This window comes from Pipistrellus kuhlii, unplaced genomic scaffold (assembly GCF_014108245.1).
Source record: "Pipistrellus kuhlii isolate mPipKuh1 unplaced genomic scaffold, mPipKuh1.p scaffold_m20_p_14, whole genome shotgun sequence".
In the NCBI taxonomy this organism is placed as follows: Eukaryota; Metazoa; Chordata; class Mammalia; order Chiroptera; family Vespertilionidae; genus Pipistrellus; species Pipistrellus kuhlii.
Genome location: NW_023425449.1, coordinates 30,642,653 through 30,781,355, shown reverse-complemented (window position 1 = coordinate 30,781,355; position 138,703 = coordinate 30,642,653). Strand labels below are relative to the sequence as shown.

At 42.4% G+C, this 138,703-nt stretch overlaps 3 protein-coding genes and 2 pseudogenes across 4 annotated transcripts; 2 read left to right on the top strand and 3 right to left on the bottom strand.

The window, feature by feature from the left end:
* Window positions 1-22,432: 22,432 nt before the first annotated feature.
* VXN (vexin) lies at window positions 22,433-45,112 on the bottom strand. Its single transcript, XM_036437085.2, has 6 exons — window positions 44,340-45,112; window positions 37,723-37,778; window positions 31,400-31,550; window positions 28,237-28,298; window positions 25,396-25,493; window positions 22,433-23,553 (listed from the first exon to the last, which is right to left on the bottom strand). Exons 1-6 carry the CDS (start codon window positions 44,404-44,406, stop codon window positions 23,370-23,372), a joined length of 618 nt encoding a protein of 205 aa, XP_036292978.1. The 5' UTR covers window positions 44,407-45,112; the 3' UTR covers window positions 22,433-23,369.
* Window positions 45,113-56,630: 11,518 nt separating this feature from the next.
* Window positions 56,631-89,972, bottom strand: ADHFE1 (alcohol dehydrogenase iron containing 1). Of its 2 annotated transcripts, XR_006741581.1 has the most exons (15): window positions 89,889-89,960; window positions 84,614-84,651; window positions 82,790-82,836; window positions 81,499-81,552; window positions 80,935-81,089; window positions 80,600-80,796; window positions 79,069-79,146; window positions 77,506-77,611; window positions 74,524-74,676; window positions 72,557-72,655; window positions 69,679-69,757; window positions 69,430-69,526; window positions 66,509-66,666; window positions 59,591-59,841; window positions 56,631-56,969 (listed from the first exon to the last, which is right to left on the bottom strand). XR_006741581.1 is itself a non-coding variant. In XM_036437066.2 (14 exons), exons 1-14 carry the CDS (start codon window positions 89,942-89,944, stop codon window positions 59,758-59,760), a joined length of 1,401 nt encoding a protein of 466 aa, XP_036292959.1. In that variant the 5' UTR covers window positions 89,945-89,972; the 3' UTR covers window positions 58,846-59,757. The 2 variants fall into 2 exon arrangements, 1 of the variants encoding a protein (XP_036292959.1); XM_036437066.2 differs by lacking the exon at window positions 56,631-56,969 and having other exon boundaries at window positions 58,846-59,841; window positions 89,889-89,972.
* Window positions 76,525-77,484, top strand: LOC118718331 (annotated as a pseudogene).
* A 1,317-nt stretch (window positions 89,973-91,289) lies between the features above and the next one.
* Window positions 91,290-92,971, bottom strand: RRS1 (ribosome biogenesis regulator 1 homolog). The gene has a single exon (XM_036437073.2). It carries the CDS (start codon window positions 92,833-92,835, stop codon window positions 91,738-91,740), a length of 1,098 nt encoding a protein of 365 aa, XP_036292966.1. The 5' UTR covers window positions 92,836-92,971; the 3' UTR covers window positions 91,290-91,737.
* Window positions 92,972-93,046: 75 nt separating this feature from the next.
* LOC118718577 lies at window positions 93,047-133,694 on the top strand (annotated as a pseudogene).
* Window positions 133,695-138,703: the final 5,009 nt, after the last annotated feature.

The window sequence follows — 138,703 nt, the reverse complement described above, 5'->3', positions numbered from 1 at the left end:
AATGGTGGCACCAAGTCTCCTCAGTTCTTCGCATCTGCCTCCAGAGTCCCCCTCAGACCCCTCAGTCTTCCAGCCACCCAGAGCCAGCCCAAGGTGCAGGCAAGCCTCAGATGTTAGCTGCCCAGCCGCCCAGGGCTGGCCGAGGCTTGTGCTGCCGGCAGTGGCAGCAGCAGAGGTGTGAGGGGGCATCACCTTCCCCTGATCGCCAGGTCGCCTCCTGCCCCTGAGGGCTCCCGGACTGTGAGAGGGGGCAGGCCAGGCTGAGGGATTCCCGCCTCTAGTGCATGAATTTTCTAGTATTAAGCATAAAGAAACATATAGAAAGCAGATCTGTCATATTTCTTGTATTCAGAGACCTTCCATAGTTGTCTGATAACTAAATAATTCTTCACTTCCTAATCTGGACTGGTGACAAGAACATTTATGGGCATGCTCCTGTTTCCATGCCTGTGTGTGCAATGTTCTCTCTGCATCACTGCGTTTGTCTCCCCTAGCGTATTAACATCTTACTCAACCTGCAGGGCCCAGATCTGTGAATCATTTTCTCATTATCTTAGTGCTTCCATAAAACTCCCACTAGACTTTGGTTTGAAAAGTAGGCGTTGCTATGTGTTTAGCAGGGTACTTAGAAAATCTCAGTAAGTATTAAATTGAAGAATTTTTAAAAATTAGTCATGACTTAAAGAATATTAACCATACTTTTTTATGCAACAGATTATAAATAGCTTTGGTTTACTAGTTATCTGCATGACAGTGGTTTTGCTTTATAGTCAGTAAACTATTTTGTGAAAATATTTTAGCTCATTTTATAATCATGCTATTTCCTGCTTGATTTATCCAGTTATAGAGTGATGGGCTTGCCAGCCAATCAGAATTTTAACTGTAATATAACACAGATGGTAGTATTTGAAGAGGCACTTTCACTCTGTGAGAAGTGAAAAATGGTAGTTTTTGAAGAGGCACTTCACTCTGTGAGAAGTGAAAAATTATTTTTAAGTAAGTACTGGAGGGTGAAATGAACCAAATGAAATTTCATCCGAACATTACACTTTCCCCCCTTTCTTGCTTTAAAACAATGGATATGGTCAAGAATATGTGAAATACATCACACACCAAGATAAAATGCACCGGGGGGAAATTATTTATGGCTGATGTGTTGGGAAGAGAGTTTTTTTTTTTTTTTTTAACTTTGTAGTATATTGGCATTAGTACATTAAAAGCTGTTGAATTTGAGCAAACTCAGTAGTGAAAGCAGGGTAGTCCACTGTCCTTATTTCTGAAGGTCTCGGCCTGGGGTGCTTATTCTAATTCCAAGTACAGAATGTGCTAGATTGGAATGGATTTTCCTGGCCAGCACGGGGAAAGAGGGAAGGGAGGGTAAATTGACTTTATTCTGATTTTACTACTTCCATTCTGCCAATCCAGAGCTCAAAAGATTGGGCCAGATTCTGACATAATTTCCTAAACCCCAATACGATTAGCAATTATTTATTCTTTCATCTAGCAATCAATACATAACTGAGTGCTTACAGTACCTGGTGCTAGGTCCTAGAGATACTGTGATAAACGGGACATGACCCCTTCCCTTAAGGAAGCAGATGTCCTAGAAGGGGAGATGAATAAGTATTCATATCTTTTCCTTTGGCTGCAAGTGAGATCAATAGCCAAGTTGAGTATTTTATTTGTGGGTACTCATTTGAGAATAAGGAAATGGTTGGTCACTACTTGGATAGTGTGGATTCCCCATCCCCTCTATACTATAGGAAATTGCTGGGTTAGCACAACCCAGAAGTTCACACACTAATATTGGACAACATAGCAGCTGAAGCCATGTACCAATCATGTACATTATTTAATTCTTTCAACTCTACTAGGTAAACCTTATTATAATCCACTATTATGGATGAAAACAGATTTAGGTTAAGAGTCTTGTCTAAAATCACACAGTACAATGTTGAGCTGGGATTCACTCAATTGAGATTTGGGTTGAGTCTTAAATTTAAAATTAGGCATAAGGCACAAAAGAGTATATAGGGTATGTTTCCATTTCTATGACAGTACAAAACAGGCTAAACCAACTTATGGTCTTAGAAGTTAGGATAGTGGTTGCCCTGAGTGGGAGGGTTGCTGAGAGGAAGGAGCCTTGGGCTTGGGGTGAAGGTGTTCATTCATTTATCTAGTAAATATGCATCCATGTGTGTGTATGTGGGAAGCATTCTCCTCAGGCACAGGGTTGGGCACACTCTCCTTATTAGAAATCACCACTTACTGAGGTATACTGATGTCCCCCTCCACATACACACACACACACACACACACACACACACACACATAAAGCAGAAGAAAAAAAAAAAAAAAAAAAAAAAAAAAAAAAAAAAAAAAAAAAAATCAGCATGGCTTTGGAAAGAGCTATAGTAGGGATTAGTACAAATTTTCATCCTTTTGGGCTGGGATATAAAGAGGCATATAAAGAGGTGGATCAGATACCTTAAGAGAGATAAAATAGTGAAATTTACCATAGAATCAACGGTGTTAAATCAAAGCAGATAGACTTTTTGCCACTTTTATAAATTTATATTAAACTGAGGTCAACACTATCTCTTACAGAATGCATAATGACTAGGCATTTACTTTTAATATTTCAGGAAATTTGCTTATAAGTTCAATTATCTCTTAGTATTTTAAACATATATCTTTTTTAATATAAAAGAATACTATAGTTTTAATAAGAGAAATCTTGGCAAGTAATAGCTATGCCTCATCACCCACTCTTTGAAATTAGTTTATTGGTTTCTTATTTCTTCTCTGCAGAGTTTGTAAATGGCCCATTTGCTGGCTCCTAAGCCCCAGATCTGCTTTTTTTAAAAAAAAATAAATAAAATTAAATATCTTTTTTATTGCTGATGGTATGCTTTTGAGATGGTGCCAAGCCTCCTTTTCAGATTCATCTCTCCTCCCCACCTGGTAGCTAGCTCTCTCCCTTTCCGCTCCTTTTCCATGACTACCTTAGGTGAGGTAACTGAGCTGAAGCTAGGGTAGTTGTAACTGCAGAAGCATTTCTTTCACAAAGGCAGGGCTAAAGCTGAAGTTAAAATGAAATGAGACACTTGGCATCTCTCGCCTGCAGGGGCATTAGCACCTTTCCCCAGGTTGAGTATTACTTTACAGGTACCTAATTAGTCTTTGATTGTGAGAGCCCGTAGAATATCAGGTAAAATGCAGCCACATGAAAATGGTCCTCGGAGGGGAATGAATGACTTAGGCCAACTTTCAGGAGTCACCTTCAGACTTTTTCATAACATGTTGGGGAAATCACTGCAGACAAAGGTATTTTTGTTGGTAGGAAGCAGTAACAGGAAACAGCTAATTGAAACCTTTGTGGGTTACTTACAAAATAAAAAGGATTGAGGCGGAGTCCCAGCAGTATGAAGGAAAGCATTTACGTGCTGCTGACCCTGGGTTTCCCTGTCCTGATTTGTAAAAGCCAAACCACTGATGAATACAGGCCACCAGAGGGGCCAGCCCTGAGCAGTGTGCGCCTCCAGTGGGGCGTGAAACGAACACATCTCCACGCTTTTGTCCCACAAGCAGACCAGCTTGGGCAGGAAATTCATCTGAGGCTGCTGTGAATTAGAAACTACGAAGTCATGAATGGCCCGTCTGCTCACAGGCCAAAGCCGTTGAATCACTTAGTCCCCTAACCTTTTTCTAATTGCATCAGCACATTAAAAAAAAAAAAAAAGAAAGAAAAAAAAAAAAAAAAAGAAAAGAAAAGAAAAAGGTTTTCTTAGGCATTGTTTTCAGAAGAAATAATCAAGGGAAGGCCCAGATAAAGAGTAGCTTTACTTCCTTCCTATTTTAGCTATGCATTGCTAAAGAAGGGTTTGTAAAAACGAACAAAACCTACTAGTCTAAAAACATTAAAAATGGCATAAGAGATTGTGCCCTCGGAGGTCCTGGATTTGTCTCTTGCTTCAAGAGTGTTTGGACAGAACAGACCCCAGAACATCCCTTCTTCCAGCCTCTGGCCACTCTCCATCGTCTTACCAAGTCACCGCCTTCAGAACCACTTCCGAGACCAGCCAACACACTGTTATTTTTTCTACCTTAACTCCTTATTGCCAAACAACCACCACCACCCAGGAGCTCCCAAATTTGTCAGCCTTATTCCACCGAGGTGGAGGTGGCCATCAACCGCCTGGACAGCCTGCATCTGCGGGCCTCCCACACCTACCTCTCTCTGCTTCTATTTCCACCGCAAAGAGGCGGCTCTCCAGGGCGTGGGCTGCTTCTTCTTTGAGTTGGCAGAGAAGAAGCTCCATGTCTCCGAGCATGTCTTAAAGATGCAAAACCAGCGCGGTGGCCACATTCTCTTCCAGGAAGCCTCCCCAAGATGAGTGGGCAAAACTCAGAACGCCATGGAAGTGGCCATGGACTTGGAGAGGACCCTGAATCAGACCCTTTTGGATCTACATGTCCTGCCTTCTCCTGCACAGACCCTCATCTCTGACTTCCTGCAGACCCACTTCCTGGATGAGGAGGTGAAACTCATCAGGAAGATGGGCTACACCTGACTCACCTCTGCCGGCTGGCCGGCCCCCAGGCTGGGCGGGGGGAAACATCTCTTTAAAAGGCTCACCCTCAAGCACGACTAGGAACCTTTGGAGTCCAGAGACCTTTGAGGGGCCCCTCTGCATTCCCCTGGTGTCTGTTTTTTGCCTGAGCCTCTCCCCAAAACTACTAGCCCTTCTTTTAAACACCCTGAAGCCCTCTCCCATGCATTGGACCAAAGGGAAACAATAAAACTTTTTGCAGGGGTGGGGGGGAGGGAGAAGAGGGAAAGACAAGAAAGGAAAACATAGGTTGTTTAAAAATGATGATAATCTAACTGAAAGGGAATTGGTCTCTACAAGGAGCTGGAGCAATGCAGGGCATTGGTGTTAGGGAATAATAACCAGCCTGTGTGGTGCCTAATGGGTTCCAACTTTGGTTTCCTCGTTATTTCATTTGGTGCTCATAGCAGCCTCCTCAGGTAGCCATTATGACTCCATTCTAAAGATGAGAAGTTATGCCACCTGCTCAACATCTACTGGCAGAGGTGTATTTAATATAAAGCAAATGAAGCTAAAACTTCAGGGCCCCCATTTGCAGGGCTCCTCTGAGTTCAAGAGTTAGGAGGCATGTGGAGGGGTATCCAGATAGAATTAGGAAGCATTTTTGGTAAATGGCTTAAAGACATCTCAGTAGCAAAGGTCAAAATCTACAAATCTCCAGAAATGTGTTATTTCCTTTTTTCATTCCACAAAAATATTCATTCTGCTCTCAATTCTATAAAGAAGGGCCACCCAAATTGTAAAAGCTTTGGGCCCCAAAAGACCTACACCTGCCTTTGCAGGTAGGTGATAAGTTGGAAGAGCTGCCTTTTGAACTTGGGTCTTCTGATTCCAAGACCTGTTCTACATTCAGACTATGTTGAAACACAGAAAAGTCTAAATAGGACATCAGGTGAAAAAAAAATACAAGTCAGGGGTGAGGAACTATGGTTGTAATAATATAAACCTTGTGCCTCTGACAAAAGAATGACAAGAAGCACTTTCAAGCTCACCATGGTGAAGTTAGAATTTTTCCTAAAGTTTCTGCAATGTTAAGTTACTTTAGTAGTGTAAGTCAAAACTAGAAATGCAGAAGAATTAGTTACTCTTGAAATTTTTATAAGGTGAACAAATTACAATATTAGTTGTTCAAATTTTGAGTTATCTGCAAAGCAAGGTCAAATTACCAGCAATTGAACTTATGAATTCAAATAAATTCCAGCAAATAGTGAATTTTTTTCTCAAAGCGCTGATTGCTGATTTATGTTGGAAGAACTGACATTGAGTTTTATTTCCAAACACCACTACGTTGCATTTGTTTTGCATTATATCCTCGCTGTTGTGCTGGAGTGAGTTTTCTCATTTATAAAGCGGAGAGAATATTGCTTATTCCTTCTCCACATCTGGTTTCTGGAGAAGGTGAAATTGGACAAGGGGTTAGAAGGCCAGCATCCTTATCCTTATAATCTAGGTCGGTTAATTTAAAGTCTTATTCTCCTCTTTCATAAGATGGTACTGGGCTTATCTCTGAATTATCTTTGCATTAGGATGAAATGAGATAATGAATGTGTATGTTCCTATCAACTCTAGAGTTGTCTACAAAGGTGAGGCATTCTTTTTAGCAAAGAATGTACAATATTATTACACAAAGTAAGCAAGTCATTTTAGCAAAGGCAATGATGATGATGATGATGATGATGATGATAGGAAACTATTACTGTCTCATCCACTACGGTAGTTGCCATGTAGTACAGTGCCTGCGATAGAGCAGGCGCTCAATAAGTATTTGTGGAATAAATGTATACATGCAAAGAGGGAATAATAACTGAATTTTACCTCCATGTTAAGCTCCAATACTGGAGGGTACTTTTGATCAATGGTGATGAAAAATTGCATTTTAGGCAGAAAAGGCAAAAATGAGTAAAGGTTGGAGAATGGAAAAATAAAGAACATTCAAAGGGAATGACAAGTGACCCATTTTGGTTCAAGTGCGGAGTGAATAGTAAGACATAATAGTACAGTGAAAATGCACATTAGGGCCAGATCCTGAAGAGTCTTTAAAATCCTGGTAAGAGGCTGACATTTAACTTGAAGGAATTTGAGAGCTTATTTGTCTCTGAGCATGAGTACATAATTATTTTTACAAACTAGAGCATACCTGTGAATAACTATTATTCCCAGAGAGCAATGGGGAAATTTTTTTGGCAACATGACAAGTCATGCCACCAAGGTCTGGTTCACTTAGTGATGGTTAGCCTGAAGCAGTAATGCAGTTAGTAATTAAAGCTTATTCCCGTTCCATCAATCAACAAATATGCATTCAGTACCTTCTGCGTGCAAGGCCCTGTGTGGGCCATGTATAACAATCCCAGATGTGCAGGACAAAAGCAAAGATTCATTTTGCTTAAAGCTTCCCTAGAGAGATGGACACATACACGCTAAAAGCTTGTAGGAAACACATGGCAGTTCCCGCCCTCCCCACCCACCATGTACCAAAGCAAGGGGTATAAACAAAGTGCTGTAAGAATTCTGGGAGGATTGGATGCTGGGCCAGAAAAAAAAATTATTTTTGCTACAAAGTCATTATTAGGACCATTAGTGTATTGGTTTACTCGAATTGCTATAACAAAATACCATAGACAGGGCAGCTTCAACAACAGAAATCTATTTCCTCACAGTTTTGAAGACTGGAAAAAATCTGAGATCAAGGTGCCTAAAAATTCAGTTTTTGGCCCTGCTTCTGGTTTCTAGAAGGCTGCCTTCTGGTTGCATCTTCATCTGGAAGGAGAGAGAGAGAGAGAGAGAGAGAGAGAGAGAGAGAGAGAGGGCGAGCTAGCGCGAGAGCGCGCACTGGTGTTTCTTCTTTTAAGAACATCACTCTTGCCGAGACTGGTTTGGCTCAGTGGAGAGAGTGTCAGCCTGCGGAATGAAAGAAAGTTCGATTCCAGTCAAGGGCATGTACCTTGGTTGCGGGCACATCCCCAGTAGGGGTGGTGCAAGAGACAGCTGATCGATGATTCTCTCTCTTCGATGTTTCTAACTCTATCCCTCTCTCTTCCTCTCTGTAAAAAAATCAATAAAATATATTAAAAAAAAAAAAAAAGAACATCACTCTTACTGAATTAGAATATACCCTTATGACCTCTTTTAACCTTAAATACTTCCTCGGAGACCCCCTCTCCAAATATAGTAATAAGGGAGCTTTGAGTTTCAACATATGGAGAAGACACATTCAGCTCACAATAATTAGCAACACGGATAAAATTCATAGATTAGACAATAACATTGTATTGATGTTAACTTTCATGATTTTGATCACTGTGCTGTGGCTAAGTGACTATCTTTGTTCTAGCAAATACTGAGGTATTTAGGGGTAAAGGAGCAGGATGCCTGCAGCTCTATGAAAGCTCAACGTTTGGGAACTGCTCCTGGGGCTCTTGGCTAAGAAGTTCCTTCTCTGTAGGTTTTGCTGAAGGTCTTAGAAAGATGTTTACTTTTCCCAGGCACTTTCTATTGTTAATGACCTCGAATGTGCCCTGTGGCCCGTGAACAAGAGAACACCGACCTTGGCGAGAAGTTAGAATTTAGCCCTTGTTGCCATGATGTTTTCTTGGCACAGTGATACCAGAAACTCCACTCATGTTAGTTGTCAGGGTAGTTGATCTTACAATATTAAATGTAGAAAAACATGGAAGTGGTAGATTCTAGTGCAGCCAGGATGTTGTCTTTTAGGTTCTGTGGTGAAAGAGAAGTTAATCAGCACATTTCAACCCGAAATCCCCATGTAGACGGATGATCTGTGGCAAAGAACGAAAGGGGCCCAGGGGAAAACAAGGTCCATTGCCTTCCCAGCAGCTGCATGGGTTTTCTTATAATCCAGAGAAAATGGCTTCAAATGACAAGGCATTTAGTAACAACCACAAAGCTCTGTCTGAGTAGCTGGCTGAGGAGGTGGGATGCAGAACTCTAGGCCATATAATTAAATCAATAGATGTCACCTATCCACTTTTTCCTAATTTATAAGGAGAGAGCTGTCTACTCATTTATCATGATATTTCCCTCTTTTCCTGAAAACATAAGGTGGATTGTGTCTTGAAAAAAATATTAAAGTACTCTGATGCTCAAGAATGTGATCATTATTTCATAATTTCCGTTTATTGCCTTAAGATTTGAGATGAAGTCATTTAGCAAAATTACACTTATGAGGTAGCAACGAAAGTTAATTTTATGGTTGGGGGGTCGCCACAACCTGAGGAATTTTATTACATACAAACATGTAATTATACATTTATATTTATATGATAACAAAATAGAATCACATGGCACCTATTATGTAATGTGCTTTTTGAACTTTTTGTGGATTTCCTTTGGTGCCAACATGCACAGGTCTCCAGCATCTTCTTTAATCCCTGCACAGTATTCGGTAGTGTAGATATTTCCACAACTGGACCTGCTCTGAATTGCTGGAGCCGTCTCCAAACGTTGCTATTCCACGGAGAGATGGTGCTGCGGACCCCAGCAGCTCTGCCACTGGATTTCTGAGTTGCAGCCCACGACTCGTGCTGAGGAGCTGGGAGCTGGGAGCTGCTGAGTCATAGGCCCCACGTTGTAATTGTCAGCCTCGATGGGTCCTTGGGCTCCAACATCCGCTTCCTCTGGCTGAGGGCCCGTCCACCGCCATCGCCTGCCAGCCCTGGGCTGACAGAATGTCCTCGGGCCAACCCCAGAGTGCTGGGGCCTGGTCCTGCTGCCCCCACCCCCCACTAACCTTGAATGGCGCTGGGCCGGGTGCCTGCCAGCAGGTGCCCTGTCCAGCCTGGCAGGGGGCGGCCACAGCCTGGGCCTCTGAAAGCACAGAACAGCCTGGAGAAGGGCCAGGCGGGGCGGGCCTCGGCTTTTGTGTGTGCCAGACACCAGATGGCACACAATTAGGGGCACACGAGGGGTCAGATGGCAGGCTCTCCGTGGGCCTGCTGCTGTGGCTGGTACTACAGACATTTTGGCGGGAAGAGAAAATTATGGGGGAAGGAAATAAAAAAAAAAAGAGAGAGAGAGAAGTTTTTCTCAGCAGCAGGCTCTTGGGACAAATGTCTTTTTGACTTTGTGTGTGCGTAGGGGCGGGGTTGCTGCTCTGAACCGGGCTCTTTCCTTCTGAGATAAAAGCCTTTTGCTCTGTCAGCTGGGGGCCAACAATGACGGGGAGTTTCCATATGGCCTTTCAGGGAGCCCAGCGGGCTGACGTTCGCACTCCACTGAGCACACCGGCCATTGTTAGACCTCTGAGCACAAAGGATGCCAGAGAGGAATAGATTTGTGCTGGGCCCAGGGTGTGTGCAGGTGCAAAGAGAAAGGATGTTGGGGAGGGAGGGAGGGACCCGGGACCCTCCTCAGAGAGAATTCCCCAATTTACATCTTTGCCCAGGGTTCCTTCTGGGTAGAGCAAGACCAGGTAGGGAGAGAGAAATAGAAGCATCAATGATGAGAGAGAGTCATTACTCAGCTGCCTCCTGCATGCCCCCTTACTGGGGATGGAGCCCCACCACCCAGGCATGTGCCCTGATAGGAAATCAAACCATGACCTCCTGGTTCATAGGTCGATGCTCAACCACTGAGCCATGCCAGCTAGCCCCTCTCTAGCTTTTATGTTTATAATAGAGGCCCAGTGCACAAATTTGTGTGCAGGTAGGGTCTGGCCAGCTCGCCCCAATCCAGGCCGACCGGGCCACATCAGCAAGGGGGAAGGGAGGTGGGAGGTTGGGAGCCAGACCCACCCCCTGGTTGAACTCCTGGTCGAACTCTTGTTCGAACTCCCAGTTGAGGGGACAGTTTGCATGTTAGCCTTTTATTATACAGGATATTTTCAAAGACTCTATTCTAGCTTGGCAAGCTGCAGTTGGACAAGTCATCCAGCCTTTCCACTGAAAGGGAATTGGCAAAATGGCTCTCCAGTTCCATCCAGTTCCCAAATCTGGGATGTTAATATGACAAATGAGAAACAGCTGGCTCCAGGGAACCAGGTTCTCAGAAAAGGGACTGGATGCTTCTTCTTATGCTTGATCTTAGCCACAAGGTGAGAAGTGATGGATGTTTCTTCTTAGAACAGCGCGTAGCGCTCTTCCCCAGAAACAAGTTCAGGTGAAAGGAGATTATTGTGAAAGGGGCTTTTCTAGCTGATCATCCTCTCCTTTCTGATGATGCCAGTCATCACCACCCCAGACTTTTTGGTAAGTCTGTGGCTTTAATATTTTCCATCATAATACACCCGTGCTCTGTGACCATCTTCCTGGGAACAGGGCTTGTGCTGCTTTGAGATGCTTTGTATCTATTGACTGTATGACGGTAGGAGGGTGGAGGAGTAGGGAGATGAAAAAACATGAAAGAAAAGAAAAATATCTATTTCTTCAACTGGGAATTGTCGGAAGCAATAGAAGGGTCTCAGAAATCGCTTACCTTTTCCCACTCCCTCCCTCACCTGCAAAGAATGCCTGGTGCATAACAGCTCCAAAGGCAGATGTAATCGTGTCACTGCTCACCCAGAGCTCTTTGGTGACTTCTGGCTGCCCACATTTGAGCATTTGGGATTATCTTTGGCCTAACTTCAAGCCTTCCTTTCCAGATTGCTGTCACATTCCTCAGATTCTTTTCTCCTCCTCCTCCTCCTTCTCCTTCTCCTCCTTCTCCTTCTCCTCCTCCTCCTCCTCCTCCTCCTCCTCCTCCTCCTCCTCCTCCTCCTCCTCCTCCTCCTCCTCCTCCTTCTTCTTCTTCTTCTTCTTCTTCTTCTTCTTCTTCTTCTTCTTCTTCTTCTTCTTCTTCTTCTATGTGTCCTGGACATGAAACAGCTCTGGCAACCAACACAGGCATCAAGCTAAGATCAACTAAGGGCCATATATCTGCTTTGCTATGACTGATATAAGAGCAATACCACCAATCAGGTGTCTCCTTGCAAATTGCCAGGAGGGTATTCAGGTTCTTCCAGGTCCTCAGAGAAAGCATTCATCTCTGTACCTCCATACTTTTGCTTGGCTAGGTGGTCTTTCTAAAATGCTCTAATCCCATATCTACTTCTTAAAAGCCTAATAATAATTTAAGGCCTAGCTAGTTCTGCCGCCTCCTCAGTGAAGCCTTCCTAGATTTCCTGAGTCAGGAATGATCTCTCCCTTATCTGAACATTCATAGTCTTTGGTTTGTATCTCTCTATTGGTACTACTTGCTGTCTATCCCCCCTTACAAGTATTTCAATGCATCTCTGACCACACTTTCATGTACCTGAGAGCATTTAGCTCATGTTATGCACTCAGCAGGTAGTCAATAAATGCTTACCAATTCACATATAAAATGAAAGCGGCACAAAAATGCATGCATTGGTGCCAACAGGGCAGCTGCAAGGCAAGGTGAAATGGAGATCTAAGAGCAAATGGCCTCAGACCACCTCAAAGCACAAAGGCTTAATTTTCTAGAACTGAATCTGCTGGTAGCCTGCCAGCTCTGTCTCCCTCCCAGAGAGCACCCATTTCCCCACTTCTCTTTTCTCTTTTGAGCCACACACACCTGCATCCTTCTCATATTGAATAAAGGAAGAAAGAATTGGAAATATAAGATGCATGAAGGAGAAGAAGTACTAATTTTGACAGATTATGTTGTGGTTAGGCTAATCTCACAATACAGGGAGTTTAGTTTTGATCACTTTCTATTTATTGTTCCCTTAAAAACAAACAACAACAACAACAAACCCACCACCTTATTTAAAACAAGCTTTCAGGCTGCATGGGCTTCACAAATTGGAATATCACAGACACCATCAGAGGATCTTCTTAAAATGCAGATCCTGGGTCTGGGTGAAACCTATAATTTTGCATTTCTCACAAGCTCCCAGATGAAACCTATGCTCCCAACACCTTGGGAAGCCAGGGCCAATACAGAAGTGTCAAAATGTGTGCAGTATCTAAGTTTTTCAAATCACCTTGAATTCCATTCAGCTGATTTCATTTTCTTAGAGCTACGTTACACATTAGAAGCCATCTCCTTGAAGACAGTGCCATTCTATCTCTTCCTTATATCTCTATATTTTCCCTTATAGACCTCATACTGCTAGCACATAATAGGTCTTCATAAATGTTAAGTGAGTACATGAGTAAATTCATGGGCCAAGCATGTTGCAGGGCATGGTTAGGCTACCTCAGAGAAAGCGGAGCTCAGGAAAAGATATCAAGGTGCTGTATGAAAACTTGCTTCCACCGAAACCGGTTTGGCTCAGTGGATAGAACGTCGGTCTGCGGAATGAAAGGTCCCAGGTTCGATAAATGGTCAAGGGGATGTACCTTGGTTGTGGGCACATCCCCAGTGGGGGTGTGTGCAAGAGGCAGCTGATCAATGTTTCTCTCTCACATAGGTTTCTAAGTATCCCTCTCTTTCCTCTCTGTAAAAAATCAATAAAATATATTAAAAACAAAAAGAAAGAAAACTTGGTTCCCTCGTGAGCTGACCTCATTGCCTAAGGAGAGGGGTCATTTCGAATTGACTGGAACAAATGCCCTTTTGGGTGCCTTAGGTTCCCAGTCACACTTTGGAATGTGCCAGCAGGAAGGATATGTCACTCAGTATGAGTGGCGTATGGCAGTCGCCATACACAGAGTTTTAGTATTATGAGCCCCTGGGAACTAGAATCCATGTCATTATTCGAATGCTAATTATGGATTATTGATATATTCAGACTCTTAGACTTTTCTCCCTTCCTTCTCCCTCATTTCTTTTCATCACTTTTCAACATTTTGGCACTCTCCATCGTATCACAGACAGAGCTGCTGGTGCGAGCTTTCTGTAACGGAGATCTCTGCAAAAGCACGCTTCTTCCTGTGAGCTTCATATACCTGCCCACTGCCAAGCAGAAGCTAAAACAGCTGCCTACGATGGCATTCCAGGCCCTTAGCCACTGCCCTGTTTATCTTTCATCCTTCCCCACAAGACAAATGGGCTCCCTGAGGCCTCCATTCTTTCTCCCTTTATTTTTTTGCTTTTGCTGTTTGCTTTGCCTAACATGCATTCTCTCCGCCTAGCAACTCCATACTCCTGGCCCCGACCAATTCCACCTTTCCCTGGGGTCCTCCTAATGCCCCAGAAGAACTAGTCAGTCCTCCTCAAGGGGCTCTACCTCTTTGCTCCTCCTGTTTCTGCATCTATCTCATTGCGTCATCGATGAACTCTACCTCTGTCCTGCCTGCCAGTTCTCCTTTGTGTCTTCAGTACCCAGTGGGCACTGAACTCGTCATTGAAGAAACGAAGTCAACGGGGAAATATTGATATGTTCACTTATCACTGTCCATTACAACCCCTCTTTCTTTCTTCTGGAAATCCAGAAGGAATTCACACTGATCCAGCTCCTAGAATGTGCCAATTTCATTACTTCCCTATCCTGTTTATTCTTCACAATTTCTCTATATGGTAGGTATTGTTATCCTCAGTTTATTCACTAAGACATTGAGGGTTGGGGAAGTTAAGTCATGTGCCCTAGAGCTTCCTGAAGATTTTGTCTGCAGGCTTGAGTCTCAGAATTTAGTCTTTTAGAAATTGCAGCCCTGGAGGCCTACGTCCCATTAAGGTTACACTGAAAGCATGTGCTTCCTTAACAAGGCTATTTGGTTGGGTAGGGAATCTGTCAGTGGCATTTGAGTCACTCATTCCTAAAACAAGACTTCAGATGTGAAATGGATTTCCCCCTTTTCCTATCCCTGGTACACTCGTATGACTCAAGTGGAGGGCAGAGCAAGTAGAGAGCTGACTGATTTGATAGGTATGACATTGAGGGTGAGGCAATATTTCTTAACCACAAGTAGCCAAATTATTTCCCCTTTCATAAGAGGTTATTGCTGGTCAAACTCAAGCAGCCACCATTTGAAACATTTTCAAGAGTGGTTTTTTTTTTTCTATTCAATTTAAAGACAATCGATTTCATGCTGACTTGTCTAGTTCTTCAGATCTATTGCATCTGTGGGGTAATCAACTAATCCAGGACTAATGCAGACAGAAACGCACTTAGTATCTGTGTGATCTTGGACAAGTTATTGTACCTCTCTGAGCCTCCACTTCCTCATTTAGCAAGGGAGGTTTCCTGAGAACACATATCTGTGAAAACAGGTGCTGAGCCTGTAATAACTGCTCACAAATGTTTTCCGAACCCGAGGAGGCCCCAGCTTGCCTAGTCTTCCCCACACTTCTATCTCAGTCCTGCTCAGGCACTGATTGAAGTGCTTAAGGAATCCTGGAAACAGGTTGCATATAAATTATAAGCAAATAGTCAATGTGTATCTAAATATTTAAGTAAGGGTACCCTTTGGGATTCTCTTTCCTCTTCAGAAAAATTGTGGGCCATAGTGAAGTGAAGCCGAAATAAATTTCAGGGGAAGAGATTAAACAAAGAACTTTATGCATAGAGGCATAGTCCCTGGACAAACAATAGGGGAAGGCCTGGGGAGGAGGTGGGAGTAGGGTGGAGGGGATCAACAGGGGGGAAAACAGTGGCATCTGTAATACTGTCAACAATAAACATTAAAAAAGGGGGGGAAATGAACAAAGCTCACCCATTCACTAAGGATTTGGAGTCAATTGGACCACTGGCCTCTGAATCCCTGCTTGTTTGTTTGTTTTTAACGCCCTGTCCTAACCTATGGTACTGTCTTCCTTTCTAGGGCTTCCATCTCTTTGCTCCTCCTCTGTTTCTGCCTGCTAGAAACAGGGAGGTTCAGATCTGCCTGGATCCATCCTGGATGGGTATCAAGAAAGGAGATGTTGCCCTAGCTGGTTTGACTGGTGGATGGAGCATTGGCCTGTGGACTGAAGGGTCCCAGGTTTGATTCCAGTCAAGGACACGTGCCTAGATTGCAGGCTCTGTCCCCAGTGTGGGTTGTGCAGGAGGCAGCCAATCAATGATTCTCTCTCATCATTGATGTTTCTCTCTTTCTCTCCCCCTCTCCCTTCCTTTCTGAAATCAATAGAAATAAAATAAAATAAAAAAAGAAAGAAGTTGCTTTTCTTAATCGAGTAAAATTTACTAACAAAAGGTCTATGCTGGAGAGCTGTCCTCCCTGCTTTGGTCACAGCTGTTCCTTCAGGAGACTCCAGGCCCATGTTTTGGCATTTGTCGTGTCCCATGTTGGTTTCTGCACCCTGTGAATGCCTCAACTGTGACACGGGTCATGCGGTTTATATTGGTGTCTGAGCCTAAACTGTTGCTCTTTTCCAGAGCAAGGCTTGTCTTTTCATTCCCAGTGTCCAGCACAATTTCCTGCCTGAAATCATTCTGCTTTCTGATCCTAAACTTCCTTAAGCTTCCCGTTTTCTCCTTTTCTCTCTGACTGCCTTCTCAAATTCTCACATCTAATTCCCAGCTCATTTCTGCCATCTCATGCTCCCTAACCTCCTCTTTCTCTTGCTTGCCACATAATTCCCACATCGGCACTGCTAACTGCTGTGTTTCCTTAGGATACGTTTTGCTTTTTGTTGTCTTACAGAGATTGCATTTCAAAACACAATATTAAATTGTCAAAGTGGACATGTTTTTTAATGGCTGTCACAAATACAGATTTTTTAGGGGGATGGGAGGTGAAGGGTGGGGGGATGGATTCTCATCCTGGAAGTCCCCAGCACTATAGGAATTACTTAGGTGGGAATTAGGCCTGTGCTATTATTAACTGCATTTCCAGGCAGAGTGAAGAGCCTGGAATGTCCCAAGGTTGGAAAAATGTTCTCACATCAAGAATACTCCATAGCCAAAACCGATTTGGCTCAGTGGATAGAGCATCAGCCTGTGGACTGGAAGGTCCCAGATTCAATTCCAGTCAAGGGCATGTACCTTGGTTGCGGGCACATCCCCAGTGGGGATGTGCAGGAGGCAGTGGATCGATGTTTCTATCTCTCTCCCTTTCTCTTTGTAGAAAATCAATAATAATAATAATAATAAAAATACTCCATAATGCCCTCGGCGGTCCCAGCTCTGTCTCCTGCTTCACACTGTTTAGATGGAACAGATTCAAACCATCCTCCTGGGTCTCATCCAGTCACCCCCTCAGGACCACCTCTGAGACCAGCCAACACACTGTTTTCCTTTTCTACCTCACCTCCTCATTGCCCAACAACCACGAGTCCCAAATTCATCAGAATCATCCCACTGAGGTGAGGCCAACCTGCATCTGCGGGCCTCCCACACCTACCTCTCTCTGGGCTATTTCCACCCGGGGATGTGGCTATGGAGGGCGTGGGTCCCCTCTTCTGAGAGTTGGCAGAGAAGAAGTGCAAGGACGCTGAGCATCTCTTCAAGTTGCCTCTCTCTAGGGCACGCTGAGGCCTCCCCAAGATGAGTGGGCAAAACTCAGGGCGCCTTGGAAACGGCCCTGGCCTTGGCGATGAACCCGAACCAGACCCTTTGGGAGCTGCAGGTCCTGGGTTCTACCCTCATCTCTGTGACTTCCTGGAGAGCCACTTCCGGGGTGAGCAGGTGAAACTCATCGAGAAGATGGGCCACACCTGACTCACTCTGTAGGCTGGCCGGCCCCCAGGCTGGGCTGGGGAATATCTCTTCAAAAGGCTCACCTTCAAGCACAACTAGGAGCCTTTGGAGCCCAGAGGCCTTTGAGGGGATCCTCTGCATGCCCTCATGTCTGGCTTTGGCCTGGGCCTCTCTCTGAAACTATTAGCATTTTTTTAAACCACCCTGAAGCCCTCTCCCATGCATAGGACCAAATGGAAACAATAAAGCTTTTTGAAAAAAAAAAAAAAAAAAAGGAGGCCTACTCCAGAACAACAATGATGTGTTTGCTTTGGCTGCCATTGCCCCTTTCTCAACTCTGCCTCCTGCGTTCATAACTCATGCCTCTGTTTCTTTAGAAAGACACCATATAACTGAGACATGTGTTGAATTCTAAATGGAGACGGCATGGAGATTATCTGTGAACCAAACACTGAGTTCATGTTTCAGTAAGCAGTTCAGTTGTTCTTTTCCTTAAGAAGAAGGAGAAGCAGCAGCAGCAGCAGCCCACCTGCTTTTTCCTGTGCCCTGCCCCCTCCCAGCACACATGACTTAGGAATTTTGTGTCAGGGAGCCCAGGGCACTGACCGGCACGCCTCCACACTGTTTGTGCTGTTGCCTTGGACACTGGGACACAATCCCTGTCTTTCCAAATCAGCTCACCTGCTGAGTAACGGGCTGGCCGAGGCCCAGCTGGCTCCTCCGAACTCCCTGGAGCATCAGACCACAATTCCTCCCTCTAAAAAGTCGCTTTGGTTTTGGTCAGGAACACGGAAGGAGTTTCTAACCCTTCTCTGGGTCCTAAGAATGAAAGACTAACCAACAAAGCAGTTAGGTCATTAGAAATGGAAAAGGAATCCGGGCCCTTTGCCCTGAGCCCAGAGGGGCAGGTAGGTGCAGTTGTGCTGGTGTAGAAGTTGTCTAGGGACGACACTCTAGGAGCGTTGGCACTTTCTCACACACCCTGCTTCCCACAGCATGAACTAGGGTCAGAAAAACTCCGGCCTTGTGGAGAGGGAACCCAGAGGACAAGAACCATTTCTGCTTTATATTGATTTCCCTATGGCAATCAATAAAGTGATGAGACCTCGATGCACTTTTGCTCTAGGAGTGGTGGGTGGGGTGAGGGGGTGTGAGTATGGAGGTGATGGAGAATTCAAAGTCCATGACCCTGCTCCCTGTGTAACTTTTCTGCTGGCACTGGTATGAGCAGCCCGGGTGGGGGCTGGGAGCTGGAGGCTCAGAGTACCTGCTATCCCCAGGCATGTCCTGGGGATCTCCAACCTAAGAATTTTCTTCAAGGTTCATGTTGTTTGTGCACACGTGTATGCATGTGTGCGTGTGTGCGTGCGTGCGTGCGTGTCTGTGTGTGTTTCTTTTAAATTAAACTACTTTTTGAAATAATCCCAAACTTACAGAGAAATTGAAAGCATAGTGCAAAGAACATCTTTTTATCCTGTCTGAACCATTTAAAAGTCAGTTGCCTATATATTTGTTTTCCCCCCAGTAACCTATATTTTATCGACCTTTTTTGACTTTAATAACTAAAGTAATAAAAGTTTATTAATGCTATTTTTATTTTATAGTGATAATTTTAAAAAATTTAAATTGTTGTTTTCTTGGCTATTTTATTTTATTTTATTCTAGTTTTATTGAGATGTAACTGACATTGCTGCATGAGCTAAAGCCCTTTAAGCACAGCGTGTGACACATGGTAAACACCCAATGCATGTTTGCTCCGCCTAATACAGCTGCATTTACTTTAACACATGGTAAACACCCAATGCATGTTGGCTCCGCCTACTACAGCTGCATTTACTTTAACGTAAAGAAGTCTCCCACGCCCTGGCTGGGTGTGGAGTTAGCCTGTGGCTTCAGGTAGCTCCTGGCACACAGATCTGGGCGCCTCGGGGTGTTTATCCAGTTTCAAAGGCTGGGAGTGGCTTTCTGCTTCTTTTCAGGCCGGAGGAGCAGGGAATGAACAGCCCGAACGCCAGGCCTCCCTTCTCCTCCGACTCTCTCCTCCTTCCCCGATCTGCACCTCTCACCACATCCTGGGGCAGAGCAAAGCAGCGATGAGGGGAAACGAAGCAGGACCAAGCTGAGCCATTTCCCAAGAGCTCCCAGCTCCCCGTGCTGCTGGGGCACCATGCTGGCGTCCAGAGCCCGGCCAGGACCCTGGAGAGCCATGACCTTGGCTTTGTTCCGGTTTCTTTACATCGTGGCAAGAAGGCAGGCCCCAAGGCTGAAAACCTCCCCATCCCAGACCCTGCCCCCCGGGATGGTGATTCCTCTAGAGTAGGGGTGTCGAACTCAATCAGAGAAGGGGCCAAAATCTAAAATCCAGCCTAAATCGAGGGCCGAATGGTTTACTCAACAGTCATAAACTGTCATTGTGATGGAAACGCAGCGGAGTGCAGTGATGACAGCGCGGTGCGGGCCTCATTGCAAGGCCTGGCGGGACGGATTTGGCCCGCGGGCCTTGTGTTTGACACATGTGCTCTAGAGAGCAGGCTAAAAGCTTCATCCCGGCTCCCAGCCTGCTCCTGAGCCTGCCACCTGCTCCTTCTGCAGGGCACGTGGCTCTGGGGTTGTTCAGGACAACCCGGGTCTCCTGGGTCCTTGGGGACCGCGGGGTTTGTGTGAGAGACTGTACGCCTGCTTTCCTGATGAGGTCACTGTTCCTTGGATTATGACCTTGCTTCCCTTGGCCTGAGCAAGCAGCAGGAATGCCTTGGAGTGGGGTTTGTTTGTGAAACAGTAACTCCCTGCCTAGTTACGCCCGAGCCGGCCCGCTTGCCTCCAAACCCCGACCTCTCTCCCCCAAGGTCTTCAGTCTTCAGTCCTGTGGGTGCAGGTGTCTGTTATCGGCCTCAGAGCTAGAGGCCAGCTTCCTTCCCAGGCCCCAGGGATGTGGCAGGGCCGGTGGCCCCCAGGGCCAGCCTACTTGGTTGGCTTCATCTGAGGGCTAATTTTGCTGGTAGGGAGTGCAGGCAAGAGGCCAGGGCCACATTTGGCAGCGACCAGGCAGCTCCTGGAGAGACTGAGCCGTTGGAATCCACGGTGAAGTCCAAGGATGGTCACCGCCCTCCACTTCCTGCCTGTGAGCCAGGGCCGTTGGCTGTGTGGACCTGGCCCGCAGTGCGGCTGGGCTGCCTCAGGCTTCAGGCTCTGACCCCCCCCCCCCCCCCCACACACACACCACGGGGAGCAGGTAGCCTGGGGCCCTGCCAGCCTGGCGCCACTGTCTGTCAGCCACCCGAGGGCACTGGCTGGGGATGCTGGCCCAGGGCTTTGGAACGATTCTATTTCCAGCCTCTGACTCCCTCTTCAGCCCCCGCTCCTGCTGAGCCACTTCTCCCCACGCCCAGCCCGGCTTCTTTCTGAATGGATGGGATTATCATAACACCATATGTTAGGAAAGCAATTCACAATTTATAAAGTCCTTTTATGCACCAGCTTCTCTTCTGATCTTACATCGGCCTGGGAGGTCCAAGGGCAGGTCCTTTAACCCATGACTCACAGAGGAGGGACAATGGAGGCTCTCTCTCTCTCTCTCTCTCTCTCTCTCTCTCTCTCTCTCACACACACACACACACACACACACACACACACACACACACACACACGGCAAGCCTATAAGTCGGTGTGGGGCTGAGACTTAGAAACTTGGCTTCCTGCCTTGAGTCTGGTGCTCACCCCACCAGCCTTCGTGTCCAGGTGCGCTTGTGTACGGCACCAGCGAGTGGGATCCCGCAGGACAGGACCCCCTGGGGTGGCTGTTTCCTGTCTTCTTCAAGGAGGACATTTACTTCCAGGGAGCGCTGCCAGGCTGGGCAGAATCCTGAGCTCTGCCCAGAGTCTGATGTGAGCAAACGCTGGCTGATTTGAAGCGAGACCTCTCTCCGAAGAGGGCCCGGGCCCAGATGCTCAGAGAGCAGAAAACACAGTGTGCTTTGCTGTGGCTGGAGTCCGAAACGTTGCTCAGCACTTGGCCAGAGTCCCGGCTGCCCCTCCCTCTTTGGGGCTGGGCAGGATCCAGGCCCCCTGCCCTTCCTGGAAAAGCACAGGCCCCTCTTCATCCAACCGGCAAAGGCCTGGCTGCTCGCCTCCTAGGGAAGGAGTTTGGCTTCATGCAACCTGTGCTCTGAGGGGCCAGCCCAGGGCTGGGGACTCCCGAGGTCTCCTGGAGTGAGGGGTGTGGAAAAGGAAGAGCTTCTCTCCTTGGCTTCTCTTCAGCCCCCGACAGGGCAAGGAGTCAGGTCAGCACAGGCCAGCTGCCCTGCCAGTGGTCTGTGTGTGGCACATCACATTCCTTCTGCTTCCACTCCCTGGGCTGCACACACCTTCCCCCAACCTATCTGACCCCTCCCAACAAAGGATATTAATAGATATGAATCTCATTTCAGGTTTAAAGTAGTCCCCCTCCTCCCCTCCATCCTTTTTTTTTTTTTTTTTTTTTTTTTTTCTAGGCACATGGCCTTGTCTGAAGAATGAGATCTCTCTCCCCAGGCCCTGTAGTGATGCATTTTCCAAAAACCTCTCAACAGAGGCTGACATTCTTATAAGAAAGTAAAAACGAAATGCAATTCGCATCCTGAGGAGATTCATCTTTTTTGACTGTGTTTTTCCTTGCTTGTCCCTCAGTCTCTGCCAATTTGAAGTCAAGGTGTCACGTGGTTCCTTTTAAAATTGGGCTCTGGCTGCTGCTGCTGCTTTTCCTACCCACTGCCCATCTGCCTGCTCTAACGGCAACCAAGTACCGGGCGGGGGAGAGGGGGCTGCCACAGAGAGCGCTCAAGTAAGAACTGAAATATTTGACTGAACGTGGTCCTCACAGAGGCGATTTTATTACCCTACATGTCCCGGAAACCCTGTTGCCTCTGGTGCTAGGAGACTCCAGGCTCCGGCATTCTCAGATGGCCCTCTGTAGCTAGCCCTGGCACTTTCTGCAAGTGGCTGTGACATGAGTCATAGTGAGCCGTCTCTGGGGAGGCTAGCCAGGAGGTGAGCACAGAGGGAAATCACTGCATCTTCCCTTGCCCAGGAGGCCAGGCTGGGGATGGCCACGGGGCCTCCTGGGGCTTGTGGTAGGGAGGAAGGGATCAGCATCAGCCAGAAGGAGGATGAACTCAGAGAGGACAGGCCAGGCCAGACCAGGCCCCATCAGAAATGGTCCTTGTGTTGCATGCTGGGGAGGGCCTGTAATATCAGAACCAGCTATGGCCGTAGGTAAAGGAACAATGAGATCCAGATGCATGATTCTGTCCATGTGGGAAAGTCTTCTCTCTCATGCAAGGAGGGAGCCTCAGGCACAAACAACGCACGTTTTATTTTTATTTGAATTGGCCAATAAAAATGTTCTGTACATGGTAAACACTTCACCATGAAATATTTAAAGTAAAAATAAATAAGTTACTTCCATCCTACAGGCATCTCCAGCTGCCACATACAAATAGAGGACATCAGCTGTAAAGTAAATACGTTAACATAAATAGTCTTAGGATACTCTCTGATTGATGGGGTCAGTTTAAATCACCTGCTGAAATCATTCTACCAAAGCAAGGTATTGTTAATTCCACCAGACTATGCCATTTCAGGAAACATCAGCACTCAACATTTGACTTTTAATTGTTTTTTTTTTCTATTGAAAAACTGCACATAAAAGAACAGAGAATTCATGCAATCATGCCAAATGTTCCTCAAAACCCACGTTGATGATACTCTGGATCGGGTGTTTGCCCTACGAAGTAAATATATAGTGATCTGTGATGGAAAAGCCTTCCTCGTCAAGAGGAAATAAATGTGACGCCAGGAAGAGTAAGAACCATCATGTTTACAGGTGCCGCAAACACCAAGCTCTTACGTTTACACAGAAATCACATGTATTAGAATGACTCACAAGGAAGACAGAAGAATCACCTGCTTCCTTCCTTGGAGGTCTTTAAAATGGGTTGGGACAATTTTATTTTGGTGTGGTTTTGCTTAAACATGGAGATATAAGCTTATGATCTTCCAAAGTCACTGTAAGACCAGGGGCTTAAGCTATTCTAAGAAGGAACGGCCCTTGTGTTTTTTTTTTACCTTCGAGGGAAGTTCCTTTTGTGCATCCTAGGCTGGGGGATTGGGTAGTGAGGGAGGGTGATGGGATGTGTTTGTACCAGGTACTTGCAGAGGTAAATGTGTTCATGAGGCTCCATTCCAATCCAGCGTTCTCCCTCCGTGCAGTGACCTTTGTTTTGCATGTGTGAAGGTCGCCTTTAGTCGGCCTCAAAGGCGCTGTTGGTCGCTCCCACGTACTCAGCCTTCTTCTTATGCCTCACCCACATTTTCCGGAGGATGCTGGGGATGCCGCAGGACACACTTCCTGTCAGCGGCAGGGAGGCTTCTGCTCCCTGGGGAAGGGTTGGGTACTCTTCAGTCATCTTCTTGAGATGCCTGGATCTAAAGAAAAGCCAGGGGGTGTCGGGAGGACAGTCACTTCCCTGAGCCAGACTTCCACGTGTTGCCCTGAAGAAGCATATGGTAGCCTGAGCTCTTATTCCTCCTCTGCTCACACAGCCTGTGACCTGGAGGGAGGGTCGCTGTTGGGCCCCATGCAGGAATGACACCCCCTGGGGGATCCTCCAATAGGATGAGGGGGGGAGGTGGCCTTCGCTATGCTGGTTTATGGGGCTCAAGTTCTGCTCTTGTCCCAAGTGCCACTTGCTCTCATCACCCCCCTGCCCCCCACATCTCCACATGAATAATTTTGCTGACTGGGTTTCCCAGAGCATTGGCTATTGGGTTGAATTCTGCCCATCCACCCCAACCCCCCACCTCCCCCCAGGTACTGTGTGATGTCAGGCAAGTGACTTAACCTCAACCAGCCTCAGTGTCCTCATGCACAAAGTGGGGATGATTTCATCTAACTCCTGGGGCTTTTGTGAGGAGGAAAATGAGAAAATAAACCATCTGAAGTGTGTAGGCCTCCATAATGTTTCCTCCTCACTTTCTTTCCTTATGAGAAAGAAATGGCCTTACTTATCAATAGCCAGGGCCCAGGAGCAAACTGCGATGAGAATGTCTGAGCTTGGAGAAAAGAATTCGTTTAGTACCTTTGCAGGGCGGCTCTGTGGGTTGGTAAGGTTGCCTCTGTTGCAATTGTAGTAATTTTTTACTGGTTGGCTCCAGCAGCCACCAAAAGCCATTGTTGTTGAGGACAATTGGCTTCTAGGACTTACGCAGTCCAAACAATTATCTCAGTTTCCAACACTCAGGTCCCAATAGGTTGAGTGGCTTGGCTTTTATAATTCTCCTCGGATGGCTTTCTTTCATCTAGAAGGGTTCGGAATTGGCCTGTTTCCCCATGGGCTCCCACAGCGTTCAAGGTGTGCTCCACTGGATTGATATCTTAGTCCACGGCCCCCCACACATCTGCCTCTAACACGGTCCCGAGTATGTGCCTTTCCAACTCCTAAACTGTGAGTCTCTTGAAAAAAAAATGATAGCAATGGTTTATGCTAAGCTCTTTATCCATCATCTCATTCAATTCTCACAATACTCTTCCAGAGGGGTACATCCCCAGATTTTGTTTGCCTTTTAAAAAAAAATTTTTTTTTTTTAAAATAAATGAGGACAGGGAGGTTTGAATAACTTGCCTGAAGTCACAGCAAGGCAGGGGTGTGCCAGGCAAGCGGAAGCACTTGACTGCCACCTGCAGCATGGAGGATGGTGGTAGGGACACAAATGGACAAGGTGAACTGAGTTTAAGGCTCCTGCCCACCACCTTCTTAGCGTACCATTGAATATCCTCTGGATCGGATATTTGCCCTACGAAGTAAATATTGTATATAGCGCTCTGCTGGCCCCTGGATTACAGGTACCAGTAACGTGGGGGTGATAAATTTGGTTAGAAACCTTTGACTTTATGTACTTTTTTTTACCTTTGAACAAGGGCCATGAACCCAACTCAGGAGGCATTTCTGACCTCAGCCTGCCTAGGGGAGGCTCTGAATATGGCCTGTGATTACATTTATCTAATTAACCCCTAGTCCTCCAAATGACAGTTCTCCAAGCCTAAAGACTGGCGTTAATGAAGTGGAAACCCTCAGACAGGCTTCGCCTTCATCCTGGAGAAACAGTTACCCAGGGTTATTGTCCTCATTAAGGGGACATGTGCAGCTGGCATGGGTCTCGTGTGAGCATCTCGAGAGTCTGTCAGTCAGGCCACCTGTTCCTCTTCTGCCGCAGGGCCCGGCAGGTGGGGCGCCCTGCGGGCAGCGGGCTGGGAGGCGCGGCACTTACCCTCTTGTCCGAACAGCTCTGTTGTCAGAGCCGCTGGGAGCGGCCGCCTCCAGGACAGCTGTGGGGGCCTTCACTGAGATCCGGGCCACTGGAGGCATCTGGGTTGTGAGGAAGGGGAAGAGAATGTGAGGGTGTAGCCATGGTCCCAACTCCGGCAAGACAGGAGCCACTGAAAGGGGAATGAATGGCTACAAGGAACCACCTTGAACCCAGGGCAGTAGTCTTTACACCCGGGTGGGCAACAGACTCCCCTGGAGGGCTTGTGAGCACCGTGCCGGGCCCACCCGGGTAGCGGTCCAGTGGGTGTGATGTGGGCTTGAGCATGTGCGTTTCTAACAAGTTCCTAGGTGCTATTAGTCCCAGGACCCCAATTTGAGAAGACACTTGAGCGAGAGCAATTCATTTTTTACCTGAGAACTCTATTCTCAGGCTCCCATTGTTGTCAACTCCTGCAGGTTCTTGCTTTGAAGTATGGCCCAGATTCCCGCCATCCTTTCCATCTCCTCTGCTGCAGCCTTCAGGGCCAATCACCTTGGGGCCTCCTTGTTTCCAACCATTCCCCAGACCCCTCCTGGATTTGCAGGGCCTCCCATGGCGGGGTAGACTGAGGCCAACGCTGCACCTGCTCTTCAGGGCTCTGCAGAGCCAGCTCCACCTCCTCTATGCAGCTCCACCTTCTGCCACCTCCCAGCTCCGCCTTCTGTCAACCCCATGGGTGTCAGCAGTTCCAGTCCCAGCAGGGCCACTCCTGCCTTCCCCAATGCTCACCCCCAACTCCTCATCTTCACTGGGCCTTTCCTTCCCTCTCTGGGCAGAGCCTCATCCCTGCCTGCCCTTCAAGCTCACTTCCTCCAGGAAGCCTGCCATCTGGCTGGTGGCCCATGTTGATTGCTCTCAGTCTTTACACCCCCACAGCACTGCATACCACCAGTTCTCAGTCCTTACACCCCCACAGCACTGCATACCATGGTTCATACGTTTGTCCAGTTTCCTAGTCTCCAGAAAGGTCACATAGCATGTGGCAGGGCCTGGGACGTCAGCCTTTGGTGGCCCTATGCATCTTCCCTAACGGAGGTGGTGAGTGCTCAAGAAACATTTGTGAAGTAAAAATTAATGGGTGGCCTAACCTGGACTAAGCCCAGAGTCTGCTCTGTCAATGGTCATACGCGCTGTGCTTTGTTCCTCCACCCCGTGACCCACTGAAGGCACAAGGTCACCGTATTCTGGGAACAGCCGAGAGATTCCAGGTTGAGGACACCCTGATTCACCTCCCCCTTCTCTCCTGAGCCGGCCAGAGGTTGTGGGCAGAGTTACTGTGCCACCTTGTGGCCTCCAGGGAGCTCTCCCTCCCCATGATGCCAACAGACCTGGGAACAGATACCCACTCACCTTCCTCCCCACTGTCCTTAGTCCCATTTCAGTGTGGAATCCGGTTTAGTCATGCGAGCTCTGAATTGCTCTCCAGTCTTTGATGAGCTACGGGACCCCAGCCCCACTGTCTCAGGCCCAGAGGAAAGGGCCAAGCATGCTGCCTCTGTCCTCTGCATTATTATTGCCCCCCCCCTCCCCCTTTGTAACTGGGTCCCCATCACCACCCTCTCCCATCCCAACCTGCTCTGGCCTCTCAGCTGCAGCTACTGTCCGAGCCCAGCCCCAGACCTGGGGGCCGGTGATCCAGGCTATGAGCCCGCTCTTCCTAGTAATGTCAGCTTTCCCCTGGGCTTGGCTGAGCCCAACTGTTCGAGCTGTCACAGCCTGACAGCTCCCCCCTGTAGCAATAGCCCAGACATCCTGTTTCCCTTGGTACTAGGTTGAGACAGGGGGCTCTTGACAAAAATGGCTTGTCCCATCCCTGCCCGTTGTGTGGTTTTCCTAGGACAGGGTGGCTTAGATGAGATACTCAGGTTAGATTTCCTCTCAGACCAGGAGCGAAGTTCTCACCTCTCCATACTATTTGTTCCATGAGGACAAGAGGCTGGGCCAGACAGTCTGTCAGATGTTTTGTCCTCAGATGGCACAGTCCACGAATCTTGGGGGCTGATACTCATTAAGCACAGGCTGCTCGAGCCAACCTCGCCTCCAGCCATGACCTCACCCCCTACTGTGCTACCCAGAGGGTGCCCATGTTCATGCCCACAGGGAGATGCAGGAGACGTATTTTTTTCAGGGTGACTCTGAGCTAGACCTGGATATGTGCCACCCGATGGTCCCCCTTCATGACAGGACAAGCTTTCCAGAATGTGGGACGGCAGGCAACAGAGGGCTCTCAGGTCCCCCAGGTATGTCTCAGAAGGGCCACATCGTCTGAGGTCATGCCCTCCTGGGGCACCTCACATGCTCTGACAGGGCGAGAAGGAAACAAAGCCCCGGGCATGAGGACCTAACTCGGGACAACCCAAATGGGAAACACTTGCCCCAGAGCTCCCACTGGGAGGGGTCATGCCTGTGTGGCAGTGCCTGAGCCTGCCACCCTTCTCCTGCAGGTATTGGTCCCTTCTGCACATTGCTTTTCATCCTGAGATGACTGCTGTTCGGAGTTTTCATGAAGCTTGAGCCCTCTCACATCACTTTCCCCTGTAGCTGTTGCCCTTGGGAATTAGTCAGGCATGTCCATCTGGCAGGGGCCAGCATAAACATGTTTCTCTCCCTCCCTCCCCACCCATGTTTGAAATGTACGCTAGGTAACACCTTCTGTTTTCCTAAGGGGTTGAATTTTTGGCAAGGAAGAACCCCCGGCATGCTTTTCTATACAACCCTCAGAACTGGCCCAAAGGATACGGGCCTCTCATCTTAGCACGGAGAGGGCACCACTGGCACAGCAACCCAGGCTGAGAGACTCACCAAAGCCTTTCCGTAGGGCCGACTCCCACGCAGATTGGATGATTTGGGCTCAGCAGGCCCCACTGCAAAGGTGAATGAAAGACATGTCACCCAGGGCACTCTGTCCTGTCCCCCGTGGGTCTGCATCAATGATCAAAGTCAGGAATTTCTTCCTTTTTCAAAAAAGTTATCTTTTATATGTACTATTTTAAAATTATAGTTTACATTCATTATTATTCCGTATTAGTTTCATATGTACAACACAGTGGTCACCAGAGGACACATCCTGGAAGGCCTTGGGCAGGGTATTGGGTGGTTGCAGGTGGCAAGGATGCAGTGTTCAACGTAGAGGAATGGCATCAGCAGATTTCTGCTTCGAAGGACCCTTCTGATAGCCTCTGGGAGGGAGGGGAACTGAAGGTCAGGGTTGGCTGTTACACACAAGGGATGGTGAAGGGACACCGAGTCCAGGCAGCCTGAGGTTCCAAAAGGGAGAGATGAGCCATATCTAAGAGCTGACACTGTCAGTGTGGGAAGTGGGGGGTAGAATGGGGTGGGGAAAGAAAGGAGTGTTAGGAAAAACACCCAGTGGCTTGCTGGAAGGATGCACAGTGGCCCCAGCTGAGAAAGGAAGAGAGGTTTGAACAAGGAGGATGAGTTCTGTTGATTCTGAGGTGCCTCAGGACACCGTGGGGGAGAGGTTCCATGGTTGACCAGATCTCCCAGGCTCAGGAGGTGGGGTGTCCCTCTCCAGACTCCTGAGGCTCACCTGCTCAAGGTCTCATGGTGAGAGCATTTGTCAGCTGGGCCTCTGCCTTCAGAGTCCCCACAATTTCCAAGATTCCTCAGGGAATCTTGCTCTCATGTGAGAAGGCTGTAACATCCAGGAGCCTCCACTGTAGCTCAGAAAAGAAACAAGTCCCGGATCTGAGATCCCTGGAGACTCACCTCCTCTGACAGATCTTAAGATGGTAGTTTATGACGAGTCTTTGCCCGAGGCCGGTGCCAAGCCCTCCTGTGGAGAGCATTGGGTCTGGCTTTGGTTCAGAAACCCTCCCTCTCTCTCACCCCCTCTAGAATCTATCAGATTCGGGAGCTGAAGGTTGAATCAACGCCAGCTCAATCTTGTGTTTTTTTTCCTTCTGAACCTGACTAGCACATTCCCTGCATGAGCTGAGTGTCACATGTTAGGCAGATTCTCTCCATTTCACAACTTAACTGTTCTCCTCTTTCTGAATAAAACACTGACTTGGGCTGTCCAAGCTTCCATAAGCTACTTAGAAAAGAAGGAAAGTGTCCCCTAATACAAGACAGCTGGGAAGACATTATTCTCCGGGGGAGGAGATCTGAGATTTAATCTCGGTTCCATTGCTAACGAGAAGTGTGACCCTGGGTAGGTCACACGGTTTCCATGGTTTCATTTTCCTCTTCTGTAAGTTGGCAGGGATGGGTGCAATAGATCAGTGCTTCTCTGCCTTCAGTGCACATTAGCATCGCCTGGGGGAGGGGATTGTTGTTAAAACACAGATTGCTGGGCCCCACCCCAGAATTTCTGATTCAATCTCTAGGGTGGGACCCAACGTTTGCATTTCTAGCAGGTTCCCCGATGATTCAGCTGTTCTGAAGATCCCACTTTGAGGACCATCCACTAAATCATCTCTAAACCCTTGCTAATCAATTTATTGTCCTCAGGCCAAAATCCTCAGCATCATTAGAAGCATAAAATCTGGGGCCTTACTCAGCCTTACAGAATTGGAATTTGCATAACAACAAGGTTCTCAGGTGATTCTTTTGCACATTAATTTGAGAAACATGGCTCTAAATTCACTTTATGATTTTGTAGTGCAGTTTTTCTCTTTCTACACACATACTGCACCCACCCACCACCCACCTATATATAGACACAGAGAAAAATTGATCTCCTCTTAATTTGCAAGGCAGATTGTGGTTTTCCGAATGCTTTCATTCTACAGACATATGTAGGTATGTAATTACTTCACTAGAGAATACAGATGCTTAATGCATTTCTATAGTGGAATCATAAAAAAAGAAAAAGAAAAAGATCAGGGTGTTAAATAAAAGAAGCCTTAGAGAAGATGGAATAGGTGAAGGGACATACTCAATTAAGTCTTATTTTAGTTCTTGTAACATATAAAATTATTGACACACGAAGGCTTTGAGAAAGACATCCCAGACATTCCATTATATCTCTTTGGAGTTAAAATACAAATAACTGCAGGCTGTGGGCATGACAGAAATAACCTAACCCAGCAAGTAAAGGCAAAATACCATCACAGACCTCAGTGAGCTAGAGGACGATGCCCATTGGACTGCTTGAGGGGGAAGCCATTTATAAACAGTGTGAAAGGTATGACTATACTGTTTCCAGCTTTCAAAACAAATTTGTTCCTGAAATATATTTTTTTATTGATTTTTTCAGAGAGGAAGGGAGAGAGATAGAGAGCCAGAAACAATGATCAGTTGTCTCCTGCCCCCCCCCCCCCCCCCACACACACACACACTGGGGATGTGCCTGCAACCAAGGTACATGCCCTGGACCAGAATCGAACCCGGGACCCTTCAGTCCTCAGGCCGACGCTCTATCCACTGAGCCAAACCAGCCTCGGCTATCCCTGAATTTATTTTTTTTATAGATTGTTGAAATAGCCTCAGTAATGTATAGATGGTGAGATCAAATGTAAGATGGTGAGATCTTGAGACAGTGGTTGACGAAGAGCCTGCATAAGGACACACTCACTGCCTATAGAATAAATAACGCAGGCTTCTTCTGCTATGGGAGTCATGACTACACTGGCTTTCTCTTCCCAGAACATAAAGACTTTCATCTGAATCCAGCAGGGCTTCCTGTGGAGCACGATGGCAGATGAAAGCATCTTTGCTCACAACACGCACCTGTACAGGCGGAAGGGAGTTGTGTGGGGCTGCTGTCGATGGGGTCTGAGAGCAGGTGCACGCAGAGCGGGAAAGCCTGTGTGGGGGGAAAGCATAGTCCGCACACCGCAGGTGCTCTGCTCACCCGGCGTGACCGAGGGCACTGGGAGTACTAAGTACCACGATGCAGTCAGACAGACCACAAGCTGGGACGCAGACACGGCGGCGGCAGCAGCTCTCAGTGAGCCATTGTTCCCCAGGGAGGTACCCGGCACAGGGTCAGTGCACATACCCGGTCTGGCAGGAGTCTTGGCCGGGTGGGGTCCCTGCTGCCATGAGCTGTGGAGCCGGCTGAACCTGGGGCCCTCGCAGTCTCGGTGGTCACTGCGGCGTGGCAGCAGCTCCAGGGGCCGGGAAGCGTACAGGTCCGACTCAATCACCACCTGCGGAGAGGAGAGATAGTCAGCTTGTTCCCCAAATTATATCTAAGGACCCAGGACTATAGCTTTGCAGATGGACCTTGTACCAACGTGCATGTTTGGGAGTCATTCTTACTCCATTGAGTGCTAGGAACAGTGAGAAAACATGGGAAAACTGCCCAGAAACAGCTTCTTATTGAACTTCAGAACGTCCAGGGGTGCAGGGAAACAAGAGCTTCGGAGGTCTCTCACGAGCAGTCCCATCACCGGGTTAGGATCCTGGGCCATCAGGCCAAAACTCAGGGCTGGTCACCTGCACCCTGGCCTGGCAACAGGACTGGTTGTTTGAAAGAAGGCAAGCCAGCTAAGTGGATGCCCAGTGAGGACAGAAGACCTAGGGAAAATGTGGTGTTTTTCCTTTTTCCGCATCCCACATGGAAAGGAAGAAAGACAGGTTCCTGAGGGGAGGAGCTGGGGATTAAGAAATTAGAGAAAGAGCCGAAACCGGTTTGGCTCAGTGGATAGAGCGTCAACCTGCGGACTGAAAGATCCCAGGTTCAATTCCGGTCCAGGGCATCCCCCAGCGGGGGATGTGCAAGAGGCAGCTGATCGAAGATTCTCTCTCATCGATGTTTCTAACTGTCTAGCCCTCTCTCTTCCTCTCTGTAACAACTCAATAAAATATATATTTTTTAAAAAATTAAAGAAAAAAAGAGACAAGAGGCAGAAATAGATTCAAAGCTGGGTGCCTGGTGGCTTCCTGCCCTCTGGTAGAGAGACAGTCACGCCCACCACAGACAACACTGCACATTGATTGATTTCCAAAAGGGATTATAAGGTCAAAAGGACTTTTGGGTGTGCCCAGATCCTATTCATCAAAATCTGGGTAAGCTCCTTATTTTTTGGTACAAGATTTAGTATATCAAGACCTGGGTGAGTCAAAGTCCTATTTGTTCCTCATTCCCAGCACATTGATAAAGATAAGAAATCAGTACTGATAACAGGATTCTGCCAGTGCCCTCGGGCTCAGCTGATAAGATTTTAAAAGAATGTCCATGTGCCTTCCCAGACAGCTCTCTACCGGAAAAGACTTGGGACCCAACTGTCCGCCAGATTTTTAAATGTTTTATTAAAAATATTTTTATTGATTTCAGAGAAGAAGGGAAAAGGGGTGGGTGGGGGGGGGGGAGAGAGAGAGAGAGAGAGAGAGAGAGAGAGAGAGAGAGAGAGAGAGAGAGAGGATTAAAGAATCACTGACCAGGAATTGAAACGTGACCTCCTGTTTCGTAGGCTGATGCGCTCAACCACTAAGCCACGCCGGCCAGGCCAGCCCCCAGTTCTGACACTTTGTGGTGATGTCGGAAGGGGATATCCCTGCTTGCCTTGCTGTCTTGCGGCAGAGTAAGGGCCTGTCACTAGTAGAAATTTTAATAGCACAGATTGCTTTTTTAGTTCATGTCACTTACAGGGGTGGGCAAAAGTAGGTGTGTTCTATGTGGGAAAACTACAAATTAATAAACAACAAGAATAAACTCTGCGTTTCACATACTCACAACTGTAAACCTACTTTTGCCCATTCCTGTATCTATCTACTGTGCCTGAGAACAGTTCATGTCTCCCAAGAGGAAAATAAGGGCAGCTGACACTCTTTGCCTCAGTTTACCACAGATAGTCCTTTGCTTAGAAGATTTATATATCCCAAATTTGATCTTCTCTAGGGTAGGCAGTGAACTCTGTTAGGGCCCATGCTAGGACCCAGACTTATCCATTCTGACAGCCTGGTTTATTTTCCGGTCTGTAGGACACAGTCTGGGCTTTCTGCTGCTGACACTGCTGGTGGTCTTAGAACACACTGAACTGAGAGAGGGCTCTTTACATCCTGAGTGCACAGTAAGATGGGGAACTGGCAGCAGGGGGTGGGATGTCATAACAGGGAGTTAGAAGGACAGGTGAGACTTAGGTGATGGAGCATCATCATGATTTGGGGCTGATGGAATCCATAGCAATGCTCTAGCCCAGCGTTTTTCAACCGCTGTTCCGCGGCACACTAGTGTGCCGCGAGATGTTGCCTGGTGTGCCGTAGGTGCAGACAAGACAAGAATTTTATAATTTTTCACTATTTTGTTTACTTAATATTTCATAATGAAGTAATTATAAAATACTTTCTTTGTGTTTATTTGATTCCTATTCAAGAGAATTACTTTATATATAGTCAATATAGGCACAGAGTTAAATTTTTTAACATTTTCTAATGGTGGTGTGCCTCGTGATTTTTTTCATGAAACAAGTGTGCCTTTGCCCAAAAAAGGTTGAAAAACACTGCTCTAGCCCAACGCCCTCATTTTACACATCGGGAAACTGCCGTCCAGAGAGGCATGTGCCTTCAAGGTCACGGGTCTGTAAGGGGCAGAGCCTGGACAAGAACTATAGTTTTATGATTCCTGAGTGCTCTTTGTCAGACTCACAGAAGCACTTCCATCCAGATAAGAATTTTCCAGTGCAATTGATTGCTCAGTGCATTTTGGAAAATCAGCAGATCACCAGACAAATTCTTCCTCCGCAAGGTTAAAATCTGGGGAGAACGTGACATTTGTAATCTCATTTCTCCATCTTTCCTGGATGGTGCCCAGATGCTTATTAGGAAGGGGCTGTGAATCACAGAGACAGGGCCTCCATTGCACGGGGACTCCTAACTGACCCACACCTTCGTGTAAATTCATCTTTTTGAGCTACTCTTATGTTGGTGGCATCAGGTTGATCAGGATGTCAATAAAATTGCCCAAGAATCCAAGGGGGGGGGGGGCGGGGAAGACCAGAGAGACAGCCTAGAGAAGGAACAATATGTGGCTGTGCCCTGGGTCCAGGAAAAAAAAAAAAAAAAAAAAAAAAAAAAAAAAAAAAAAAAAAAAAAAAAAAAAAAGGAACTCCAGAGAGAGGAGAAACTGTAACACCAAGGATGGTTTAGAAAGGAAAAATATATTTGTAAAGGAAGGAACCTGACATCCACATGGTAGCCGAAGGAGAGAGAATAGACACAAATAAGAACTTCAGACAAAGAAAGTCATAAACATCGGAACATTAGAGCAGTTGCAAGATATGAATCATTTTCTCGGGAACTCAAAGGGAGGAAGAGGGCCAATTGGGTGAGGAAATGAGATCAGAGCCAATTCTTTCTTCTTTGGGCCTCCCTTTCTCCATCTTTGGTGGATTAAGAGAGCTTTCCTGTCTTTTCTAATCTGAGTGTTCTGTACAGCTGGGGCTGAATTTTATAAGCAAAGGATGAGTCAGGCTGTGAGTGGAAATCAGGAATTCAGGAGAGAGCTCAAAGGTTAGAGGGCATGAGGAGGCTGTCTCACCTGGAGGAAGTTTATATTTGAAGACAGGACCCTCACTTCTGATTTTTTTTTTTAATCAAAAGCAATTTTTATATGTATTCATATACTCGAGTCATTTTTTTCCCCCTCTGAGAGGGGAAGTCAGAAACCATAAAGGTAGCAGTCTTTCTCAAAAAATTTCCACTCCCAGGAAACCCGAGAGCGCGGTCTACAGTGCCTGGCTGAAGTCAGTTGGCTATTCCAAGAGGCTGTGCCCATGTTTTGCTGGCTTTGTGTATCTCATGTCCACGTGGCTTCACCTTCACGAGTGAGAATTGTCTCCTTTGTTTAGGTTCTCGGTCCCCTGAGAACTTCCTTCTCTGGAGCCCTAGAAAGTACAGTGATTTATTTCCACTGAAAACGTTTTTGTAACCAGTGTTCTGTCCTTACAAAGCCAGTTGATATTGGTATAAGGGGTGATTCAGAACACTGTTTAAGGTTAGACATCCAAGAACTTGGTTGAGCACGAAATATTCCTAATTCCCAAGGGATCGTCCCTGAGTTATGAATGATTTGTGGTTCTCTCAAATCCAAGGTAACGCCAACCTCAAGGCCTTGATGGAAACATCCGGTGGGAAACTTTTCTTAAACTCTGAGCTACCTACAAACAGCTGCTTCCCTTTCTATCCTTGGGTTCACCCACTAAGTCTTAAAAGGCAGGAGCATTTTTCTACTAGTGTGTGGGCTTAAGTTTTCAGGGCCCACGACAACAAAGGGATTTTCCATCCATTGAAATCCCCTTTCTTTCTTACCATATAAAACATTTGAAAAAGTTATTTTAAGGAGATATGCAACTGGCAGAAAAATGAGAAAAAGACATGTGTAAGGAACCTGGAGGTAAAAAACAAAACAAAAATGAAAACCTATAAAAAGATGAATGATATTAAAGAAATGCAAATTAAAACAATAAGATATTTTCACCTCTTACACTGTCAAAGATTAAAACATTGATACCATACAGTATTGGCTCAGGTGTTCTGGTAAAGGTACTTTTAAAACACAGTTGCTTAGCATTTGGCAATGACTATATAATTTTTTTTCAGTGCTCATATACTTTGATCACTTTCTTTTTTAAAAAAAATTACATTTTTATTGATTTTGGAGAGGAAGGAAGAGAGAGAGAGAGAGACAGAAACATCAATGATGAGAGAGAATCACTGATTGGCTGCCTCCTGCACGTGCCCTACTGGATATTGAGCCGGCAACCTGAGCATGTGCCCTTCACCGGAATCACACCTGGGAAGCTTCAGTTCACAGGCCCATTTTCTATCCCTTGAGCCAAACCAGCTAGGGCCTTTTTTTTTTTTTTTTTAATTGAGACATAATTGATATATAAATTGTGTAAGTTTAAGGAGCACATGTGTTGATTTGATAACCCAGAATTTAATACCTATGAATATATCCTTAAAACATTTGCATAAGAAAATAAAAAATATATTCTAGATAGCTAGAAATGGATAGAACTAGAATTTAAGCCCAGGCAGTTTGACTCTTAAGTCTACAGACCTAACTACTGTGTTCTACAGTTCCTTAGGATTTATTAATACTACTATATTTTCTATCTTCATAATGTTTCAATTTTTTAAAATTGATTTTAGAAACAGAGGAAGGGCGAGAGAGAAACACTGATCAATTGACTCCCACTGGGGATCAAACCTGTAACCTGGGTACATGCCCTGACCAAGAATTGAACTTGCCACTTTTTGGTGTACCGGACAATATTCCAATCAACTGAGCCACACCTGCCAGGGCATAATGTTTCATATTTTATATTGGACACATACTGCTCTGGATATTTAAAAAATAATAAATGTACATTGAAACGACAACTAAATCCCATCTCATTCCAAAGACACTTCAATGGAGAATAAGTTTTTAAAAATTGAGATACTTAGAAAATCAAAATGCTGTTCTATGAAAAATTGTGATAGAAATAGAAATTCCAGTATAACTAAGAAGAAACAATTAGGAGTTAAAATAAATCTTTTAAATTAAAGTACAAAGAGGTATTGACAACTTTCATATAAGAAATCTGTAAATAAAATGAGAAATTTACAGCACCAGTACTCTCTAAAGACATGTAAACTACTGGTATAAGGTAATGCATATACTGTACTTAGTAAAGTAGCAAAAGGTAATATAGAACACTAAAGCCAGTGTTGGTGAGGCTGGAGGTAAATGACAAAGCATAGCTGCAAGCCTGGCAATTGTTCAGAATTCCTGGTCATATGTGGCAAAACTGTAAGCAGGAACCATTTTTAAAAAATCACTATTATTTCTCCCCACATAGCTCAGTGTCTCTTACACATAATAGGAATGCAAATATTTGATGGATAGATGAAAGAGTAGATGGATAGACAGATGAAACTATTCTTATCCTTTTACTTGTTAATTCTACTTTGAGGCCTATGCACCAAAGAATTAATCCAAAAAATAGTATTTTGCTGCTATTTATAAAAGCGGGGGAGAAAAATGGAACATTACAAATGCCAATAATAGGAGAATACTTAGGTTAGGGTGCTATACCCACATCATGGATTCCGTTTAAATAAGAAAAAAAATCCACAATAGATACAAAATGAGATTTGCTCTCTGTGTCTGGGAAAAATGGCAGAATTGAGGGTTCCAATTCAGAGCTGTGTCCTGTGTGGTTGACATTTGTCAATTATGTGAAGGTGGAAGAATGCAGCGATAACAAGATGGGCCTGCAGGAAACCTTCCTGTTTATATGGAGAACAGGAGAGAGAGAGAGAGAGGGAAGAAGCTAGACAACGCTTTTTAAATAAAAGTCAATGAAGAGATCAAAACTGAAGTTTCCTTACATTCTTGGTCAAGAGGTGTTGAGAGCTTTTGACTCTTCTTCTGGCTGGACTGGACACTGTGAAGAGAGATAAAGGAATGGTTTTAGAGAACACCCATGAGGCTGACATAGCTACAGCAGTGTTTCCCAAACTTTTGACATATGTGTACCCCTTCTATAATTTTCATAATGCTGAGTATCCCTTGTACTCATGAGAACATAGAATTAGGCACAGCTAAGCATGGTGCAGTGCATATCCCCACCAAACTCCGGTGTAACGTGTACCCCCACCAAACTCTTCCCGTACCCCTGGGGGTATGAGTACCACACTTTGGGAAACACTGAGCTACAGTAACAAAACTGAGAGGGCTTGCACCTGGAGTGAGGGAGGGGCTGAGGACGGGGACTGGGAAGAAGAGGCAGGTTCAATGGCAATTTTAGATGATATTTGGTAGAGTGAACCGACCTACACAGCAGCATTATTCATAATAGCCAAAAGGTGGACACAACCCAAATGTCCGTCACCAGATACGAGTAAATGAATAAAGTGTAGTCTATACATTCAGTAGAATATTATTCTTCCTCAAGAAAACAAAAACAAAAACAAATTGTAATACGTGCTGCAACATAGATGAAACTTGAAGACATTGAGCTGAGTGAAATAAGCCAGACACAAAAGGACAAAGGCTGTATGAGTCCACTATATGAGATACCTGGAGTAATCACATCTATAAAGACAGAAAGTGGAACAGAGGTGAGCAGGGGCTGGGAAATGAGAAATAGAGAGTTATTGTTTAAGGCAGAGATTTCCAACTGGTGTGCCACAAGAACTTTCGAAACATGCTATACATGATTATTTTAGTCAAGAGCAGTAACTTCTTTTCCCTTAGATTGTTAGTGAAAAAATGACAACAGTCATCTGGTGTGAATGCTCCCTCTCTCTCTTTTTATTTTTATTGATTTATTGGGGTGACACTGGTTAACAAAAAACACAGGTTCCAGGTGCATAATTCCACAACATATCATCTGTATACTGTATTGTGTACAATATCCCACTTATCCCCTTCCACTTCCCCTTACCCTCTGTCCTCCTGACAATTACCACATTGTTGTCTGTGTCCATGAGATTTTTCTTCCTTTTAAACATTTATTTTTAGAAGTTTATTCTTTTTTTTTTTTTCTCAATCCCTCCACCCTCCAAGAATGCCCTGTATTGAACCATAAATATATAGGTCATATAATAGAGTTGCATCTTCTCGGTCCCATTGAATAATAAGGTTGCATTTGATTGGTTAATTCTTGGTACCAGAAATCCTTATATACAAACTAGAGGCCCGATGCATGAAATTTGTGCAAGGGGCTCGGCCTTCACAGCCCCAGCTTCACCCAGAAGGTCGTCAGGATGGTTGTTCTACTGCTTGGTCTAATTAACATATTAGCTCTTTATTATATAGGATTTAGGCACCAGATTCTTTAAAAAAAAAAAAAAATATATATATATATATATATATATATATATATATATATATATATTATTGATTTTTTTTTACAGAGAGGAAGAGAGAGGGATAGAGAGTTAGAAACATCTATGAGAGAATCATCGATCAGCTGCCTCCTGCACACTCCCTACTGGGGATGTGCCCACAACCAAGGTACATTTGACTGGAATCGAACCTGGGACCCTTCAGTCCACAGGCTGACGCTCTATCCACTGAGCCAAACTGGTTTTGGTGGCACCAGATTCTTTAAAAAGTCACTTTGGAACAAAAAGGGTAGGTAATTCCTATTATGATTAATTATTATTTTTGTAAATCATTCAAAACTATAGCTATTTTTTGACATATTGGCAAAAATATATATATATTTTTGGAGTGCACAGAATTTTAGTAATTAGTTTATGTGTGCCATGAGAAGAAAAGGTTAAAAATCACTGGTTTAATGGGTACAGAGTTTGTTAGGAATGATGACAAAGTTCTGGAAATGGAGAGTGGTGATAGTTACACTCCAATCTTAATTTCGAATTGCTACAGAACTGTATACTTAAAAATTGTGAAATGGTAAGTTACCTAGTGTGTATATTTTACCACACACATAAAAAGCTTAAAAAAATCAATTAACCACAAAAAAAATTAGTTGAAAAAAGGTGTGCATTTTGTTGAAAATGGAGACACCCAGGCATCTCTCTTCCACGTTACCTCTAGGGTAATTTACTGGGAACCGAAATCCCACCCTGTCACGCCCTGCCTACCTCTGAAATGACCTCTTGCCTCCTGTCAGGTGAGTGACCAGAGGAGCACTGTGCAGCCCTGACACCCACCGCCCAGCGTACAGCCAGCAGCCAGGGCTCCCCACTCCTTTCACTTGGGTGCGGATCTGAACTTGACCGCTTGCTGTTACGAGACTTGAGCGAATTACTCATCCTCTCTAAGCCCTCACGTTCCTCATCTGTAAATTAGGGGTAATAACACCCACCTCCGAGGGCTGCGGTAAGGATTAAATAAACTGATTTGTACTCCTATTATATAAAGCCTTTGGCCTACCACCTGGCAAAGAGTAAGTTCCCAGGTATTAGTAGTGATTGTTATGATTTTCCTCTTTCTCTGTAAGATGAGGGTTGGTGGGAGGAATAGGTGATGACTTGTAGAGACCATAGCATTCCATTAAAGTGTCTCTTTCTGGGTTTTTCTCCATTTCCTCTTTCCCCTATTCCCCTCGCTAACTAACCCTTCCCCATCATTGTGTATCTCCAAGCAGGTTATTTTGAACGCCGTTGGTACTGTTTACCCCAGAATGAAGCCCAGTGTAGTGTGCCTCAGGAAATAGCTGCTGGTATAGCTTCTTGGTAAAACCACAGTTTTTATCTTTTGTATTTACTGTGAATTGTGGCTCTGACGCCTTTCCCTGAAAGGTCTTTCTTTCTCTAGACTAGGGGTGTCGAACTCAATCAGAGAAGGGGCCAAAACCTAAAATCCAGCCTAAATCGCGGGCCGAATGGTTTACTGAACAGTCATAAACTGTCATTGTGATGGAAACGCAGCGCAGTGCAGTGATGACAGCGCAGTGCGGGCCACATTGCAAGGCCTGGCGGGACGGATTTGGCCCGCGGGCCTTGTGTTTGACACATGTGCTCTAGAAAGTAAAAAGACGTACTGTCCTTAGTTACGGACTTGTTTTATGTCCAGTGCCTTTAAACTATTTAAAACACTCCATAATATTTGCTGTGGCCATAAAATACTTAAGTGCCTTTAAAATCCTTTAAGAAATGCCATAACATTTTTGTGAGGTATTAAGATGGCTCAGCTAAAAAAAAAAAAATTAAAATTAAAATAAATCACTATTAGGTTGAACCCAATACATGTGTGTTGGAAAGAGGGATATAATACAACATTAATAAATGCCACAATAGCTATGGCCAGTTTGGGTCGATGGATAGAGCATCAGCCTACAGACTAAAGGCTCCGGGGTTCAATTCTGGTCAAGGGCACATGTCTGGGTTTCGGGCTTGATCTCCAGTAGGAGGCAGCCAATCGGTGGTTCTCTCTCATCATTGATGTTTCTCTCTCCCTCTCTCTTCCTCTCTGAAATCAATAAGAATATATTTAAAAAAAATAAATGTGATAACTCCCCATGAAGTTTTATTAAGTGGATGGCTTATTTGCCAAATCTCATTCACATTCCCAGCAACTCTGTGAGGCGGGTGCTCTTCATTAAAAAAAAAAAAAAAAGTATTTATTGATTTGAGAGAGATTGAAATAAATGTTATTGTTTCACTTATTTATGCATACATTGGCTGATTCTTGTATGTGCCCTGTCCAGGGATGGAACCCACAACCTTGGCATATTGGGACAATGCTGTAACCAACTGAGCTACTCGACGAGGGCATAGATACTCTCCATTTTATAGACGGGGATGCTGCGGGTTGTGGTCACATAGTCGATGGTGGGACAAGGCCTATACTCTTTTTTTTTTTTTTTAAATATATTTTTATTGATTTTTCTTACAGAGAGGAAGAGAGAGAGATAGAGAGCTAGAAACGTCGATGAGAGAGAAACATTGACTAGCTGCCTCTTGCACACCCCCTACTGGGGATGTGCCTGCAACTAAGGTACATGCCCTTGACCGGAATCGAACCGGGGACTGGAATCGAATCCCGGGACCCTTCAGTCCACAGGCCGACGCTCTATCCACTGAGCCAAACCGGCTTCAGCCAAATACTCCTTTTCTAGACAAGGACTTCCTAAGCAGTGAAATGTGCATATATACCGACGAATACGTGGCTTAAAATCATGAGATGGCCGTGAATAAAAACGGCATGAAAGAAATATGGGATTAAATAATTTATCTTTGACCTAACATATTCATTGTTGTAAGTATGGAATAAAAATGGAAATCACGTTGTACGTGATGTATTTAATGGTGCTCACGTTATGCCAGGGGCTGTTCTAGATGCTTCATATAATTTCTCTATATCTCGTACTCGCCCTTCCCACATCATAACCCTGGGAGGTGAGTTCTAGTTCTCCCTTTTACAAAAGTGAAAGTTCAGGCCCAGCGAGGATAAGTAGCCTGCCCTAGGCCACACAGTGCAGAAGAGGTAGCAGTTTTTGGTCACTATGCTAAGCACATGAAGCCAAAGGCCCTATTAAAAAAAAAAAAAAAATATATATATATATATATATATATATATATATATATTATTATTATTATTATTATTTTTTTTTTTTTTACAGAGAGAAAGGGAGAGGGATAGAAAGTTAGAAACATCGATGAGAGAGAAATATCGATCAGCTCCCTCCTGCACATCCCCTACTGGGGATGTGCCCGCAACCAAGGTACATGCCCTTGACTGGAATCTAACCTGGAACCTTTCAGTCTGCAGGCTGATGCTCTATCCACTGAGCCAAACCAATTTTGGCTAAAGGCCCTGTTTTGAATAATTTTATTCATGGGAAGTATGATATTGCTCCTGAACTGCATAATAACTTTTAATTAAAAAGAACCATATGGCTTTGATTTTTTTCTCCCTTTAAACATTTTTTAAATGGAAAAAAAAAGAGAGACAGAAAACAGACATACTAACACTTTCTTCCAATTTGTTTCCTTCTCATATAAAAGTGATAAAAAGTGAGAGGGCAAGTTTAGGTCCCCTCTATCTTCCCTCCCTCCCTAGGGATACTAACATCACCGCGTTTATCCGTATCTTTCCAGCCTATGTTTTCACACCTTTTTCATATGTACCCATAAACAATATATGGCATTGTTTTATATTTCCAACCTTAATCCTTGTTATCATACATATATACATGTTCAGCCTGTTTGTCCCTCCTCCCCCAACATGCTATTTCAAGACTTATGTCCATACACGCAGATTGAGCTCATCGCTGTGGATGACTGTGGAGTATTCCATAGTGTGATGACACCACGTGTTACCCCTTCCCCTCTTCAAGGACACTTAGGTTCTTTTCAGATTTGCCGTGAGAGCATCAGTGCCACCGTGAGCACCTGCATCTGAGGGAGCAGAGGAGCCGCTGGGCCAGAGGGTCCTGGCCACCCTGCCTCTCCACGCACCTTTCAGAGGCTCCAGAGAGAGTGCCAACCCTTGCCTGCGGATTGACCCCAAGCTCCTTTTCTCTCTGGCTCCTTGGCAATAGATGTCTAAAGCTTCCTTTACGTTCCTCTGGCTGTCTGTGGCCAGGCCGAGCGTCTCCCCTACACCCCACCCCCTCCAGCAAGGGCCCTGGGAAGAAGAAGAAGAAAGGAATTGTTTGAACAGGGGTCACACCACCAGCCAACACCCAGCCCGTTTCATTCAAGGCTGACAATGAGGCCAGGGCTCTGACAATGAGGCCAGGGCTCAGCCGGAGCCCCCGGACTGTGCCAGCACGGCAGGGGCTGCGGGGACAGAGCAGGGGCCGCAGGGAAGAGGTCAGAGCTTTGGAGGGGGCAGGGGACCTGTTCCGTCTATAGACACCTGCCAACGTCTGAGCTCTCGCTGGAAGCCCCTCCTTTGACTTGACACCATTGGCCTCAGAGGGCAGAGGGTGGAGGGCTGACAAAGTCACACGTCTGAGTGGCGCTGGTTCCAGGCTAAGTGTGAGACCGTGGCCCTGGGGTCTGGAGGGAGGCCAGCCAGGGTGAGGGCATTATGTGACCACTTCCTTGGACTTTGTGTCCCCGAGGGGATTATTTCTATCTCCCTGCACAGCTAGAAATCGGGTTTGGGAGGCAGCTGGTTCTCATTTCAGGACCCACTTGCTCACCGGAGAAGAGGAAAGGATCTACCTAGCTGCTCAGGGAATTTTGCTTTCATCTCTGCCTCCTCCCACCATGGCTTGCTGTCGCTTTGGTTTGGCGAGGTGGGCTGCAGTATTTTAAAGTGAAACAGGAATATATCACTGCCCTTCTTCCCCCCGCCCCACCTTCCCCTCCCTGGATTGTTTCTCCACGATGGGTGTTTATCCAGGTGCCTCCTTTTCAGAAACAACAACAACAATACATATCATCAAAATCCGAGAAGCGGTCCAGAGACCTAGGATGGGGGGAGGATGGGGGAACCTCAGTAAAACAGCATGTGCCGGCCCCCTCCCTCCAGCACCAGGTGTCTCACGAAGGGAACAGTCAAGGACAAGTTCACTTACCCTTGGAAGGAATCACAGTGGTGAACACTTCTATGTTTTCGTCGCTGCAGCTATAAATCTGATGCATCCTGCCAGCCTTCTCTCCCCTCGCTCGCCTGGGAACCGGAGGGCCTCTCTGTCAACCCCTAGTCGCGAGGTCTCCTAACCCAGTCTGGCTGGGGGATCATTGTGTGCAGGTCCACAAAAGGCAGGCTGGTGCTGTGAGCTCATCTCGTCCCAGTCTTCACGGCAACATTTCCGAATCCCATCTGTCTTTTTTTTTTTTTTTTTTTTTTTTTTTTTAATGAATCCTATTATTGCAAACCTTTGATTGAGCGTGGAGGCTTCAGTCCCCGCCCCGCCAGGATGTAGTTAACATTTTTTACTTTGCCGTGTCTGCCGCAGTAGTGAATTTGAAAGTCTTTTGTGAAGTGATGAAGTGAAATCGCCTACTCTCGGTGAGTGCCAAGCTTGGCTGGAGAATTTCACCGAAAAGGAAACGTGATCTTCAGGAACAGCAATTCTCCTTTTTCTTTCACTTTTTTTTTTTCTTTTTTTTTCTTTTCGCTCAGGAAGAACTGGAGAGTCAATAACTTGTCGCGTATTAATTTGGCTTCCTTCAAAATTTCTATTTTAAGCAAAAGGACTGTTTCTCCACAGCATTTTCGCCTCCCACCCAAGTACACTAAGGCTGACATTTCCAGAGAGCCGTGTGCTTAGCATCTCCTTGTACAACTTCTCAGGTGCTCACAGGACGTGGGATAAGCAGTGTTCCCACACTCAAGGTGCTCAGCTACAGGAAGGCTATATTTTACCCTGTATCTTGCATATATTATACACAAAAATAAGGTTGAAACATGGATGTGTTATGTCCCAACGCACTGTCTTTCATGACACCAGTACAGATTTACTTCTTCATATTGGTAATGATATAATAATATTAACAAAGAGAGTTGGCATTTGTGAAATGCTTGCTAAGAGCTAGGAAGCCTGATAGATAATCTCATTTAATGTCTACAACTACCCAATAAGACTATTTTTGCCACCTTATAGGTGAGAAGAATAGGACATGAAGAAATTGAGTAATCTGCCCAAAATTAAAATACCTAGTTCAGCCAGGCCATTATGGCTCAATGGTTGAGCATTGACTTATGCACCAGGAGGTCGTGGTTTGATTCCTAGTTAGGGCATATGCCCAGGTTTCGGGCTTGATTCCCAAAACCACTGAGCACACCGGCCAGGCTAGCAGCAATTTTAAAAAAAGAAGTCTGGGGTTTGGTTAACCACACACTTCATAAGAGGCAATATTATTTAAAGGGCAGGGACTAAAACACACAAATATGGTTTCAAGGACCTGGTATTAAATAAAATCAAGACCCCTTTGGGGTACTCAGAAGCCAATCAGTTACCTGGATTAATCTCAAAGGATCCAGGCTGGATTAGGCTTTTTCTAAGAAAGCCAAAATTTAATCAAATAGAGCATATTGTACTATGTTTAATGTTTAAGCTTGAAACATATAACTAAATGTGTTAAAGTGAGGAAACACACCCAGAAAAAAAATTTCTAAGTCATTTTTTATCCGTTTGAAATATATTTTAAATAATAAAAATAACACCTACTTATTATAACAAATTCAAAAATTGTAGATGGGTACGTAGAAAAAGTGATACATACTTCCCCAATTCTTGTCTCACTTCCTAAAAGCAATCATTGCTTACAGATTTGTGGGTGTATTGTGCATTTCCAGATTTTTTCATATTATATGAATGTATACAATTAAAAAAAAATAGAAATAGAGTCACACTACATATACACACATACACACATCCATGCACACACTCATGTGTGAATATATAGAGTTCCCAATCTTTAAATAGATGAGCAGAAAACTACATTATACTAATTTATTCATTTCTTTCTTGATAAGCCTATAGCTTACTTCCATTTTTTTAAAAGTAGAAATAACTCTAGCTGGTTTGGCTCTAGTGTATAGAGTGTCAGCCTGTGGACTGACAGGTCCTGGGTTCAATTCCTGTGAAGGGCACATGCACAGGTTTCAGGCTTGATCACCAGTACGGGGCATGCAGGAGGCAGCTGATCAATGATACTCTTTCTTCACTGATGTTTCTATCTTTCTCACCCTCTCCCCTTCTCTCTGAATATCAAGAAAAATATGTTTAAAAAAATAAAAATAGAAATAATGGTGCAAAGTACACCATTATAACATCTTTATGTATGTCATGTAATATTTAATTCGCTACATTTATACAATAGTTGTGGGAGTGTGGATCATAGCTTATGCATGCTTAACATTTTGAGGGCCCTAGCTGGTTTGACTCAGTGAATACAGCATTGGCCTGAGGACTGAAGGGTCTTAGGTTTGATTCCAGTCAAGGGCACATGTGTGGGTTTCAGGCTCAATCCCCAGTTGGGGGTGTGCAGAAGGCAGCCAATCAGTGATTCTCTCCCATCATTGATGTTTCTCTCTCTCTATCTCCCTCTTCCTTCATCTCTGAAATCAACACAAATATTTAAAAATTTTTGAGAGATTTTTCCAAATTGCCTTCCAAAATTTTTTCCTCAGTGGACACTTTCACAATAGGATATGAGGGCCTTATTCCTCACACCCTTGGCAATACTCAGTATTACTAATCTTTAAAATTTTTGCCAACACGATCCTGTTTGACTTTTGTGCTCTGAGTCTAGAATCTTGATAATATTACACCATTAGGGTCCTTTTAGCACAAGTATTTCACAGTGTCTGGAGGGGTGAATGACTGAGTCCTCATTTTGGAATATAAAATCTATAATCCGTACACAATAATAGGTATACATCACACCTATGAGTACTGGTAACAACCTCTGTCCAGGACCAGACCAAGTAAGTAAGGGAAGTCTGTGCTGGCCTGGGGTCTTCTCTGAAATTTTGGAAAGTCACTGCTGAGAGTTCTACATTGTTGGCACATGGATGTTCACTTATAACCCTTTAAAATTCTTGCTTTGTGGCTGACTGCCTTCCACTTACCTGCCCTTCCTGTTTGGGGAAAATTCTGCCTCAATTCAGATCCCATGGTAACAGTATTTCCCCATTCACAATGATCAACAAGACAACATCCATATTGAGACTTCCTAGGATTGAGCCTTCCTAGTGCTGGGAGACCACACAATCCCACCAAAAGGTTGGTCAATGATGCACCATTCAGATTGGTTTATTACCAAAAGGGTGAATTATGGACAAAAAAGAAAAGAAATTCTATGTAAGGTAACAATAAATTCCTACTGGACAGGTCATGGTGGGAAGTCATGTCCCAGGTGCCTAACATTTTAGTACAAGGTTTGCTTTTGCCTCGAGCAAGCTCTGTCCATTGTTTCTGTGCATCTAGGTTAACCCACCTTTTGAAATCACCACCCTCAAGAAAGCACATAATCTTATTAACAATCCTGTAATTTCAAATGCATAGAAGAAGCTGCAAAACTTATTCTCTGGGACATTTGAGATCTTGCTTCCTGGCGTTATGTTGTCAGTTTGGCTCAAGTAAACTCATAAAAGTTCAAAATAACCAAAATAAAAACCTGCCTCTGTACTTAACTCCAGGGCAATCAATTAATGTCCATGGAAGCCTTTATTTCTTTACTGTGTGCTCTGCAAAATGCTTGGCTACCTGTTTGGCTAAAGGGAAGAGCTGAGAGTTGCTAATCCTGTTTCTCTCTTCAACCTGGGAGCTCTGCAGACCCACCCTCTAAAAGGTGCTGAAGAAGTCCTCTCTGAGAAGTTCCGTGTAGGCTTCAATGTGCATGGGACTCACTGGGGGTCTTGTTAAAGTGCAGATTCCGATTCCACAGGTCTGGGGTGGGCCTGAGAGACCGAGTTTCTAAGGAGCCCCTGTGACGCCCTCCTTGCTGGTCTCAGGACGAACAGGGTGTGAGAGCAGAGAGTTCAGGTAAGGAGAGCAGATGTTCCTGACCTGGGTGCATTAGAATTATGGGGCACTCAGCTGCCTCCACACCCACCCCAGACTATTTAAATACGATTCCCTAGGGCCCAAATCTATGTATAAAAAACACTGCTAGTGATTATAATATGCAGTGGTTTTTAAATTGTCCCCAGACTGCAGGTCAGCAGCACCTGGCAACTTGTTAGATAGGCAAATTCTCAGCTCCCTGCCCTTCAACCACAACCAGAAACTCTGGGGGTAGAGAGCCCAACAATCGGTTTGAACAAGCTCTCCAGGGCTTCTGAGATTTGGTAGAGATTGAGAACCACTTCTGAACAGAAGAGGATTCTTGACAAAGAGCTCCTCCAAGAATTGGATATGTGGTTCTTAAGCCTGGCTGCACATCCGCTCTGCTAAGCAGCTTGATAAACACCCCATGCCTGGGCCCTACACCCCGCTCCTTCTGATTCTGAAGACCTGGAGTGGTTCCTAGGAGTATGTACATGGCTTTAAAACCATGAGGGGGATGTGTATTTAGGGGCTAAGCAGAGGTTGCCTTCAATGTGAATGGTGGTCTGCAGGTTCCTGGCTTGCACCTTGCAGTATTCATTCATTCACAGCACATTTATAGAATTCATCATGTGCCAGACACTATGTGGATAATTTACTGTTGAATACCTATTATGTACCAAGCACTTTATAGATTCGCCCTACAACAACCTTGCAAGGTAGGCCTACTACCCGTTTTACAGAAAATAGTCCCTAACCCGGGCTAGTCATGACTCCAAAACCTGCACTCCCCACCATGCCACAGTGCTAGTCTTTGCTGACTTGGGGATATCAGACTGTGGAGATACACTTGTAATTTTAGCAGGTATAACATTCAACTTCCAGTTCGTGTGTGTGTGTGTGTGTGTGTGTGTGTGTGTGTGTGTGAAAGAGAGAGAGAGAGAGAGAGAGAGAGAGAGAGAGAGAGAGAGAGAGAGAGAGGTAGTTTCGATCTTTAACTTATGCAAAATAATGTTTTTTGTGGGTGAAGAAAATTCCTTATATAAGGGCAGGTGCTTGGAGTATTGGTAGTCAGATAGAATATACATTACCCAGTTAAGTTTTAATTTAAGAAGAATAGAGCTCCTAGTATATGTATATCTCAAATATTGCATGGGGCATACTTATATTAAAATTTATATTGTTCCCTGAAATTCAAATTTAATTGGGTATCATGTACTTTATGCTGAGTAAGGCCTTCGAATTGACCTCCTTCTTGACTCACTGGAGGATGGCTACCTTGGGAAGAGGCATGATCTCAGGCAAGGTGGTTCTCCTCAGTGGAGCGATGTTGGTTTCTGAAAAACCACAGTAGGTGTTGCCTGATCTCCCTCTGAAATGTGTTGCTTTCCTGTTTAGCGAGGATGGCTTATCTGCCTTGTTCAATGCTTGAACTGTTGTGTGAGCATAATTTTTTCTTATTCTTTAGGAAAAGATAGAATTAGGCAACAATGCTTGTACTATACAATGCAAGTTCCTATTTTCCGGCATTCAATTTGTGAAAACTTTTCATTCTGAATACTTTTAAACTATACAAAAGTGAAGAATTCTATATAATAAAAGGCTATGTATGCAAATTGTCCCCTCAACTGGGAGTTTGACTGGGAGTTCAACCAGAGGGTGGGCCGACCGGCCAACTGCCCATGGCCCCTCTCCTGGCCAGCTCAGCCCAATAGGCCTGATCACCCCAGTCATGGACCCCACCCATGCACTAATTTGTGCAATGGGCTTCTAGTATAGTATAATAAACCCCAGCTTCCCATAACTTATTTTTTAATCAATAAACAACCGATGGGCAACTCTTTTTTCATCTATATCTTGACTTACTCCCATTTTATTTTGAAACCAACTCTAGACATCATATATTTCATCTGCAAATATCTGAGCATCTGAAAAAGTCCCTTCCCTCCCCAGATAAAGTCATTGGTGTTTAATACAGTTTTTGTTTTTTTTTTGTTTTTTTAATAACTTAGAAAATGACTCTTGGCTTCTCTTGCTACCTCTGGTTTCTTGGGAAGATCCAAATTGCAAATCAGGTCCAATGCTCAACATTATGATAAATTTTTAGGTATTTAAACGGCTGGCAAATTAATGACATGAGCAATCAAAGTTCTTATTAGTTCTTGATTTATGAAGCCACATGTTTCGGCTTGTATGACGGATGTCCTTAACATCAGACATGGTGGGTTCATTCATGTGTCTCTGCCCAGCGTTCTTCAGTCATGACCGCACTCAACAGATGGGGAATTTCATGGCCACAATGGAATTGTTTATCCTCTCATTGTTCCTATGTCAGCAATCAAACTAAGTCCATTACCCACCAATAAAAAGATCAGCCTGCTGCCAGTACAATGGGAGCAGTTGAAGCGATGTTGAGGGGATTTCAAGTTTTAGATGGGGATAAAAAAGAAATAAGAAGCCACATAAAAATTAAGATCAGAGAGAAGAATTTCAGTCTCTCATTTTAAAGCTGGAGGTTTTAAGGGAGTTATAAGGGAAGGCCTAGAAATTCAATCTTTTCTTTAACATAAAATACACTCTAAAACCCCCTGATTATAAATATTGCATAGCTTTTATTGTGTGTTGATGGCTTTATTATTTCATTTCCAAAAGGAAAAGCGCTCAAACTGGGCTTTGAAGAAGGAAATGTCAGATTCACAATGGAAAAGCTGCTGAGATGTTAATACATTACTACTGGTAGAAAGATTTTCTTTTGTATGGATAAACAGTTGTCTGTTTTTTATAAAGTTGTCCCTCACTGGCTAAGCTAGGGGGTTCTCTCTGCATTGATCTGTAAGAGGAAGCTCCTAAGTTCTATAAACCCCCAGGCTGCCCTCCCAACTTTCTTACTGGTCCAGGATTTTAAAAAGTAGATCCTAGAACACTTTTTGCTTTTTGCCAGGTTGTTTTTATATCAGGATATAACAAGTAAGGGGTGTTAATTCTGACATTCATTATTAGTTATAACTAAGGATTCGGGGATGCAGTTGTGGCATTTATTCCTTCATAAAGTTTGAGAACTTGGCCAGTGAAAAATCAGATTGGCCGAAGCCGGTTTGGCTCAGTGGTAGAGCATCGGCTTGCGGACTGAAAAGTCCCAGGTTCGATTCCGGTCAAGGGCATGTATATTGGTTAAGGGCACATCCCCGGTAGGGGATGTGCAAGAGGCAGCTGGTCGATGTTTCTCGCTCACCGACGTTTCTAGCTCTCTATCTCTCTCTCTCTTCCTCTCCGTAAAAATTAATAAAATATATTTTAAAAAAAGAAAGAAAAAGAAAAATCAAATTGAAGAGAAAAAAATCAGAATGGTTGTTTCATTTTCTCCTTTCCTTTCTATTCTGCCAACTTCTGGATAACTTGCAGCAGCTTCTACATCAGCACTTGCTGTATATATATATATATTATTGATTTCAGAAAGGAAGGGAGATGGAGAGAGAGATAGAAACATCAGTGATGAGAGAGAATCATTGACCGGCTGCCTCCTGCATGTGTCCTGGAATCGAACTGTGACTTCCTGGTTCATAGGTCAATGCTCAACCATCGAGCCATACGGCATGGGCTCACCTTGCACTTTTATGGAGACTGTTTCTTTCCTTAAACATCATGAACCAACCTCTGCTAGCTTCATACTTTTCTTCTGCTACTTCCTCACCTTCCCAACCTTCATAGTACTGAAGAGAATTAGGGTCTTGCTCTGGATTAGGGTTTAGCTTAAGGGAATATTATGGCTGGTTCAATCTATCCAAAACTTTCTCCATATCAGCAATAAGGCTTTCTTATAATTTATGTGGTCACTGCAATAGCACTTTTAATTTTCTTCAAGAATTCTTCCTTTGCATTCACAACTTGGCTAACTGGCACAAGAGGCCTGCCTAGCTCTTGGCCTATCTCAGCTTCCAACATGCCTTCCTCACTAAGCTTAATCATTTCTAGTTTTTGATTGAAACTGAGAGACATGCAATTCTTGCTTTCACTTGAACACTCAGAGGCTGTTGTAGGCTTATTAATTGGCCTACTTTTAATATTGGGTCTCAGGGAATATGCAGGTCTGAGGAGAGGGAGAAAGATGAGGGGATTAGCCAGTCCATGGAGAAGTCAGACACACAACATTTATTAAGTTTTCCACCTTAGATGGCATGGTTCATGGCACCCCAAAATAATTACAATAACATCAAAGATCATTGATCACAGATCACAAAATATACAATAATGAAACATTTGAAGTATTGTGAGGATTACCAAAATGTGACAAAGAGATATGAAGTGAGCAAATGCTGTTGGGAAAATGGTGCCACTAGACTTGCTCAACCCAGGGGTGCCACAAACCCTCAGTGTGTCAAACTGAAGTACAATAAAGCAAAGTGCAATAAAATGAGGAATGGCTGTATTGTTATTGTCTTTAGTTTATTATTGCCAGCTGTAATAGTACCCTACTAAACAGACCTCTGTGTTTCATAAGAGTTGATTTTTTTTTCCTTAAAGAGAGGAAGGGAGAAAGAGGTATAGAAACTAATTGGTCATGCCCCACACAGTCTCCACTGAGGATCGGCCTGCAACCCAGGCATGTGCCCTGAGCCAGTGATCTCCTGGTGCATAGGTTGACACTCAACTGAGCCACACCAGCCAGGCAAGAGTTGATATTTTGAAGTGTCAATAGTTTGGTTAAAAATACTACTATATGTCATGTTCCTGTAATTATTCTCTAGCCCCCTCCAAAACAGCCCTGCCTGCAGAACCCCAATTCTCCTCCTCTCCCCAAATCAATGTTTAGGAAACTATTGATACTTTTTAAGATACTGAGTTTAGCCGAAGCTGGTTTGGCTCAGTGGTAGAGCGTTGGTCTGCGGACTGAAAGGTCCCAGGTTTGATTCCGGTCAAGGGCATGTACATTGGTTGCGGGCACATCCCCGGTAGGGGGTGTGCAAGAGGCAACTGGTCGATGTTTCTCTCTCATTGACGTTTCTAGCTCTCTATCTCTCTCCCTTCCTCTCTGTAAAAAATCAATAAAATATATTTAAAAAAAAAAGATACTGAGTTTATTATAATTGTTAAATGAGATGTAAAAAATGAAATAAACTATCCTGTTCTTACTCATGCTGTCACTTCAGCCTATTTTTACTATTTGGATATCTCTTCAATTATATACTACTAGCGGTCCGATGCACGAAATTTGTGCTAGAGTAGGCCTTCCTTTCCCTGGCTGCTGGCACCGGCTTTCCTCTGGCATCAGGGACACAGGCTTCCCTCATCCGGGAGGATGTCTGGTCTAATTAGCATATTATGTTTTTATTATTATAGATTTTACAAATATTCTTTTTTCATATGCAATGCTTACTATAAAGTTCAGATTGGTCCCCAGTAAATGTTGCCAAAGCCACCAAGGGACCACTGTGCCCAGCTGCAAAGCTTTGAGATTTTGGATTAGAGAGCAATTTAGAATCTTGGAAGGGATTTTGTTGGGGGTGGGGGAAGGTTGTTTGGTGTCACTCACCTCCCTCCCACGTGCAGCAAAGCTTTCACTCACAGGTGCAGATGATTCTAGAACATCCTTAGAGAAAAGGACATTTACATTTTCAAGTGGCTTCCTTGGGTCTTTTTTCTTGGCCAGCAAAATTGAGGATCATGAATGTAATGACACAGATCATGGACTTAGGGGCCCATAGAGGGTCCTAGAAAGAAAAAAAAAAAGTAAGTGACCAAGAAAAATAGACTTGGTGATCTATATATAGTTTCACTTGAGTCAGTAATATAACACTCAAGTAAGCTTCATACTTTTATTTGAAAATTTTAATTTGTTCATGTGAACTGTTAAATTATGTTGACATAATAGAAAAATCACAGCTGAAATGTGTAGGCCTACCTGGTCCTTTGTGAACTGTTTCATTACTTATTGTTGTTGATTTATTCATTTAAATTTTTTAAAAATATATTTTTATTGATTTCAGAGAGGAAGGGAAAGGGAAAGAGATAGACATCAATGATGAGAGAGAATCATTAATTGATTGTCTCCTACATGCCCCCTGCTGGGGATCGAGCCTGCAACCTGGGCATGTGCCCTTGACTGGACCCTCTATCCACTGAGCCAAACAAGGTACGGCTAAAGTTTTATTTGAAATTACAGTTTACAATCAATATTATTGTATATTAGTTTCAGGTGTTCAGCATAATGGTTAGACAATTCTATATTTTATAAAGTGTTCTTCCTGATATTTCAACGGTTCACTTGGCACCATACAGTTATTTTTATTTTATTTTATTTTATTTTATTTAAAAATATATATATTTTATTGATTTTTTACAGAGTGGAAGGGAGAGAGATAGAGAGCTAGAAATGTCGATGAGAGAGAAACATCGACCAGCTGCCTCCTGCACACCCCCTACTGGGGATATGGCCGCAACCAATGTACATGCCCTTGACCGGAATCGAACCTGGGACCCTCCAATCCGCAGACCGACGCTCTACCACTGAGCCAAACTGGCTTCGGCCATACACAGTTATTACAATATTATTGATTATATTGCCTATTCTGTACACTACTATTGGTTTTGTTTTGTTGTTTTTGTTTTTTAACTACTATTGGTTTTAAAGAGAAGATTGAAGGATAGGGAAGCAGCATGTAAAACAATAGGTATATATAATTTAACAATATAAATCAAGAGCCATAAAAATGTCCATACTCTAATGTAAAATTTCATTTGGGGATGAATTAACCTCAAATTAATTTAGAGTCTGAAAAAAATCTGTATACACAATATTCATTGCTATGGTATTGGGAGGGAGGGCAAAATTTGGAAGCAATAAGAATAAATTATTATGGTATAGTGGTGTAATGGCCTAATGGAAAGAATAAATTATTAAATTCCTGTTCAATAAACTATTGTGCACCGTTTAAATGAATGGTTATGAAGATTATATGGTAACACAGAAAATACTGAAAATGTTAGTCCTTAAGAGCTGGATTACATCACCCAAATGGAAAAGATAGAAAGGAAATATATCAAATGGTAACAGCTGTGTTTGGGTAATGGCATAATGGTATTTTTTTTTCTTCTCATTTCTGCTCCTGATTATTTTAATTAGTCTCCAACTTTATAAATTGGAAAATCAAGTAAAAGCACCATAATGCAAAAGCAGAATGAATAAGATGAGGCTATTTTAACGTTAGCGGTCCTCCTCATAGCTTCCTGAGGGTTTTCACATGGGACAAAAATCACCGACAGGATTGCAATCTGTGGGGCGTGTGCATTTGTTCTGAGAGCTGGTGGGTTGGGTGGAAAGACAGTGGGATAATAGCATGAGAAAACAGACCCTCCTACCCCCAGCTGCCAGTGATTCAACCCAGGGCTTCAAGAACCAATTTCTGTCCAACGGGTGGCTTTTCCCGGTGCCGGCCATTGTGATGGTGATGGCTGGGCTGTGGCCTGGCCTCCTCAGCAGGTCTCAGGGGATTCTGCATTTAATGGAGGAGCCCCAGCCCAGGCAGCTGTCTCCGACGTGGGTTGCTGGTCATCAGAGACACAGCGGCCTGTGAGGTGTTGACCCAGAGGTGAACAGTCCCCTCTCTCATACTCACTCCCCAGAGGCAACAGTCCCTCATTAGGGTACAGTTTCTAATCCAAACAACCATTAATCTTTCTCGGGGTTAAAAGGCCAGAAAAGCAATTATTTCTCGCTCCCTCTCTATTTTGATACTGTACCTGTCTAGATTTAACTTAGTTCACTGACCACTGAAAACACCCCACAGCTGTGTCCACAGCTACGCAAACAATGCCAAGCCCAACACAGCGCTCCCTGTGCACAGAGAAGGGACAGGAGTGCAAAACCAGTCAGCTATTTATTGTGGCACTTGACAAAAACTGTAGAAACATGACTCATTTGAGATAGGTTTGTATTTTGTATCATGAAATAAATTTGGATGTGCATGTATTTTAAGTGACAATGCCACCTTAGAGGGTAGTTGTTTTTAAAAAAAACAATATATATATAATTGATTTTTTTATAAAGAGGAAGGGAGAGGGATAAAGAGTTAGAAACATTGATGAGAGAGAGAAACATGGATCAGCTGCCTCCTGCACACTCCCTACTGGGGATATGCCTGCAACCAAGGTACATGCCCTTGACTGGAATCGAACCTGGGACCCTTGAGTCCTCAGGCCGACCCTCTATCCACTAAGCCAAACCAGGGCAAGGATAGTTTTATAAAAGTAATATTTCCCAAACTTTTGAATACTGTTCTTTAATGTTTCTTGCCCTTGCAAGTAAATTAATCTATATAAGTGGAGCTGTGAGACCTGAGGACTTTTTGATTTTTTAATAAAAAAAAAAAAAAAAAAAAAAAAAGGGAAGGATTTCATTTAGAAAAATTCACTCAATTATCTCAGAAACATCAAAGTATTCGGTTTATGGAAATGGGCTTAATCTCCTACATCACACTCTGTTAATAGCCGGTAAGTCAAGAAACATATCTTTTTCATATACTTAAATTGTGAAGACCAAAACTGATTGGTATTAAGATTAAAAAAAATATATGAAAGATTCCTAGGTCTGTTTCTTCATGCCTGACCTTTAAATCCTTCCTTTAGAGTCATCTCCAATATGGATAAAAAACACTCCTCCTGGTGAGTCACATTGAGACATCTGGCTGCCAGTAGTAAAGGCATGGAACACTTAAGAGATATAGAGAATGCATTTTTTATTTATTTATTTTAAAAATATATTTTATTGATTTTTTACAGAGAGGAAGGGAGAGAGAGAGAGAGAGCTAGAAACGTCAATGAGAGAGAAACATCAACCAGCTGCCTCTTGCACACCCCCTACCGGGGATGTGCCCCCAACCAAGGTACATGCCCTTGACCGGAATCGAACCTGGGACCTTTTAGTTTGCAGACCGACGCTCTACCACTGAGCCAAACTGGATTCGGCAGAGAATGAATTTTTTACATCTCAAATTATTTTATAATGAACATTATTTAAATGTTATTTTCAAAATCTCAAGGAAATAGAGATCTTCATGAAGATAAAATGGCTCTGGGAAGGTTGAATGGAACAATGATGCCCTGATGCAATTAAATAAGTAGACATTACTTAGGTGATTATTACTTTAATTCCATTTAAAACGTGAATAATTCCACATGTATACTGAGATCTAGACCCCAAAGCTTGAGCAGACAGACTTCAGTATGGGAATCATTTTGGGGGAAAATGAGCTACAGAAGTTTCTGCAGGTTGGGAATAATAGGGAAGCAGACCACAGGCTCCTTAGCTTCCATCTGCAAGGCTATCATTTGCAAACTACAAAGCTGATTGCTCTTGAATTAACTTATTCTGAGCACCAGGAACGTTTTTCCAAAGAGGTCATTACCACATAAAATTTTAGTGTTTTCTAATTTGAAAAGTTATGTGCACTGCTATGTTCATGGCAAGATTATTTACAATAGCTAAGATATGAAAACTCTTTTAAGTGTCCATTGACGGATGAATGGATAAAGAAGATTTGGTACGTATTTATAATGGAATACTACCGAGCCATAAAAAAGATGAAACATTGCCACTTGCAACAACATAAATGCAAAGTGAAATATATGTCAGCTGGATAAGAACAAAAAAACCATATGATTTCACTCATATGGTACTATAAAACAACAAACAAACAAACAAACAAACCAAAATAAAAAAAAACAAATTCATGGATACAGACTACAGATTGGTTGTTACTAGAGGGAAAAATGGAGGAGGGGAGGAGGGCAGAATTAAAGCGGATCAATTACCTGGTGACAGATGGAAACTAGACTTTGGGTAGCAAGCAAGCTATAGCGCACACAGATATTTAATTGTAACGCTGTGTACCGGAAACTTATATAATGTTATTGACCAATGCTACCTCAATTAAAAAAAAGTTAGTGTTTTTCTCAAAAGAACATTTTCTTTGACAGACATCAGTTTCTAGAATTGACAGGTCTGCTCCAACTACAGACAAGAGGAGAAACAATGCAGAGATGGAAGACGCTGACAAAGCCTTGCCACGCTAGCTGTCAGCAGCTGTGCATCGCTGCTGGTTGCCTAGGACCAAACCAGAGAGGGTCTGACCTGCATTGCCACCATGTGTCCACCATCCAGATATCATGGCTGACATGTACACATAAGGATCTGTTTGACATTGAAATGGGGACTCAGAACTGTTGGACATTGAAATTAGGACTCAAACATTTTTTGTTATTAGATGTTTATTTCTAGTCTGCAGAGGCAAGATTTTTTTAAAGGAAAGAAATGGGAGGAAATAGATACAGAGGCAAAGAAGCATTGAACACACTGCCAAACTATAGCAGGAAGGCTAAGGAGGGTTCGCGGGAGGAGGTAAGAGATCAACTGAAGGACTTGCATGCATGCATACAAGCATACCCAATGAATACAAGACACTGGGTGGGGGCCAGATGAGGGCATGTACTGGAAGGTAGGGGAGGCATGGGGGAGGTCAATGGGGGGAAAAAGGAGACATATGTACTATTTGTAATACTTAAAAAAATAAAGTAAAATGATGCATGCAAAAAAAAGAGATCAGTCTCTAATATTTTATCCATTTGTATTTGTTTTTTAAATATTAGTTACTAATATTTTTATAAAATAAGATGAATCTGACCTAAAACAGGAACATGGTATTTTTCTTTTCTCCCCCCTCCTTTAAATTTACTTCTATGCTCATTGTAACAAATCCAAACAATATAGACGTTTATAAAATAAAAAAGTCTAAAATAGAAAGTATTTTTTCTTAAGTTTCTATACCTCAAGTTCCATTTCTCCAGTGATAACTTTTAATATTTTGATGTGCATCATTCTTTTCTATGTATATATAAACATATCTTTACATGTATTGTAATTATAAACATAAAACCGAACCATACCAATATATAGTTGTTCAGCAGCTTACTTCTTTCCAACTTAGCAGTATATCATGAACATATTTCCAATCATTTTAATTCATTCTTATTAGTAGCACAATAGCATCCTATTATTTAATATACTGTAATTTATTTATCAATATATTATTAATGCATATTTAGGTTCCTCCAAACTTTTTGTTAGAAAAAAATGCTGCCAGAAACATTTTTGTCATATTTCTTTATAATTTATGCTATTACTTTTACAGTATAAATATCTAGACATGGGTTACAGCATATAGGATGTATACATTGATATTTTTGGTAGTGAGTTTTTACCTATTTGATATACAAAGCAGGGACAGTATTCAGAATATAGGGAAGGGTCCAATACTTCTGGGCATTTGTCTAACCTGTATTATGGAAGTAGCTTGACTTTTGAGCATCATGGAATCTTCTTCTGCAGGATAAATTTATATCACATTCAAACTGGTAACAGATAAGTTATGTGTGGAGCTCTGGCTAGATCCACTTCTGATTTCAGAGTTCTTACAGCCAATTCTTTCAGTGAAAATGAAAATTAATACAGTTTCATTGAAGCTTCAAATAGGGCAGACAGATCCTCTTCTGACTGAGGGCGTGGTGCAAGTTTGGTGACCCTTTCCTGAAACAGTAAACAAAAGGAGTCACTCACAGCTTTGAAAAGGCAGTTTGTGAAAGCTACTAGGTTATGCAAATTAACTTGGGCACAAGAAACAATGACTTAATAATAGTTCTATCTTTAAAGGTCATATTTCTTGTTTGCTTCATACTAATTGACTCCCAACTCAAAAGTTTATCAAGTGACGCATCTTTCCCACAAAGCTTTCGCATTTTACTTTTCAATTGCAGTTTACATTCAACATTATTTTGTCTTAGTTTTAGGTGTACAGCATAGGGGTTAGACAACCATATACTTTTCAAAGAGATCCTCCAACATTTCAAGTACCCACCTGGCACCACACAAAGTTATTACACTACTATTGGCGAGCTTTCAAATGCCTATATCTTGCCTAATTGTCCTTGCCTTATGCCTTGCTAATAGCCTTCTGTTCAAATGTACAGAACTAAACCAGCCTCAGGACAAACACCTCCTATAATGACCAAACCGCGTTGGTCAGCAATCTTGGCCAGTTCTCCGGGTGTGGAGAACACTGTCCCAGGCTCAGCAAAGAAAACAGAACCAGGTCATCCCTGACTTCAAAGACTGTATATTTTGCAACTTGAACTTCTGGGATAGTCAAAAGAACTTCATTAGGACATAATTTTCAGGCTATGGGCAACAAGGGGCTCCCTTTTAAAATATTAACTAAGGTTTTATCTCTATGGTTGGAAACGAATTTGGTGACTTGCTTAATTTTTTCCATTGATTATTGAGTCAAGTCAGCAGAGCTAGCCAGCACATGCTTTTGCTATTTATATTCTCATTGGTGGCTCCTTGATTTCTCTGGGACAGAAGATTAATAGAATTATAACGACTACTCTGTGTCCAAATTTCTGGGTCTAAATAAAATTTTAAAAATGTAGCAGTTTGGGTCTCTCGGTCTGTTTGCTTGTGCTGAGCACTTGTTTGGGAGCGCACCTGGTGGAAGAGGGAAGCTCCATGAGGGCAGGGCTATGATTTCTTGGATGACACCAAAAGCATAGGCAATAACAACAAAAAAGCAGATAAATTGGACTACATCAAAATTAAAAACTTTTATGCATCAGAAGACACTATCAAGAGAATGAAAAGATAACTAATAGAATGGGGAAAATATTTGTAAGTCAGATATCTGATAAGGGATTAATATCCAGAATATACAAATAATTGCTACAACTTAACAACAAAAACTCCCAGACAACCCAATTAAAAAACAGGCAAAGGATCCCTGGCCAGTATGGCTCAGTTGGTTGGAGTGGTCCCATGCACTCAAGGGTTGTGGATTTGATCCCCAGACAGGGCACATATGGGGCAACTGATAGATATTTCTCTCCCTCTCCTTGTCTCTCTCTCTCTCTCCCCCCCCCCCTCTCTCTCCAATCAATGTAAGCATATCCTTGGGTGAAGATTTTTTTAAAAAGGAAGCCTGGCCAGCATGGCTCAGTGTTTGAGCGTCAACCTATGAATCAGGAGGTCATGTTAGATTTTTGGTAGGGTCACAAGCCCAGGTTTCGGGCTTGATCCCCAGTGTGGGGCATGCAGGAGGCAGCTGATCAATGACACTCTCTCCTCATTGATGTTTCCATCTCTCTCTCCCTTCCTCTCTAAAATCAATACAAATATATTAAAAAAAAAAAAGGAAAAAAATAGCAGAGGACTTGACTAGACATTTCTCAAAGGAAGATTATATAAATAGGCAATAAGTACATGGAAAAAGCTCAGCATTGTCATTAGGGAAATACAAGTCAGAACCACAATGAATTTCTACTCACACTCATTAGAATGGCTTTTTAAAAAATAAAAATAACAATTGTTTAAAAGTGTTAGATTGGAGAATCTGGAACTTTTGAGCATTGTAAAATGGTGTGTACGTAAAATGGTATAACCACCATGGAAAATAGCCTGGCAGTTCCTCAAAAAATTAAACATAGAATTACCCAAATAAATCTAAATCAGGGACCAAAACAGATACTTGTAAACCAATGTTCCTAGCAGCACTATTCACAAGAGCAGAAGTGGAATCAACCCAAATAAATGTCTAGCTGCAGATGAATGAATAAGCAAAATACGGTATATCCACACAATGGAATATTAGTCAGCTACAAAAAGGAATGAAGTTCTAAAACACCGAAGACATATGCTAAGTGAAATAGGCAAAACAACAGTTCAAATATTGTATAATTCCACTTTCACGAAGTACCTAGAACAGGCAAATTCATAAAGATAGAAAGTAGAATAGAGGTTACCAGGGGTTGGGGGAAAGGGACAGAAGGGGCAATGGTAATATTATTTATCATTACACAATAGAGCAGAACTTTTATTTGGGATGATTAAATAGTTCTGGAAATGGACAGTGGTGATGGTTGCACAAGATTGTAAATGCACTTAATGGCACTAAATTGTATATTTAAAAATGGTTAAAATAGTTGATTTTGTTAGGTATATTTTACCATAATTTAAAAATTAATTAAAAAAAAGAAAGGATGGATGGACAGATGGGAGAAGAATGGGAGTCAACACTGATGAGTATGGATAAAGCCAAGATAAAATTGTACATCCCAGCAGATCTTTTAGAGACCCCAACACTTTTTGAAAATCTGTAGCAAGGTCCAGAGACGTGGTCATGGTGACCTATGTATGCCTTTGTGACAGGGCAAGAAGTGAAGAACGCTGTCCCATCACTGGGTTGATAATGGAGTTGTAAGTCTTATTGGATGAGCTAAAAGGCCCTTCAAATGATCTTGTTCACCTTTGGTGAAGTAGTTCAGGACTCAGAAGTGTTTCAGGCCACGCTGAGCTGATTTCAGATTTCTAAACCCCAACGACTGGTTAAATGGCCGCAAGGACATAACGTCTGTGATACATCCCCCCACATATCATCGATGCCGTATAAAAGCTTAACTCGCTGGGACTGGTTTGGATCAATGGATAGAGCATCAGCTTGGGGACGGAAGAGTCCTGGGTTCGATTCCGGTCAAGGAATTTAGTTGCGGGCATATCCCCAGTAGGGGATCGATGACTTTCTCTCATCGATGTTTCTAACTCTCTATTTCCCTTCCTCTCTGTACAAAATCAATAAAATATATTAAAAAAAAAAAGTTAAACTCTCAGAATCAAGATGTGCTCTGCAATGTGCTACTGTTTATAGACATGTAAGACTGAAGGACAACTGATTAACATGGGCACTGAAATCAATCCAGACTACTACTTTTTAGCACATTCATAAAATAACAACATTTCAGCTGGCCTGCCTTGCCAGGGAGTGGAAGTGCTCATTTTGGTAGACAGCTCTCCTCAGTAATGAAATGTTTTGATTTGAAATGTAAATGTTTCTTTCTAGAAGTTTCAGAAACCCAACTTGGGAGATTAATTTATTCGTGCCCGCTCCTCTTGCAGCCCGACTACGGCGGTTGGAAGCCTCTGCACACAGGGCTGCTCTTTGCCGCTGCCAGTAGGAGCCGCGGTGTTTGGTCAAGAATACTGGCCTGGTTGTTCCTTCCAGAGGGAAAAAAACCGACCCCTCGTTGCTGAACATAAAAGGAGCTTTATCAAATGTCGACTCCATAAAATAACCTTTTTTTTTTTTTTTTCAGGAACCACTATATCCCCTTCACTACTTTAAATCCTGTGATACTAATAAGTGAGGATTACTGTGCCTCCTGTGTAAAATCTGAAGCTGCCACAGTATTCCTACGAAGTGTTCACTGTTGCCAAACAAACAGAAAAACCCATGGTAGTTCTTTATTTGCAAGATAAGTTTATTTCTAAGATTCCTTCTAAAGTCCTGTGAATATATATATATATATCTATAACTATTTATATATAATACCTATCTATCTCTATATCTCTCTCTACATTATATATATATATATATATATATATATATATATATATATATCTCCAAATGTGATAGCTAATTTATTATTTTTAAAAATATTTTTATTGATTTCAGAGAGAAAGGGATAGGGGAGAGAGATAGAAACATTAATGATGAGAATCATTGGTCGGCTGCCTCCTGCATGCCCCACACTGGGGATAAGCCTGCAACAGGGGCATGTGCTTTGACCTGGTTCATAGGTCAACATTCAACCACTGAGCCACACCAGCCAGGCTGATAGTTAATTTAAATGAACAATGTTTCTAATACGATCAAAAGGGAAAAAGGCAGCATACCTGTTGGGGCTGCTTCATGAATACAGCCTGAGGGAATCCTACTTTATGGACATGACTTGTATGCCAAAGATTCCATTTACCCTGCATCTTTTGTGGAACAAAAAACGTAGTTTTGTCTAATTAAAGTTTTGCTATCTGTATTTCCCAGTATGATATGTATGCTGAGGCATTCAGAAGAATACCGAATTAATTTGCTATTTTAGTGGACGGACTCAAATGTTAATCTGAAACAGCTTCTGAAAGCGAAGTCTGAGCAAGGTAGAAGTAAAACAGTGAACACTTGCCAATGTGTCCTGATGCCTGGAAGATGCATTGCCACCAGCAGTTAAATGGCCAATAATATACAGTTCCACCTGAAAATTATCAATACCATCCACAGAGGTTGACTAACACATATTTCTAAATACTTTCTTGGGCTATGTAAGCAGAACTTTTCAGAGGACCCCTTGCAGAATGGATACTCTCACTGGAATTATACTGTACGATCAGACCCACATCAAAATCCTAATGATCATTTGCTCTCTGATCCCTGAACAATTGCTCATTGTTATTGGTTGATGACCATGTCAATCTAAGGAAATTTCTCAAAAAGTTACCACCATTCAGCCATTAAGCTCAGCTGGTATAAGAGGAAAGGGTTGTAGGTATGTATTCATTCAATATGTTTACTAGTCCATGCTAGATGCAATAGAAGATGGATGACCAAAACAGACAGGTTCCAAGGCTTTATGGAACTTACGGTCTAATAGTTTTGGGTAAAATAATTGGAATGGTCATATTTTTTTGGCCATTTAGTCCCTTGGATTGTGGGTTAGAACCAAGAGTTTGTGAGTTAGCCTGGGAGCTTTGCTACTTTATGAGACTCCTCTTTTCTCATTCTCTTATATTTTTATATAAAATAGAGTCCAATGATTCTCAGTCTATATCAGAAAAACTGGTGTCCCATGGGCCATGTTTGCTTTGTACATTGGTAAGTGAGGGGATTCAATACAAACATCCAGGTTGTGAATTTTTCTTGAAAACTCGAAGTTCTACCAACACTGGGATCTGAATTTCTACTTGGATGTAATAAATCGTAGCTAAAAAGAGGCTTACCCAATGAAATAAGCCATGAGTTTTCCAGTTCACCAAAGCCCCCACCACTTGCCGTTTCCTTAAATTACTTTGTTCATTGCTGCTACCTCCCTGGCTCCCGTGGAAATGAATGAACCCATACAAATATTACCTTAGATGAGCTGGGGGCTTCAACATTCTAAACTTTTGCTAAGTAGGGAAGAAGCTAGTGTGAGGCCCTTGCTTAACTGGAGTGGGGTTGAGTAGGATGCTATGTGGGGATATTCCAGTTAACTCTGTTCCCATTTCAGGGATACAGACTCATGACCATCTTTGGGCAGACATGCCTTATCTTCATATCCTCACAGTGTTCAAGTGCTCCTGGCTTTCCCATTTTGGGAAGGACTAAGGGAGCACTCAGCATGGGGAGCACTCCAGCTCTCTGTTTTATGGTATTATCTTGTTAGGATCTGATGCTATAGCACAGGGGTACCTGGGTATCTGATCCAAATGGGAGAGAGGTCCAATGAGGGTTGAACTCTCCTCATGCAAAACTAGAGAAGGAAAACTCTACATTTATTACAACTTTTCTACCAAATAAAGAATAGTTCAGTTTAAGTTCTTTATCACCATTTAAATAAATAAGACCCAAAGTGATGCTGATAATGCATATTATATATTTTATGTTTATGTATAAAATATACAATCCCCCAAATATGTAAAACAGCGATTGATTTTGTAGTAGTCTTAAAGGCCATGCTTATTCTACACAAAATTGCAGGAATCTGGAATTCTTTATAATGCAAAAACGCTATTGGTGGCTCTTTAGCAACAGCTTCGTATCTAGTTTTACAGGGGACTCTTACGAGAGCAGGAATGGAGAAAAGGGAAATTTTGCCACACCTCAATGTAAATGCGGCTTGTTTATGCCTTACATTTTTAATAAAGGCTCCTTTCAGTTTCATCATGAAAGTTTCACACATGCCCCAGGTTTATGGAAGACCATGAAGGCGAGGGAGCCTTGGCCCCTTCCTCTGGGGAAAGGGAGCGCGGGGCCATCTGGTGGAGGAGAACTGGGGGCTGCCTGAGGACCCCTGAGTCTTCCTCTCTCCCCACATGCCCCAGGTGGGACGCTGCCTCTTCTCTCTCTCTCTCTCTCTCTCTCTCTCTCTCTCTCTCTCTCTCTCTCTCTCTCTCTCCCTTTTAAATATATTTCTTTATTGATTTCAGAGAGGAAGGGAGAGGGAGAGAGAGATAGAAACATCAATGAGAGAGAATCACTGATCGGCTGCCTTCTGCACGCCCTCCACTGGGGATGTGCCCGCAACCAAGGTACATGCCCTTGACCGGAATCGAACCTGGGACGCAGATCAACGCTCTATCCACTGAGCCAAACCAGCTAGGGCTGCTCTGCATCTCTTACCTGGGGCAGGGTTCCTTTCACCAAGGCGGGGATGTCGGCCTTCGAGTAGCCAATGGCAGCGAGGCCGTCCTCCACCTCCAGGTCCAGCAGGAGTTTCCGGAGGGCATCCGCCAGAACGGGCCCAGCATCTGCCCTCCTGGCGGTGCGGGTGTCGGCCCCTGGAAGACACAAAGCGCTGACTGTGGGCGGAGGGGAGGAAGCTGGCCCTGGGTGTAGCTCAGTCCCACGGGTGGCTGATGTATAACCTTCTGCTGGCTCCCCAGGCGGAGGACAAGGGCCCCAATGTGCCTCCCACGCGGAGGCCGGCCCAGCGGGCAAGCCTGCAGGAGACAGATGGGCCAGGCTAGTGCGGAGGAGCCCACTGGGGCGGCTAACCCGGCTCTCACCTTCTCAATGGGCTCCTCAACCCTTGGGGTGTGGGGGGTCGAGGGAGACAAGGAACAGAGCCAAATAAAAGAGGCCCAAGAAGGAGGCCGAGAAAGAAGGCTGGTGTTGGAATGAAGAAGAAGGAGAAGGAGAAGGAGAAGGAGAAGGAGAAGGAGAAGGAGAAGGAGAAGGAGAAGGAGAAGGAGAAGTGAAGGAGAAGGAGAAGGAGAAGGAGAAGGAGAAGGAGAAGTGAAGGAGAAGGAGAAGGAGAAGGGGAAGGGGAAGGGGAAGGAGAAGGAGAAGAAGGAGCATTTGTGGCAGAAAACACAGCTTATGCCACTTCCAAGGCCTGGAATTTGCTGACATCTAGAGGTAGTACGTGTTCAATGTCTTTTTTCTCACAGCAACCTTTACAGAAGAGACAAACCCTTTGCAAAAACTTTTTGTGAGATAAGGATCTAGGTAAGTACGAACACGCCAAACACTGCCTGCCAAAAAGGAAGAAGATGACAAAAATGGATCATGTGTGGCCAGGAAGGAAACTATTTCTTTTTAATAGCTATAAAAAGTTTTTATTTTGGACTCTGTTACCAATAAGCAAAGCAGTTTCCTCTACAGAACTAGTCAGACAAAACCAAGTACAGGAAGACTCTCAGAAAAACGGTTTTTAATAGGTAGGTGCTGATATTGGTGGAGGTGGGAGAAGGCTGACAAGCGTTGGAGGTGGAAAAGGGCAGAACTGGACGTAATGAATAATTAACACACCACATTAGAGAGACATCAGTCTGGAAGAGCCAGGGGGCTCTGCCTGTAGGAAGGGTGGTGGTGACCGCTCCCAGATGAAGGAACCTTGGCACCCCCGACTCCATCTATGCCAGCTGAACACACTCACGGCCTGGAAGGGAAGCCCTTTACAAATGGAAGGTAGCATTAGTTATTATCCAGAATGCCTCAAGCCGCCGTCCACGTCCACTTTCTCCGTAGTGTTCAAAAGGGGTCTATCATGTACGTTTCACCTCCATCCTAAAGCACAGGATTAAATCAATTTTAACCTCTCTCTCTAGGACAGTGAGAACTGGTTGAGTAATCCTGGAGAAGGATAAATAGAACCAGATATGGGACTGATTGGTGGAGCAGCTGGGGTAGGAAGGTAAGCCTTGCCTGACAAGACCAGTCTATACTACACAGCAGCGGCTAAAATATGGAGTAGGTGGAGAGGCAACACACGATACAAGGTTTATGAGATTTTTATTTTCTTGGGATTGGTGCCATAAAAAATATACCACCAAAACCTCTGGGTTTTTCTACGAAGTGTTTTAGAAAAAAAAGAGAGAGGGTAGGAAAGTGAATACGTTGGTATACAACTAAGAAAACCTAAGATTCCTTAGGGAATCAAAAAAGGAATGGCCACATACAGAATAATATTAATCAAAGTTTCTGATGCAACGAGAAAGAACTGGTGGGTTCTTCTGGCCAGGGTTTTTGTCTTACAGAGGAATTGCTTTCTCAGTCATTTTGGTGGTTGTCTGGAATGTCAGCTGTATGTTCTCTTAAGATTTTCCCCACTTATCATGCATGTAGCCTACTATTGGGGATCCTGTCTGTTTACACGGTCTGTGTATTTCCAAAGGCATCTGAGTCCCAATAAATGGCTGAACAACATCCCTAGTCCCAGAGGGAACAGGAACACGAGATCCTTGGCAAAGGTGCTATCACATTTGCGGCAGCACACGCAGGAAAAGCAAGCCCTGGGCTTCTTTCCTAAACATGCCGGGAGCACACATGTCAGAGTGAGAGAGGAGTGAGCGTGAAGAGGCCCCGCGGAAGGATGTCTGTGGTCGTTCCCACCTTCTTGGACATAATCTCTCCAACGGCCGGGGCTAGGGGAGTATAATGAATTTTTCTTTCAGACTTTCCCTTCCTGCCCTAAACACGAGTAGGGGAATAAGATGTTTGGACAGTTAATCAAACACTCAAGTACTTAAAAAAGACGTTTTTGTCTTAGAAAAATACTAAAATTTTACTAATCTAAGCTATCCTGAATATAATTCTATCTCTTGCCAAGATGCAAAAGGCACTGCTGGAAATGTATTATAGGCTTTACTTATTCTAAAGAGCAGCAAAAATATTCGCCTTTGGGGATCTTTTTCTACAGTTTCTAGTTGTTTAGTCTCTCTATAATTGGGAATTAGATTCATTTTATTACCTATTAAACTCGCCAGAATCATTTACCACATTTGTTATATGTAAAGACTTTCACTTTCCTTGGGGATGAAAACAGGAACTATGGGGATTACTCCAAACTCAACATAAGCAATATTTGGTTCCAGTTCACTGTTACCAGATTGTTAGAACATGAAATTATAAAATTTTAGCACTGAATTGTGCAGGTCAGTGACAAGTTATTTCTAAACTACCTCAAAGCAACATTATTTATTTATTTATTTATTTATTTATTTATTTATTTATTTATAGAATTATCCTTTATCTTTAGAATCAAACCGAGGAAGTGCTCCACCTATGTGAGTCACAGGATTACGAGTAATGATTCGTACCCAATATTTCTGCCGTCTCCAGGTGTCGCTCAGGAGACATCTGGGCTGTGAAGGTGAACACCGCTGGCGAGGTGAGCACCACAGAAAGGCCGTGAGGCTGCGGAGGAACAAAACGCGGTGACGGGTGGGCCAACTGCAAGTTCTAGACATTAAGTTACCCCGAACTCCGAGCAATCAAGCATTGACAAACACATTTATAACAACTGCAAGAAATAGGAGACTTAATTAAAAAATGTATTATGATTTTACCACCAATGGGTGATCCACGTTATAATCCTTTGCTTTATATGTCTTCACTAAGCCTGAAATCGGGTAAGACATTCCATGGCTAGAAAAGAAAGAAAGCCCTTATGTTGGCATAAAGTTATTGGAAATTCAAGATAACAGAAAGATACTCACTATTCTGGGAGAGCTCTTCACAGTCTCTAGACAATACCTTTTTCTCACAAAGTGATCCACTTTGTTTCCCTTGCTATAAAAAATACTGTTATGTATTCAATATTTGGTGTTATTTGTAGTAAAACCTTTGAAATACTCAAAATCAAATACTCATAAAATTGTATACCATTAAAACGTGTTAGTACAGAAGACTCTCCCCAAATACATTGGTTAACCTTATAATCTGGAAGAAATTGAGAATTCACTTTGAAGTTTCTTTAATACATTTCAGGGCATGTATTTTTTTTTTTTATCCTGCTCTGCAATATGTTGGCAGTGTGTTCCTGCACAAGCTGACCATGTCAGTGGGAGATTTATAAAGTAAGATGTGATACATCAGACATGTAAGCTTGACCGGCTAGTGATCTGTCCCACCAATGATCAGTATATCCTTCAGAATGGTACATACTAATGGAGTTGAATCACAAATGATTATTCTAGTCTGAAAGACTTTCAAGAAATAGCGCCATGATTTTTATTTATGGGAATATTTGAAGGGGGGGGGAATGGAAAAACTTTATATCCTCTTGAGTTCTTACTGAACAAATAGGATAATATTATAGTTTAATACACATGTGTCAAACACAAGGCCCGCGGGCCAAATCCGTCCTTGCAATGTGGCCCGCACCACGCTGTCATCACTGCACTCCGCTGCGTTTCCATCACAATGACAGTTTATGACTGTTCAGTAAACCATTCGGCCCTCGATTTAGGCTGGATTTTAGATTTTGGCCCCTTCTCTGATTGAGTTCGACACCCCTAGTTTAATAGATGATTCAAGAGATATACATTGTTAGAAGTTAGTATGGTTACAATTAATGTATTAAAAAGAAAATATTTTATAACAGTAAAATGGCCTATAAGTCTATTAAATATTAGATAGCTTTGTGCTTATTCACCAAAAAAAAATTACATTTCATAGAAAGATGAAATATTTGGTGAAGTGTATGATTATCTATCAAATAAAAAGGGGGTGGGCCCTAGTCTATCATCTTTCATGAGACAGATCAAAAGCTATGAGTCCTCTGAGTTGTTGGGTATTTTGGAATATGTTTTACATTTCTCAGGCTCCAAAGTATTCAGAAAATTATTTCCTAGTGTGCCTTCATGATGTGAAAGGGTTAATGTAGCTTTAAAAGGTACCGTTCTAATTATAGCCAATATTTTAGTTAACTTATTTTATTTTAATAGTTGTATATGTTCTTTGTAAAAAATTAAAAGAATCCATAATTCTATTTCCTCAAGATAACCATTATAGAATATTTCCTTCTAGTCTTTTATGCACAACTTTAATATATATATGATTGATCATACTCTGCATTCAGTTTTAAACAATGCTTTTGTTACTTAATATTCTTTGTAAACATTTTCCTGTATCACTTTGTATTCTTCTAAAACATTATTTTTAATAGCCTTATTTTATTCTTTGAGTACTGCACTTTGGTTAACCATTCCTAATCTATTGGAAATTTAGGTTGCTTCCACATTTTTCAATTATAATAACAATTAGGTGGTTATCCTTATAAGGAAATTCATTGATCATATGGTATGTTTTAAGGCTACATTTTAGAAGTAAAATTAGTGGGACAAAAGGTAAACACATTTTTCAAACTTTGGGGAGATTTTGCTCAGTTGCTCTCTCAGCAGCAGAGTTTGGAGGAGACCATTTATTTTATTGTACTCTGCCTAGCAAATTCTTAATTCTCCATGTTCACTGGTGTTCAATTTGAAGGCAATATACCAGTAAAGTTCTGATCAAACAGATTAATTCTGGGCTATTGGGAACGACTCTAATCTCTCTTTTTGTGAGAGATTAGAAGAAAAAATACTGCATTTGAGGTTTTAAAAATCCCCCACAACACATGGAGAGAATGTGGAGCAATCAGAACCCTCATTCACCGCTGGTGGGAATGTAAAATGGCGCAGCTGCTATGAAAAACAGGAAGTTCCTCAAAATTTAAAATACAATCACCAGCAACTCCACTCCCAGGTATATATAATCAATAGAAATGACAAGTGTTCATAGCAGCATTTGTCACAATAGCCAAAAAGTGGAAACAACCCAAATGTCCATCACCTGATGATGGATAAATAAAATGTGAAAAAGCAACACAATGAGATGTTATTTGGCAATAACATGGAATGAAGTACTGATGCAAGCCACAGAAGCATTATGATGAACGAACCACAGAAGCATTATGCTATGTTAAAGAAGTCAGATACAAAAGACCAGATATTATATGATCCTATCTGTATGAAATGCCCAGAATAGGCAAATCTATAGAGAGAAAGTAGATTAGTAGTTGCTTAAGACTGGGGGTATAGGAGGATTATATAGCAGGTGAAGGCTAAGAGGTATAGCATTTCTTTTTTGGGGTGATAAAAATGTCCTAAAACTGATTGTGGTAATGGTACCTGTGAATATACTAAAAACCAAAACAAAACCCTGACTTGTTCATTTTAAAAGGTGAATTATATAGTGTGGATTATATTTCAATAAAATTGTTACAAAAAAAAAATCTGTGGCCCAATAAATTACATTAGAATGAAGAAAATACTCCAGGACCCCAAGTTAAATACCTTCTTTCCATAACCTATTTAAATATCACCACCTGTCTTACGTTATAAACGGTTTTAAAATTTAAGAGTAGTCGGTTAGGTGAAGAAATAAAATCTCTGATTCGCTCACCACAGATGAACACCAGCATTTCCAAAACCGATGCCAGCAAAGGCACTTGCCAAGTGCATACTGGACCTTGCTTCGAGATCATCGGGGTTTCTGACAGCCCTGTGGACGATATAAATTCCCAACAATAACATATCAGCATTGGCATTTCCTATCGAATAAAGAGCCGCCTGAGGGAAAGAGTTGGGAGAAAAAAAAAAAAAAAAGAAGTGGTATTTGGTAGGAAGAAAAATTAGGCAAGTTATTCAAATGACACCTTGTCTTCTAAAGGAAAGCCGAGGGCAAGCACATTTTCTCATCAATGGTTTCAGCAGAGGCATAATAAATACGCTGTCAGGCTGCTCGTGGGATGAAAGTGCCCGGGGAAGCAGCGCACTGACCCCTGGATTGGGAGAGCTGCTCCAGCCAAGTGCCCTGAGACTCATTCTTCTTCTTCATTTGTCAGTGACCTTGACCGCCGCTGTGAATGGACTGAGAGTAAACACGCACTCGGAGTGCACGGGGCCCAGACTGGTTCACGGCACCGGAGACCTTGTCGCCTGGGGCTGCCTGCAGCCCGCCCAGCCATCTTTCTTCCCGTGACACCGCCCCGATTGGGCCCCACAGGGGACCTCTTTTGTCATCTGTAGAAACGGCACATGTTATTTTAATATTTGTTATTGTGGAAGCGGGATGTTATTGCAGGACAAGCTTTTGCTGGCTCTATTTGTCCCCGGTGCCATTTGGAAAAGCCAGTTCTCAAAGGCCCCTTTCAGATGCAGCTCGCTGCTTGTCCTGGGGAGGAAGCCTGAGACTGCCAAGCGAACCACTTCCCACTTGCTTTTTTTTTTTTTTTTTTTTTTTTTTGCGATTTCTCCTGGAGCTAAGGGTTCCTGTTATGAAATGAGAGTGCCACGGCGTTTCCCCCGCTTTCATTTGAAATGGTTAGGAGTTTGAGTCCCCTTTCCAAAACCCAGTGTTCGCGCTGTGTTCCCCGAATAACAAGGTAAAATAGTAAATGATGGAGATTTAGCCTTTCCTCTGTCCGTTTTACCCCCTCACCTCCCACTGCTGCTCCTGCCTTCAGTTCCTGCCCAGACACACCTCGGACAGTTGTCAGTCAGATGCTTCTGTGCTTCCCGAAGGTCCCTGGGCCTGAAATAGTTCTGTGTCCCCTCCCGGCTCAGTCCCCGCTCCAGAGCAGCTTCCAGCTCAGGGCCAGAGGAGGCGCCGCCGTGCTCACATCTAGGCCTAACCTGCTGTGTGAGGGACTAACTTCCCCTCACTCATAACCTCCCCTTAGACTCATAACGCCTAACCTCCCTTATGAGACTGACTTTGCAGCTGTCTTCATGTCTCAGAGATCAGCTTTCATCTCTAAGTATGTATTTATTCTCCCAGGAGCCTGTTATGGCTATGTCATTCATAAATCTTTCATAACCTTTAGAAAGCATTTTGTGTCTCCTGGGACAGACAACTCCACACATTTAATTCTTATATTTGGCTCCTCCCAGTGTGCTCACAGGGCTGATTCCATGTGCCTTTGTCCAGGGCCCAGATGGGCACAGCCAGCATCTGCCTCTGTGGTTCTCTTGTCTGGCACTGGTAGCCAAATCTCAAAGGACATCTCTCCTCATTCTAGCTTTGCTTTTGAGGCGTCAATGAACAAACCTTGTATCTGTTTCCTTCGTCAATTAGGGACTCCTATTTTACCCTTTTCAGAATGAAGGACCCAGCTTGCAGCTGTCTTTACCCTTTTCAGACTGAAGAACTCAGTTTTTAGCTGCACCTCCCACCCCTCAATCCCTCTCATCTTTCCAGAAGCTTTCTGAGGCTTCTCTACACCCACTGGCTGACCTTTTGGTGATCAGACTTAGGACATGTCAGGATCTGGCATGGTACATTTTACATGAGGGTGGAATGTGGTTTTGTTTTTGTTTGTTTGTTTGTTTTTGTTGTTGTTCTATTTCTATTCCCTCTGGGTGGCATACCTCTTCAGATACTTGGCGACGATCCGCAGTGCGTGGACTGCCCAGATGTCACTGATTGGGTTGCTGCCCTGGTAGGCTGGCCGAGAGATGGGATTTGGAGGGCAGGGACTCCGCATGTGGTAGGGAAGGGCAGTGTAGGATTCCAGGGCATGACTAACAAGAAATAGTTAAAACACACAGGTTGAAATGTGGTCTTCCTTCCCCCGCTCCATTAAGATTACAAACTGTCTTGGAAACGTACTCACTCCACCGTGGATATGCTATGTGGTACTGACAACCACAATGCGTCCCACTAGTTGGCCCCATGAAGTCCTAACCAGGGGAATTGCCTCTAAGGTTGAATTCACGGGTGTGTCCATCTTCAGAACTGGCCAAGGGGGCCCCCGGGGCAGATTCCTCAGGGCAGGTGTTCTCTTCCTTGGAAGATACGTAGAAGGGCAACTACCATCATTCTTTCTTCTGAACACCCTCCCCTCCCTTGGATTGACAGCGAAGTCTTTGGGCCTCTGAGCTATTCACTTAAAGGTCACTGCATTGGCCCATTATAAATTTGTTATGAAGCTTCCAGTTAGGGAGGGTAATCTTATTTCCAAGTTGTTAGGGGATGATGCTTCAAAGTACTGACAACTTTGACCAGGAAGGAGTTGAACACAACTTTCTCCAGTTTTGTTTTGTTTTTTAGTAGGCAGCATAATGTAGTGAAAAAAGCAGGCCATGGATTTGGAAACCTGGATTTGAATCCTTCCTCTACTGCCTCCTGCTTGTGTGAACTTCATTCAACAGCTATTAATTGAGTACCTATGGAGTGACAGTTGGTTTGCAAGGGGCACGGACAGATAAGTGAGTAAGACGGTTCTGCCCTTACCAAGCTCACATGCACTGAGGGAGACAGACATGTGAAGAGAGGGGTGTGTCAGAAGCAATGTACAGGCCCCCCGGTGGGGGAGAGCAAAGGGCAAAGTGGTCAGTTGTACTTAAGGAGAGGGAAGGTGAGGGTCAGAAAAGATTCCAACAGGGAGAGAATGCTCCAGTGGAATTGAAAGATGAGTTATCCAAACAGATAAAGAGCAGAGCATTAGGGCATTCCAGGGCCAAAGGAATTTGGACATTGGATAGAAAGGGTTGAAAGACTTGTAAGGTAGAGGTGTGTGTGTGTGTGTGTGTGTGTGTGTGTGTGTGTGTGTATTGATTCTGCAAGCTTGGTGAGGCCAGCATGGAAGACAGAAGGAAGGACTATGGGATGGAAACAGGCTGATTGATGAGAGATTACTGCAATCAACTGTCCAGGTAAGACCTGGGAGCAATGAGGCCCGAGAGGAGGGAACAGATGTAAGAGAGATTCTGCTGGCTGGTGTGGGCATTAGAGAAAGGAGATGTCCACACTGAGTCCTGCTGCTCACTATATTAAGGAACGACTCAGGAGAAGAAGCCGTGGGGCATGTTGTTGTTGGTGGTGATGGGGGGGAGGCGCTTATTGGAAATTAAAAGAATTACCAAGATTTTATCAAATTTCCATTTAAAAACTGTACCACCGAGGAAGAAAATGATACTGCCATGCTGCAGATTTTGAAATAGGTTCTGATTTGAGATTTAGAACATGAAGAAAATGTGTGTGTGAAAATGGATGAAATAGGGTAATTTGGGACATGCTGAATGTGACGTGCCCATGGGACCTCCATGAAGCCACTGGAATGAATGGCCTGGAGCTCCGAAGCGAGGTCGATGGCAGAAGCCACTGATTAGGAAGCCATCGCACACGGAGCTGAAGCCCAGGGAGCCTGCAATAGACTGTGGGTAAGTGGCTAAAGGGAGTTCTCACCTGGCACAGAGCTGCGGTGAAGTGATATGTGTATAAAGTGCTGACAGGGTGTGCAGGGTCCAGCTCAGAGGATGTCAGCTCCCCTCCCTGCCTTCTTCCGCGCTGTGGCATCCCTGGGCACCCCCTGGTTAGTGTAGCCACAAGGCATACCAGTGAGGACATGGCTCCTTTTGCCATGTCCGTGGCCACAGCTGTGGCAGGGATGGTCCATCCTGAACAGCAGGTTTTTGGCTCACCCAGGGCCTCACTTATTCACTAACCTACTCACTAACAGTGTCCTTGTTTTCATCTAGAAAAAGGAATAACGACAGTCCATGCCTATTGGGGTTGCTATGGCGTGCTAATCAATGAATGCTTAGTAAGTACTTCCAGTAAGAAAATACTGTACTCTTTCTATTTAATAGCTGGTGTTGAGCATGGGAATCTCTCTGAACCACTGGCACAAGCGCCACAAGACTGGAGGCAAGAGAAAGCCCTATCACAAGAAGTGAAAAAATGAGCTGGGACATCCTGTGTCAAAACTACGATTGGCCCCTGCCATACACACCCAGTCAGTGTGTGGAGAGGCAACGAGAAGTCGGGAGCCTTGAGGCTGGACGTGAGCAACTTCCCCTGGGGCTCAGAGTATTATACACACAAAACAAGGATCACTGATGTTGTCTAGAACGCATTCAACAGTGAACTGGTCTGCACCAAGACCCTTGTAAAGAACTGTATCCTGCTCATTGTTAATACGGTACCCACAGGGGTATGAGTCCCACGAGGCACTGCCTCCAGGCTGGAAAAAGGGGATCAAGCAGACTCTCGAGGAGGAAGAGATTTTAAACAAAAAGCGATCCAAGAAAATTCAGAAGAAGTATGATGAAAGGGAAAAGAATGCCACCATCAGCAGTCTTCTAGAGGAGCAGTTCCGACAGGGCAGGCTTCTTGCACGCATCACTCCACAACCAGCCTTGGCTGAGGAGACGGTTATGACTTAGAGGGCAAGGAGTTAGAGTTCCGGCTGAGGAAAATCAAGGCCCAGAAAAGCAAATAAATCTCCCTCCTATCTTAGCTCATGTAATAAAGGTGCTTACTGTTCTTTAAAAAAGAAATAAAGAAAGAAAGAAAACAAAATACTGTCCATAGACCCAGGTATCGAAAATGCCCCTCCAGGTACCTACCAAAGCACATCGAAGCCACTGTTGGCAACCACCCGGTCAGGCATGTGCAGGGTGTGCAGAGGGTCAATCAGTCCCAGCGTGGGTTTGATGGCTCGGGAACCAATGCCTAGGACAGGGATTTCCAAGGGAGGCTATAGGCATGGACTTCATTTAAAAACATTAGATAACGTGAGGATAACAAATTATCCCAAAGTATAAAAATTATGAGGTAAGAGTCATTCTCATGGAGAGAGGCTGCAAGGAGCAGTGGAGAGAGATCTAGAGTCAGAAACCTGGGTTTTTCAGTGGAGAGGACGCTCCTTTCAGTTCACAGGGGCCAAGTATGTGTGTCTCTTCCCAAGGGCAGGTTGGGTGGCATCACTAACTACGGTGGGAATATTTGTACCACAGAAATCGGCAAGTGCTACAAACCAGGGCTTATTTAATTATGAAATGCCAGAGAGCTGGTTTACTAGCTCACAGCTGGTGTGGGTCTTTGCTCTGCAATTTACCATGTATCTCTGGGCAAGTCACTTAGTCTCCCTGAGTTCTTCATGAGATTAGACTATCCAATCGCAGGGCCTCACTGAGCTGATGTAAGGTTCACATTAGATAACATAATGGAAAAGTCTTTTTAAAATTGTAAGGTGGAATTTCAGTGTTGGTAGCTATTATTTCCTGATGTCAAAGGATAATGTAACTTAATTTAAAAGAGAAGTTACTACAAATATGTTGTTGAGTGTCAAGTTTTTCTGCTACCAAGGCCTGAAAGAAGGATATTGAGCCAGAGGTCAAGTAGAGGGACTTTTTTACCACCTCAGCTGAGAGTCAGAGAAGAAGATAGGCTAAAAGGGCAAAGGAAATGAAAAGCAGAACAGTGATTATTTGGGAATGGGACTGGAGGGTTGATCTAGGTTGATGTTTTATATCTTGATTGAAGTAGTAATTACATGGGTGCCTATATTTGTCAAAATCCATCAAATCAGGCTCTTAAAATGTATGCATTTTATTATATAAAAATTATGTTTCGCCATAGCTGGTTTGGCTCAGTGGATAGAGCATCAGACTGTGGACTAAAGGGTCCAGGGTTCAATTCCGGTCAAGGGCCCATGCCCAGGTTGCAGGCTCGATCTCCAGTAGGGGGCATGCAGAAACCAGGCAATCAATGATTCTCTCTCATCACTAATGTTTCTATCTCTCTCTCCCTCTACCTTCCTCTCTGAGATCAACAAAAAATATATATATTTAAAATTATATCTCAATGAAATTAATTTAAAATGCAAAAATGATGTTCAAGAAAGGGAATAACTATTTATCATTGACATATAGTCACTAACTTGTGCAGAGAAATAGCCAATCAAGATTCATGGCATTTCAACATATTTTCTAGGTAATTCTCAAAAAGAAGTTCATTAGATTGTTTCATATTTTCATATGTACTTAGGAGAAGAAAGAAAATGTGGACATGTATATACCGTTCCCTTAACTATATAGCTCCTTGATGGCTAAAGATTAGGATTAAATGAAAGGTACTAGGTTTGAACGGTAAAATAGCTTTTAACAAGTTAAGGGCAAAGTTCTTACCAATTTTTATTTTCAAAGGCTCGTAGTCAAAAATGGCAACTCCAGTAGTTTCACTTCCAGTTCCTGAAGTAGTTGGGACTTGAACAAAATAACAAGAATTATTAATAAAAAAAGCATCTAAATAAAGGTGAGTGGCAATACTTAATTCAGCCTTAGGACATAAGGAGCTAAGTTAGAAGGAAGCTTTGCTGCTCCCATGGCTTGCCTGGTGTGTGTATCTCTACTAACATGTATGTATACTTCACATGTATGTGTGTGCCTGCATTAGTTAACATGCATGTACAACAAAACGATGCCAGTGTCAGCATGAACATGCATGTGTAACAAGTAAAATGTCCATTCTGCATTAATATGCATGCATGTATAACATGTGTGTGCGTTCTGAAGTGGATATGTGATATCTGCATCTGTGTTTACATGTATGGATGCTGTCCACCTTTGTATTAACACGCATGCAGGTTTAACGTTTCTGTATGAACAGTGAGGACCCCTGGGAACCTCAGGTTCCTCTGGTGCCAGAGCTTAAGCAGCTGCAGTTGGATATCTCGAGGAAGAAGACTTGTATTTGCCTCTCTGAAAGACGTCTTTATTCCCTCTTGGCAGCTAGCACACTAAAGCTCTGCCTTTGCTGGGCTTGCGGTTTTGTCATTCTGTCAAGTTTCTAAACTTCACTAATCACCCTTCTGTGTGATGCTGACACAGTTTCACCAGAGGGTTCCATTCCCCAGACATCAATTACGCTGCTCCCTGCTGATTGCTCATTCCCATCAAAACGGCTCATCTGCCATCAACTCACTCCTAATCCATCACAAGACCTGTTTCATGGTGAGGGCAGGAGAGGGGAGCAGAGCGAGGACAAGACTTTAAACTGATATTTCCAGGGACTGGTCAGTACATCTTAGCTATAAAACTTTAAACAGTGATCTGCTAACAGCTATAAAATGAGAGGGAAGAAAAGACAGAAAGATGCCACGGCTGGTGTGACACAGACAAGCTCTGTGTGTCTGTGCCCTGTGAGCAGATGTTTCCCAGAGCGAGGCAGCAGTGCTGGCCACCTGTCCCAGGGCAGATTCAGAGCCTCAGGCCAGCTGAAGAGCCATTATGTGGAGGAAAGGATTGAGTCAACACACAGAAAAATAATAGTGAATATTCCCCTTAAATTCCACAGCGGCTGGCAAAATGGGACAAAACAGAGAGGGATTTAAAAGACAAAGCTGTCTATAGAGGGATCTAATAATACATAAATGATGACCTTCCCTCCATTTCCCATAGTGACTTCCTAACTTCACTCTGCAAACTTTCCTGCCAACTGACCCAATTGTCTATATTGGTGCAATAATGAAGATCAGAATTTTAAACATAAATGAATTGCTATCTGTTTTGATCCCTAAACAAGGTAGGACACTGAAATGAAGAAATCGGAAAGTTTTAGAAACACATACCATAAAATTCCTGGCTTGAGTATTTCCTAAGGCCTTTTGCCAATTGCAAACCAAAACGAATGCATGCACAAACAAAAGACAGCCTTTACCTGCGATCAGAGGCTTAAGAGGCACAGACACAGGCTTTCCCTTCCCAATGGGAGCACTGACATAATCTAGGAAATCGGAGTGAGGGCTAGATGCGTACAGATTAGCGGCTTTACAGGTGTCTATGGTGGAGCCACCACCCACAGCAACGTAGGCATCAAAAGCTCCCTTTTTGGCAAACTCAATAGCTTCCATGAAACTGTGAGGAAGAAAAACGGAAACCATTGTCATAATTTTCAAACATAAACTGACATGCCACTAAGTAACTCTTGAGGCAAATTTTAAACCACAGTGGTATGTGTTGGCTTCCACTTAAAAAACAACAATGAAGAGGTACCTTCTATCGGTTGGTTCCACCCTCACATTATTATAAACCTTAAAGTTTATGCCATTCTTCACGAGAGAATCCATAACTATTTGTACGGGAGGGAGCTGGGAGAGGTTCTTGTCTGTCATCAAACAAACATTTTTAGCACCCATGTTTTGTAGGTCCTACAATAACAAAAATAATGTGTAAGTTGGGTTTAATTTCACTAGAAGTATAACAGACACTTCTGGTCAACTTAATATTAAACATTTTTATTTTAAATACATTTTTATTGATTTCAGAGAGGAAGGGAGAGGGAGAGAGATAGAACCATCAACGATGAGAGAGAATTATTGACTGGCTGCTTCCTGCACAGCCCCTATTGGGGATGGGGCCCGAAACCTGGGCATGTGCTCTGGCCGGGAATTGAACCCATGACCTCTTGGTTCACAGGTTGACATTCAACCTCTGAGCCACACTGGTCAGGAAATATTAAACACTTTAAAAAACAAAGGCCTGATTTCTTGTACATTTTCACTTGTTTTGGAAGATATGTAACCTTTACAGTAGACTCTAGAAATCTTAAATACTTGCCATTCCCACTTCCTTTGTAACTCCTGCTCCATATCTAATATTTGAAACAGCCATCTGGAAAAAAAAAAAGAAAAGATTTGGGGATGGGTGAGTTGGAGATTGGCCATTTCATTTCTAAAAGCCTGAAATGGCTGCTCATTGCCTATAAAATAAAGTATAAATTCTTTATATATACTTCCAGGTCACCCCATCTGGTCTCAGACTCATCATATTTCTTTAAGCACTGGAATTATATTTTCCCAAACATATCATGAACTCTCAATTGTTGCCTGCCTTTCCTTGTCTCTACAAATAAGCTACCTCTCAAATTTCTTCTTATTTTCCAATTTAAATGCAGATTCCTCATGTATTTCTCACCCCATACATTCATCCATCCAACCATTCATCTATCCAACTTTTTTTGCATGCATGTATCCATCCATCCACCCACCTACCCAGTCTTCCACCCACTCAAGGCTACTAAGTGCCTGCTGTACTCCAGGCATCGTTCTAGGCTCTGGTTATACAATTAGGAACAAGAAAAAGTAGCCCCATAATGTTTACAGCTAAGAGAAGAACTTTTATACTGATAGGATGGATGGGCCACTATTGGCCCAAAGACATGTTTTGTTTGATCCACATTATGTTTAGATTTCTTCTGTTTTAAATTGTCTCACAACTCTTAACAATCAGGGTAAACATGTCCAGTGTGACTGTCTGATCTCTCGTGAATAACTCCGCAGATGGCAGCAATGGGGTTGAGTGGAGGCTGCACCCTTCAGAGGTACCTGTGTTCCCAGAGAATTCAGCACTGTCCTCACCCAGCCTGCTTTTGGACTGTTAACCATCAGGCCACTAGAGACATTTAATTTATGAGTCCCGAACCAGGAGGAGACAGGGACTTAGACACGCAATTCTGTAATTACGGTGTGATAAAAATTCATCAGAATTCATTGTTCCTTTATTCTTGTGTCAAAAGATACATGGACCCCTTTGGGGACTATACTTACGAAGCTAAAGAAGATTTAACGTACAACATAGGGAAAGCAATAAGTTGCGTAGAACTGGGAATTTGTTCTATTTCAATGGCTGTAACAGAAGACAGTATCTAGACATTATTCATGTTATTAGAAGATTTATAGTCTGTTATTCTAACAGGGTCCTTTTCTAAGTAGGGCCAGATCAAATAGTGAGATTGGGGGACATTAATTAATAGCAGATTTCAAATGAGATAATGATGCATTAGCAAAATACTCTAGTTGTATTTTTTTTTTGGTAATCCATAAAAGAAAGAATAGACAGATTACTTTACCTCAAAGGCATAATCTGTTGTTTTTCCAGAAGGTGGAAGCCCAGGAGCTAGAAATGTAAAACTCAATATCAGAGTAGACCTCAAAAACAAGGCAAAATATTATTTGATGGTAAATTGATATTCTAGCAGCAAGCGCAAGCATCTTCCCTGAAGCCTTACCTAAAATACACTTTTTTGGTTTCATTGTTGCATGTAAAATTAAAATGAAAACCTGCATTTTAAGAGACTATAATGCTAACTTGATGCTGATTGTGTGAAAATAAAGTTACTTAAAATATTTTATCCATTGAGATTAAAATATAGTACTTTTGAAAACATGAGTAAAGTTCTTCTGGAAAAAAAATCTTCTGGACTCTAGAACTGGGTTATTGTTAGAGAACAACTCTGAGTAAATTCATTAATCAGAGTCTTGCTTACATTTCTTATAGCAACTGTGACAATTTGTTTCAATTAATATTTTTCCATGGAGGTTACTTATCACAGTAAGATATTTCTATTTCTCAAGCTTGTAAGTATAAAAGTTTTAGTTTTTTTCGTGAAATTTAATAAAAATTTTTACAAACTGATACTTCTTTGCAACAGTTGTAGTTAGAGAAAAATTTTTTTTTCTGTCATATTGAAACAACAAGAGGACACCACTAAATGAACTTTATCCTTGTTTTTATCTGCTTATTTTTAATCAGGACTGGTTAGTCATAAGATTGAAAAAAAGAAAAGAGACCACAATTAGACAACAATCTAACTCCAGTTTCCTGAATGAAAATCCAAAGTTCTTTGACCTCTATAGGTTTAAAAAAAAACAATCGATTACTTCTGTGATAAAAGATTGGGAAAACACATAAATTGGATCCTATTAAACCATGAAGTGAACTTCCCCTAAACTATTAATTTTATTCACCCAAACAGGAAATTCCTGAATCTTTGTTGAAACCCAGTAAGAATGGGATAAAACCGGCTGACGATGAAATTCTGCACATGTTCACGAGGGCCTGAGAGGCTGGGTGTGCTTTGGCTTGGTAGATGGCCGTTAGTGAATGGGAGGTCCCCTGGCTTGTCCTGAAGAGTGAGTGGTTCCATGGGCAGGCAAAGCACTTCATTTCTGTATCTGTTCTACTCCCAATGGGCTTCTCTGGGGATTGTGCTGAGGGTCCTGTTTGGTGAGGCCCCCTCCTTTTCATCCCTTGCATAACTGTTGAGATTTGACCTTTTCTTCAAAGAGGCGAAATCCGTGTTTGTGTCAATAATTCATGTGACACGCTGAGGACACGCAGAAGCAACAACGAGCTTCCTGCTGCTCCATGGACAATGGAGCTGGTGAGGATGAAGACGTTTGTGGGAGGTGAAAACTCTGGTCACTATTTTTAATTATTAAGAAATAGAATTCTACTTAGAAAATTAACATATGCAAGATTTTCCCTTCTGGGAAGCATCTTGGTCATTAGTCCCTTTCTTTTTTTGAGATGTATTAGAACCTTCCAAAGATTTCATCTTAATGAATTCCGTTTGATGCATTCAGACAATCTTAAGATCCTATCTGTGGCATCCTTTTTAGCTTTGGCAAATAATTCTATTTAAAACAGAAATACATTAAAAATAGCATTATATATATATATGCCAAACACATAATCTGTAGCACACATTCAGCTAACATCATATAATTAGAACTACATATTGCCATTTTCAAGTGAAAAGGCAGTCATTCTCATCAACTTCCTTCTAATATCCTTTGATTTTCTTGCTTTACCCTTTGCCCAAATGTATTGGAGTGCCAACTGTGGAAATGGAGAGTGTGGTTAGTTTAAAAACACAAAAATATATTATTACCTTGGGAGTAAGTATGAGAATGAGTTGGACACTGACATCTAGGAAAAAGAAAAGAAGAAAAATGTAAAGTAACCCAAAAGGCAAGAAGTCTCAAAGTAATTTATTCTGCAGCCTTAGTGTTAAAATGTTAGCAAAGTATTAGCTATTGGCAAACATTGTACATAGAAAAAAATAGACATCACTGTGGATGAAAAGTAGACTCAGAGTCCTTCATCTGAGGAGGAAGAAGGAGAAAGAAAAGGGTTGAACTGAGTGGTAGTCAAGATCTCAAAAACTGAGAATTGCAGTCAAAAACTACATGGGAGGCGAGTGTGAGCGCTACCATGAGTCAAGGCTGCCATCTGGTGGGCACCACTGAGCACACCAAGTACTATGGGTTTTCCTAGAGCAAGCAGGTCAAACTCAAAGGCTAACATGGGCCAAACAAACAAGGTCTAAAACCCCCAAAGCTTCAATTTTCATTGAAAAGTATAGTATAAAAACAAAAGAACAGGAGCAAAGATAAAATTAATGTTTTCTTCCTGACACTTGGCATCTCTTCTCTGCTACTATCTTTCCTCCTTTGGGGAAAATCTTGTTCGCAGTGATTGCTTTCAAAACTGACCCAAGGTGAGTGTCAGTAATTCTGGATCTGACAGGAGACTTATTTCCTTTCATCACTGTAAATAACTGCTCACACCGTGATATTGGCTGGGCCACAAAAATATTTGTTGTGGGCCACAAGTGGCCCAGGGGCCGGGAGTTTGACGTGCTTGTCTTAGAGCATCCCAGCTATAAGTCTGAGCCAGCAGCAGACTCCCGCAGGAGAAATGAAAGCAGGCAAGGCCAAGGTGAGCTTTATGCCCTCCCAGAAAAGAGAGGCAAAGGGGAAAAAATCAAACTCAAAGCTTTCTAATGCCCAGGATGATGGGAGCACATGCTTCCTCCCCACCCCTTCCCTTTTTATTTTATATTTTTCATGTTCTGAGGCTACCTCAATTGGTGCTTTGAATCCCATCTCCTCCTGCTTTCTGGGGGCCTCCATCAGCCCTGTATTTCCTAGTCCTTCCCCTCCCTTGGTCCTTGTCATATCATGGTTAAGAGTTTCATGCTTAGAACTCAACCTCCTTTCCCCTTGGCTTGCTCATTCTCTGGTTCTCTGCTCCTGACCTATATCTGCTGGCACCATTTCCTCGCCTTGCACCCCGCAATCTGCTGCTGTCTTCCAAAGTCCCAGCTTTCCTGTTGCATCCTCACTTCTCTGACCTCATCCTAGCACCTTGCTCTCCTAGCACTGAACACTGCGGGCCACCCCTCCCCTAGGTGGCTGAAGCCCTCTTCTTGGCTTCCAGACTCTCTGTTCACCTCTGACTATTCTGTCTCTGGCTTCTTTCCCACTCTGCCCATTGGTCAAAGGCTGGCTTCTATGCAGGGCTCACCCCTCACCTTTTATAACCAACTGTGCATCAAGGCTCCATGCGTTTCTCTAGCTACATCCATCCACTGCTTTGGGGACCTCTGCCACTCTCTGGTTCTAGTGTCCTCTCTCATCGGGGTTACTACGACATTCCTAACAGGCTTCTCTTCACTCGCTCTTCCTTTATTTACTACACTGTGGTCAGGGGCATATTTCCAAGGTTGCTGCTCCCTTCGACAGCTCCTCATGGCTCTTAGGATAAAGTTCAGATGTGGCCCTACCTCACTGGTCCTGCTAACCTCTCCAGCCTGGTCCCTCATCACCCTCCATCTCTGGGGTTGAGTTCTCAAAAAATGAACTTGGCTCTTTTCATTTAATCAGCGGCTCACACTCTCTCTTGCCTCCAGAACTTTGGTCTGTTATTTCCCCTGCCTGAAACTTACTTCCCCCACTCTTCTGGGTAACTAGTGTTCTTTCTCAGGTCAATTCAGATGCCAATTGCCCTGGGCAGAGGCCTCCTGGTGGATGCCCTCTCTCTGTAATCCCTGGTACTGCACCTCCCTTCCCATGAAAACTGTTACCACCCTGTTGTTGGTACCCTTTCCCTGGTTGCATTTGCCTTGAGGATGTAAATTTTGTGATAACAAGGCAGGAACTACCCCTTTTCATAACTTTATTTGCAGTGGCGAGCATAGTGCCCTTTTCTTCTATGCTTACAGTTTTCTAAGGCCTTGCTTTCCTACTCCAGGATGAATTCTCAACTTGCTCCTGAAAAATATATTCAAGTCCTGCTGGGGGGTCTTCATCTGGACATACCTGAGACAGGTCCAACCCAAATTGCCCAAGTCTTAGGTCATCATCTTCCTCCTAAAGAAAACCCTCTTTAGGACCTGTCAAGGTAAATGGCCCTCATGCTTACCCGATGCCCCAGCCGGAAACCTCAATTTCTTCCTTGTTTCACTAAAAGTAAACAAAAGCTTGCTGATTCTAACCAACTCCTCAGTATTTCTCATATCTACCCCTTGTACCAGCTGCCTCCCCTGGGTGTCTGAAGCCATCCCCTTTTAGCTGGAGCACTATGATTACCTCTAGTGTTTCTTCCCCACTCTGTACCGCCACCAGAAGCTCTCATAGAATTCCAATTAGGCCACACTCCTTTGCACACAAGCACTCTGTTCTACATGACACTGGTTCTACATGACATAAAAAGTTCTATGCTGACACAGGTTTAGAATAGAGAATTTAAATACAGCTAACCCCCTGCGCTTTGCAGGACTTCTCAGATGGCCTCAGCTGTGGGTGCAGCCATCTTTGTGCTGGTCCATATTAGTATATTCCCTCTTTCTTTTTCTTCTTCTTTAAAAAAAAAATCTCTCTCTCTCTCTCTCTCTCTCTCTCTCTCTCTCTCTCTATATATATATATATATATATATATATATATTATTGTTTTTTTTTTACAGAGAAGAAGGGAGAGAGATAGAGTTAGAAACATACACCCCCCACTTGGAATGTGCCCACAACCAAGGTACATGCCCTTGCCCGGAATCGAACCTGGGACCTTTCAGTCATAAGGCTGATGCTCTATCCACTGAGCCAAACTGGTTTCGGCAGAGCCCCTTCATGTGCAGACATACATCCTGACTCTACAGGAGAGCTATGTAGCCGTGAGCAGTTTCCCAATCTACTTGGTCATGTACTTTTTTCATGGAGCATTTCAAGGTGCAGCTTTACAGTGAGAATTATTGCTTCCATAACTTTCCATTATCCAAATGACACAATTCCAACTCCTTAGCAGAGGATGCAAACAAGGACTGTGAAGCCAGAATATTTGAGTTCATATGATGGCTGTGCCATTCACTTAGCTGTGTGACACTGTGCAAACTCCTTTTCTCCATGTCTTTATTGCTCTACCTGTAATCTGAGGATACTAGAAGCACAGCGTGCAAAATCATGCAGCCCCGCCTATCCATGCCAGTCTATGGTCATTACGGCGTTAGGTCCACAGGCCTTTTATAATATAAACGAGTGACCTGATTCATGAAATTCGTGCACATTAAAAGGGGATTCATTAGGGGAAATAATTTAATATTGCTATTTGCCCTTTCTCTATAATAGAAGTATCAGAGATGAAAGAAAATCAGTAAAATGTATATGAAAACCTTCCTCCTGTCAGAGTCTGGGGCTCACCATGGGACCCAAAATCAAGTCCCCACTCACCCACATGCACCTCAAAATCATATGAGACCCAGACAAGGCCACCCTTCCCCTCACCACCACTCCCATTGGGCTAGATCCAGATCTGGCCAGTCCCAACCTTGTCAAGCCCTGCCAGGCAGGGGGCATAGCCTCAGGTCCCCTGGCCCAGAGCCAGGATGGGGGTGGCATGGCCTGAGGTCCCCCAGCCCCCACTGTGGTAGGGGGTGTGCCTTGAGGTCCTCCATCAAGCCCTGCCAGGTGGGGGACACAGCCTGAGATCCCCTGTCAAGCTCTGCTGGGTGGGGAGCAAGGCCTGAGGCCCCCTGGTCTGGTGCTACCGCGGGGGAAACAGCCTGAGGACCCCTAGCCCAGCACTAGCATGGGAAGTGTACCTTGAAGTACCCATCAAGCCCTGCTTGACCTCAGGTCCACTGGCCTGGCACTGAGGGGGATGCAGCCTGATGCCAGGATGTGGGGGCATGGCCTGAGGTTCCCAGTCAATCCCTGCTGGGTGGGGGATGCAGCCTGAGGTCCCCTGTCAAGCCCCACGGGGGCAGGGGAGGGCGAGGGGGTAGCCTCAGGTCCCTGCTGATTGCTCCTTAAGGCTCCTTATGGGAACTTGGCCTCAGCTGTGGGTGCAGCCATCTTTGTGCTGGTCCATATTAGCATATTCCCTCTTTATTAGACAGGATAATACATCATTGCATAGGGTTGTTGTAGGATTAGAGTTACTATTAATAATATGTATAAAATGTGCAGAACAGTGCCTGGCACATGGTAAGTGCCCAATCAATTCAATTTTCTACTCATGGTCTTTTACCATCCTCACTTCTCCCTCGTGCCCACCTGCCTTAGCTGGTCTCAACGTCCAGTGCTCCAACTGCAGTCTCCCCATCTTCTCCATCCTCACTTCCTCCTATGAAGGGGGGGTCTAGATTTTCTACATTTCTTGTCCCTGATGCTGCTCTCCTTTTACCTGAAATTCCTCTTTAGTCCCCATCCCTCTTTATTCATCCCCACCTCTTTGCTTTAAAATTTCCTTGTTTTCCCTGGCCCACTCTTGCACTTGCACATTCAACAAGTATTTTACCAGGTGGCTGCTATGCACCTGACATTCCCTTAATGGAGAGAGTCAGGCATGTCGTGGCTCTTAACGTACTGGCATCAAGTCCATCTCTCTCTTCTATACCATATCGGCTGCATTCCACACAGGCCCCTTTTACAATCCCCGTCCCTTCATCCAATATCCTATTAGACTTTAACCTGCTCCAGAATCTTCCATCTCTGCATCCCCAGCTCCTACAACAATGTTTGGCACATCACCTGCACCGGGTATAAATGTATTGATTGGATCCAAGCATTTGTCTCGGTCACTGTGCCAAGCCCTCCACCCCTCCACTGCCTGGCACGACGCGGGACCAGGCGCTGTTGTCATTGGTCTTAGTTTCCTTATGGGCACAAAGACCACGGTGAAGCCTGCCTCCCGGCGGGCGCGGGGTGCGGAGGCGAGGCACCATCGGACCCCGCAGTCCCACCCGACGCACCGCGGGCGCTCGCTGCGGGGGCCCCTTCCCCAAAGTAACCCGAGGATCAATGCGCAGGACGTGGCGGATCGCACCCAGGGGGCTGTGTGGGCGCGGCGGCACCCTCGGGTCCCTGCCCGCCCAACGGCCCCGCACTCACGCCGCGAGCCGCAGCCGCTCCAGGAGGTGCGCTACCCGCGCGCGGGCCGCGGCCATGGCTGCGCGATCTGTCCCCGTGGCCCCGCCCCCCCGCGGGCCAATCACCGCCGCGCCCTCCTCCCGCCCGCCCTCAGCGGGTCAGACCCCGTGGTTGGCACCGAGGGTGGCTCAGGGCCGCTTTCCCACGAGTCAAACCCTCGAGCGCTCCAACTGCGGTCTCCCCATCCACCTTGGAAATTGCCATAGAGGGAACTGCTCCGTAGGGGCTCGGATACCTGAGTCTCTACTTCAAACCCTCTTTCATATGTGGGGAAAGGGAAAAACAAGGCTATGCTTCTCCCAGTAATTTCTTTAAAATGCTACACTTGAGTTCTTATTTTCAGAAAAAAATTAACACACTCCTTTTAGCCCTAGCAGGTGTTGCCCAGTGGATAGAGCACTGGCCTGCAGCTAGAAGGGTCCCGGGTTCCATCAGGTAAAGGGCACATAGCTCGGTGGCAGGCTCCTCCTAGCCCAGGCCCTGGTGGAGGCGTGCAGGAGGCAACTAATTGATTCGTCTTTCCCTCTCTCTAAGGAAAATAAACAAACATCCTCGGGTGAGGATTAAAGAGTAAATGCTCCCTGAATGGCTTTAGGGATTCCATTACCTGGTATACCCTGGGAGGGCTTAGCAGCCCCAAGTGTACCATGTCCAAGTGGGAAAGTTGATCAATGATCAACTTGGAAAAGTTCAACTTTTAACTTAATCAGAAAGTTTCCTAAGTAATGACTTAACAAGTAAGTGCCTTAAGTAAACCTGTATAAAATCTATTTTCTTTCATAGCATTTTCTAAAGTAACCTTATAAAAATGAGACAACACTGAAAAAAAATCCCAATTTTAATTTCCTATCAATTGTCAGGCCAAACAGTAGAGTGTAATGGCTCTTAACTCTGTAATAGCAGCAAAAAAAGACCCTCTGGATTTGAGATCTATTAGGAATACTTTTCAGGAGATATTTATTAGGGAGAATAAACAAGAATGGCAATAAAATTTCAACACCTAAACAAACCAGCTCCAGGCCAATTTGACAAAAAGAATTTTGTAGGCTGTCTTCCCAAAACAGCTCCTATTTGAAGCTTTAAAAAAATTGGGGACATAAATGTTGAGAAAGATTTAAGTATTTTCTGGATTATTGACAATTACCACCGTTATTCAGTTATACCCAAACTTACCATTTACAGCAAGCAAATCAATATGCTGCGTTGAAAAGCAGGAAATCTTTTTTCAGAAAAACCAATTATACTATACCTTTAATATTGAATCTGATACTAATTTTTTTTTTTTTTTTAAACAGTGGTGCTGCTAAAATCACAAGTTTGCTGCTTTTTTAGAAAGTAAAGGAAAAGAATATGTGCCAGATATCCAGGTCACTGGCTTTACTTAACAACAGCCAAACAGTGAAAAGCAACATTAGATACAGACACTCTTTTATTAAATAACTTCACAACAATTACTTTTAAGGTCAGTTCTGAAATCTTTCTGTGTGCTCCCAGCTACTTTGATACACAAGCTTGTTGCAAAAATAAAGCTGGTCATAAAATTTGGCTCTGAAATATGAACTGTCCATCATACCACATCCAACGTTAATAATAATAATAAAAAAAATACATCTTTTAAATCTCCAGCCAAAGACATGGTTACTGGAAAAACATTAATTTGTAAAGTCCAACATAGTATCTTGAGGGGAGGGCAATCCTATCCCTTCAACCTCAATGGAGGCGGTGGCCACCTTCTGCATCCCCTACAGGACTTGGGCCTTAACAGTTAGAGCAGTCCTTGGTTTACAGGTAGCGGGTCAGAGGGTCAACTTTACTTCCTCCTCCTCCCTCCTTGGTGTTGCCCTCCTTTCCTCTTGCCACCCATGCCGGGCGGCCCGGAATTCATCTTGCCTCCAAAGCCTCCTTTCCTCTTACCCCCCTGGTTGGGCGGACCCCCTTTCCTTCTGCCCCCAGGACCCTGCCGGCCCCCCTTTCTCTTGCCCTTTTGGCTCGTTTTTCTCCTCTTGGCCGCCTCCTCCTGGTCTTCCTCCCTCATCTGCTTATTGGTGGCCCTCGTCACGTCCAGCTGAGGCTTTTTGCTGTTCATGACTCGCAGCATCTCCAACTGGCTCTTCTTCTCCGCTGCGAAGTCCCCGAAGAGAGGCTGGAACTTCCTCTTCTTGCCGGAGCCCCGGGGGGCCTTCTCCTTGGGCAGGCGCTCCTGAAAGCGCCCCACGGACGCGGTGGAGACCTTGGCCACTTGCAGGGCGCGGCCCAGCTCCTGCTTGCTCTGGTGTCCCGTGGGGTGCATGCCGGCCGAGCTGGGGAGCCGCATCTTGTGCGCGCGGGCCAAGTTGCGCAGCCGGTTCAGCTCGTTCTTGGCCACCCGTTCCTTCTTGGCCTGAATGCGCTTGGCGAACTGGTCCTCCAAGGGGTCGGCACTGCCGGGCACCTCGATCAGCCACTCCTTGGTGTCGTCGCGGGCGCGCTGGTAGCCCCAGCGGCGTCGCCACTGGCCGCTGACCTCGTCCCACACCAGGTTGGTCTTCTTTTTGGGACGGATGCCCTTGAGGCGCGCGAACTGCTGCCAGCGCGTCAGCGGCCGCGGCCGGGGCACCGGCTTCTCGCGCGGCAGGCGAGTGGTGGGCTCCGGCAACCGCGCCACCAGCGCCTCCTCGACGCGCTCCGTGGGCAACTGCCACAGCTGGTTGATGAGCAGCTGCGTGTTGTCCCGCGCCAAGGCCCGCAGTTCGGCCTCCGGGTTGGGCTCCCCGTGCCGCAGGCCCGAGGGAGGATTCCGGTCGGAGGCCAGCAGGTTACCGAGGTCGAACTCCAGCTCCAGCTCCTTGTGCACCGTGATGCGCTGCAACTTGTCGGCTTCGTCACGCTCCGCCTTGGCCAGCAGCTCCTCCACGCTCTGGCCCTCCATGGTCCCCGGCTCCGCTCACCAGCTCCGGTAAAACAAGTCAAATAACTCCTTTCCGCCAGCGCCGGCTCAAGCCGGTGCAACACATCCACGTGCAGAGAGCCCAGACACGCTCACCCCGGAAGAGAAAGCTTCTACTTCCGGAGCAACCGGAAGTGGCCCATAATCCGGGCAACTGGAGGCGAGGCCGGCAGAGGGCGGTGTTGGCGAGCAGATGGGATTCGACGCGGCCCTTTTGGCTCGTGCCCGGATGGGGCGGAGCTGGCGCGAGAACCCGGACTACAAATTCCAGGGTCCAGCGGGGACTGCGGCTCCCGCGGAGGCGGCGGCCGTGGCGGCGGCGCAGGTGGGCGGAGCTATGGGCCCGCGGAGTGTGGGGGTTCCCGAGCGGTTCTGTCACGATGTCGGTGAAAATGTGTTCTCAAGATGCTTGGCCTGAGTCAGCCCTTTTTGAGGCTGGACAGATTCTGTGTCACCAGAACCCTGGCCCCTTGGTGGGGTAAGGGCGGAGAAGGACACTCCCCACAGGCACACGGAGCTCAGTGCGGACTGGGTGCGCCTGGGGCGCCCGCGGGGCTGACGGACCCCGGAGCGTGGGAACCCACCCACCCGCTGGCCGAGCCCGCAGCTCCGAGTCTGGGCTGCGTGCGCGCCCGGCTGGTGCGGAAGAGCGCCTGGTTCCAGTCCTGACTGTGCCACTGTGTGACTTTTCAGCTTTAACTTCTCTGGGCCTATTTAAAATATATTTTTTATTGATTTCAGAGGTGAAGGGGGGTGGGGGGGGAGGGGAAGAAACATCAATGATGAGAGAGCACCGTTGATCGGCTGCCTCCCCCACACCCCACACTGGGGATGGAACCCACAACCCCGGAAGGTGACCTCCTGGTTCATGGGTCCATACTCAACCATTGAACCACACCAGTCTATTTTAAAATCTGTAATCTTAAAAAAAAAACACAAAAAAAACAACACAACAACAACAACAAAAAAACCTCAACGTTGTAATCTTCTAGGACTAGTATTATATAAAGATAAATTGAGTTAATATGCTTCCAAGGGAGGTAAAGCTAGGTCCTGGAACTTGTAAGTGCCCAATAAATGTTAGCTGCATACCAGTTATTATTTAATTTTCATCAAGACTCTGAGAGCTAAGCTGAAGAGGCAGTTTTACACGGTGATTAAACACTAGGATCTAGAATCAGAACTAGGGTTACTGTAACCACCTTGGACAGGTTGTTTAACTTAAGTCCTACTCATAAGTTGATGAATATGAAACAGTTTCTTGTACATGGTAAGCACTCGGTAAGTCTTAGCTGTTGTTATTCACCATATTCCTCTGATGACAAAGGAAGGCTCAAGGAGGTAAAATGACTTGTCTAAAGTTGTACAGGAAGCATGTCAAACTCAAAGGCTAACATGGGCCAAATAAGGTTTACGTTTATGCGGGCCGCAAAAAACCAAAAGCTTCAATTTTCATAGAAACGTAGGTTTATTTCGATAGAGACATGCTGAATACAAAGGGCTGAAATAAATGAGTAATCGTTAAAAGAACATTTTAATAAAAAAATATTTTTTCTTGAACATTCACTTAGCAGACACTGAATAACTGCACAAATTATTAAGTATAATGCAAATAAAACCCATTTTTTCTTGTTCACTGAAAGGGAAATATTGCCTGTTGCACACACCAAACAAGTTCAAGACTAATGACATGGCAATTGGCTGCTAAAATATTTGCTGCTAAAATATTTGCTGCTATATTAGTGGAGAGAAATGGGGAGCCTGCTTGCAAGGCACATAAGGGAAATGAATGCAACATGATAGTAATCAGTCATTATCAAACATTGTAGTTTGTTATTAATAACTAGAGGCTCTGTGCATGAAATTCATGCATGGGTAGGATGCCTAGGCCTGGCCAGCAATCAGGGTCAATCAGGTTCCCCACCTTCTGGCCTCCCTGCCTCCTCCTTCCCTTGCTCCCTCAGAGCCCTAATGACACTGGTCACCGCCATGTTCCACACCACACCCTGGTGGTCAGTGCACGTCATAGCCAGTGATCAAACTCCTGAATTCCTGGTCTCTCAGTTGAACTCCTGAGGGGACAATTTGCATATTAGCCTTTTATTTTATAGGATTGTGTAAAACAGGATATGGTAAAAATTAAGTTACAAAATTTTTATTAAAACTTTTTTTTACATACCATTATATTGGTTGGGCTGAAAAAATATTCGTGTGGGCTGCATGTGGCCCACTGGCCACGAGTTTCATATGCTTGTTGTACAACTAGGAAATGTGGGAGCAAGAGGTAGTTTACTCACAGCTTTAAGATTATTTACATATTCTCTGTAATGTCTTCAGGCTCTTGACACTCTAAAAGTGTGGTCTCTGGACCAGCATCGTAGCCCCAGCTGGGAGTTTGTTAGAAATGCAGAATTTCTGGCCTCATCCCAGATGTAATAATTCAGACACTTCATTTTAACAAAATCTCTAGGTGATGAGTGTGTATAGTTGAGTTTGGGAGTCCCTGCTGATTGGGGGATTGAGGTTTTGTTTTCCTATAAAGGGAGTTTGAGAGTAGTGAAGAAGAGGTACACTGGAGAATTAACCCATAGAAATGGACATCATTGCCATGAGGAAGTAAATTCTTTGGAGTTTCTGCTAGAGAGGGCTTTAAATACAGCCTCATCTGTCATGTATGCTCCCCGAGTTTGGTCTCTTCTTGAGCTCACTATCTTTCCTCAGCTGTCATTTGTTCATTCACTCATAAACATTCAATGAACACAGGCACACACACACACACACACACACACACACACACACACATATAATTTCAGAGAGGGAAAGAGAGAAACATCAATGATGAGAGAGAATCATTGATTGGCTGCCTCCTGCACAACCCCTATTGGGGATTAATTGAACACATTTTATGTTTCAGGAATTTTGCTAGAACCTTCTTTTTTCCTCTTTTCTAAAAGCATTTTAGGATTTTCCAGGTTTTTTTCTGAGCTTTTACCTTAACACTCAGCACCATGTCTTTAATACCAACCATCCCCTGGGCCAAGACTTTGAACCTTAAAACTTTTGAGATTTGCCCTAGAAGAGAGTTAAGAACATTGACAGTTGCTCTGGACTTTGCTTAGCTTCTGATTCATTCACACATATATCAAACATTTGAATGATTACCATGTTCAAAGATTATTGAGAACAGCAGGGAAGAAAGAAAAGTAAAGACAAATTTACCATGTGGCATAATTGGGCATTTAATAGGAAGTCCACCTATGTGGAATTTATCTCTCCTATCAATCTGAGCTAGGAAAAAAAACCAGATGTGCTGAATGGTATGAATTCTCATTGGATGAAATGCTACTTGGTGTGAATCATACAGGTCAGTTCGTCATTGAACTTTAATTGTTTTATGCTCAATGGTTTTTCAATCCAAGGGGATTTTAATTTTCTTGATGATTAGAAATTGATTTTTACTTACACTTTATTGAGCAGAGTACTGGATGTGTAACAGATACTCAATACATGATTGTTTAAAAGAATAAGCCTAACAGACTTTTCTAAATTATGAAAGGATTAATGTTGGCTGGGTTAGGTTCAAGGTGAACAAAACTGGTAGGATGGGGAATTAGGGCTTTAAAAAAAAGTCTTCATTGAGGCAAGAAGGTAAGTGGTGATCTCCAGCTTATATTTGTATCATCTTTATATTAGGCAACACTGCAGTGCCAAGAAGAATAGAGCTTGCCAGGGATGTGCAAATGTTTGTGAAATTATTTTAATAATACAGCAAGTGGTTGCACATATTGTTTTTTCCCTTTGTTGGTTTCCCCCTTCCCCCCTCCCCCCTCTCTTTGTTGGTTTCCCTTCCTCCTTTGTTCCCACATTTCAGAGCTCTCAAGTTTGGTATTAGGCCTTCCTTCTTTTCTCTTTATACATGTCATCCACTCTCTTGGTGTCAGCTAACATTTTTGTGCAGATGGTTTTTAGAAGCATATCTTTATTTCTTTCTTTTTCAGAGCTTTAGGCTCAAATCTCCAATCACCTGCTGGGCTCTTCCACCATACTCCAAACTCAGTATGTGTAAGGTTGCATACACATCATCTTCCCTTGAATTTCTTCTTCATTTTCTACCCATCCACTCCAATTTGTTTATAGAAGCTGTTTATTCCCAAGGGTCTGTGCAAGGCATTGGGCATACAATAGTAAAAATAGATTCAGTTGAGGTTATTGTCATTTTAGTCTAGTAACTTAGGCTTTAAACTGGGATGTCATCTTTGACTTTTCTTTTTCTATCTCCAAGTCCATTCAGGCAAAGTCCTGTTAAATTTGTCTCAAATTGTGCTCTTTCCATTTCTTCTACCATTACTTTACCTCTAGACAGGGTCTTTTCCATTTGCTTCTCTAGATCCTCCCTCCACTCTGCTCTCAGCCCTGACATTCAGCTGGGTGTAGCAGTGACAAAAGATCAGAGGGTGGGAAGAGAGTAAGGTGAATCCCTGTATGCCTCCAGCCCTCTGCACATTGCTATTGGTTGGCTGGTTCTTCTAAAAGGCCATAGCTCCACTCAGGAAACTCTCTCCTTGCAACCACTCTCTCCCAGCTCCTCTAACTTCTCCCCTGCTTCCTGTAGGCCTGGGAGTGGTTGCAACTCTTGCCATTGTAGCACTCTTATTTTTGACTTTTCTTAAAACATTTTTGTAATATTTCCATTGTTGATCTTTTTTAAATTACCCAGGTTGACTACTACATTTTTCCTTCCAGGACCCTGACTAATACCCAGAGATCTATCCCAGAAGCATCCTAACAGTTTCCTGCCTCTGCTCTCTCTACAGGCCAGTTTTGAGGATTTATCTTCCAGAGACCTGGCCAAATCACTTTACTCAAAAACTCCATTCTCTACCCAGCAAAATATGATTTTTCTTGGTATTGGATATTTATGATCTAGTCCCAAACAACTCTTTACTCACATTGTATGATAGTGCTGCTTATGCTTATTTTCTAAATATTTCTTTCCCATTCCCATTTTTTATGTTAGCTTTCTACAAATTTAAGAACAGTTATCAAAAACGGCAAAAATTACATGCAGGAAAGAAGAAGCAGCAATTGCATTTTCGTAGCAACTGTTGAGACGTTTTCATTAACAAAAGTAAACCTGTAAGGAGGTTAAACCCTCCCTTCAATCAGGAACAGGAAAATAAAAGACATGAAAGAAAGCAACACCTTTCACCTTCCCTCAAAACGTAATTACTTTGGCCAGTAAAACATTTTTGTAAGCAATTTCTTCATTCTTTTGATATTGCATTAACTTAGTGAAAGGGTTAACTGGAGAACACAAGGCTTGAGCCTTACAAAATCTAACAAATGTCAAAGGGAAAGCTCGTTCTGTTAGCCTAAGCCTTGCATAAACAAGCTCCCCTTGAGTGGTTATTTTACAGAAATTTCTGGAGACCCCTGCCCCCCCCTGTGCCTCCCTAGCCAGCAAAAGGACAAAGAGCAAGGCCTTCAAACCAGACCTGGTAACTTGGGTCAAGCTGAAGCCCCATCTGCAGCTCTCCCCGAGCACATAAAAAGTCTGCTCCCTCCCCAATTCACCTCTGGCTCTTTCACCTGCACCCAGGTGACTGGAATAAATATAATTTTGATTACACTGAGCCTTGAGTTCGTTCTGTGTGACCCTGGCCCAACCCTGAACCTTTCTCTTAGATTTACATACTAAATGTTTTTCAGTTGCCTTTTTTTGCTAATGGAAATTTTTAGGGATAATTCAACCATTCTTTCAACTTAGTTATTATTTTTGTGTAGGAAATTCAATGTGCCAGAACTTAGATAAAGTAGTAAAAAAGGACCCTTAAAATGCTTGTTTTATTCACATAATTGGGCAAGTACCTGAAGGAAAAATTTAATTTAGAAATTTCTTAATCAGAGACGAAAGTCTGTGTATTCATTTGTTTTAGTTTTAGTCAGAAATCTGTACAAAATATAATTTTTAAAAGGAATAAAAAAGGTGTAGCATTCAAATCTTGTGTAGATAGTGTAGAAGCAGATAACACACACACACACACACACACACACACACACACACACACATGTACATTTGCCTAGAAAGTACTTTGGATTTTAGAATAGTAAAAATGATGGTAGTGTTTTCTAATTGACTTAGTTTGTTTTGCTCTCTGTAAAATACACAATGATTTCTGTTTGTGTGTTTTTTAAATTGGCAAATGCAGTTTGCCAAATCTTACCACTACCTATAGATATGTAAGCACCACTGGCTGATGGTTTTCTTTCATAAGACTTCATCACCAAGAACAAGGAAATCGGTGTTAGGCTTCAGATTGGTGTTAGGCTTCAGATTTATATCTACAAGGAGTTCAATGAGAGAACAAAAGATTGATATAAAAAGGAAAACTGAAGTTTCAGAATTTTCGGGATATTTGTACTCACAGAACCCAACTATCTTTTTCTATTATATTTTAATTTTTGATGAAACCGGTTTGGCTCAGTGGATAGAGAGTCAGCCTGCAGACTGAAAGGTCCCAGGTTCGATTCTGGTCAAGGGCACATACCTTGGTTGTGGGTACATCCCCAGTAGGGGGTGTGCAAGAGGCAGCTGATTGATTCTCTCTCATTGATTTTTCTAACTCTCTATCCCTCTCTCTTCCTCTCTGTAAAAAATAAATAAAATATATTAAAAATTGTTTTTGAAAGTAAGATTATAATGAGTAAGATTTCCTTTTGTGTATTCTTAATCATAAAATATGAATGGCTTTTACAAATAACTTTAGAGTGATTTATCCTTGATTACGCAACTGAGTCATAAATGCCTTTCCTCTTAGGAAAGCAACTTTGTGTCATGCAACCTTCAGTTTTTCTTTGTAACCATAGACCATCTGTGAATATACATTAATCACATTTTCTTTTAAGTTTCCCACATAAGCAATATTAATAATATACAGCAAGTTACTGCTATAACAATAAACATTAATTCCTAGCTTTTCTTAATCAAGCATTGTTTCTGAACACTATTGATCCATTATTTTTTAGAATACATCTATGAAAAAATATTAGTAAAAATACTGAAACTAACTACACTAGAGGCCTAGTGTACAAATTTGTGCACAGGTGGGGTCCCTCAACTTGGTTGGTGATCAGGGCTGATCATGGCCAGCTGGCTGGGGGAAGGACAGCAGGAGATTGGCTGGCTGTGGGAGGTTGGCTGTGGGAGCATACTGACCACCAGGGGGCAGCTCCTGCATTGAGCATCTGCTCCCTGTTGGTTGGTGCATGTTGTAGCTACTGGTTGTTCAGTAGACTGGTTGTAATGGTCACTTAGGTTTTTATATATACAAATGTAAGGTAAGTTCTATAGCCAACACTTTCCTTTTTCTAGGTATTTTTAGTTGCCAAAGGAAAGAGCCTCTTATTGGCAAGGAGGTGTATCGTTGTATCCTTATTACTATCCAAGGATGCACTGCAGTCTCTATCTAGTTCCACGAGCCACTTGGTAATGCACGAGATTCAGTTGCTTGTGGAGTGTACACTTTCTCATAAGGCCTAAATAGAACTTGTTATTTACAATCCTATATAATCCTATATAATAAAAGGGTAATATGCAAATAGTTGACCAATCAAAGCATAATATGCTAATGTATGCTAAGGCTGTTCAACCACTTGCTATTACCCTGTTTTCCCGAAAATAAGACAGTGTCTTATATTAATTTTTTCTCCCAAAGTTGTGCTAGGTCTTATTTTCAGGGGATGTCTTATCTTTCCATGCGCTAGGTCTTATTTTCGGAGGATGTCTTATTTTCGGGAAACACTGTATGTGCCCTGACCACCATGGGGCAGACACTGTTAACTGGTTGACTAGTCACTATTATGTGCACTGACCACCAGGGGGCAGATGCTCCAACTGGTAGGTTAGCTTGCTGCTGGGGTCTGGCCCATTGGGACTGAGTGAGATGGGCTGGACATGCCTTGGAGCCTTCTGCGGTCTCTCCCCTGTCTGATAGTGCTCCGGTGGGGTCCCTCAGCCTGGCCTGCATCCTCTCGAAATCCAGGACCCCTCTGGGGATGCCAGAGAGCCTGTTTCAGCCCGATCCCACAGGCCACTCCCCTTGGGAGGGTGCCAGATGTAGGGCTCATGTCTGGAGAGCACTGCTATAGCAGTGTGAGTCTCTCCCAATCGGGACTGATTGGATGTGAGCCTGTGGCAGGCACAGTGAGGCTGGGATGAGTGGCAGTGGCAGATAGAAGCTGCAGGCAGCGTTGGACTGGGTTTTGGCCCAATCCCTGCAGGCCTCCCATAGCGGGGGTACCCGTGCATGAATTCGTGCACTGGGCCTCTAGTGTATAAATAATGTTCCTGGTACTTTCCAGTGTTTATTTCATTTGCCTCCTCATCCAAGATAATGTTAATTTTTAGTTGGGGAAGCTGACCTATTGTGGTGGGTCCCAGGTTCCCTTCTCCGGAAAGCCTGTGGATTCAAAAGGAGATACAGTTTAGGTCTCAGGCTTCAGTTTATTGTTATATTGGAAGTAAAAGGTTTTGACTAGATGGTCTTTTTGATTCATCTCTGTGAGTAAGTACAATATTATAATATTGATTCTTTTGTTAAAAATTTTATGCTCTTCAGGTGTTCTAATATTATATATACTAATAATAGAAGGATATGCAAATTGTCCAGGATGTCATCATAGTAACAGTAATAACCCAAACAGTAGGCTGGGATGACAAGGCTGACGGGGGGTTAGTGAGGGATAACCAAACAACTGAACAGCAGGCTTCATGGGGTGACTAGGTTGGCAGGGGGTTAGTAAGGGACAACCAAACAAATAAACAGCAGGTTGCATGGGGCGACCAGGCTGGCAGGGGGGAGGGAGTTGGGAGTGACCAGGCCAGCAGGGGAGGCAATTAGGGGCAATCAGGCTGGCAGGACAAGTAGTTAGGGGCAATCAGACAGGCAGGCAGAGGTGGTTAGGGGTGATCAGGCTGATGGGGCGGGCAGTTAGGGGTGATCAGGCAGGCATGCAGGTGAGCAGTTAGGAGCCAGTGGTCCTGGATTATGAGAGGGATGTCCAACTGCCAGTTTAGGCCCAATTCCCGGGATTGGGCCTAAACCTGCAATCAGACATTCCCAAGGGGTCCAGGATTGGAGAGAGTGCAGGGGACCTCCTCCCCAGGCATGAATTTTATACACATGGGCCTCTCATTTTCTTATAAAGTGCTTTACTGTTTCTTTATTCTCTTTTTAAAATTTATTGATTTTAGAGACGGGGAGAGGAAGAGAAAGAGAGAAACATTGTTGTGCTACTTATTTATACATTCATTGGTTGATTCTTGTATATGTCCTAACTGGGGATCGAATCCCCTACCTTGGTTTATTAGGTGATAGAGGTGAGCTATCTGACCAGGGCTCCTGGTCATTGATTAAAGTTTATTTATTTTAACATTTTTGATTAAAGTTTTTGATTAATATATTTTATTTTACAACCTCCCCCACCCCTGAATCATTTATTTCATTCCCGGGCTGGTTGTATGACTTCACACAGTGGAACAGCTCCCTGTATGCACAAGGAGACTGTGACTACACAAGTGCTAATCAGTTTTTAATGACGTGGAGGCTAATTATTGTGTTTATAGGTTAATCATGATCTTTTCTTTTTTTCTTTAGTTAATCATTAAACTACTTTGAGAATTGGAAGGTAGGGTAAAGAATGAGCAAGGTATAGTTCATTTTTCTATTTGTAGTGATTCTGGAAAAATGTCTTCTAGGGAAAAAGATAGAAGAGAGATTTATAAAATATTTATTAAAATATTTATATTTTATAAGGTCAGGTCTGAGAATGAAAGATTTTGGATTGGCTTTATCTGTGTCTTTCCGGGCTCAAGATGTGGAACTGCTGATAATCTTTGATTATTATAGTTATAGAAAAGTTTTAAATAAAGCTTCAAAGTTAACTTCCTCAAATAATAAAATTGGGGCAGTTTTGTTTTTCTTAGCTTGGTGTTGTTTCAGATAAACTACTGTGAGAATTTCAAAATATGAAAGGTAAAGTAGAATAACATATAACATTTCTGGAATGTTTGGTAATTATCATTCTGATATAATGATTCTTGGTGATTTCTGGCCTGATTACCTGGAGACAAATTCCCCAAGGGATCATCACCCCATCTGAATAATGGGCTAACATTATTTCTCAATTTTAGAGCTCTGTGAGTTGGAGATAAATTATTCTAACACACTTTTGCAAAGAATCCTAGAGGGGTAGTCAGGATACAGGTTCTGGCTCCATCTCTGCCACTCTGTAGTTGTCTGTGGCTTTGGTAAGTCACTTCATTTTTTTATGAATCAGTTTCCTTATCTTGAAGTGAGCTTCTCTCTATGACTCTTCTAGCTTCATGTAGCATTGTGTGCTTTTGTTAAGGTGGCCTTAGCTGAAAAGAGTGGGTGATGGTTAAATATAGACTTAAAATGGGAATTGGGGAGGGAGGTGAGGAGGTGAGGGGGAGGGAGGGAGGGAGGAGGGTAGGGCGGGTGAGGGGAGGGAGGGGAGGAGGGGAGGGAGGGAGAGAGACGAGAGAGAGTGAGCGGGGATGCGGGGAGTCTGGGAGTGAGGGGTGAGGCGGGTGGGAGCGACGAGAGAGAGAGCGAGAGAGCGATAGCGAGCGGCTCTGCGAGAGGTAAGGAAGGAACATAACACGCCAACCCGCACTCAACCCCGGCCACTCACCCCCGACAACCCAACCCCCCCTACCCTCCCCCCCCCTCCCCTACCCTCCCCCCCCCTCCTTTTTCCTTCCCTCTCTTCCCTTCCCCTCCCTCCCTCCCTCCCTCCCTCCCTCCCTCCCTCCCTCTCCTTTCTTCTCTCTTTCTTTCTTTCTTTCTTTCTTTCTTTCTTTCTTTCTTTCTTTTCTTTCTTGATTAAGTTATTAACATGTGTCCTTATACCCCCATTGACCCCCATCTCCCTTCACAGAGGAACTTTAATTGGGATTCCCAGGGTGAGCTTCAGAGAGACATAAATCCCCTAATGTTTTATGCAAACATATGTGGTGATGCATGTGTGTTTTTATGAATAGAATATTCCCCTCCCCCATAAGATTGCAGGAGTCTGATCTGGCCCGCCAGGTTTTTTGGGCAGTGAGCGCAGCCGAGGTGTTACAGTAGGAATTAGTAGTTCATATAGTCCGGCCCTCCAGCTCTCTGAGGGACCGTGATCTGGCCCCCACTTTAAAAAGTTTGAGGACCCCTGCAAGGCATCTCTAATTCTCTACCTCTCCCCCACAAGATTAAGAACTACTGTAGAAGAGGGAGATAAATGAAGGCTAGACAAAATAATTGATGAAGGCTTTATGAAAGAAAAGGAACTTGAGTTGACCTTTGAGCTTGAATAGAGTTTGAATAGATAGGAGGAGGAAGAAATGTGTTCCAGGATGATAACAATATAAAGACATATAGCCAGTGTTTGTGGAGCAAGTACAATGTATCAGGCATTGATATTCTTTATAAATCCTCAAAATAGGCTTAGATATTACCAATATCCTTATTTTATAAAAATGACTGAAATCACAAGGGTTAAGTAACTTGTCCTATGTCATAAAGTTAGCAAATGGTAGAATCAGAATTTGAACCTTTATAGTCTACCAAACCAGGCACATAAGCATTATACCAGAGAGCTTCCTCTATCTAGTCCATTAGAGGTTTGATTTGCCTAGGATAGAAGATTTGTATTGGGTATAAGCTTGGATAGATAGGTAGGGCAGTACCAAATATGGAGTCCTTTTAGGATCAAGGAGAATACTTTGGATGTGATGACAGAAGCAGTAAGGAGCCATGGAAGATTTTTAGACCAGTGAAGATATAACCAAAATGGTATTTTCTTAATTGTATCATTTACATCTCCCATGTTTTTACTATCTTCTTGATCGACCTATCAATTACTGAGAAGTATGTTGAGATCTTCTGTTTTGATTATCGATTTACAAAGTGTAATTCTACCAAATTTTCATTCTATATTTTGATGGTATTAAATAAAATGAACATTTAGATTTACTAAATCCTCCTGATGAATTTTTTATCCTTTCATCATAACATAGTGATCATCTTTATCTTTAATCATGCTTTCAATAGTACTATAGTTTTATTGCTATTTTTTATTAGTATTTGTCTGATTTTACTTTATTTTTATTTCCAAACTGCATCTATCCTTTTGCTTTAGGTATATCTTTTGTAAACACTGCACAACTGGATTTGTTGGTGGTGTTTTTTTTAATTGAATCTGACAATCTGACTTTTAATTAATACATTTGGACTATAGTTATTTTGATTACTGATATATTTATTTATATCTTATTTTATGCTTTCTACTTACTTGATCTTTTCTATACCTATTTTTCTCTGCTCCTGCATTTTATTAGCTTAATTGAGTTTTCTTTCTTTTTTTTAAATCGATAAATAATTGACACATGACATTAGCTTCAGGTGTACACATAATGATGTGATACTTGTATATATTATGAAATAATCACCACACTAAGTCTAGTTAACATCCTAGTTCATCATAATTGACTTAATGAAAATGCTCCTGTGGAAGAATTCAATTATTTTCTAAGTTTTTACCAGAGCATTTAGAAATCCCTTTGAGGCAATCCTGTGAATTATCTCATATAGCTGCTGTAAAAAGAATTATACAGCTGAAACCGGTTTGGCTCAGTGGATAGAGCGTTGGCCTGCAGACTGAAAGGTCCCAGGTTTGATTCTGGTCAAGGATATGTACCTTGGTTGCTGGCACATCCCCAGTAGGGGGTGTGCAAGAGGCAGCTGATAAATGTTTCTAATTCTCTATCCCTCTCCCTTCCTCTCTGTGAAAAATCAATAAAATATATTATAAAAAAGAATTATACAACATTAAAAATAAGATAATGTTATATAATTTTGTGTGTGTGTATGTGTGTGTGTGTGTGTATGGTTTGAAATATTCAGAGACTATTAGTTCTTTTGTCTTCATCATCTTTATCAGCTATAAAATTAAAGGGGAAATGGCAGCTGCTACTTTAACAAAAGATATTTTACCAAATATCCTTACCCTTTTCTTTCTCTCTCTTGGAATCTTGTTTAAAGCTGTTTTCTTACAACATGCAACAAAATTGTTTATTCTCTTGACAATATATTTAATAACAGACAATTTAGCAGACACTATTGTTACCTTCCAAATGGTAATTTCTTCTAGGAAAATAGTGTTGAAAACACTTTGTTACATTATGTTTTTCTTCTTGTTTACAGCTCCCAGGTTAGCCATATACGTAAGCACACTGAAAGTTTTCTAAGCCTCCGTGACAACATCTCATACTATTTGCAGCCTTGAGAATGGACGTATAGTATGATATCTTAAAAATTTTTTTAAAATTTATTTTTAGAGAGAGAGGAAGGGAAAAGAAAGAGAGAGAGAGAACATTCATGTGAAAGCAAAACATTGATTGGCTGCCTCTTGCACGCCCCCTACAGAGATTGAGCCCACAACCTGGCACATGCCCTGACTGGAAATCAAATCCACAACATTTTGGTGCACAGGACAATGCCCAACCAACTGAGCCACACCAGCCCTTTTTAGTCCCCCCCCCCCCCTTTTTTTTTTTTTTAGTTTGCATAGATCATGATTCAATAAATACTTGGTGGTTACCTAATGCAACAGAACTCCAAGTACTATAGAAAGACAACAGGATGCCTGTATTGCAGGGACTGTTAATGTAACTAAAGAGAAAATGACATCGTGGAAAGGCATATAGAAAGTGTGGTAGAAAGACAGAGAAACATCAATGTGAGAGAGACACATTGATTGGTTGCCTCCTACCTTGACTAGGGCCGGGGCCAGGAAGGGAAAAAGAAAGTATGGCAGAACTTCCCAGACATTGTAATGTGCTCTGACATGGTATTTGCTCCTTTACTATCATATCTCAGTATTGGTCCTCGTGCTTTTCATGGCCATATACTTCCTACTTACCATGTGTAGAAAAAGAAAGGAAATCATGTAGTTTAATATTTTGAAATAAGATTCAGTGCCTCCAAGGAGGAAGCAAGATTTGAATGAAGTGTCATATGAATAAGGTGGAGGATAAAAGTTTGAAGGGATATCTCAATATTTATGAAGTCCTTTTTGATCTGTTTAGTAGTAACCAGTGGGAAATGGGGGGTGGGGGGGAAGATGTAACTTACAAACTTGCATCTGCCAGGACTCATAGCTCATGAATTTAATTAGAAAAAGTCAGTGTTTCTCTATTTAATACTGCTGCTCCTTCTGGTTTACATTCAGGGAAGTAGAGTGACTTCGCCAGGAAACCCTGCCATATTTCTACTGTCTTTGGACTGGGGCCTCCATTATGTTCTCCTCCCATCACTACCAGAGTCCAGGCCAGAATTAATGCCAGAGAGTCATCAGAGTCAGCAGTTTCTCCCTGCACCATTTGCCCTCCCCAGTCCTGGGCCCTGTCTTCTTTGGATTATAAATGTCAGTTCTGAGATGCTGTGGGACAGTGGCCTCCATCTTAGACTCTCTTATAAGCACATGATTATGATTCCTTATGATCTCTAATTTCTGTTCTGAACTCTCAGTCCTTGAGCACTATTGCTGAATTTAGGTGCAACCTATCAATCAAATTTATTAATGTTTTATGCAATAAAATTATAAAAATATATATCATTTTAAAATTGAGACAAGTGAAAAGGACAACTATATTTTAATATGTAAACCTTTTTTTCCAGCCAATAAATACTTGGTGGTTATCCTGAAGTCAGAAATACTTAGACTTTTGGAAAACCAAACCTAGAGATACTACAAATTTGGGTTTTATGATTTAAAAATGGCCTAAGTGCTTTATAAAGACTCTCTAATACTAGATTCTCCATAGTATACCAAGCCAAGTGGCTTTTTCTTTCTGACATTGATTAAATATATAGTTTCATGATCTTGAACCCATGAGAACAGTAGATCTAGGCTAAGAATGGAACTCCAGTACCAAAAGGACCAATACATGAATGAAGCCTACAGCTACCACATATTCTGACAAATATTTATAGAGATACTTGGGTTTATGGCTTCCCTGGACCAGAAAATTTGAAAATATTATCTAGTTACTATAGGTTAATCTGGGACTAAAATGATTAGTCAAGAAACCAAAGTGTGTTTGCATAGTCTTCTGGAATTAACATTTCCCTGAAAGGGTGGATACCTGGGTAATCTATCTGCTGTGTTTGTTTCTCTGAGTAACCAATTACTTTGTTAGGACTTTCCAGTTCACCAGACTATAGTATAGTTTCATTTGCTCTTAAACTTCATTAGCAAGCAAGAAAATAGTAAAGGAAAAAAAAATCAAGATTACAAAGAACTGAAAAACTGTCATGGGCATATAGGTTTTTTTTTTTTAAAAATATATATATTTTATTGATTTTTTACAGAGAAGAAGAGAGAGGGATAGAAAGCTAGAAACATCGATGAGAGAGAATCATCGATCTGCTGCCTCCTGCACACCCCACACTGGGGATATGCCTGCAACCAAGGTACATGCCCTTGACCGGAATAGAACCCGGGACCTTTCAGTCCGCAGGCCGATGCTCCCTCCAGTGAGCCAAACCTGTTCTGGTGGCATATAGATTTTTAAATATTGACCCCTGAGAATCAGATATGGCTGAGAAATAGCAGTCTCTTTCCTGAACCATCATGCTCATCCGAAACCAAGTTGTTATAACTCATAGCAAAAGAGATACAGCTTAAAGGCTAATGATCAGGGTTATATAGAAATAATGCAGGCAATGATTTAGAAGATTGCTCAGAAATATATTTTCTTGAATATTGATAAATCCCATGAAACATGTGTCAGTTTGTGGCAATTATAAAATGAATTGTATATCAGCAATTCCTAGTGACTCTGCCCTCTGTCTGTGCCCATTTTATGTAGCCCATACTTAGATGCCATTATAGGGATGAAAATGGAATCTTTCAAATGACACTATGCCACATAATTACACAGAGTAGGTGATTTTCAGATTTGTATATGTGTGAGAATCACTGAGAGTGCTGATGACAAAAGTCAGTGTTATTCTTATTTTTATTTTTTAAAATTATCACACCCTTTTATTAAAAATACATAACTTTTTCTTTCATCTTCTGCATATTATGGTTAGTCTTTTAACACTTATTAAACACCCATCATGTGGTAAGTGATAAACAGAATAGTGTTTCTGTTTTTGTGGTGATGGGCTGAGAAACTTGGTTGAAAGCTCAATAGGAAAGATGAAGGTAAATTATGTCTGATGTTTTAATATTAGTATTATTGATATAATATTTTCAGGGAAAGTTGTAAAACCTTTTGACTTGGAAATATGAAAAAGAGATAAACCATCTTTTGGCAGAAGGAGAAAATAGATGAAAAGTTAGTTTTATTCTGATTCAGGGTCACTGAGGGCCATGTTTTGAGGCACATTGCTTTAAAATGGAAGGTTAGGAAGCATCATAGAGGTTTTGACTTGCTTTCTTGCTAAATGATCTTGTTCACTCTGTAGAATCCATTCCTTTAGCTACAAAATGTTATAGTTCCTTGAGTAAAGGTAAAAATGTTTTATCACTGTTCAGGGCCCCCTTTTTCATATATTCATGTTGATTCCAAAGTTTATTTTTTCAGATTTTCTTTGAACTCCAAGTAGATTCAACTGTTTATGGACACCCCTACTTGAATGTCTGATAGACCTTTCCCACCTTACACATCCATACTCAAATCCTCCCCTGAGCCTGTTCCACCTACAGTTCTATTTCAGTTAATGTAGCATCATTCTTCAGTTGCTTTGGTCATAAAACTTGGAATCGTCCAAGGAATTATTTTCTTATTTTTGTCATGTCCCATATTCAATTGGCTGACAAATCTCCTTATCCCTAGAGCCATTCAAAGTATATTTAAAATCTGATCATTTCCCCGCATTTCTTGCTACATCCTGGTCCAAGCTTTTAACCATCTCTCATCTGAATTATTGCACATCTCTTTACTAGTCTCCCTATTTCCATTCTTATTCCTTTATAACTAGTTCTTAACACAGCAGCCAGAGTGTTCTTCTAAAATTAAAAGCACAGCATGTCCCTCTTCTGCTCCAAGTCCTGCAATGGTTCCCTGTGTCATTCTCACTAAGAGTAATAGACAAAGAAGTAAGATTGAGCTACAAGGTTCAAGATGTCTGACCTCTTCTTACTACATTTAGTACACCCCTCTCCCATCTGCTCACTTTCCTTTAGGTTCAGTATTTTCAACACTATTCCTTAAAGCCACAGGCCTTTGTACTTACTAGCTAGTTCCTTATGTATTAGTTGCTTGGAATGCTCTTCCTTGAGATTCTGAACAGCTCCCTTCCTCACCACCTTTAAGTCTTTACTGAAATGTTGCCTTCTCCAAGGGCCAACTCTTACTCCTTTATTTATTTAAAACTGTGACTATCTTTCCCTTCTGCACATTTTCTCTACCTTGATTCCTCCAACCCCTATTACCTTACTCTGTTTTCCATAGCATTTATCTCCTGGTAACACACTAGGTTAGTTTTTCATTGAATGATTCATTTATTTAATGTTTGTTGTTTATTTTTCTTTCTTCCATACTATAGCTTGAGTGTCACAGAGAAGGGATTTTTATCTATTTTGTTTATTGAAGTGTCCCCAGTGCTTAGAAAGGTGCTCAGTAAACACAATGAAATATTTATGGAGTAGTTACTAAAAGTCAAGTACTGTACTATTTTAAGTTCTAGGAATACAGCTGTCAATAGACAGGACATGTTGGCATGCGGACTGAAGGGTCCTGGGTTTGATTTCAGTCAAGGGCACATGCCCGGGTTTCCGGCTCAATCTCTAGTAGGGAGCGTGCAGGAGGAAGCCAATCAATGTTTCTCTCTCATCTTTGATGTTACTCTCTCTCACCCTCACCCTTCCTCTCTGAAATCAATAAAAAGATATTTTTTAAAAATAGGACAGCTCCTTCTCCTTGAACCTGACATTCCTAGTGGGAACTAACTGCAAAATAACAGTACTGCCGAGTATGCAGCATTTTGTGTAGAGGACAGCACGAGGTGACTGAGAAAGGAGCCACAGCAGTCAGAGATGGAGAACACCTAGAAGTGGCCCTAAGCAAAAGACAGAGTGGTGTGCAGGAAAGCTAAGGTTTCCAGAAAACAGTGTATCACAGTGAGGAAAAGTACAGAAATTACAGAAAAATGGGCATGAAGGATGTGTGTGGGAGAGAAAGAAAACTATATAAACAGCATATAACAGCAGCTCCAAATAATAGTGGCTTAACAATGGTTTATGCTCCCAAATAAAAAAAAGAAATTCACAGGAGGGAGCAGACCAAGATCCCAAGTTAAGATGCTAGGAAGGAAGGGTTGATGATTAAAATTGTATTGTCTGCATATTTTAATATCATTAGTTCTTCCCCCTCTTTATTTTATTTTCCCATCCCCAATTTACCTCCCCTATACCATACTCTTTTACCTCTCCCTCTCTCCCTCCCCCTCCCCTTGCACTCACCATACTATTGTCCATGAGTTCTTTCTCTCTTTTTTCTTTTTTTGCTCAATTTCTTCATCCCCACCAAAGTCCCCTCTTTCTACCAGAGCTTTCTGTCTGCTTTGTATCTATGAATCTGAATGTATTTTGCCTATTAACTCAATTTTATTCCACATATGGGTGAAATCATATGGTACTTAGTTCTTTGTATTTGTGTGTTGAGGGGTGATTAGCAAGAATGAATATTTCAAAATTACAAAACAATGTCTCCAGAAGAGATGGTTAGAGTTTTAAATTGGAAAGGTGCTTTGGTAGTTATCTGATTAATACTTTTGATATGGAATATTTACTATTTTTATGCCATTTGAATAAAAGGAGTGTAGAAAACTAAGACAATTGATATGTCTTTCAGATCACTTGTAGAGAATCTTTATAAAGAGCATCAGGGGTCATTTGTTTCTAAATTTATTTTAATATTAGTATCCTAATATATAAAAACCCTGGATCTGTCACATCCACAACAGTTTATTTGGGAGCATAAACCATTGACCAACCAGAATTCAGTCCTACAGTCAACACTAGGTTGCCTAGGGGACCCAGTGCTGACTGCTATGGCTGCAGGCAAGGTGACCCAGCACTGATGCTGAGTGGGCTGTAAATCAGGCCCAGAGAGAGGCCTGAAGAGAGAAGTAAGGTCTGATTCATAGCATCTGTTGCAGCTTTTGATCAGCACTTGACTCTCTCTTTAGCTCCGGGCCTGGTCAGCAGCCATCCCTCCATTTTTCTCCAGGCCTCCACTGGGACTGCTGATCAGCCCCACCATTCTGATCAGGCCCTGTCAATAGGCCCAAAGACACTGACTGGCATAGAAACTGACCAGTCAGAACCAAATCTGGGTCATCTTTGAGGGGCCAATGGCTGCTGAGGAGATGAAGCTTTTGATGCTGACTGGCATAGAATCTGACCAATCAGAACCAAGTTGACTGGTAGAGGAGGGTAGTTGGGGGCTAGATCACGCCTGTAGGGAAGGGCAGTTGGGGCAAGATCAGGCTAGCAGGGGAGGGCAGTTAGGAGTGATCAGGCAAGCAGAGGGAGTTAGGGGTGATCAAGCTGGCAGGGAAGGGCAGTTGGGGGCGAGATAAGGCAGGCAGGGGAGGGTAGTTGGGGGTGAGATCAGACCAGCAGGAGAGGACAATTGGGGGGTGAGATCAGGCTGGCAGGTGAGGGTTATGGGGTGCGAGATCAGGTTGGCAGGGGCGGGCAGTTGGGGGCAACCAGACCAGCAGGGGAGGGCAGATAGGGACAACCAGGCCGGAAGGGGAGGGCAGTTGGGGGCCATCCGTCCAGCAGGAGAGGACAATTGGGGGTGATATCAGGCTGGCAGGGGAGGGCTATTGGGGGCAAGATCAGGCCAGCAGGGGAGGGCGATTGGGCCAGGAGGGGAGCAGTTAGGTACTAATCAGGACGACAGGGGAGTGGTTAGGGGCAATCAGGCAGGCAGGTAGACAGGCAAGTAGTTTGGACCCAGCAGTCCCAGATTGTGAGAGTGATGTCTAACTGCCGGTTCAGTTTCTTATAGAGGAAGGAGTCATATAAAACTGGTGAACCATATAAAAACAAATGTGTACTTCTCAGCTAACAGTGGAAACTTTAATTTTTATGCATTAAAAGGAAATGGAAATTTAAATAATACCACTTCTAGGAACCCTCAGGTAGATTAAGCCAGGCAGATGTTACTGCCCTCCCAAACTCTCATTTCTTTTTATAACTATATATATATTTTTTATTGTGGTAAAACATACATAACATAATGTTTTCTATTTAAATTATTTTAAGGGTAAATCCATTGGCATTAAGTACATTCACATTGTTAAGCAACCATCATGGCTGTCTATTTCCAGAACTTTTTCTCATCCCAAACAGAAAATTGAACCCATTAAACACTAACTCCTCATCCCTTGTTTCCCCAGTCCCTGGTAACCACCACTCTACTTTCTGTCTCTGTGAATTTGCCTATTCTAAGTACCGTATTTTTCGGACCATAAGACACTCCGGACCATAAGATGCACCAGTTTTTAGAGAAGGGAAATGAAGAAAAAAGATTCTGAAACAAATAGTGTCCTAAAATATTTTATGTGCATTAAAACCCAACATCACAGTCATAAACACATGTAATCAACCCTGTAAAGTAAACAGCAGCATTTAGAACCATTTTAGAGCTGGGCAAGCACACAGAGACCACACAGAGCCGGGCAAGTAAAAAAACTTTTTTTTTAAAGTATATGTGTAGGCTATATTTGGACCATAAGACGCAGGGACTTTTCCCCCCCACTTCTGGAGGGAAAAAAGTGGGTCTTATGGTCCGAAAAATACGGTACCTCACGTCAGTTGAGTCATACTATATTTGTCTTTTGGTGTCTTTCTTATTTTACTTAGCATAATGTCTTCAAGATTCATACACATTGTGGCATATGCCCAAATTTTCTTCCTTTTTAAGGCTGATATATCCCATTTAGTTTATTCATTCATCTGTTGATGAGCATTTGGGTTGTTTCCACTTTTTTGGCTATTGCGAATAATGTTGCTATGACCTTTGGTGTAGTATAAATATCTTTGTGTTCCTGCTTTTAATTCTTTTGTATCCTTAATAACTTTTTATAACATGCTGTGCATTATTGTAGTTGATGTATAGATGCACAGATGCTTTAAATTTCTTGTTAGATTCTAATCACTTGAGATCAGGGACCATAATTTTTTTTTTTAATTAAAAAACTGACTAATTTGGTCATTCAACAATTATATATTGAGCACTTATGGAGTACCAGACACTATACTAGACTTTGGAGACACGGAATACAATAATGAACATGACTTTCTACCCTCTTGCTATGAGCATAGGTCTAATGAGGGACATTATCTTCCAATTCATCTAGAACAATGTTTTGCACATTGTAAATATTAAACAAATATTTACTTTCTTGTGACTTATTGACTTTATGTGTCCTCAATGGATCCTGAAAGCATCATAATAGTGATTCAATAGCAGTAAAAATATTTGGAACAAATAGAAGCTCTGTGAAATTAGGAATCATGCCTTTCTTGTTCACATGTATACTAGTAAATAGCATGGTGTCCAGCCCATAGTTTAAAAATGAATGCTGATGACATAGTTTATTCTGATAAAGTCTGACAAGTTCTAATAAACTCTGCCCATTTATTATAGATGGCAAAACTGAGGCATTTAAGAAAAGCAGTGACCAGGTCAGGAATAGAACCCTGATTTGCAATCTGATGCTTTATGTTCTCCATCACACTAGAGTATAAAATTAGAACTGATGTTCTACCTTTCTGTGGAAGATGCAAACTTTAATTAGGTGTAATCACACACAGTATGGAAAAAGATTTAAAGTCTTTAAGTTTTCTAAAAATGGTAATGAATCAGGTTCTAAAATAAACTTGTTAATTTCTATTCTTAAGTAAAAAATATAGTAGCATATGATGATGAGTTGCTATTTGTGCTGTAAGAGATGAGGTATTACTTTGTTGCCTGTTTGGGAAGGCCTTACCAAGCTGTGCCTACCTTTATATATCATTTCTCTGTTCATTCAGCTTGACCCCATTCTTGGGGTTGAGTAATGACATCCAATTCTTGACTGTCAATGAATTATTTAGGCCTTTTGGATCTTTTTTGAAAGACCTACTTTGAAAACATTCAAGCCTATGTTATACGAGTTAAAGTTCAAATAATTTTATTTCATTAGGAATTCTGGCTGAATTTTTCATGAGGGTGAAGCTTGAGACCTTTAATTATTAAAATGTTTTTGGATTATTTGTGGATCTTAAAGCCAAGATTTCTAAAAATTTCAGTTTTAAAAAGGCCTCCAGTATTTGAAATGAGTAAATTTGTTTTATAATAAACTTAACACAGTTTGGCACCCCAAGTAGAGCACAGATTAAATTCACACCCATCTTTAGCTGATTAAATCCTAAAACTATCATAGGTCCACTGATGGTACAGGGAATAGAGGATCTTATTTTGTAAGGCAAAGCAACTTATATAGAGAACTTGACATTGTAAGAAAGAAAACTGAGCAGAAATTATCTAGAAGAACTTAAGAGAACAGAGTGCTATTAGTGCTGTTCCCGAAGTTACCGTAAAAGACTTGGATACTATCTGAAAGGGAATAAACCTAAAGATCAGATTTTTTGCCCTTGTTTTTTTATTAATTATTATTTCTTCTTTATGGTGAGAACAATTAGGATCTAGTATCTTAGCAACTTTGAAGTTTATAATACAGTATTGTTGACTATAATCACTATGCCATGCATTAAATTTCCAAAACTTATATACCTATTAGTTGTAAGTTTGTATCCTTTAACAGAATTTCCCCCAATTCTCCTATTTCCCAGTCCCTGGTTACCACCAATCTACTCTATTTTAACAAGCTTGGTCTTTTTAGATCCCACATGTAAGTGGTTTTATACAATACTAGAGGCCTGGTGCACAGATTCGTGAATCGATGGGGTTCCTTGGCTTTGCCTGTGGGGATTGGGCTGAAACTGATTCTCCAACATCCCCCAAGGGGTCCTGGATTGTGTGAGGAAGCAGGCCAGGCTGAGGGATCCCACCAGTGCAAGGTTGGTGCTGGGAGGGACCCTGAGAGGGCTCCAGGGCGTGTCCAGCCCATATCACCCAGTCCTGATAAGCAGGACACCAGCAGCAAGTTAATCTACTGGTTGAAGCATCTTCCCCCTGGTGGTCTGTGCTATGTCATAGTGGTTGGTCAAATAGTCAAATGGTCAGACACTTAGCATATTAGGTTTTTATTATATAGGATTTTTCTTTCTCTGTCTGACTTACCTCACTTAGCATAATGCCCTTAAGGTCCACCTATATTGTTGCAAATAGCAGGATTTCCTTATTTCTCATCTACACTATTAAAAGAGAGACATGCACATTAATCATCACTCTGCTACACCAAGCCATGCCCACTAGCCAATCAGGAACAAGTGTGAAAATTAATCCAACCAAGATGGCGGTTGGCCATGGAACTGGAGCAAGCAGGAGGCTTGGGTTGCCCTGGCAATGGAGGAAGCCAAGCTTCCTGGCCGGCCATGGCCTCCGCTCAAGGCGGCTACAAAGTTTCAATTACAGAAGATAAATAAATCCTAGAAACTTGCTTCTAGTTGGCCCTGGTCTCTGCTCAAGGAGGTGCTGGAAAAAAAAAAAAAAAAAAAAAAAAAAAAGAAGAAGAAGAAGAAGAAGAAGAAGAAGAAGAAAAGGAGGGGCTGGGACCTTGGGTCACCAGGGGGTTATTAGGCCAGGATGAGTCCAGCAGGAGGACCAGTTGGGGGTGAGCAGGCCGTCAGTGGGGGTCAGTTGGAGGTGATCAGGAAAGCAGGGGGGGGCACTTTGGAGTGAGCAGGGGGGCATTTGGGGGTGGGCAGGCCAGTGGGAAGGGAAGATGGGGGAAATCAGGCCAGCAGGGGGGGCATTTAGGGGCAAGCAGGCCAGCAGGGGGGGGGGCGAGTTGGGGGTGATCAGGCTGACGGGGGGGGGGGGGCATTTGGGGGCGAGCAGGCCGGTGGCAGGGGTTAGTTGGGGGTGAGCAGGTTGGCAGGCAGAGTGGTTAGGGACAATCAGGCAGGCAGGCAGGTGAGCAGCTGGAGCCAGCAGTCCTGGGTTGTGAAAGGGTTGTCCGACTGCCAGTTTAGGCCTGATCCCTGTAAATCGGCAGTAGGACATTCTTCGAGGGGTCCCAGGTTGGAGAGAGTGCAGTCAGGGCTGAGGAACACTCCCCCCGTCACTCACCCCATGCATGAATTTTATGCACCAGGTCTCTAGTTGTTTCATAATATTTCATTCTTTATCTGCTTACTGGACACATATGTTGTTTTCATATCTTGGTCATTGTGAATAATGTTGCAATAAATATGGGAGTGCAGATATTTCTTCAATATCCTGTTTTTCTATTGCTGGCCTGATTTCAAAAAACAACAATAAAACCATAGGGAAGAAGCTCCTTGACATTGATCTTGACAATGAGTTTTTGGATTTGATACCAACAGCACAAGCAATAAAGGCAAAAATAAATAACCAGAACAACATCAAACTAAATTGGTGATTGACTCAATTTTGACATGTTGATTCCTTGGTGCTGCCCTGTTTGTGTCCCAGAGAATGATAGGAGTTCTTCTTCCAGCAGGCCACCTTTGCTTCCTACCCAACCACGTATAATGAAAATACAGAAGCAGAAGTGGGAGAACCTTCTTATCAATGAGCTCCTCTCCTGATCCTGCCAGACAACTGCCAGTGCCCAGTGAGAGGAGAGATAATCAGTTCCCATTGTTCTGGTTACTCTCTGAAGAAGATTTGACATTTTATAATTACAGGAAGAGAGAGGCAGTCAGAATAGGAAGAGTTTAGGCTACAGGCAGGAGGAAATTATAGGTAGACAAATCTAGGGTAAAGTATTTTCATTAAAATCTAAGACAATGAACAGAGAGCTAATGTCTTGGCTGTCTTAAACTATAAAAATATTATTGATGGCTCATATACTAAGTAGGCATGATCCTGTATTCCTACAGATAAGAAAACCAAGATCCACAGTTACTTTGCTAAAATTATGTGGCAAGAAAGGGCAGAAACAGGCAATGGACAGTTCTTTAAAAAGTTCACATGTGGTCTGAAAACTAAGAGTACCTACGGCTGGCTGTAGCCCCAAACCATGTTTTTTTTTTGTTTTGTTTTGTTTTGTTTTGTTTTTTGCCTCCAAAGGAGTTTGGTAAAAATGATCACTAAATAAGGGTCTTGAATATCTGAATTTTTTGTCACATAGTAGGATTAGAATTATAGAAAATTTAAGTTCCTAATGACTAGCAGAGATGGTGCTGTTAGTAGAGAAATTTGCCAGAGCTCTGTTCTTTACAGCTCCACATATTCTTATGCAGTTGTTACCAAGTTGTTACTATAGTTAATCACATATTATGATACAGCAAAACACACCTGACATGCTCATTAAAACAAATGTCACACTTGCATAATCACTGTCAATAGAAAGGGACATACACAGAGACATCTGGAAAACTAATGAGATTTGTTCAAGCAGTAGTCACCCTCATGACACACATGTTCCAAAAACTGTCATGGGATTCCCAGGCTCCTCCAGCCTTTCTAACCTCACATTTTTTAGAAATCTAGTCTAGTATAATTAACTGGAAAATTATAGAAGATGAAAGGGAGCAATCTAATGAAAACTGGAGCTAGTAATGAGATAAAGTGACATTATTGGGGAAAAAAAGAGTATTCAGAGGAGGTATTACTAAATAGGAATGAAGACAAAGGAGGGCCTTCAAATGGGGCCATCATTATATGACTGTTTAATGGATTAGAAGAAGGAGATGATTTATTCCTAAAGGCAGAAAAGAATCTATCACACCAGGGTCCATCCACAATGGAATAGGTTAGAAGATCCCAGAACTTCCAGTATGACTGATGCTCAGGAATGGAGAATGCAAGGAAGTCTAGAATATGCAGAATGCTCCATGATTTCCAAAGTATTTTCAATAAATGATCTAATTTAATCATCCTGACCTCAACCTGAGATAGTTGTTATTACCCCACCTCTTATAGATAAAGACAAAACAGTAAACAACTTGCTTGAGCTCACATAGTCAAGAAGTATCCAAATGGAGACTGGGGATTTAAGACTCCTGACTCTAAGATCAAACAAATGGGTACACATTCTAACAGGGGTGCTGACACATTATTTTGTGGGTAAGGAGAAGATTTATAAGCAGGAAGCAGAAACCCAGCTATGGATGTAGGATTTGGTGATAGGACTTGAGTCTCTAGAAGGACTCCTCTTGACAGACAAACATCCCAGGATCCTATTGTCAGAAGATCTTGGTGCCAAGGCAGGGAGAATGGGGAACTAGACAGAAGTCAGTTTGATAAACCATTGTTCTGGCCACTTTTTAACAACCAATTGAAGGTGGGATTATGATCTTCATTTAGAAGAATTGGTTGAGCATTGGGGGCAGGGCTGGATCTACTATGGATAAGGTGTCCACTGCCACAGGGACAGAGACATAAGATCATCCCAGAACCAAGGAGACTGGTTGAGGTGGGTGCAAAACAGCCTAATGTACTGATCAGCATGACACCTGCTGCCTTGTAAAACAAGCTTGATGCAGGGTATACAGTAGAGGGGAGCCCTGTATTTGGGAAGTAGTAGGAGATTACATGACATTGAATGGCCCTTCTAAATCATGGCATTTGTAAGTCTAAGTAAAGTGCTGCTAGTAAGATCTTTCTTTATCAAGAATTCTTAGGCACCTCCAGGTACTTCACCACATCCTTTCCTCATCCTCTCCACTCCCAATCACCATGGATCCTCAGGGGCTCTCTCACTCTTCTCCTCCAAAAGTTCCCATAATAGCTGAAAATTGACCCTGATCCTAAATATAGCCATCTACCAGTATAAAAGGCTGATAATCACATCCCATCAGTCCTGGCTACTGACTACTCAAGCCAATACATCAAGAATGGGGATATCCTCGTTCTTATCCATTAAGTTTCTCAAGGCCAAGGACCATGCCTATCTTGCTCACCATTGAATTTCCAGTGCTAGACCCAGAGCCTGGTACATAGTTGAATGACTGGAGAGTGATGAATGAATGAATGAATCAATGAGCACAGTTGCCAAAGAAGACTTGAGAGAGGAAAGTGCTGTTATCTCCTGGATCATTTCATACTATTCAAAGAACTGATTAAACCAAAATTCAATGCCTCCAAAAAACTGAATCCTCTGCCATTCAGTCCATATTATGAATTGAGAGGGAGTAATTGTATAGTCATACCCAGGAAAGCCCCCCAGAGTAGTCCCTTCATAGGTTTAAACTGACCTACAGACCTTTTCTTTGTGCTTTAGCATCCAGCATAGTCCTTTGGACGTAGAATATGCTCTACAAACATCTGTGATAGTGCAGATTCCTTACAATAAGTCAGTTTCATGTATTCAGTGGTTTCCTCACCCAGACTCTGAGAATCTGACATAGTAAGCCTCTAGGGTTTGTTGGGACTATGATTCATGAAGGCTTATCCTATACTCAAATGGAATATAAATTCTCCACTGAGGGGTACTATGCCTGGTGGTACACAAATGTACTGTAGCTTTATTTACAGAGTAGTTTGGGTCTTTACCAGAAGAACGCTGCTCAAAACCAATTTTTTTTTTTTTCTATTTAAGCATGACTCATTCAAGTATTCTTTTTGTGACTCCCCTTTATCTAAAATTCTTTTGCGATACATTGTTATATATAAATAAAATTTTAAAGACTTAGACCCTTCTTTGTCATCTTGCTTCTGAGCTCATCAGAGTTTTACTAAGATCATCAGTGACCTCCAATCACTAAAATCAATATTAAACAGTCCCTCCAAACAAACAAACAAACAAACAAACAAGCAAAACACTTTTCCCTTGTCTCCTGTAATGGTGAAGTCTGGTTTTCCACCTAGTTTATGTGGCTTATCCCTTCCCAATCTTATTCATAATTCTTACTTCTATACTCTGAAGTCAAATTATTGGAGATTCTGCCAAAAATGACTTGGTTCAGTGGATAGAGCGTTGGCCTGTGGACTGAAGGGTCCCAGGTTCGATTCTGGTCAAGGGCATGTACCTTGGTTTCGGGCACATCCCCAGAGGGAAGTGTGCAGGGGGCAGCTAATCGATGTTTCTCTCTTATCGATGCTTCTAGCTCTCTATCCCTCTCTCTTCATATCCTTAAAAAATCAATAAAATATATTTTTTAAAACTTATTGGAGATTCTGAGAGTTTGGCTTCAGTTCTTTCTTAACTCGGTACCATGGCATCAATTGAATTCCATATGCTGATGCACGAACCATCAACTTTCGAGCCATACCTTTTTTTTCTATTAACTCAGTAAATTCCAATATTTTTTTTAATTAAAAAAAATTTAAATTACAATTTACAATCAATATTATTTTGTATTAGTTTTAATTGTAAGCATATGGTTAGCCAATCATATATTTTAGTGTTCTCCCTAAGCCATTCTTTTTTTTTAATTTTTATAAATTACTTTATTGATTAAGGTATCACATATTTGTCATCATTTCTCCTTCCCTCCCCCACCCCCCCATTCCCATCCCAAATCCCTCCCCATGCATACCCTCACCCCCCTGTTGTCCATGATCACTGGTTAGGTCATATGCGTGTACACAAGTCCTTTGGTTGATCTCTCTCCCTTATCCCCACCCTTCCCTTCCTTCTGAGGTCTGACAGTGATCGATGCTGTACTTGTTCATCAGTCTATGTTGTTTATCATTTCCCCTAGATGAGTGAGCTCACGTGGTATAGTGGTGAGCATAGCTGCCTTCCCCCTAAGCCATTCTTTTTTAAAAAAAATATATTTTATAGATATTTTACAGAAAGAAAGGGAGAGAGATAGAGAGCTAGAAATGCCGATGAGAGAGAAACATCGACCAGCTGCCTCCTGTACACCCCCTACTGGGGATGTGCCCACAACCAAGGTACATGCCCTTGACCAGAATCGAACCTAGGACCTTTCAGTCTGCAGACTGATGCTCTACCCCTGAGCCAAACCGGTTTTGGCCCTAAGCCATTCTTGACAAGTATTTCTCCCTACCCTCCATCATAAAATCCTGTTGGTTTTACCTCCTAAGTGTATCTCTAGTTCATCCCCTTATTTTCATCTTCATTGCCATATTCTAAGCACTCACCATCAATCACCTGGGCTATTGAGTAGTTTACTGACTGCTTTCCATGTCTCTGCTCTGATCGCCAATCCAAACTCCACAGTTAGCTTTCCAAAATACATCACTTATCTCTTTACCCCTATCTTAAATCTTTTACTGTGTTATATCCTACTGCTCTTAGGGTAAATATCAGATTATTTGAGAAGACCTACAAGACATGGCCTGGCCCCTGCCTACTTGGCCAAACCTCATCTTTTCTTCTATGTGCTTTACTTCTCTCTGTGTGCCAGCTACACAATGACTGGAGTCACATGCTCTCCCATTTAGCTTATAGATTACAGATGAGACAACAGATTTAGGAATAGTAAATAGGTTTGCTTAAGATCAAAGCAGACTCTTGACTTCCAGGTCATGCCTGCACTGCTTTACTTCATGAGTGTTAACTCTATTCTAATGTGACCAAGAGAGCCCTGCAGAAAAGAATTGTGGGTGAATGCTTATTTAACTCTAGTAAAACCATTAATTTTTACTTTAGTTCTTTTCTAAAACCCAGGATATAGTCAGAATCTGGTAAAACTAATAATAGTGTCTTTCTTTGGATGAAAAGTTTTAGAACATCTTCAGTCCATGAAATCATATTTGAAAAATGCTCATGTATTATCCTTGGCTAATGATAGGATGATAATGTGAAATAAAGATTAAATTCAATTTTCAAATGTAGCTATTAGCCAAAAAAAGTCTTCCAGACAGTGTTTCCTGAAACCTTTTGAGCCCTGACATGGTTGATGAACAGAGTGGGTTAGAGCTGTGAATTATCAGAGCCTTCTGTTCGACAGTGTTTCCTTGGGTAAAGCCTGGATGTGTCCAGGCCCCAAGTTATCTGATGCTTCTTTGTTAAACTGCTTCAAAATGTACTTTGTCACCCTATTATTATTGAGGGAAGGCCAAAATGACAGTGCTCAACTATGAGCTTTGGAGACTATCATGGGAAAGTGCTTATTCCATGAATTAATTCTCTTCACTGACACAGAGACCTGAATTAATGCTTTTCATTCAGTTGGGAAGATATGGATAGTCTCTAAGAATGTCTTGAGGTGGGAATTGATGAAGTGATCATTGTCAGAAGTATAATGGCTGTCATATTGTGAATAGCTGTGTTCTATTTAATGAGTCCATGGTTAGAAATTGAAGAAAAAACAGCATTTCAGCCTCTTTATCCTCTAGGACTTTAAAAAGTTCTAGGATTTTTAAAAACAAGTATTAGAAATGAACACTCCAAAGTACTTTTCAAGTTACCAAAGATTACCATGGCAACTAAATTACTGCATGACTAAAGGAAATGTGTTTAATGAGGTTTTTCAGCCCACATACAAGTTCCCTGTTTATTAAAGAGGAAATGTGAGAGATTGAGATTGTCATGCTCTTTGTTAAGAAAGAGAATGAATGTTCTCCTAAGGAGGTGTATACTCTTAGCAATATGAAGGAAGTGTGTCAAAAGCCTCCACATTCATCGTCACATAAGTGCCTGAGGACACTAAAAGAATGAAGTTGTTCAATGGGACACATTGCTCCTTGCAAGAGTCAGAAAGTTTTAACTATAGAAACAACTTTGGGTTGATCTGGTGGTAGCTTCTTTTCTATATATATTTTTGTGTTCACCTATGTTCTATGCATTTAATTTCATACCCTACTAAGTGATTGCTTTTTCATAATTTGAAAGGGGAATCAGTAACCAAGTTCAAGCCTTGTTACATGTTTTCAGAGAATCTTAGTATATAATTGCCACCCTGGAATATCACTTCAAGTTTTATAGACTAAGTTTTTTTGTTATTTTATATGTAATTAAAAAATATATATTTTATTGATTTTTCACAGAGAGGAAGAGAGAGGGATAGAGAGTTAGAAACATCGATGAGAGAGAATTATCGATCAGCTGCCTCTTGCACACCCCCTACTGGGGATGTGCCCGCAACCAAGGTACATGCTTTGACCGGAATTGAACCCGGGACCTTTCAGTCCTCAGGCCGACGCTCTATCCACTGAGCCAAACTGGTCCCGGCAGTTCTTTGTTATTTTATATGTATATTCTTAGAAAACTCTTATGTCTTTCTAATGTACTGTAGGCATTATCACTAGAAAACACTAACCTTTGGTGAAGAAAATAGCAAAAAAAAGTATTTGAAATGGAAGTTTTTGTTTTATTTTGAAAGTTAAAATGTTTATAGCAAATGAAGATGTGTCATTTCAACCTGATTCATTTATTTGTACACACAAGTGATTTTTCTTCCTTTACTTCATTTGAAATCACCATACATTATAGACTTAGAAATATAGATTCTTATGTTTGGAATGGACTTTAAAGATAATCTAATTTGAACCCCCCACCCCACCCCTGTATACCTACTTACCTAGCCTCAGTTCTAACACTTTGACTGATAGGACCATCACAATCCCTAGAGACAGTCACTTTATTATTGGACAGTAATAATTGTTTAAAATTTTTTCTTTTGTTTAACTAAAAATTGATAAATAAAATTCTATTTTATTGGAGTGAAGGTAAGAATTTTTGGCCAACTGAATGATCATTCAGGGTCAACAAGGAAAGGCTTACTCTGTTTAAGTTATCCTATATAATAAGAGAGGAATATGCTAATTAGTCATTACGCCCTGAGGTGCAGAGAGCAACAGGAGGGGGCAGGGCAGCAAGCTATGAGGGGAGAAGGGGTAGGGAAAAGGGTGTGGGAAGTGATCTACTGGCTACTAGCGCTGACAGAGAGCCACGAGCTGCGGGTGCACAGATTCATACGCAGGGCTACTAGTGAAGACATAAAATGTTTTAGAAAGATTTAATAAAATAAACCAAAACATTTAAAATGTTGATAATAAAGTAAAATTTACATATGCAAAACAACTTGGTCCACCAAAATCTGTACTCTGCATTATAGCATATTTTCTTTGAAAGGAATCCTGAGGTATTCTAGTATTGTGGTTTGCAGGTTTACAGCTTTAGGTTGGTTTCAGGCTGGCTGCAATCGTGTTACCACCCTTCGCTCTGGATATTTCAATTTTATAGATATGAAGTGGGGTCTGGGAATTTGTCCTAAAACCAGAACTCTCCAAGTGATTAAATGCATATACAAGTTTGGGAACCACTGGCTTAGATAATCTTCTTCATCACTATATGATTGAGATTAGTACAATTAATAAAATATTTTCAGTTTTTTCCCTTTTCTTATCACATGGTACAGATTGCCATTTCTGGCCTTTTTGTGGCTCTAGCCAGTAAACTGAGAGCGGAAATGAATTGTGCCACTTTAAGCTAGGAACGTTTCATTGGTGATACTAGATCCTTAAGGCTCTCTCTCTTTGCTTCTGGAATGGACATCAGAAACATTGCCTCTCAGAACTCTTAAGGCAATTCCCCCCACTCCCCATTTTCTTTTAGAATCCAGTGTTGATATTGAGGATCTAATGACATTTTGATGATTTTTTTTTCTTTTGAATATGACTATGTATGGAACTTTGGTCTATCATTAATGTTCTGAAATTTCATGATTATGAGCTGTAGTATAGAATTTAAAAATTCAATGGGCTACTTACTCTCTGGTAGATTTATATCCAGTAGTGGAAATTTTTCTTATATTCTTTCTTTGATAATTTCCTTCTTATCATTTTCTTTTTGGGAACATCTATTCGCTGTGAACTGATCCACTGTTACGTATATTTTTAGTCTTTATTTCCAACTCATTCTCTTTTGGTCCCATTTTTATTTTTGGAGATTTTCTTCTTTTGACACTTCAATGGAAATTTCCACTTGGTTATAACATTAACTTCCAGGACTACTTTTTTATTCTCTCATGCTTCCTTTTTTTTTTTTTTTTTTTTTTTTTAGAGCATTTCAGTTTTGCTTTATGAATGTGATGGATTTTCTTGTTGTTTTGAAAATGATTTTAAAAGCATTTGTTTCATTTTTCCTATATTGCTATGTTTTCTCTAGTCTTCTTTCCCCCTTTGTTTGCTTTTCTTTCATGTTGGAAATTTCCATTAAGTGTTTTTGATTGTTCTTTTTTACTTAAAAAAGGAGACAATGAAATATTGACCAGAAGTGTGTTTGTGAAGGATTTGTCAACAGATGTGTTTCTTTTGGAAAGTGACCTCCAAATACCAGTATGTTAAAGTATTTCCTGAGGGGACCATCAGTTTCCTATAAAAGAATACTACTGCCAAAACCGGTTTGGCTCAGTGGATAGAGCGTGGGTCTGCAGACTGAAGGGTCCTGGGTTTCATTCCGGTTAAGGGCATGTACCTTGGTTTCGGGGACATCCCCATTAGGGGGTGTGTAAGAGGCAACTGATCAATGATTCTCATTGATGTTTCTAACTCTATTCCTCTCTTCCTCTCTGTAAAAAATCAATAAAATATATTAAAAAAAAAAAAAAAAAAAAGAATACTGCAGCCTGGCTCAGTGGTTGAGCGTGGACCCATGAGCCAAGAGATCGCGGTTAGATTTCCGTTCAAGACACAGGCCTGGGTTGCAGGCTGGATCCCCCTAGTAGGGGGCATACAGAAGCAGCCAATCAATGATTCTCTTATCATTGATGTTTCTAGCTCTCTCTCCCTCTCTCTTCCTCTCTCTGAAATCAATAAAGACATATATTAAAAAAAAGAATACTGCAATCTCTTTCTATTCAGAGTGGGTATGTATACATACACTGGTCTGTAGGTATTCTGGGAGTGGGTGGGAAAGAGGGCTTTTATTATCTGCTTTCCCTCCCATCCTGTTCTTTTTTTTCTTTTTTCTTTCTTTCCTTTTCTTTCTTTCTTTCTTTTTTTTTTTTTTTTTTCTGTAATAGCATTGTATCTGGTATACCCAAGGGTAGAGCTTCTTTGACTCAGTGTCTCCAGAAAATAATAATCCTGTTTTCCATGTGCGAAAGATAATCACTGAATTGGCTGTGCAGTGAAGGAGACTGGTGATCAACCAATCAGTACAGGCCTATCAGTTTTTTAGCCTTACCTCCTCTCTTGCTTTCAAGTGCTAAGCTTCTCAGGAGCTATGCAAAGCACATGGCCATATTCCCTTTCTGAAAGCTCTAGAGTTGGAACATCATCCACTCTTTTAAGAAAGTTGCTTTTTACCTGATTTCCATTTTCCAAAAATGGATCTTTGAACAGAGTTTGGCATATAGGGTATTTATAGGGATTGACTCCCGTGGACAGGAGGAGGAAGCAGGCTTGGGCAGAGAGAGGAGCAGAATTGCAATGCTGGTCCAGCAAAGCCTCAGCCCACCCCATGGAGAGCCCTGGAATGTATAAGACCCATTACAGCTGTCCCTCAGAGATTCCAAAAGGCTAGACTTTAAACCTCGATGATAATCAGTGATTGGGTTTGGGCTGGGAAAGGTGTATTCTTGGGAGAGCTGCTTTATACAATTGAGGAAAACTCAGAAGGAGCTGACAGCTTGAGGCTCTTGCTTATCGCACTCTCTGCAGCAAGGAAGGACAAGTTCTTCTGTGAAGGGTTCTGGGTGGCATATCTCCATGACTGCCACACCTGGATCCCTTTTTAGAAGCTGTGTAACCTTGGACATATTACTTAAAACGTATGTGGGACTTGGTCTCTTTATATGTAAAATGGGACAATAACAAAGTTTTTGCGAGGATTTATGAATTATTATAAAGCCTTAGAACTGTGCCTGGTGCATAGTAGGTGTAGGTAATAAATGTTAGCTATTATTCTATTTAGGTAATCTTCCCCTCTCCTGATGGTTTTCATTTAATGGAGAAGGGTTGTAGCATTTTCAGACTTTATAAAATATAGTTCACACTCTGGGAAGAAGGTCATGCAGTTCTTTTAAAAAAAAAATAATAATTAGGACACTTCATGTCCTCCCCTTGTCACTTGATATTATGTGATCTATACTGCTAGCAGAATGTGCTAATGGCCTCTGAGTAATAGAATATTAACAACTCCTAATAAGCTGAACATCATAGTTAGAGAGTTATTTAGAAATAATTTGTAAATTACATGATTCCATTCTTAATCTGTATTCATTCCCCTTATAAAATAATATTTAAGAATTGACTATTAAGATAATTGGTCTTTAACCCTCTAATGTTTCATAAATGCTCATTTCTACTGTTTTGTAAGAGTCTCTATAGAAATTTAAATTATTGGAGTTTTCCAGGTTCTATACCTTTGAATTTTTCAAATTTTCTTTGAAAAGCACTGAATATATCAAATAAAGCTTTTAAAATTCCATTTATGATTGAATCTGAAAGGATATGCTCTTATCTGAAAAGTGGCAAATTACCAATGATGATGATACATTGAATTATCAACTAGGGAAAACTACTGAAGAATATGGGTGGGAGATACAGAAATGGGAAAAGGAGAATCTGCTAGAAATAAAGACCAACTGCTTCTTTCCATATATCTGTTCACTGAAAAAGTATTTATCTAGTACCCACTGTATTGTAGATATTATGCTGGGTGCTGGGATGACTAGAACACGAATCCTTTTGAGGAGCTTATAGTCTATTAGGGGTTGCAGTTGAGGGGGATGGGGTGCAGAGATATATACAATATTATAGGTCCTATATAATAAAAGGCTAACATGCAAATTGTCCCTACAGACTGAGTTTGATCAACCAGTAATTAGATGTGTGCTGACCACCAGGGTGAGGCACAGGACATGGTGGGCATTGGTGACACATTGCTGGCAGCAGGCGGCAGTGGAGGTGCTGCCAGCCCCACTGGGCACTGATGAGAGAAGGACTGAGGTGGAATGGTGGAGCAGGTGAATGGATGGTGCCAGGCCAAGGCGGGTGCAAAGGGAGGCCCCAAACAGCAGCTGGGAGAAGCTAGGGACCCTACCCATCCACAAATTTCATGCACTGGGCCTCAAGTATTGTAAAAAATATACAAGGTGACATTGAGATGGGAGGCCTACATTTAGGGATTGGAAGGAAATGATGTCAGAAATACCACAGATGAAACACAAGAAGTGTCTGGCCATCAATTTATTGAGGAAACAAGACAGAGGACTAGTCAACAAGTGTTGGAATTTCAAGTCTGGGTGATGGGTGGAAGAGAATATCCTTAGGAAAAGTAGGATATTATGGGAAGATGATGGATTTGGTTTTAGACATGTCAGTTTAAACTACATTGGAACATCCAGGTGGAAGTACCTAGCCAGGAGGTATACAGATTTATAAGAGAATTCCTGCATCAGAAAATAAAACTAAGATTGCATTGATAAAGTTGAAAACAAAGTATACATTTATTGAATTAAACAGTTTGAAATCAAATGTGTATTGAAAAACAAAGCAACATTTTCATAATTCAAACTTTATTCAATTAAAATGGCTGAAACAAACCACATAATTATATGCTTTAAAGCTCCATTTGCTAGCGTGTCTGCATTTGATTTGCTTAATTTTTCTCTTTCTAAGAGTGACTGAGCTTAAAAGTATCATTTAAGAAATAGAAAATATAATTTACTTGTGAAAATTCAACTACATACAGTAAAGAGTGACAGGCTGCTCTCCCCAAACCCCTGCCTCCCTAATCCCAAGAGCAAATGGCTGCTAGGATTGGTGTGGATCATTCTGGTCTTTAAATATATTTTTAAACACTGAAGATGTTTATGATGGGAAAAGCAGTTGCTCTGCAGCCCAGCACTCATCTTTCAACAAATCCCCTTTTGATAAGGTTAGATTGCACTATGACTATCTTTATATACAAACTAGTGGCCTGGCACATGAAATTCATGCACATGAAAAGGGAATTAACTAAAGGAAATATTTTAATATTGCCATTTTCCCTTTCTCTATAATAGAAGTGTCAGAGATGAAAGAAAATTAGCAAAATGTATATGAAAATCTCCCTCCCGTCAGTCTGGGGCACGCAGGGGAACTCAGAGTCAAGTTCCTGCCCACTCGTGCGGGCCTCGAAATTGTGTGAGACCCAGACCCAGCTGGCCCCATCCCTGTCAAGCCCCACAGGGCAGGGGGCGCAGCCATAGGTCTCCCATCAAGCCCCACTGGATGGAGGGCACAACCTCAGGTCCCCTGGCTCGTCCTCAGGTCCTTCGGCCCTGGCACCAGGGCAGGGGTGTGGCCTCAAGTTCCCTGGCCCAGCCTCAGGTCCCCTAGCCCTGGCACAAGGATGCTAGGGCATGATGACTTTGCACATTAGCTCTTTATTATATAGGATATCCTATTATATAGGATATATCTCTGAAGTTAGATGCTAGATTTAGCCTTTCCCAAACATAGGTGTCCCCTCTTTCTCTGATAACAGGGACTTGGTCACTGAAGGACTGAGGATTAAGAGCTCAGATCTCTTAGGTTCCTTAGTTGGCCCTTCTGGATGCTGCCTGGTCTGTAGTGCAGGAAGGAGAAAGGAAAGGGGAAAAGCATGATAGGAAGGAGGGAACTCTGTGGTCAGGGAGCTTCTTGCTGAGCACAGCTGTGTAGTGCCATCAGAGTGTATATTTTATGTAAATGACTTAATACCATATTGCCTTACATCCTACTTTTTTCTTTGTGTATATTAATATGTTATGGACCTTTTTCCTTGTTGAACCACATATATCTTAACCTTTTAAAATATATGATTTATTGATTTTTAGAGAGAGAGGAAAGGAGAGGAATAGAGAGATAGAAACATCGATGAGAGAGAAACATTCCTGATCAGCTGCTCCCTGCACACACCTTATGGGGATTGAGCCCACAGACCAGGTATGTGTCCTGCACAGGAACTGAACCAGGGACCTCTTGGTTCATGGGTGGATGCTTAACCATTGAGCAACACTGGCTAGGTGATCTTATCATTTTTACTCACTGCATAATATAGTCTTTAGTATAGATAAATTATAATTCATTTAACCATCCTTCTACTGATGCATGTTTATGTTGTTGTTTTTCAAATTACAAAGTGTGTTTGCAAATATCCTTGTATATATTAGTATATCTTTCCATTTGTTCTAAAAGTATCCTAGAAGTGGAATCACTAAAGGGAAACCACATTTTAAATTTTGATGCATTTAAAAAAAGTATATTTTACTGATTTCTTACAGAGAGGAAGGGAGAGAGATAGAGAGCTAGAAACGTCGACCAGCTGCCTCCTGCAACCAATGTACATGCCCTTGACTGGAATCGAACCTGGGACCTTTTAGTCCGCAGACCGACGCTCTACCACTGAGCCAAACCAGTTTTGGTTAAATTTTGATGCATTTGACAGAATGCATCCAAACAGGTTCTACCAATTTATACACCCTTTTAAAGTTTTCTTTTTCTTCGGTAATTACAGCTGGCCCAGATTTGGTTCTGATCTTGGATGCTAAAAAGTTCCAATTACATGGAACTAATTTTAAAAGTTTTTTTTTTAAAGAAAAAAACAGATTGTTATTTTCCCAGCCATCTTGTCTTGCATCCTGCTTTAGAGAAGCCATATCAAAGGTCCTTTATTGAACCACATCCTTAAAGACCCAAGTTCTTGAGGGACAAGAGTTCAGGCCAACATTGACCACACTCCCGGTGACTATCTTCAGCATCTGCTGACAGAGTCACAGTTTGTGTTCACTATTCTGATGTAATAGGTTACCTGGGCAAGAGGGACAGAGGAGAGAGAAACATCGCCAAGACCCTCTGGCTCTTCTTGTGAATATTTAAAAACCATTTAAATAGATTTCTTTTTATCCCCTAATGATGACAGCACTGAAACTACTTGTCTCATTTCTCAATTCAAAGCTTCCTAAAGCAAAATGGCCTGGAGACTGAACAGCTCATGAAACTCGAGCTCAATAAGTTGTTCAGGGAGTGGAAAAGTACTTAAGACTTAAGAGACCTCTCCTTTCAGCCAAACATTTCATATTGGTGTTTTGAGACTGTTTTTGTTTGCTTGGTTTCGGTGTGTATGAGAAGAGTCCCTTTGTGTGTCTTTTCCCCTCAGAAATGATTTCTAAGTACCTTCTTTCAATACACACCTTTGCTTTCTCTCAAGAGACTTTGCTGGAGACAGATAGCTGTGTCCTAAGTCCAGAAGATGTGACTCTGAGAAGGCATCTTGAAGTCTGGAGCTGTAGCCCCCATGGGAATCATCTCCCTTAGCTTTAGGAACAGGTTGAAATTCTGCCAGTGTTACAGTATGACATTGGGCAAGATATATTTTTCAGTTTGCTCATCATTTTTATTCACTGCATAATATATGACATTGGTGTCTCAGGCCTCAACTCTCCCTGCCATGGTGTATCTCATCCACTGATATCTGTGTACTCTGAAAAGGGGAAACATTTGGTAAAAATGTCACTTTGCCTGCTGTGTTCAAGGCTCCCATTCCACCAGATATTGTAAACTTTGTTCACACCAACTTGCGTAAAAACAATAGACAGCCCTAGCTGTCAGTGAATTGTCAGGTCATCAAACCAGTGCCTAGTTCTGGGGTACTGGCAGAGCTGTGGCTCGAATTCCCAAAGTCCAAGGTGGTGGAACTTATCGTTTTGGCCAGGGTGCTTTTGGAAATATGTGCCTTGGGGGCTGAATGTTTGCACCAATGAAAACCTGGCGCCATTGACACCGCAGAGTAAACACATCACAGAAATGATATGCCATCTGTTCTGCTTTACCTGCCTTAGCCTTACCAGCACTGGTCATGTCAAAAGGTCACTGTATTGAGGTAGTTCCTGAACTTCCTTTGGTGGTTGAAGATAAAGTTGAAGGCTACAAGAAAACCAAGGAGGCTGTTTTGCTTCTTAAGAAACTTAAGACCTGGAATGATATGAAAAAGGTGTATGCCTCTCAGCAAATGAGGGCTGGCAACTGCAAAATGAGAAACAGTTGTATCCAGCACACGGGACTTTGCATCATCTATAATGAGGGTAACAGTGTCATCAAAGCCTTCAGAAACATCCCTGGAATTACTCTGCTTAGTGTAAACAAACTGAACATTTTGAAACTTGAACCTGGAGGGCATGTGGGCTGTTTCTGCATTTGGACTGAAAGTATTTTCTGCAAGTTAGATGAGCTGTATGGCATTTGGTGTGGAGCTGCCTCCCTCAAGAGTAACTACAGCCTTTCCATGCACAAGATGCTTAATACAGACCTAGCAGAATCTTGAAAAGCCCAGAGATCCAAAGAGCCTTCTGTGCACCACATAAGATTCAGCACAGAGTCCTGAAGAAGAATCCACTGAAAAGCCCGAGAATCATGTTGAAGCTAAACCCATTTGCAACGGCTATGCGCCGGAACACCATTCTTCACCAGTCCAAGAACCACAAGCTTCGGGTGGATAAAACAGCAGTAGCACTGGAAGCCAAATCAGATGAGAAGGGGTTCCAGGCAAGAAGCCTGTGGTGGGGAATAAAGGAGAGAAGGCTGTTGGCATTAATGAAGCAGAAGAAGCCTTTGGTGGGCAAAAAGGCTGCAGCTACCAAGAAACCAGCAGCTCAGAAGAAGCCCGCAGAAAAGAAACCCACCATAGAAGAAAAGAAGCCTGTGGCATAAAATTAAATTTGTTTATTCCATAACGGTCAAATCACTTTGGGCAGCTAATTTTGAATAAAAATATGATCAAAGGCAACCCCCCCCCCCAAAAAAAAAAAGACACCTTGTGTCCCTATTGGGGTAATATCTGTCTCCCAGTGTTGTTTTTAGGATGAGTGATAATTCTTTTTGTTATTGACAGATCCCACACCAACTTTGTCCTTCATCTGTTGTAGAAGTTGCAGAACTTGCACAGTATAGTAGCTGGGATAATCATATGGTTACCTTGTAAAGCTTTGGTAGGTGTTGGGGTTTTGAGGCTGTTCTTCTGAGCTTTTAACATAAGATGGAGTAAACACCAGTTATTCATTTCAAAGCTTGGGGTGGGGTGCTGATAAACATTTTATGGGGAGGGGGTTTTAAAACCTCTACCGACTCCCTTGGTACATCCATATTTATCAAGAGTTCCATAAAACCTGGTCAAGTTACTGAGCCCTCTCTTTCTCTTAAGTTATTTTGGTTGTAAAAAGAAGATATAGTTGCTTTGAGAATTAATAAGAACTTCATATCACGATTTCCTGCTTTATTTTTTCATTTGGGCGCCTTTCATGATCTCATTTACTTTAGTTTCCTTGTTTATAACTGTTCACCTTTCCCAATGTAAACTCCATTCACTGCTCTGCACCGGGCACATAGCAGATAGTAAATAAATATTTTGTTGAATGAAAAAAACATGGTAATGCATAGAACAATGTGTGAAACATATTTTTTTTAGTTTGGTTTGTAACTTCTTGAATTTAAGGCACCAAGGAAACATGCCATGTGTGTTGGAAGTTTGAACTACAGGCAGGATTAGAGATGTTTTCACTCATTCATTCATTTGTACAAATATTTATTGAGAAGCTAGCACATGCCAGTCTTTGTATGAATCACTGGAAATACGAAGATGAAAATCATAAATCTTGCCCTTGGGAACTTCCTTTTTATATATCTAGTTTTTTGACCTGGGATCGAGAGGAAGACATTTCTTTATCCTATATAAAAAAAGTCTAATATGCTAAGTGTCTGGTTGTCTGGTCAGCTGTTTAACCAATCAAAGTGTAATATGCTGATATGCTAAGGCTGCTCAGCCACTCTCTATGACATGCACTGACCACCAGTGGGCAGATGCTCCAACTGGTAGGTTAGCTTGCTGCAGGGATCCAGCCGATCGGGACTGAGTGAGATGGGCTGGACATGCTCTGGATATGTAAGCAAACTGCACATTTTGAAACTTGCACCTGGAGGGCATGTGGGCTGTTTCTGCATTTGGACTGAAAGTGATCTTTCTTGGCTGACCAACCTCCAGCATTTCTCCCTATCCCAATAGTGGACTGGTAGGGTTCCTTGGCCTGGCCTGTGACCTCTTGCAATCTGGGACCCCTCAGGGGATGTTGGAGAGCCAGTTTTGGCCCGATCCTGCAGGCCAGACCAAGAGACCCCACTGGTACATGAATTCGGGCACTGGACCTCTACTTGTTATATAATTTTAAATGATTAAAATCAACAATATAACTATTATGTTTGTATTTGTCAGCTCTGCTAAGATTATAGGCTTGTATTAGAAGGAGTTTCATCATACAAACATAATTACTTACAATTTATAACCTAAGGTTCAAGGAAATTCTGATGTGATTATCAGAAGAAAGTTTTAGGAAGTATGTATCTTTGACTTTGACCCATATTAGGTTGTCTCATCTGCATATCTATCACAGTGAAATGGCATTGGAAGAAGAGCCAAAAATATCAACTCCAATGTCTTCTAGTGAATTTGGAAGGCTGTTTCTCACTGGGTGTAAATTATGTGGGTAGTTTTAGCAAGGATGTCAATCTGGAGCCATCTTCAAAAGCAAAACAATACCGCCTACACTCAGCCTCAGAAGAAGCAGGGATAAATAACTATTTCATGAGATTCTTGTTACTATTTTTCTGTAGAGAAAGGATGGGGAATTGCAGGCAAGGTGAGGAAAACTGTGGGGAGAAATCAGGAGGCAGAAATGTGGACCAAATGGGGAGAGGTCTTGAGAAAAAAGGATGTGAATTTAATTATAATTGTGGTGCTCGCTTCGGCAGCATATATACTAAAATTATAATTGTGCACATTAACTTTTCATTATCCTATTTTATTTGCACAACAGCACGCAGATGTGAAAATACTTAATTTTCCCACTTTACAGAAGCAAACTAAAGCCCAGAGAAGTTAAGTGACTGAGGTTATAGAACTAAAAGGTAGCAAATTTGGGGTTTGACCCATGGTTTTGATTCCAAGTGTAGAAGTCTTTGTACTGTACTGAACTGTCAGGAGTCGCTGCATGCACTGGTGCTCTGTCCCACTGTTACTATTGCTCAGGCTTTCACTGAGCTTAAATGACCCTCCCTCCCTCTCCAAGGTTCAAACCCTACTTATCTTCACATGCCACCTTCTTTAGAGACTTTCTCAGGTTCTATCAGCCAACACTCAACACCTGTCTTATGATGGCTCTTTTTCTCTATGGATTTTGTACACTCCTGGCATTATAATAATTATTCTGTGCACTTTTTACCTCTACTGATAGTAAATCATTTCAGCATATGCCCTGGATCTGAATCATCTTTATTTTTTCACGGTATTTAGCAGAATGCCTTGTAGGCACTTAATAAATATCTATTGAAAAAATGAATAAGTCTTTAGGTCTGCAGATCTGAATCAGTAGGATAACTGCTAGGAGTCTCCTTGCCTCTCCAATTTGGGTCACAATTGATACCAGTGTGATGGAGGGGCATAACCAGATGAAAAAAAGAGGGAAAGTTTGTTTTATGTTTCACAGATAAAAATTAGAAAGATGTAGAAGTGAATGGATAGGCTTAGATTGAGATGCAGTTTGTAAAATGATTGTCTGAAGGTTTTAGGAAAAACCTTCCAATCCCCTTAGCTCATGTAAATCAGAATAATTAGTACCCTTGGCTGTGTAGTTGTGCTACTTGGCACAAAGAACAAAAATGTATTATGTCAAGTGTGTTATAGGAAGGTAAAAAAGATCAAAGATAAATTGAGACCAAGGCCTCTTCCAGCCATTTTACTGTGGGCTGATGTCTGACTTATCTATTTTGGAGTTATGTGGTTCTGTCTGCTTCTAGACTGTCCAGTGTGCTTGGAGCAAGGGCAATTAATTCAGTGCCTTCTTGGCTCACTTACAGCACAGTGTACTGAAGAAGTTTGCCTTAGCACTGAGAGAGAACAGATGATTAAGGATGAGGAAGCACATCACTGGGTGAAATTATCCTTGTGCCAAAGAGATATTAATCATTCTCTCAACCACCAAGGGGAATAATTCAACCTTAGCCTCTTCTGTAACTGCTTTGAAGAAGAATTAAAGACTGTTCAACTTTAATGCGTGGAACCAAGTAATGTGTATTTAAAGTATGAGAATGTGATGACATGCTTTTAAGGAATCCCTGTATATTGTCCAATATTCATTTTGGCATTCTCTTTCACTGACAGTCTCCTGAAGAACCAACACTAGTAATTAGTTCCTTTAATGCAATGAAGGCAAAAGGTGGAAATCAGGAAATTTAGACTAAAGTGTATTATATTAATACTATTTTACCAGGTGAATGAAAATAAATAGGATTTTAGAATTTAAAAAGCTAATCATTTGAAGGCAGTTTTTTTTTTTTCCAGCAACACATTCTTAAAAGTGACATTGTAGACAGATTGTTGTAAATCATTTTTTTTTTTAATGGGAACAATGTTGTACATTGTGGTTGCATAACAATATCATAAAAGCAATAATAATATTAACTTTGAATCCTCTATAGTAATTGAATGTGGAAAAATTGTGATCCAGATTAGAGCACATTGAGGATCAAGTGGGGTTATATATTTTAAAATACTTTATAAAATATGAATTATTACATAAATTCTAGCTATTATTCTTTAAATGGAAATAAGGGTATATTAATGCAAGAGGTTGTTCCATAAAGACTACACTAAATACAGCTGTATTATATTAAACATTTGACCTTTGGTTAATATGCTACTTAGAATGAACAATATTAAACATCTAATTAGTGATAAATTTTTCTTGGTTTTCTAAAAGTTCTAAGATTGCTTTTTCTTTTCTTTCAAGAGGGAGTAATCTGAATGATGCAAATCACTTCCAAAAAATTAGAATTTCTGTTTCCTTTCTTAAAAAATATATTTTTGATGAGAAAACTCATCACTTAAAGTAATTTGATTAGAGCTATAGTTCATATTATGTTTTGAGGTAAAAGATCATTCCATATGGTTATTTTTGGTCTCTGTGTTTCTAAGGCCTGCCATGTAAGCCTTCCCTGAGCTTTTCAGGTTTAATATGTGGCCCCCTTTTCATCTATAGGTTATTTATGCAGACTCATCTTAGTGTCATCTCCAGTGACGAGTCCTTTTTCTTTCCTGATATAGTATATTTCTTTACGAAAAGGAAATTTATGCCCTGCTTTTAGTCAGATAGGAGAATGTGTAGTTTTTAAAATTTTCCCTATGTCTTTTTTCTGCTTGATGCTTCTAGAATATCTTTATTTTTTTACCCTGTTTCTCTAACTCTTAATTGGCTTTCATTACTTAAATATCATCACCTCAGGAACTTAACTTGATCTTTTCTGGCAGAGTTATGAATCCTTCCCTGCATTTCCATAGCACCATGTACATGATTCTCAGTTATTGTTGTGCAGGTGACTTAGTTTGTGTCTTGGGCAGAATACCATGATTGAACTATTCCACCCAGCCTGAATTCAGTGGGAGAAGCAAAATCAGTAGGGGAACAGATACTGGTTGTCAAAATAGCAAATGTGTTGTCTTTACATTGGACTCTGAGATCCTTAATAGCAAACACTGTATGGTGTTAATCTTTGAATATCCATTCCTGGCTCAATAAGTGTTTGTTAAGTGAATGGTTCTTGCCTTTGGTTTTCAAGACATGGGTTTATTCTGAAGTCTATTCTAAATGACATTCATTTTTTAAAAAGTGTTTTTACTTTATTCTATCAGGCCTCAGTGCTTCAAGGATGGGAAAAGAAATTGCACAATGGCTTTTGAAATTATCATCA

Bases quoted from the DNA above. Each gene is read 5' to 3' on its own strand.
- VXN (XM_036437085.2), bottom strand. From the start codon at position 44,406: ATGCATCAGATTTATAGCTGCAGCGACGAAAACATAGAAGTGTTCACC. The intron at 28,299-31,399 runs GTATGTGCACTG...TCACCTTTGCAG, and splicing joins CAAGACTCCTGCCAGACCGG to TGGGGCCTGCTGAGCCCAAA. The intron at 25,494-28,236 runs GTGAGTCTCTCA...CTCACAACCCAG, and splicing joins GGCCCTACGGAAAGGCTTTG to ATGCCTCCAGTGGCCCGGAT.
- ADHFE1 (XM_036437066.2), bottom strand. From the start codon at position 89,944: ATGGCCGCGGCCCGCGCGCGGGTAGCGCACCTCCTGGAGCGGCTGCGG. The intron at 82,837-84,613 runs GTAATAATATAT...TTACATTTCTAG, and splicing joins TTCTCATACTTACTCCCAAG to CTCCTGGGCTTCCACCTTCT. The intron at 69,527-69,678 runs GTAAAATCATAA...GTTCCTCCGCAG, and splicing joins ACGTGGATCACCCATTGGTG to CCTCACGGCCTTTCTGTGGT.
- RRS1 (XM_036437073.2), bottom strand. From the start codon at position 92,835: ATGGAGGGCCAGAGCGTGGAGGAGCTGCTGGCCAAGGCGGAGCGTGAC.